Genomic DNA, 128,643 nt, shown 5'->3' on the forward strand with positions numbered 1-128,643 from the left:
TGTGATTTGTGTTCACGCGTAAACTATGGTATTGTGTAGTCCCGTTGGTAGTTATTTGTGTTGAGTTGAGTTTACATCATCACATCCACTCTCAAAAAAAATTCTCAAATTACAAATTTTACATGCCGCCGTGCACGGGAAAATCAAGGCACGAAGCATGAAACTCTCTCTATGAGCTGATCCTTCCACTTCTTTTGAGATTCCTGGAGTCCAGATAAAACATTTCCTATACAGGAATAACCGTCGTTTCTGGGGATTTATTCAACAATTTCTGACATTTTAATTTACCCCGGGGGAGGGGGGGCACTCGACCAAAAAAGTGGTGGGAGTGTGCCGCGGGCGAGACAAAAAACGGGGGCCTTGGAGCGGGCTTATTGTATTTGTAAAAAGGAGGGTCCTCGGAACGGGCTTCGTAACTAAATGTTTGTGAAAACGGGGGTCCTTGGAACAGATCGCCAGAGTGTGAGCACTCTAGTCTAGGCGACACCCCAATACTTACCCGTGTTAATAAACTGGGACTCCACTCACGCACATTTGGGCCGCCCTAGCTTGGAACTAAGCATCAATATCAATTTAAAATATATATCTACAAGTTATGTATAACCTATTTACTACTTTGATAATGTTTAATCGGTACTCACCAGTTCTTTTGATGTATTTTCTCAAGAATTCCCACGGATTTGTCCCAAATCTTGCGACAAACCACGTCGCGGTAGACAGCTGTACATTCTTTTTTATTTATAAATAGAGCGCCCCTTACGATAGTTGTTAACAACGCGGCCAAATCGTTAGGTTTTTAGCACTGTGTCCAAGGCGTTTTTATTTTGTTTTATTTTTTATATTTTAATAAATATTTTGTTAAATAGCGATTTTTACGTCAAATATTAAATTTATATCACAAATATTTTTAATTGTAGAGATATATATAATATCATGCAATTATTTATTCTATATATATTTTATAATAAAATTTATAATTGTTGCGGTCTTTAAAAAAGGATAGTCGATAGATCAGGTGATGACTACACGTATCACGTGATCTGAAAATCAGCTTCATACCGCTTTGATCGCACTCGACGGTGACCGGACTGACTGCCAAGAAAAGATCGAAAAAGGACTCAAATGTAAGTTTCCCTTTATTTTATTAAATTTTAAGTAGAAATAAGATGATATTTAATGGGCAATCTTTTAAAAACAAACGAGAAAAAAAATCGTATTTAGGGAGTAATATCATACTTGGGTGCAGGAAACAGTAACGGTTCTACTTCTAACCTGTTTTTAACACATTGTCGCCTATGAGGTCCATACATGTAATGTTTGGACCTGATTGGTACTAGGAGTGAGTGTGAGTGAGTGAGTGTGAGTACGTGCGTATGCATGCGCTATGGAACGGGCATGCGTACATGTAGCGCGGCCTCCGCCTGGTGCGCTCGCGCAGAGGCGATGGTCGGACAGCACTCTGCGGCCGCTCATTGTAGCAGATCAATGCGACCGGAACGGCGTAACGAAAAATATGCGAAGCTTTGGAGCGGATTTCTTTCTTCTTTTTTTCTCGTTAAGGAGAAAATGCTATACCTTGGAGCGGCTTTCTTTGTTCTTTTTCTCAAGTAGACAAAAATGCTATGCCTTGGAACGGAAATTTGAGTGTAAAAATGGGGGTCCCCTCCGCGGCACATACCCACTATGCATTATATACTGAGTGCCCCCCCCCCCCCCGGGCATTTTACTATCGCCATTCAGTTCACAGACGTACGTCGTTAGTGCGAGCCTGCATCATGTGTTATCAATATCATGTCGCCCAAATCGGGCCCAGGCTAGGGCACTCATTCAATGAACAAGGTTATGATAGTGTTTGGTCTAGATTTTTATTTTTTTTAAGGTCTAGACCTCTAAATGACATTATATTATCTTGAACGATAGGCCACTATTTTCGTTAAAGTCTAATCTTTCTTTTGATACTGCGCATATGCCAAGAAAATATACATTACCGATGATTTATTCCTTATTTTTTTTAATGTATTGCCGGAGAAAAAAACGGCAGCCGTGTGTTGCTGCCCTCTACGTTCGTTGAGTTAGGCTTCTATGAAGGCTTTCCGATTATCCTGGCCAATCAATGCAAGTGACAAGTTGCGAACGCACGCACATAGACAAGCGCAATGCAGCGGCTCGAAATCGCGATATATGACGACTGGTAAAGACGTCTGTAAGGATGATGACGTCATCCAAGATGGCAACTTACTATGACCAACAAAAGGATCGAGGATGACTGTTTTGATAATCATTTGAAAGGAATTAGTGGTAACTGCGGTATAAGGTACAATATTTCTGAATTTTATATACTTTCTTGTCAAGTTAGATGTAATTTATTATAATGTGACATTTTATGTAAAAAAAATGAACAAAAAATCGGGTTTCCGCCAAATGTTAGATCTAACGTTACTGCTAATACGTTGTCTTTTATACGTACGGGCCTCCAAGCTCTTCAGTCTATGTATTGGTTAGTGGAGCCAATGCAGTTCAGCAGAACGACCAAATACATCGACTGAAGCTTTTGAGTTGAGCCAAGGCATTTCAGCAGAACAACCAAATAAAGAGACTAAAGCTTTTGGTCTAAACGCGTCCATGCGATTGCACAAAATAAATTATTTCTACGAAATCTAAAATCTAATCAAATTGCAAATTGTTCCATTTCACTTGTAGTTTACATGTATAATACAATAAGCAGGGCGCGACAAACCCGCTTGCCCGGGGCAAGTGAAATTGACGTGCGGGCAAGCATTTTTCAAAGTCTATTGCCCGATCGGGCAAGTGCTTGTTTTGAAAATGAAAAAGATAAATTGACAGTAAATTTTAATAATTTTTTGATAAATTGCAATTATCGGCCAATTATCCCTCATACAATGTTATACCAGTCAGAAAACAGTGGAAACATGTCAAATCAGCGCCAATTTACCGACATTTTATCGCCAGCGGTCCCGTTTGATGGGGGCTGCCATCTTACTTTCTAAACTACACTGTGCGCATGCGCTACTAATCGACAAAGGAGCTAGCTGGGGAAACCCCTCTCTCGCCCTCTGAGCGCATGCTCTATTACATAGGCGCTACAGTACATGTACGGACTAACACGATCGATCGCGAGCCAGTCGACTCTCGAGCTAGATCGCGCTGAATGCATGCAAGCTTTGGACTGACTCGGCCAGTACCAGGGTGACCAGACGTTCCGTATTTTATTCATTTCTAAAACATTTTTTTTTTATTTTTTTTTTTTATATATTTAAAAAATGAGGCGCGATAGCTCAGTCGGTAGAGCGGGGGTTTCGGATTCCGGTGACCCGGGTTCGATTCCCAAGTGGTGCGCTAGTGCCCTTTGGTAAGGCATTTATCCTCATTACCAGGTCCCTTGGAGAGAACTTTAAGCCGTTGGTCCCCTGGTTGCTTGCTCACAGGCATTCGTGCTTTCTTAGCAGTCAGGTAAAACAACCTCGGTATAACATAACATTAGGATTTTTGTTATATGATTGGATTGTTTTTATTTGATTGAAGTTTGAACTTTTTCCTCTTTCTTTCTTTTCTATCCTTTCTTCTTGCCCTTTTTTGTTACATATCTATTTTTATTTCCTGATCATTTCTCTCTCTCTCTGTTCATTTTCTTTCTTTCCTTATTTCTCCTGCCTTCTTTATTACATTTCCTTTTTTATTTCCTTGATTCCTTCTCCCTTCCACTCATTTTTATTTTCGTTCTTTCTCTCCTTCCATTATTTTCTTTTTTTTCATTCTGGCCTCCCTTCATTCTTTCCTCCCTATCTTTCCTCCTTTCTTTCTTTCTTTCTTTCATTATTTATTTCATTTTGTCCTTATTCTTTTCCCTTATACTTTCTTTCCCTTTCTTCCTTCATTCCTTCCCTCCTTCCTTCCTGTTTTCTTCTTTCTTTGTTTCTTTCTTTCCAAGAATGAAGGAAACATTTTCTTTCCTTCATTCTTTCTTTCCTCCTATTTTTTTCTTTTTGTCTTTCTCTTTATTTTGACTTTCACACAGTTATTCATCTTCCCTTTTTTTTTTCTTTCTATAAATATTCAATTCAAAGAATGACGGAAACCTTTTTATCTATTTTTATTCTCTCTCATCCTTTTATTAGAACTTTCTTATATTTTTTATTATTTCCTTCATTTTCCCCTTCATTTTTTCTTTCTTTCTTCTCAATTCATCTCTTTCTTTCTCTCCTTCATTCTTTCGTTCACCCTCCCTTCCAATTCTGTACTTTTTTCACAAGTCTAACACTGTGTAGCCTTCTTTCTTGATCTTTTTTTGTCGATTGTCCCGTATTTCATGCTGCAGTTTCAAATTTCGCACGAAACATGATGTTACCCCACTTTATAGAGTGTTCCCATAGCAAGAAGACAGCTTTACATAAAAGGTGGTTCTGAAAATCATGTTTGGGTGATCAAATGGGATCATCCAAGCTGGTTCACTAGTTTTAGAAAGTACATGTACTGTATACTGAGACTGGGGTCTATTAAAGGCACTGAGCATCAAAGCTGGATCATAAAAATAGTCAGGTTTCTACATGTACCATGTAATTTACACATGTATGTCAGAGGACAGAAAAGCTTGATGTTCACGATGAAGCGTTTTACATAGTAGGAAGTCTAGGTCAACAATGCTTGATGTAGGCTGTTGTGTACATGTATTCAGTTACTTCATGCTTGGGTATCAATGCTCTTCTTTTATCATTGTGTATTGGAGGGATTGAAGACAATTTTTTCTTATCAACCCAAGCATGGAAGAAACTTGGATTACTTTACTCACTCTGCACATTCAAAGTCAATAAGACCTTGAAAATAAAGGATTTTATGCAGTTTTGTTTGTTCCGGGAATTTGCTAATATAGCTAGTTTGATAAAATCATGGAGGTTTTTATATCTCCATGATTATTTGTAGGCCTATTGAAATGAACAAGGTATCGGGTACATGTTTTTACATGTAAAGTTTATTGAACATACATGTGCAGCGTTGTCTCTGGGGGCCATTTCATATTGTGAAACTTATTACAGGGTGCATTATTCTTGATTCAGGTGAACATTTTGGAATTTCAATTTGTTATTTAAAGAAAGGTTGTACATGTACATGTACCAGATCAGGCCTAAGTATTCTTATTCTGCTTTTGCTGGACAAGAAGTTACATGTAAAGGACAAGTCCATCCCAACAAAAAATTGATTTGAATAAAAAGACAAAAATCCAACAAGCATAAAACTGTAAATTTCATCATTATCGGATGTAAAATAAGAAAGTTATGGCATTTTAAAGTTTCGCTTAACTCTTACTGTGCCAATACGAATACCCCTTGACTGCCAGGGGTATTCGATGGAATCCTAAATTGAACGAAACGTGAGCAGCGACTGATTTTAAAACGGTCATAATTTTTTACCCGTACGTTGTATAATAAAACTTTCTACACATGAAATGATGCATGGTTCATGGGCTTTATAATCGTGTTATTATCTTTCATATTCGCGTTTGGAAAAATTGAGAAAATATGTAATATTTTACATCGTTTTTTTTCAATAAGTAAAACCTAGAAAATAATGATTTCGCGAACATTTCAAAGAGTAAATAACCTGAGGAATTGTAGAGATACCAAGAAATTACGAAGATAAAATGAAAGTTCAATGTTTAACCTTTCAAATGACGTATCTATTTATGAAATTGAACAAACAGAAATAACGAAAAAGTATGCTCTTTTGAATGAAATACTATTTTGCTATTCAAGTTATTTCCTCTGAAGTACGAGAGATGTATAAAGGCATTGTCGTCGATCAAGTGACCAATCACAGCACAGCTGCGATCCACACGCAAACACACACAATAATATATTAGTGCCATGTATCTTCAAAGTGCAGCCAACCATACCCTTTCATTCATGTAGTCTTCAAAATAAGACTCTGTAATTTTTTTTATTCGTAGTGTAAAAAACAAAGTTATTGCCAGTCAGAAGGAGACAAAATATAAAAGAACTAAAGATGATATATTGAAATATAGATAAAGAGGGGTCGGACAGATTCAATACTTACAAGTTTGGGGTATAAAATCCCACAAAATAATATGGGCGTTCTTGGCAAAGTGCACAGAAGTAAGAAAAAAAAACTTTACATTTTTTTGTGAATCAAAGAAGAGGGAATGCAGATCAGTTACAAACAAAAAAATCAATACAAATTTTCAAAAATAAAATAGGCCTATTTGTTCTGTATTACTGGTCTGACCAAAGTAGCCACCTGTTAACATTCTACGTGAGTACATTCTTTTGTTCATGCCACCAAGTCATGAACAATAGATGCCCAGACTCTCTTTCATGAGGAATCTCTAATCCGCGCTCCCTCCTGACCTATTATCTAAAAGAAGAGTAATTTTATAGCACAGGATGTTCATAGAAATCGGGGCTCACGCGTGTCTTTTGATTTGACTTTTGAATACTTTCAAAGGTTCCGGTATTGATTTCTTATGGGTGACCCAGGTAAAGAGAAAACAATTTGCCCCCCTACAGAAAAATCCTGCATCCGCCCAGGGCCTCCCCGGCTCGAAGCACTATCCATGGTAAAATAAATAATTTGTTCAGATAACATAGTGTACAATAATATGCGTGGTATAAAGAATTGTAATATTCAACCCGTTATCATCATTATCATTTCCATTTCTACTCTCTAAAGTCGATTTAAAATCCCCTTGATAGTGACGTCAATCAGGGCTCCACACTAACCCTTTTTTTCTACTGGTCCAACCTATTCATGTCGGACCAGTAGATACCCAGTTTTTCAATTTTTTACTGGTCCGAACCTAAAATCTACTGGTCCCAAAAAATAAAGAAAACATTAAAAAAAGGCGTGAGTTTATTTTGCTGTCCTTTCTTGTTACCCCCCCCCCCCAAAAAAAAATGAAGGAATGAATGAATGAAAGACAAAAAGAAAGAAAGGAAGAAATAATAAAAGAAAGGAAGGAAGGAAGAAAAAAGCAAAGGTAAAGAAAGGATAGATGTGAAGGAAGGAAAAAAAGAAAGAACTAAAGAAAGAAAGAAGGAAAGGAAGGAAAGAAAGAACAAAAATAAGAAAGAAAGAACTAAAGAAAAAAAGGAAGGAAAGAAAGAAAGAAAGAAAGAAAGAAAGAAAAAAAAAAGAAGGAAAGAAATGATACAAGCAATAAAGAAAGAAAAAAGACAGAAAGTAATGAAAAAAGAAAAAGAGAGAAGGAAAGAAGCAATAAAACAAGAAAGAAAGGGTAAAAGGAGAGATGGAAAGAAGGAAAAAAGAAAGAATAAAAGAAACGAAGGAAGAAAAAAGTAAAGAAAAAATGTGAAGGAAGGAAAAAAAAAACCAAAGAAGGAAAGGAAGGAAAGAAAGAACAAAAGAAAAAAAGAATGAAAGAAAGAAGGAAAGAAATGAAGCAAGCAATATAGAAAGAAAGAACAAAAGACAAAGTAATGAAAGAAAGAAGGAAAGAAGGAATAAAAAAAGAAAGAAAGGATAAAAGGAGAGATGGAAAGAAGGAAAACAGAAAGAAAGGATTGAAAGAAGGAAGAAATCAAGAAAAGGGAAAATGATAGAAGGAAAAAAGAATGTTGGGAAGGAATAAAGAAGGAAGGAAGCAAGCAAGCAATATAAAAAAAAAGAAAGAAAATGTAAAAGAATAAATGAAAGGAAGAACAAAAAAGAAAGACCAAACTTCAAAGAAAGAAAGGAAAGGAAGCAAGCAGTAAATAAAAGGTAAAATGATAGATGGAACAAAGGGGAAAAAGAAAGAACAAAAGACAAAGAAGAAAGGAAGGAATGAAAGCGAGAAAGGGCTGAAAGAAGGAATAAAAACAAGAAAGGGTAAAGAAAGGATGGATGGAATGAGGAAAGAAAGAAAGTAACAAATGAAGGAAAGAAAGGGGAAAAGAAGGAAGGAATTGAAGAAAGAAAGAAGAGATAAATATAGGATGGATGGACTCAAGAATTAAAGAAAGAAGGAAATCAAAAAAGAAAGAAAAAGAAAGAGCATTAGAAATAGAGAAAAATATTAACAGGACAGAAAGAATGAAAGAACGAAAGACAAAGAAAAAGGGAAAATTAAAAAAGAAAGACAGTAAAAGAAGAGAGGGAAGAAACAAAGAAAGATTGAAAAGAAAGAAGGAAAGAAAACAAAGGAAGAAAGCTAAAACTATCATCATAAATAAATTATCAGTTTCTTTTTGGCTCAATTAAAATATACTAGTACTAGCTACGAAAGAAACCAAGTGTATCAACACACACACAAATGCATATGTGGGGCTATCATGTATTCAGACGATATCACTCGAAACCCGATCTCTTTGAACTAAAACAGAAGTGAAAATTTCTCCTTTTACTGCTTACAAATGACAGAGTAACCCCAATTTTGGCAAATTTTAAGGAAATATGGACATTATAAGAGCTTTTCATTAGTGTGAAATGTGAATTTTGACAGTTCTGTGAGAGATTTCTGCCAGAGGTTAGCCAAGCTTCGTTCGTGCAGCCAGTAGGAAATTTACCATGTGGGCTGTGTGGCTGGCTAGCATGTGTACACTGTATGTTACCCTATTAAAAATTGCATGCGATTCATTCTGTGTGTGTTCTGTGTGTGAATGCCAGAATTTAACGGGAGGAAAATGGTTCGCAATTTGAGTCATGGAATATTTTTCATGTTTATGTTGGACTAGCGAATTTGACCATTTCTGAAAAAGTTACTGGCCCAACAATAGTTTTTATTACTGTTTATGTCGGACCCATAAATCTTGCTATTTTTGGAAAAATTACTGGCCCGACAATGATATTTTTTACTGGTCATGTCGGACCAGTAAATCTTGCTATTTCTGAAAATCTACTGGCCCGACAGTGATTTTTACCGGTCTGGGACCGTCGGACCGGCGCTAGTGTCGAGCCCTGCGTCAATGATGCAGCAACTAACAGGTCGGTCTAATCGGTTTTGTTAATGTATCCCTTTCTTTCTTTTCCTAAAAACATCTGATATCACTTTATAAACTCTGTTTACTTTTTCTCTGACCAATGGTTTGATTTAGCAAAGGAAAAACATCCACCTTGAAAAAAAAAAAATCTTGAGACGAATAAAGCGGTATTATCGGCCGTTTTAATTATTACATTTATTTTTCTGCTTCTTCCTATTTAATTCGAGGAAAATATTGAACGATTCATCTTTTTTTGAAAAGTTTGAATATGATATTGATAAGCATAACAATCATCTTTTTAATGATTTGGGCTATAAAAACACAAACGAATATGAACCGTTTTTGACCTGATCTTAAGTTTATGAAGAGAGAGTTTGGCTGCAGAAGGAATGCAATTGATATGATTACAACAATTATTTTTGAATAATAATCATGATGATGATGATGATAATTCTGATGGCAATAACATTAATAATAATAAAAAGAAGGTGAAGGAGAAGAATAATGATAATAATAACAATAAAAATAATGATAATAATGATTATGATAATAGTAATACTAATAATGATAATAATGATAACAATAATAAATGAATAAATAAATAATGAGTGTGATTATTGCAGTGCGCAGACGAGAGTTGGAAATGACAGCCTTCTTTACTCATATATTTATAACGAGAACATTTTTGTGAGAATGCTAAAAACAAAGTATAAGACCTTTCCCCCGCCCCCTCCCCCACCCCCCCCCAAAAAAAAATATATCTCCCAAACCGTGCACATTTGCAGGCAGAAAAAGCCTTGACACAAGAATACTACCATACGGGCCTGCAAAAGACCCGATCGATAGCTCATGAATATTCATGTAACAATAGCGAATGGGCAAGTAGTGTTGGGTGAGGAACATCGTACCGCTCTGTCATTGGTCAATTCCGAGCTGAATGCCTTCGCACATTCGCCTTTGCTCTGCCCATAGAAGTATGTGTATTGCTACACACAACCGTTATATCACACGTGTCTATAGGGGAAATCTTGATTCAGATCGCGGCAATATCCGAAATCAACTCTTCAAAATAATGATGCAAAAATACAATTTTACTCAAAAAATGTCTATGTAAACAACTATTTTTTATATGATAAAATGAATTGTGAATTAATTGCCAGTATAACAACATTAAAAACACAGAATATGGTGTTGATTTTCTGGCTGTAAAATTGGTTAAACAAAAAAAATATATTTGGGCACGTATACGTGCCAATGGCACTAGAGGGCTAAGGGCACGCATAGCTGCCAATGGCTCTTAAAGAGTTAATTTCACAAAACAGTGTAAATGCACATCCTGGTCTGTATGCAAATGAGGGGACTGTTGATGTCACTCACTCACTATTTGTTTTTTATTGTATTATCTGTAGTACCCCTGGCTGCCAAATGACCTTTTGCTATTCTTTCTTCAAATTGTTTTTACTCACTCATGCGTGAATGAAAAATTATGCGTGTTATACCAGCTGAAAGAGGAGATTCTAAGCTTTACAAAATTTGTAAATAAGGAAATTTGTCTATTGTACATGTATGTACATTATAAAGTTATGATAAATCCTTGCCAGGCCAGGGTTGGAAATTTTTTTAATATAAAAAATCAGAATCATTTGATTTTATAAATCAGATTTTTTTTCTGATTTTTAAAAACAATATTTTCTATTAAAAAGTGGAAACACAAAAAAATATAACCCTTACACTGAAATCATTTTCAAAATCATACATTTCACAACTAAAATTATTATTAACTTCTATTCTATTTTATGATTAAATCCAGTCAAAATAGAATATAAGTCATGACGAAGATGCTGTTTTTGCATCTTCTCATGTAGGGTATTTAGCTCCTACTGACTAGTTTGGTCCAAGTTGAGGAACTGCCTTGGTACATCTAATAAGTACTGCAAAGTTAGTGTTCCTATTCAAACATGAAATGAGCATCAGTTTCTTTGGAAGAATTCCATGACTCGGAGACTCACATTCTCGGAGAAACATTCTTGATTTTCAAGCCAAGGACTGAAAATCATACATGTTTAATAAAGAAAACTACATTTCTTTTTGTTTTTTTAAACCTCCTTTGGTATTTGAGCCATGGTTGGAGCTTTTTGATTGTTTAAAGCATCAATTGATTTGCAAAGCTGTGACTTATTGGGAAAAAGTTGCAAGTTTATTTGAATGATTTCTTTTAGTATAATAAACCTGGAATGGTACATTTACATTGTACGTCCATATTTCAATGAAAGTGATTTAAATCAATGATTCTTTTTTAAATCATAGTGAAAGTGGAGTAGGGGGCTTAGTGTAAACCGCTTATGAAGGATTTTATTCATGTTTTAATGATATAAAGTTGATAAATTCTTTCTATTTTGAGTAAAAAGAAATAGTACTGCCACAAATAAAAATATTGTCAAACATTTGTACATGTTTTAATGGAAGTAAGTGATGTAAATCAATGATTAAAAAAATCATACTGAAAATGGAGTAGGGGCATGTTAAACCAGACTACATTGCAAGATCAACCTGATTTTATTGACATGATTTCAATTGATTTTAGTAGATATGAAGCATTTATTTATGTTCTGATTCATGATATAAAATTGATAAAATCTTTCTATTTTTTAATAGAAAAAATAAAACTGCCACAAAAAAACTGTAAATTCATTTGTACATGTACACGTTTCAATGGAAGTGATTTAAATCAATGATTTTTTTGTCTCGCCTGCATAGCAGAGCGAGACTATAGGCGCCGCTTTTCCGACGGCGGCGGCGGCGTCAACATCAAATCTTAACCTAAGGTTAAGTTTTTGAAATGACATCATAACTTAGAAAGTGTATGGACCTAGTTCATGAAACTTGGACATAAGGTTAATCAAGTATTACTGAACATCCTGCTTGAGTTTCAGGTCACATGACTAAGGTCAAAGTTCATTTAGGGTCAATGAACTTAGACCATGTTGGGAGAATTATTTTCAAAATTTTAACCGAAGGTTAAGTTTTTGAAATGACATCATAAATTAGAAAGTATATGGACCTAGTTCATGAAACTTGGGCATAAGGTTAATCAAGTATTAGTGAACATCCTTCCTGAGTTTCAGGTCACATGACCTAGGTCAAAGGTCATTTAGGGTCAATGAACTTTGGCCAAGTTGGGGGTATTTGTTGAATTACCTTCATAACTTTGAAATTTTATGGATCTAGTTCATGAAACTTGGACATTAGGTTAATCAAGTACCACTGAATATCCTGTGCGAGTTTCAGGTCACATGACCATGGTCAGTGGTCATCTAAGGTCAATGAACTTTGGCCGTGTTGGGGGTCTTTGTTAAATTACCATCCTAACTCTGAAGGTTTAAGGATCTAGTTCATAAAACTTGGACATAACAGTAATCGAGTATCACTGAACATCCTGTACGAGTTTCAGGTCACATGCCCATGGTCAAAGGTCATTTAAGGTCAATGAACTTTGGCCGTGTTGGGGGTATTTGTTGAATTACCATCCTAACTCTGAAGTTTATGGATCTATTTCATAAAACTTGGGATATAAGAGTAATCAAGTATCACTAAACATCCCCTGTGAGTTTCAGGTCACAAAACCAAGGTCAAAGGTCAGTTAAGGTCAATAAACTTAGGCCATGTTGGGGTAATTGTTGAATTGCCATCATAACTTTGAAAGTTTATGGATAGAGTGAATGAAATGTGGACATGGGTGTATTTGACAAGTCTTAAGTCACCGTTCAAATGTCATCTATGGTCAATGAAAGTGGTATTATGTCATTATATGAATGGTGTGTTTGTGAATGATTATTTTATAGTAGTTTTCAAAGTTAGCACTGCTGCTATATTAAATTGCGTAATGCAGGCGAGACTGCCAGAGGCGTTCCACTTGTTTTTAAATCAACGTGATTTAAATCAGCCCACCCCGATCCTCGCTAAATCTCGGTTTTGTTTTTTGTGGAATGCACTGTAGGCCTATAATTCAAACAATAAAATACAAAAGAAATAGTGAGTGAGGGACATCATCAATCCTGTCACTTGCATGTCACTGAATTGTGCATTAACTGTTTTGTGAAAAATAAATGAAACTTCAAAATGTCTTAACTTTCTTATTTTACATCCGATTTTGATGAAATTTTCAGTGTTATACATACTTATGTATTTTGTTTAATTTTTCTGCATTGATTCAAATCATCATTTTTCTGGGGTGGACTTGACCTTGAAGAGGCGATCATTCACATATCATTGGTTTCGATGGCAAATCACGCCGGTGTACCCCCCCCCCCCCCTTAGGTACAGTATGGTCATTTCGTTTTCAGTGGGTTATAAGAAGCCACGTACATGTAATAGCACAATTCAGAATAAATAGCGAAATATTTCCCACTGAAAGCGAATTGGTCAAACCCTATTAATATGATAAAGGACTCTTATTGCACCCAAAAGGTGAACCTCCATCTAAACTGTAGGCTTTGGTGATTCTCATCAGAATTGATTTTGGTTCTGACCCAAGGCTTTGTTTCTGAGGATTCAATGCCAATGTCACTTTAATAGACAAGTGCTAGTAAATGACCACAAATTACACAAAACTGGGAATGTGTGATCATATCTTAACATTACAGTTCAAGTATAAATGTTTGTCGATTGTCTAGATTGTGGACAAAGTCTACATGTAGCTCATAGGAGCATGGATAAATGGAGGCCCTACTCTAATTTAGTGATGGCTCAATTTTACATTCCTCTCCCCACCCACAGATGGTGGATCACTTCCCTGTAATGTCCAGTCGCCCTCATCTATCTTTTATACTGCATTGCTGTTTGGTGTGACCATGGACCTACTAGAGAAGTCCATGGTGTGACAAGACAACCTTATAAACATTTATCTTTCAGACCATGGGGGAGCAAGGGTTTGCTTAGTTGTTAAAAAGTTCACGGTACAAGCAGGGACGTACAAGCATGGAGAATCAGCACAAATGTTTCTGTAAACACATACACGTACATGATTTTATGAGTGAACATATCGGTATGTTTCAGCAGGGAGTTGAGAGTGCATCATACGCTGCTGCAATATAGGCTTGTAAGTTGTATTAAAAGAGCATTTACAAAAATATGCAAAAAAATGCTTTGTGGTTGATAACAGGAAAATTATTCCCCTCATTAAAAAAAGTCCTCCCCAACAAAAAGTTGACTTTGATGAACAGAGAAAAATGAAAGATTAAAACACAATGCTGGAAATTTCATCCAAATCAGATTATGACATTGGCAATTTCTGCTTAATTTCTTTGGTCAGTAATGACTCTGTATGCAAAAGAGTGAACTGATGATGTCATCCACTCCCTACAGTGTACACATGCATTTTATTATAATTCTGAAATATCTGTTTTTCTTGTAAATATCATGCGAAAATTGGTTTAATTCCTCTGTGAACATGTAGGGATCACCGATGTTACATCCTATTATGATTCAATGGGTGATTTCAAGTCCGGTGTTGGCCTTGGTGTTGGTGTTGAAATTTGGATTGCTTCCCCTAGCTCCAGAACTCATTCAGAGTTTGTAAAACTCATCCAGATCAAATTATTGACATCTCAACAACTAGTGACTTTAGTGATTGACTTTTCGAGACCATCGTCGTTTTATGTTTTGTGTTATACATGTAATTGTGTAAAAATTGAACAAACACCAACACCAAAAGGTCAACACTGAATTTGAAATCGCCCAATGAAGTACAAATAATTCCTTTAATATTGTCAATGAAGTACAAAAAAAAACATATTCTATATAAATTTGAACAATAAAATACAAAGAAATAGTGAGTGAGGGACATCATCAACTCTCTCATTTGCATATCACTGACACTGTGATGTGCCTATAAATGTACATAACTATTTTGTGAAAAATAAGTGAAACTTTAAAAAATCATAACTTTCTTTGACATCCGATTTTAATGAAATTTTCTGTGCTACATGTTCATGTTTGCTTTTTTGATTTTTTTTCTCTTTATCACTTTTTAATTGGGTGGATTTGACCTTGACAAGTACAACTACATCCTCCACCACATTCCCATTTGATCAAGATCCTCTTCCTGTGGTTTTTTTTCCACGAAAGCCTAGATTATCAATGCTACATGTACCAACATTTTCTAGTAGCAATTCATATTTGCTTTTAAAGGTCAAGTCCACCCCCAAAAATGTTGGTTCGATTAAATAGAGAAAAAAATCAAACTAGCATAACGCTAAAAATTTCATCAAAATCGAATGTAAAATATTATGTAGAAAGTTATGGCATTTTAAAGTTTCACTTTAAACAGTGATGTGCACAATTCAGTGACATCCAAATGGGATAGTTAATGATGTCCCTCACTATTTCTTTTGTTTGTTATTGTTTTAATTATTTATACAATCTTTAATTTTTTACAGATTTTACAAAAGGACCAACTTTACTGAACTATATATGTAGTATTGAACAATGCTTATTCCACATGTTCAGGGAGGAATTAATCGTTTCACTTGACAGTGAGGAGAAAATTAGAATATTCCATATTTCATATAATAAAATACAAAAGAAATAGTGAGTGGATGACATCACCAGTCTCCTCATTTGCATACATGTACCGACCAGGATGTGCATATAACTGTTTTGTGAAATTCAACGAAACTTTAAAATGTCATAACTTTCTTATTTTACATCCGATTTTGATGAAATTAGCAGTGTCATGCTTGTTGGATTTTTCTCTTTTTATTCAAATCAACTATTTGTTTGGGTGGGCTTGTCCTTTATAAAAGGGGTTACATAAAATTCACTGCCTAAAAATACTTTTGTATCAAGAGTGAATAAACAAATATCACCACCAGCACGAGTTCATCTCTTTAATAATATTATCTAGAAAGCCAATTACATGCAGTGTACATATATACATGTAGAATGTTTATGAATAGCCTAGATATAGGCATAACCCAGAACTAAAATCTCCTTTAGGACACACCTTGCAGTTTCTCATTTAATGAGTGCTACATGTACATGTATTAATAGGCCTATACATACATGTATATTAAAAAGAGACAAAACAACAATTTTCAGTGCAGTACATATACATATTCATTAAATCCATTCCCACCCCAGCAAAAATGGATTAAAAGGAGAAAAACTGTTCGGTGATAAATACGGTAAGCAAAATATTGAAAATTTATTTTTGAATTGGCAATTTATCACCTAAATATTACAAATGCAAATTGACAATTTTATAATACAAAATATTGCATGTTTTGTTCATTTGAGACTTTATGTATTTTAGAAAACAGCAAATCTCCACTGGCTTATAAGAGCTGAAATGAAAGCTGAATAATAAATTGTATCAATGCATATTAAAGACACCCATACATTGGCATTATCATCACTGAATTCTAAATTTTGATTAAAATCATGAATGTTTTAGGTTTAATAATACTGCAATGATTATGGAACAGGATATGAGGTGGCATCAAATGTGTAGATGAGTCCCTGGCTGAATTTTGCAATGTGAGAAGTGGTTGCCAATTGCTTTTCCAATTACTTTGCATTCTTCACTTAATTATTGTGTGTTGTACTGTACATGTACATTTCTGTAAAACATAGCAGATGTCATCAAAATTTAATTTTGCGATGGCAAGGTAATTCCTAGGTTTCATATCGTGATCATGTGTGAAATGAGTATTTCATTTCTACTGACCTGGTTGGTACTGTACGTAGATTTATCATTACAGTAGGGGGCTTTATAATTTTCCAATAAAATTCATACTGTACTGTACGTATGTCTCTTTCCAGAAAAATGAGTTTTCAATTTTGTTATCTGTTGTGAATTTCTTAAAAGGTTGTACATGTACATAAAAAAAGTATATGGTTTGTATGAATGGAGATAATCACACAAACAAAACACTTGCAATTTCATAAAATCAGACTAGAATATTATTAAACTCTTTCAGTGAAACACTAATTATTTGTATGTCTTTTATATGCCATTCTGAGCAATATCTGATGATGGCATCTACCCACTTCAACATGTAATCATTTTTATTTCATTATAATATGAAAATATACCTTTTATGAAGATGATGATGATGATGATGATGATGATAATGATAAATAGTTCTTGTATAGCACATATCACATTATGATAATCATCAGAGCTGAAACTTATCTTGTAACAGGAGACATACATACACACTACACATGAAATATGTGTGATTTTATGTATTTTAAAGAAAGGGGAAATTGGGAATATGACTCCATCAGCCCATAGGTTGTTGCATTTTTATACTGTTTTGATATTGCTGTTCTTTACGTACATGTAGCATACCAATATTCAATCATTTTTTAGATTTTGATAAATTCAGATTTCCAGTGTTTTGCTCCTGGAAATGTAGTATTTTAGCCAGGAGCCTTAAAGTCTTAAGTCTCCCCCCCCCCCCCCCCCCGATCATTTGTACATAGTGCACCTGCAATATATATTTGCTGGTTCAGATTTTCAAGTTTAGAGTTATGTATATTGTACGAAAGCTAAACCCAAGAAGTAACAAAGATCAATATTTTTCAGGGAAATACTTGAAAACATGCACTAGAGAGATTTTTTCAGGAAATACTTTGCAGTTTGTAGTTCCTGAAATTTTGAAGTACTTGTGTTGTCATTACCTAACTTGAAACTGAAAGTTAAAAAAACTTTTCAAATTTGCCCTGTTATATATTGATATGATTGATATTGTAGAGTGTCCTTATTGTATACTACAGATGCTGAATTAACAATGCTTTGATGAACTGAGAAGAATCTAGCAAGCACAGCCATGGGTGCAGATGAGGGTAAGTTCATTCTAAATTCTATTGAGTACATGTACAGAATTTGGTGTTATGGTCATGATAATGATTTTTTGAAGAAATTAAAGTCTGAATAATGTTTCATTGATCAGCTAGAGTCAAAGTTTCCTAGTGATGGCACTTTTTAATAGAATAGGCTCACCCATTTTGCTGATGAAGTGGGCCATTAAAAATGTTAACTCATACATGTAGGCCTATGTATTCCAAATTGATTGGACTTCTTTCGGTCTGATACTACATGCACTGTAGTTTATCTGTTTTTAACCGCTTCATTCAAAAAGAGCGCACCTCTTTCAGGCATTTCCAGCTTCAATCTTTTTATAGTTTTACTAATTTTTGAAAATTATATCAGGGACGTGAGTGGTCCCTGATTATATCTAGACTATATAGGCTACATGTACATCATATTGCTCATTGCTGTATATTTTCCATAATATTTAACTCTTAGAGATTTAGTGAAATAAAAATGAAATGGAGAATGGGAGACAAAATTGACTTAAAAACAAAAGAAATTGAGCACCATGTGCATACCTTTCCCCGAGTCGATAGTAGAGCACATCGAAGCTCTATCAGGAATTTATTTCACTCAATTATTGCATGTATGTACTGTGCATAACGTACATAGGGGTACAGGTACATGTGGTAGTAAATCAAATTTGATTTGAATCCTTGCCCTTTTATGATGCTGTTGCTGTACCTCTAAACCACATCCATTGATAATCTCAATATTACTAGTTTGTTAAACCTGATATTTTTTATGATTATGCAAATCATAGTTCTATAAAATAGATTACCTGTACAATACATTGTGTTTCATTTTTTTCTTTGACAAGTGGTCATATAAGTACAATTGAACAAAAGTCAATAAAAGATACTATACAGTGTTTATGGATGAGTGTTGTAGAGACTTACAGTTGTCTCTGTGTGCATATTGCATTCTCATTGTCTTGCCCTCTCACAACCTTTCTTTGGGAGGGGAAGGGAGGATGAACTAATCAATATTATTTGAAACCCTAGAGGGACAAAGGAATCTCTTTTCACATCTACACTGTACATGTATCAGTCCTATCACCCTTTATTTTTATCAGCAAAGCATGTATTCTCATGTTTTGAATTTTTGATATACAAGAGAATGTTAATGAGAAGGCAAAATATTAAAATTCATAATACTCACAAAAGTGACAAGGATATTAAAAAAACCTGTATTACGAAGCTGAGCTTTGAAATATTATCTTTTACAAAAAAGGTGGGGGGAGTGAACATATTAAGTACGACTTGGTCCAAAGACTGCAACTGCAACTACTACATTATTGTCAACACTACGATTTGTGAACAATTACTTTGGGATGTTCATGTCATGTGACTCTGTTTATATTATTGTCAAAGAGTTAAGTGAATCTGAAACTATATACAAAACAGTATTAAAGCACCACATCTGGTAATTTCAAAAGTTAAACTAAGGAGTACATGTACTTTACCCTGAGATGAATTAATAAGAAGAGAGAAATCAAATTTATCAGCATTTAAAATTTCATCAAAATTTACAGAATTTAAACATTTAGTTTGCACTACAGTATTGTAATATGGTAAAACAGCTTTTTTTTCTTTCAAATGACTTTATGAAGCTGAAAAAGTCATAAGCCTATACTTCTTTTTTTTGGGGGGGGGGGTGGATTTGCATCTTTATTTTTCTAAGAACTTTTTGCATAGGCCTACTTTGCAAATTCTTTGCTTTTTACAGAAATGTCTTTATAAACCCGTATTTTATACAGAAACAGAACGGATTGTGAAGGCCAATGACCGAATCGCTAATTCCAGATTCAAATATGCGGTAAGTACCTATATTGCAGACAGGCATAGCCTATGCCTGTCTTCTCTTTATTCATACATGCATGCTCAGACTCTCTCTCCATCTCTCTTTCCTTCATTATACAGTGTATGTCTTTCTCCCATTCATTTTTTAAATGAAAGTTTTCTTCTTTGTACACCTGTAGGTATGTTGAAAGCCTTCCTACAAGTATAATACATGTATATTCCCCTTAAAATTGCAGTGTTTGTCCTGGTCAGGTTTGCCCCCTTTTAGAGGGAATCTGCCTTTTCCAAAGCCCTACATGTACACTATTACAGGTAACAGGGGCAAGTTCATGGCCCCTCCCTATTTAACTCTGTTACGATACTGCAACAAATAACAATGAAAAAAATTAGATTTAAATTTGATTTCCTTCTTTTTTATTACAGGAAATATAACAATCATAAACTGACAAAACATAAATAAATATTGATCTTACATGTACATCTCTTGAAGTGACAGATGTGCAATCCACAGTGATGATACTATATCCAAATAAAAATCCAAGTTGGTTGGCGAAGATTCCGTAAATTAAAGTTCACAATGATGGCGATGATGAAACTGATGTTGAAGCACGATTAATAACAAGAGTGAAGACGATGTTGATGATGATTAACCCTTTGAACCCGATAGGCCGGAATATCGGCCCACCAGTAAACGCACATATACCCGATAGGCCGGAATACCGGCCTACAGCCATGTGACTTCAAAAACATGGATTCTAAATGTCAGGTGATCTTTTCAAAATGACGTCATCTTTCTAGTACGTGTAGGAATATTTAGTCGATAATTTCAGTCAAGGTTGGTGATGATTTCGGAAGGATTTTGCATAAAAAATGGCCCAAATATGCCACTTTTTTATGGTTGCTCATGTCGTTTGTGCGGTAACACACGGTGTAATACACGGCGAGTCACGTGCTTACTATGGGGAAACAATTGGTATATCTGACTTTGGTGAAAACAGTGATTTTGAGCCCAAAACAGACACTAAAGTTGATATTTCTGTTTGTAGACTAGGTCTACGAGAAGGTAAACAACGTCGGCCGGCTCGGTCCGGGTATACTAGCGGGGGGAAGATGCCGTTGGATCTCAAATCATGGGAGTTTGTGAATGTGGTCAATATGTGCAAATAATTCAGGGTATAGGTCACCACCGCCCCTAATAATTCAGGGTTCAAAGGGTTAACAGTCAATTTCAGCAATCCATGGATTGAAAAGCGTTCATTAAAACAGGTTGATGATCTTGATGAGAACTGAGAATTCCTCTCTCAAAATAACTGCAAACAGTTCATTGATGGCGGGCAAATAAATCCACAGAAGGTAAATATTCCAGGTGGAAATAAACTCATAAATTCTGGCGTGAAACTCTGAGTTCTGATCTGATATGATGTGATGAAACTGCCAGCTTATATACAAATTATTCACTATTCTGGAAGCTTTTAGTATTGTCTAAAAAAAGAACATTCTGCCCATTTCTAGAGCAGTCTAAACTTAGAAGCCTCTTGAATGACCTCAGTGAAATTAACAAATGTAAACAACATAACTATTAAAAAAGCCTATTGTTTTTTTCACTGCTACTTAGAAAGCTCTATTGTCTGCCTTACTCTATTCAGAAATAACAAAATTCCTCGGCCTTTAAATAGGTGCAGGCATGTCTAACACTTGAGGGCTTTATTGAGACAGTCTGGAATATTCTTAATCATTCTATGCTATGAATATCCTTAAAGAGAAAATAACCAAATAAAAATGAGTGTAATTGCTGTTACAATTTAAATATATAACAACTCCTCGATGATCATCCTCTGGGGGGAAACTATACCCCTTCAAAGTGCCATCTGAGCTACATGTATTCAGTGACTTCCCTCACTTGGCTTTTTCAACAATGGATAACTTTTTTTAAATCAATAGCACACAAACACATGTGTTTTGGATGATGTTACAAGATCAGGGAGTCACCCTAGAGCAAATGATACCCCGTTTAGATCTATCTCTCTCTGGTGTCACACAAGATATTCGTCTGGAGCAAACACGGCATGAAATTCCTTATAAAAACATGAGGTACGCATTGGGGCCATTTAGAACATCTGCGGTAATCGTGAGGTACATCGTCTCCCTTTGGACTCGTGAATTGCGTTGTCATGACAAAATGTCAATCAGCGGGAAAGCGTGCCGCACGATTGCTCAGATTAGGACTTTCGTTTTCTATGCCGAGTTTACGCCGAGACCGTTTAAATTTACAGTCCAACAGAGTATCATGTCGTGTGACCTCGCGATTGTGCTAGACTGTCTTGGATAATATTTACCTCGCAATTACCTCAGATTTGTGCTTTGTACCGAGACAGTTTAGATCTACAGTGAACAAAGGACGTCCTGCCGGCTGCGGTAGCCTCCTACATTGTAGGTCACCTCATGTTTGGTGGTAGATCTAAACAGGTATTAGAGTTACCCAAGGATGATTCTAGGATTCTACTATAATATCACCCAGGAGTCAGTCGCCTTACATGTACAGTAGGTACCATTTCACAGTCACCTAGGGGTGTCCTGGTGTGATCAAAAGTGGCCCAGTATGATTCTAGGGTGAGACTTTACCCTAGAATCACCCAGGAGTGACTTGGGTGACTTTTACGCACCATTTCAGAATAAAAATATTAGTAAAATCTAATTCTGTTATACTTTGAGAGATGTACATGTACATGCAGTCATGACATAGTCTTAAATTTATTGATGCTTGATGAGCACCATATGGGTTTGAAATGTCATTTTCATGGTCATTATCATGTCTTTGTGTGGAAAGCACCTTTTATACAGGGAGGAATTTGATGAAATATATGGATAGGTGTTGGCACTCAGTGCCAACTTAATAAAAAATGTTGATTCCTGACAGTGATGAAGTACCCGTTATTATCATGTAGAATTGGTGTCATCTGGTGTAATCGTGGACATGTCAACCATAATGACTTTATACTCCAGGGGATGTGGTTTCAATCAAATTTCCACCCTTGTTTTTACTGATTTGTGGAGAGGGGATGATAATGCAGATTCATGTTTGTCATTTCGCTTTCTAATGAATATTGATCAGGATATTCTCGACAGGCATTATTCAAAAGGCTGCAACATCGGTGATGCTTGGTAAAATATGAAATGCATTGGTTTCTGATACGAAAATTAGCTGGCTGATATGAAATCAAATTCTGTATTAATGTTTCAGAAAAGCAGATCCATTTGTTAAGACTTGTCATTTAAATTTTTGTATTGTACACCCTGTATAGTAAAAGGCTACTTTATGCACTCAGCATCAACTTTGATTTTGTAAAAAACGACAAAAATCTACAATATGTCATATAAAATCTTGATGTTGCCCTTGTAGAAAAAAAAAGAATTTTAGACCTGCAATACAATGTACAAAATTTGTCTACCATCAAAAGAAACATTGAAATTTCAAAGACAAAGTTACAATTTAGATACAATAATTTGCTTGTAAGGAACTTGTGACCTTAGTACAGGTTCAGTGGTCTAGATCATGATTGCATAATCTGTGTGTACAGTGTACATGTTGTACATGAATACCGTTTGTATAAAAGCACAGTAAAAAAATGCAACTACATGGTTCACACCCCTTATAGTTTTTGAAGCCTACATGACTTATAGTATATTCAAACAAATTGATATTTTACATAAAATTTCAAAGAAATATGAAGAAACAGACAGAGATATGATATTGCAGACTAAAAAAAAAGAAGAAAATTGAACAAGACAATGTAAACAGATCGCTTGGTATTCATACAATGTACTGCACGCTCCATGGAACATTGTCTGAACGCACATTATTGAGTGAATCCCTTTTGATCTGTCCAAGTACATGCAGTGTCATTCGCCATCCATCTCATCAACCCTTTTAGGCCCTGAGGATCTCTGCATTAATTCCATTTGTTCCCCCTTTGGCTTGTCGGCAGACTTGAGAGACTAATTACATGTAGATCCGTTTCCATTATCCCCACATCATCAACTTCTGCTATCTTGCAATGGAATAGGCCTACGTGAAAGCACACCAATCCAGGGGGGGGGTTATAAAGCTGTTCGTAAGTTAAGAGCGACTTTAAAAACGACTGGTGAATCTTTCATACGCACTAGACCATCGCCAATGAACATTTTGGTCTATACCAGTTACCACGGGAAAGGATCACCAGTTGTTTTTAAAGTCACTCTTAACTTAACACCGGATCCTGTGAAACATGTACTATTGACTCCACATGAAATAATCTCTGGCAATTTGTTAGGTTGTTTTGTGGTTAGTATCATTAATGTGAGATAATTCTGTACTTGATCAAAACATCAGTCTGGCTGCTGTCCCATTTATGTGACTTTACCTTGTACATGTATGCACTTTTTTTCTTTTTCTTTATTTTATTTTCCTTTTTATCCCTGAGCTTTTTATGAAGCATTTATGATATCAGTGACAAATATGGGTGTTGTAATATATTATTTGACAAAAGGAATACAAAATACAATATCCTTGGAAACCTATAATTGAAAATAGTTTGATATTGTATGATGGTGGAATGTTACAGGTACCCAAATTCTTGTATTTGATTCGCTGAGAGCAAGTTTGTTGGTGAAGAATATCACACTTCATGCGATACATCTTCCTGTGCATGTTGACATTAAACCATTACTTCAGTTGTTGGACCACATGTAACTCTCTGTGAAGCACTCCTATTCCCCAGCCGATATCTGACGCTCTTTTTTTTTTTTTGAGGGGGGGATGGGGTGGGCTAATGGGAGTGCGCTGCTTGCAATCAAACCAGCCAAGACATATCATTCTTCGCTTTCATCCAATCTGGCTCCAGAGTTCCAGTGTGTATTTAATGAGAGAATCCAAGATCACGGATATCATGGATCAATCTTAATACCAAGAAGAACTACTATCAGATGAAGGTGTCAAATGTACACTATTTGCAATTATCTCTCCAGACACAGCAACTTGAAGAATTGAGATTGGCAGAAAATAGGATAAAAATATCAAAAATTAACAATTTGAAGTTATTTGGATTAAACCAATCCTGAGATTCCTATGACATTGTGAGACCATATATATGGGTATATTTTTAGCAATAAAATTACATGACCACCTCTGATGCAGGATTATTTTGACAAAGGTCTATAAAGACTTTTTATTTTTTAGATGAGGGGCCCATTTCATAAAGAGTTTGGTAACTTCACTATTATAGCAGCTACATGTACATGTATGTACAGTGGCGTACCGCGAGTCACAGCATTGGGGGGGCACCCTCAAAAATTTTGAGTCACTTAGTGAGCGCGCGAAGCGCGCTCAGTTGCCAGGTATACTGACCCAATAGAGATATTTTAAGGACAATGCCATTAAACGGATATGTATCTCACTGATCACATAATGCGAGCGCGATGCGCGAGCTGAAATTTTTTGATATTCAGACCTTAAAAGGGACATTGTAAGCAATTTTTTGTAATCATGATACGTACCTGTCTTGCTAAACAAACAATGCGAGCGCAAAGCGCGAGTGGAAATTTTTGTATATATTGACCCCAAACAGGCATTTTAAGGACTATATATATACATCTAAACACATGAAGCACTTTTTGTAGTCATTGTAATCATGATTATCACGCATCTCACAAATCAAATATTGCGAGCGCAAAGCGCGAGCTGAAAATTTAGGAACTTCAGACCTGAAGAGGGGCATTATAAGGCTTGTTTGTAGGAATTCTCGAAGACCATGTGTATTTCACTAACCAAATGATGCGAGCGTGAAGCGCAAGCTGAAATATGTGATATTCAGATTAGAAAAAGGGGCATTTCAAGGACTGATTTTAGGAATTCATGAAGAGCAGACATATCTCACCAATCCACTAATGCTAACGTAAGCACGGACAGGAAATGTTTTATATTAAGACCTTAAAATGGGGCAATCACTTTAAGTAGTCATGAAAAAGAAGCATACATGTCACTACATAAAACAATAATAATTCGAAGTGCGAGGATATATAAATGTGGTGTATATTGACTTGAAATCGGGAGGTTTTAGTACAACAGGATTATATATCTCGTTAAACAGACAAAGCGGGCACCAGGATAAATGAAGATATAGGCCCTGAGCAAATTATGTTTCATAATGTGATGATTTTTTTTATTTTTATGTAATATAACATAACATAATAATATATAACATTATAATGAACAATAATTTTTTCTTTCCCACTATGTTTTTCCCCCTTTCTCCCTCTTTTCCTCCTTTTCCCCCTTTTTTTTTTTTGGCCAGCTGATTGGGGGGGGCACGTGCCCCCCATGCCCCCCCCCCCCCCCCCCCCCGTTGTTATGCCACTGTGTATGTACCATGGTAAAAGTGTTCAGCAGCCAAATGCAGTCAAAGTTTCCATCTACAGTTACTGTTACAATGTTATGGCCAAGATGCAAAGTTACCACAGGGCCTGTTAAAAAGTCTTTATGAAAAAGGCCCCTGTGCAATAAAGAGATTAGTTCCTTCTCATTTCCGAACAAATTACATGTTCTTTAATACATCCTTAAAATTTGAAGATACATGTAAAGGCAGTTTTGATCGAAGCAATAGGGCACTAATTAATTGAAAAAATTGGTTACCGTATGTTCTGCAAGATTTGGCATATACATGTAGGCCTACCCATGCACTTCAATGCAAAAGGTCTCTGATGGAGTCTATTCCCCTGCTTCAATAGCTCCACCCTTATTCTTATAAAGGTACTGGACAAGCAATTTGCATACGACTTCAAAATTAACATTTAAAGTTGAATTAAAAAGACGATTCCAAATATTGAGATATTTACATTAATAGCAACCTTACAACCCCCAAACACTAAGAGGTGATTCGACTCCCCATTTTCTTTTTTCAAAATAGTGAATTTGAACGATTTATCCCTACCCATTTTCCCTGAGTTCGCTCCTGCAATGCGGGCAATGCCTACCGAGATGGGTGTTCTGTGACTGTGACGTCACCGGGGGTATTCGGTCCCGGTGTAGTAAACAAGGCAGTGCCGTTTTGTGTACTATGCACGTACGCCTTCATATTTACTTTTGTGTCAAAACTTCATTTTATCGCTATTGATTTTATGTGAACGATACTGAAAGGAAGTAATAATTATTCAAAGACATATAGTCAATAATATATCCCTACATTGTTAAAACTGTTCTTCTTTGTAGCGATTTTAGACGATTTTAATGCCTTGTTTTCGTTCAAGACTGTCCGTGGCGAAACAAGTCATAATGGAATAAACTGCAGTTGAAGTTGTATCTGCGAGCCGGAGAACTTGCAAAGAGGAAATGATTAAAAGTATATTTATGGCCGTACTATTATTCCAAATATGTTAAAATTCCCTCAGAATGATACCATAGACCCTAAAGGATTAATTTCAAGGCGAATAATATGACATTTTATCGAGATCTTCTCACCAGTCGATAACGTAGCAGATGTGTTATTATGACATATTTATCCGCGTGTGATGCGGCTCTTGCAAAAAACACAGTTGGTTGCGGAATTGCTTTGTGCCGACCGGCCGCCCGCTCCGACTCAGCTAGCTGTCGAGCTGCCGTACCGCATACCTTTCATGCTGTCTTCAACTCACTTGCGAATTGCGTTTGTATGTGTGACGATGACCTCTAGCGTAATTAAATATAGAAAACAACTCGGAAGGCCGAGAAGAATAGTACGTTTGATTCAAGATTGTTCTGTGGTATGAGCTATGAGTGGAAATGATCCAGAGGATATAAAAATGGAGTCAAAGACAAAAGGAAAGAAGAAAAAGACGTCAGGGGATCGTTAAATGGTCATGAACTGCGGGTCGACATACCGGTACCAGACCACTACTACAGTACACTCAATAATGCCTGGGTGTTGTGTGTATTGTATAGGCGTGCAGCGCGCGCAGAGCTGAGCTAGCCACCGGAATTACTTTCCATCTACTCACTTGATGGAACATCGTGATAAAATAAATGAGAAATAGTGAAAATATCATTCAATAACTCACTGTTTGCAATCTTACATCATGATTTAAGAGTTCATGATAGTTATTCATACTGTTTTTTTATACAGGGAAAGTAAAGATTTGTACATACATGTATGATTCCTATTTGTTTGATTTGAGTTGCTTTTAAAAAAAATTGTAAAATTATCTTTCTCTCTCTGCATAGCATTTCTGTATTACATCCGGACACCTCTTATACCTCTTATGACGTCACACTCAGAGTGATTTTTCTGTACACTCGTCTCTCGGGCTCTCACAGGTGGCTAATTTCATAGACTTTCAAAGCAAAATATCGAGAAGGCAGAGGATTTTTTGTGACATGCTATCTGTTTGAACAACTGATATTGTGTGTGGAACCCATATTTATTGAAACTCACCCCCTTCTTAATTCAACTTTTAACAAATTCATAAAGTTTGTATTGTCTTTTGATCAATTTTCATCAAACGTTATTTTTCTCATTAGTTTTTTGGTCCCTGCACTTGAATTTTCATGCATTGCTTTTTGTCTCGCCCACCAGGGGTGAAGGCGAGACTTAGGGATCCAAATGTCGTCCGGCGTCCGTCGTCCATCCGTCACAAACCTGTAATGACACATAACTCCACAACCGTAAGTCGCTTTTCAACCAAACTTGGATGGTAGATGGACTTGGGGGACCTGCATGTTATGCTGCAGTCTGAGGTCACATGGTAAGGTCAAAGGTCATTTTCAGGTCAACGTTAAAGTTTACATGCAAGACTCTCTTATGACACCTAACTCCACAACCGTAAGTCGCTTTTCAACCAATTTTGGATGGTAGATGGACTTGGGAGACCTGCATGTTATGCTGCAGTCTGAGGTCACATGGTAAGGTCAAAGGTCGTTTTCAGGTCAATGTTAAAGTTTACATGCAAGACTCTCTTATGACACCTAACTCCGCAACCGTATGTCGCTTTTCAACCAAACTTGGATGGTAGATGGATTTGGGGGACCTGCATGTTATGCTGCAGTGGGAGGTCACATGGTAAGGTCAAAGGTCATTTTCAGGTCAACGTTAAAGTTTACATGCAAGACTCTCTTTTATGACACCTAACTCCACAACTGTAAGTCGCTTTTCAACCAAACTTGGATGTTAGATAGACTTGGGGGACCTGCATGTTATGTTGCAGTCAGAGGTCACATGGTAAGGTCAAAGGTCATTTTGAGGTCAATGTTAAAGTTTACATGCAAGACCCTCTTATGACACCTAACTCCGCAACCGTAAGTTACTTTTCAACAAAACTTGGATGGTAGATGTACTTAGGCGACCTGCATGTTATGTTGCAGTCGGAGGTCACATGGTAAGGTCAAAGGTCATTTTCAGGTCCACATTAAAGTTTACGTGCAAGGCTCTTATGACAAGTGTTATTCCATCCCAGTCATTTCACAATGAAGTTTCAATATAATTCTCTTGCGTGCCCTCGCAGATCACGATATTTCTGGTTATTTTCATAAGTGGGCGAGACACAAAATTGCTTTTGCCTTGTTTTTAACATGGCGTGATGGCATCTCTGAAGACATAATATTTCAAGTAGCTTTCATGTGGTCACGCTCAATAGTGCTCTTTCTCCAACTACAAATAACTTGGAACAGATATAAGAAAAGTAAAGGCGTGTTGGAATGTACATGTATGTAAGTGCATTTCAGGAATGATGTCATCAATCCAGCTGTAATGTTGAAAATTCCACTTCAGTGAAAGTAAATCGCCTTTCCTCTATTAATGATTACCTCAGAGGACTGATAAAAGGCCATTTTAGAAAGTGTGAAAGTTAAAATCAAGTAATAATGATTTAAAAAGATGCTTGCCTCGTTCATATTTTGTTTGCAGTGAAAAAGTTTTGAAACATTGAAGCATTAATAACGTTTGTATATTTCATAGAGCTTCAAAAAAGGATTACTTTTGCATAATTAGCAAAGAAATAATTTTTGAAAATCTGTACATGTACCTAACAAGTAATTGTTCTTCTCATTGACATATCTGTAACTCTGTATTAGTCCAGGATAGAAGAGGCATAACCTTGTTTTTTTATATATACAATATTTTTTGATGGTTTCTTGTCAATTCGAGGGTGCTGATTACGAATCTGAATGATGCCACTCGTGTAAACTTGAGCATTTTCCACAAATTAGCAAAATCCAATATGGCCGCCAAAATATGCAAATTACCCATCAAAATCATAAAATTGTCCGCACATTGGCTATGAAATTCATAAAATTGTGTGGCAGGAGTGAAATACTCTGTCAAAAAATGATTTTTGACAAAATATTTATTTTCCTGATATTCAAAATGGCCGCCATAGGCCATTGTATACTCTATTATGTACAATATGAATAAGGAAAACTAATTTTCACAAAAATGAGCACTAAACTGCAAAAAATCGCGATGTATGAACGAAGTAATATATGCAAATCATCATTACTAACGAGATATATCATTTAATATGTCATATATGGGAACATTGCTGTATTTTGATATCTAAAATAGCCGCCACTGGCCCAAACAGTATTGCGTATAATGGCAATGGGGGCCAAACAATTCACAAGAGTGATCACTAAAATGCATATATATGTGATAAATTAATGGGATACTGTCTAAAAACGTATTTTCTAACAAAATATATCATTCAGGTTTCAAGTTTGTGTTAAATACTGTATTTTGACTTTCAAAATGGCCGCCATAGACATTAACTGTATTATGTACAATGCAAAGTGGGAAACCAATATTCACAGGAGTGAGCACCATAAATGCACGTAATAGTGATCTATGAGTAAAATATTGTCTGAAAGCATAATTTCTATTAAGATATATCATTTATTCTGCCAGTTAGGTGATAAATACTGTTATTGGAAAGTCAAAATGGCCGCTACAGGCTTAATTACGGTATTATGCACAATGTGAATGAGAACAAATCATTTCAACAGACTTTGGCTTTGCTTGGCCAATTGGTGATGTATGAGTGAAATATTGTCTGAAAACATGATTTATAACAAAATGTATCATATCTTATGTAATTTAGGTGATAAATACTGTATTTCAACATTCAAAATGGCTGCCATATACCCTTTTTGTGAACATTATTTGTCTCCATTCAAATTGCATATTATACGATAAGGGCCTATGGTGGCCATTTTCAATTAAACAATGCAGCATTTATCACCTTAATTACACAACATTATGATATATCTCGTTAGAAACCATGGTTTTAGACAATATTTCACCCTTAGATCACAATTCACAATTATATGCAATATTTAGAGTCAAGCAAAGCCAAATTCTGTCAAAATTATATGTCCCACATGTTACAATGTACACAATACTTTTAGGACCTATGGCAGCCATTTTGGATTTCAAAGTGCAGCATTTATTACCTCCACGACCAATATGTGATGTATTTAGTTAGAAACCATGTTAAAGACAATATTTTTACTCGTACATCACAGTTATATGCATTTTATGATTCTCACTCTTGTGAAAATTAGTTTCCCTATTCGCATGTTACATAATATAATTAGGGCTTGTAGAGGTTATTTTGAATGTCAAAATACAGTATTTATCACCTATATGGCAGAAGAAATGCTATAATTTATAAAAAAAAATATGTTTTCAAATAACATTTTACTCATACAACAGGATTATATGGATGTCATAGTCAAGCAAATCCAAGTTCTTACAAAATTATATGTCCCCATTCACATTGTAGATAATACTGTTAGTGCCTATAGGGGCCATTTTGAATTTCATAATACAGCATTTATCTCATGCATGACAAAATAAATGATATGTCTTGCTATAAAACATGTTGTCAGACAATATTTTACTCGTAGATCACAATTACATGCATTTTATGTTTCTTACTCGTGTGAAAATTAGTTTCTCCATTCGCATTGTACATGATAAATATAGGGCCTATGGCGGCCATTTTGAAGTTCAAAATGCAGCATTTATCACATAAATGGCATATTAACAATTATGTTTTTAGTCAGTATTCCACTCTTTATCTTAATAATATGCATTTTAGTGCTCACTCTTAATTGTCATTTTTTTGGCCCCGGCCATTGCCATTGTACATAATACTGTTTGGGCCAGTGGGCTATTTTAGATATCAAAATACAGCAATGTTCCCATTATGACATAATAAATGATATATCTCGTTAGTAATGATGATTTGCATATATTACTTCGTTCATACATCGCGATTTTTTGCAGTTTAGTGCTCATTTTTGTGAAAATTAGTTTTTCCTATTCATATTGTACATAATAGAGTATACAATGGCCTATGGCGGCCATTTTGAATATCAGGAAAATAAATATTTTGTCAAAAATCATTTTTTGAGAGAGTATTTCACTCCTGCCACACGATTTCATGCATTTCATAGCCAATGTGCGGACAATTTTATGATTTTCATGGGTAATTTGCATATTTTGGCGGCCATATTGGATTTTGCCAATTTGCGGAAAATGCTCAAGGTTACACGAGTGGCATCATCCAGATTCGTAATCAGCACCCTCGAATTGACAAGAAACCATCAAATAATATTGTATATATAAAAAAACAAGGTTTGGTCAAGTTTCTATGGGGCCTATCCTGGACTATATTCTCTATGTATTGAAATGCCGAATAAAATAATAATAATAATAAAAACCTACTTTTTCTTCTTGAGGCCCAAATGAAAAAAAATGATTGGAAAAATGCATGTAGTAGGCCTACCAAAAATAAAGATTATCTGAACTGTCATGATCTGCATATTAGTGTATAAACTATACAGGATATCCCTTACATGTACCTGTTCAAATTAATAGAAAAAACAAGATTCTGCAGTAGTTTTGGGGAATAAAAAAAAAAACAGAAGCACATTACTTGCATTAAATACCCTGTACAGTGATTTCTTTTTTTATCCTGTAATAGATTATGTCTACACTCAAACAAAAAAAAGGCAGAGAAGTAAAATATTTGTCACTCCTTTGCCCTTTTAAAGAGTGATTTTAATACTTCTTTCCTCCCATTCATTTTTTTACAATGTACTTCAATAACAAATATCATTAACAGATTCATTATTTGATTTTATGGCTTGCTTGCTTGCATAATGTATGAACATGAAAATTCTTGCAATATTTATAATTCATAACACAAAGCTATAAGAAAGTATACATGTGATATCATAATACTAGAGCTTTTAAAATTATGACTGGTATTCTTTTATAGATTTCACAAGACTTATCAGCTGAGCATGTGCCAAGAAAATGACTGCCAGAATCAGTGCAGTATTTATAAACAAAATAAGAAGTTATCCCAGATGAGGACCTTCATGTACATAACCAAATAATAAGTGTCTTTTTAGAAGGAAAGTAATATATTTGGATATCCCCCCATCATTAAAGATGGAGACTGTGTACTGAACTTTCAAGAAATACAGTACCGGTACTGTATAAGAGGTGTGGTCGGAAGTGTATTAATTCAAACTTTAATAGTGCTTCCTTATTTCAATGTGTTTTCAATTGCATTTCTTCAGGTTACCTTTATTTGTTATTAAAGTAAATCATCTACATGTATTTTGTTTTGATTCTCATCACACTATGATGACTTGATCCTATGCCAAGTGAAGGATACATTTCAACTTTTCAAGCTTTTCCGCATTCCTACAAAATAGTGATTTGATATTTGTAATGAAAATATATATGGGCAATTCCATGGAAAATGTTCACTTTAGAGAAAAAATAAAGTTTCAGATTTCACTTAAGCAGTCAAATTTTCTTAAAAAGTAATCTATAAAGTTTCAATTTCCAATAGAAAAATCGCAATATTGATAAAATTTTGTAGTTTTTTCCATCATCAAAAAAATAGAATAGTAAATTGCAAAATCTAAAAAATGTGGCTATTTTTATACAATTCATCTTTCCTGTCTCTACTAAAAGCAAATAAGGCCCCAGAGGTCTCTTTTAACTTTTGAATAGTTGATTAATGTTTACATCAACAGAAAATCATCGTTAAATTTTATGCTATTCATCAATTTTAGAGAAATCGATCTTCAGATTTGTGTGATTTCTTTATCATTATCAGTGTCATGTCCGTTACGTTTTTCACTTAAAGTTTTTACAGCTTACAGGAAATTTGTCTGAAGGTACTGCAGATTCAGATTCTATGTTAGAATTAAACCCCCTACCATGTGTAGCAATCATTTTCCCTTACCACTTTTCATTTTCATGAAAATGGCGTAACGGACATGACACTTTGCGTAACGGACATGACGCCTTATATATGACAAAAGGCAGCATTCACGAAAACAAAATATTAGGCTCAGTGTCACAGACTGAGGTCAGTCTCAATTGCTTGAGGATAGCTGGATGTAATAACTCCTAGAATCTGCATGTCATTCAAGCTATTTTTAGAAGTTGGTTAATGATGAAAGTTCAGCTCTTGTTTTGGTATATTTTTCTGAGAATTAACGGTATGCCACATAATATTAGGATAAGATGAAGCTAGATCTGGCAACATACTCAGATCACAATCTGTATCGTTCGTGTTTAAACAATACAATTTATTATCTTACGTGTTTGCACTGACAATTTGGAGCATGATAAAATTCCAACTTGTGAATTCATGAGATCATTGATGATATTGCTTCAAACTATCTGACTTTCACCAACCTCAACTTCCTCAGTGATGGCACGGGCTCACATTTAAAAACAAGTTTGTAATTGTATTCAGATATCTGTGTTACATGATGTAGCTCTGTGAATCCATGAATCTACAGTGGCACTTCTTTGCAATATCACAAAGCAAAGGGGCTGTGGAAGGAATGTGGTGCGATCAATAAAATAAAGTTATGTCATAGTATTTTGGTCAGCCATAAGCACGATTTGAATGATGTATCATCATTTGTACACAAGCAGCGCGGACAATGCAACGAAATTAGATACAGCCACATTTGTAAGCAAGCAAGATCGTAAGATTTAGAACATCAAAGATTTGATGAAAAGATGATTATACTCAGGATGATATTTATTTTGAATGAAAAAAATATCAGAAGCGATTTACAAACATTCCGATTACCTTTCAACTCATACTCGATAATGAAAGACTGGTTTGTAGGTACTGCTATTAAATTTTAAAATACTTTTTAATATCATTTTTTAAAATCTTAAAACTGACATTAATACTAGTACATATTCTTTATCATAAAATACATTTCATGCTATGTTCATCTTGGATTTATACAGGTCTGGTACATTTTGTTTTCTTCTCGCAAAAAATGAGATCTGGTCTTCTCAGTGTGTCGTAATTGTACTATAAGCATTGTATTCTATATAAAATTATAATGTAGGCTATAGCTATTAAATTAATAATACCTGCCGATAATATCTACATATTTTTCTTAAGAATGTTAGTAAAGGTACTTTGCTGTTACATAATTACATTCATTATTCATATTTCTTTCATTTTGAAACTAAGAAGTGCTGATGAAGTTCACTTCGTAAGGGTGTCATGTCCGTTACGCTAGTGTATATTGTCAAATAGTAAGCCATGAATAAAAAATAATCTTTACTATCAACTTTTTCTCTTTTAATTAGGTGTAGCGGATGGTAGTAACTGGAAAATACTCATTAACTATTGTTAACTGGTGTAAAAGTAAATTTTCTAAATATTTTTTTGTTTTATAAATATTGTATGAAAAGCCCCTCTCTCAAATTGCAAAATAATAGGAGATATTACAGATTACCAGTTATGATGTGTGTCTCTAAGCTCTACCCTTAACATGTAAACAATTAGACTTGTACCATATCTTGTAATAAAATAATTATATTCGCTTACAAAAAGTGGACGAAACTGTCATGTCCGTTACGCTTCGTGTGTCATGTCCGTTACGCTACATTTTGAGCTATGAATACAGAATGCACTGCAAAACTCTTGTTAAACACCATTTTATGGATAGAGCATGATCTTAAGGTTAAATTAACACCAACATCGGGTGCATGCAATCTAAGAATTCACAGGAATTTTGATAAGCAATAGGAGGTAAAAATGCTTCGTCCATTTCGTGTCATGTCCGTTACGCTCACAAAGAGTGCAATTTCTCCGCAACTGTTCAACGGAACGATTTGTAATTTCATGTGTATGTAACTGATACTTAAATGTGTCTGATAAGCTCAGTAACAATTATCAAAAGACTGCTAATTCTACTGTATAAACCTTTGAATCACAAAAATTTGTCTGAACGTCATGTCCGTTACGCTGGAATTGACCATATGTACATATCCATGTACAGTGCACATTGCAAAAATCATTTGAAAGATTGCTCAAGTTAAAAAAAAACACTTTCACAATAGAAATTACAAATTAGAAAATATCACATTTTTAAACATGCCCCTTTTTCTCTGTCTTTCCTTTGCTTGTGGCATTCACAAATGTTTTGATGAGACAAAATTGTGTTTGCTCTACTGATTTGATAAAGGTCATGAATAGCTAATACCAATTAATATCTCATTTCATACTCAACTTAGATTGTTTTCATATTTCAGACTCACTGACTTTTTCATAAAATTTCTCTCTGTAATGGAATTGTAGTCGCTCTTCCTCCTATTGGAAATAATTATTGAGAAAATATTGCAATAATAAATATGAAAATTCATGTTCATGTACATGTACTATGTAGAGAGGAAGTCCACCCCAACAAAGAGTTGATTCAGAAAAAAAATTAAAGGTCAAGTCCACCTCAGAAAAATGTTGATTTGAATCCATAGAGAAAAATCAGAGAAGCATAATGCTGAAAATTTCATCAAAATCAGATGAAAAGAAAGTTATGACATTTTAAAGTTTCGCTTATTTTTCCCAAATAGTTATGTACAATTTAGTCACATGCAAATGAGAGAATCGATGATGTCCCTCACTCACTATTTCTTTTGTTTTTTATTGTTTGAATCATACAATATTCCAATTTTTACAGATTTGACATGAGGACCAACTTGACTGAACCATAAAATGTTAAACAATGGTAATTCCACATGTTCAGGGCCATATAAAACTTTGTGTTACTGTTACAGGACAGTGAGGTGATATTCATACAAAAGAAATAGTGAGTGAGTGATGTCATCAGTTCCCTCATTTGCATTCTGACCAGGATGTGCATACACTGTATAACTATAAATTGTAAAATTAAGCGAAACTCTTATTTTACATCCGATTTTGATGAAATTTTCAGTGTTGTGCTTGTTTTATTGAAATTAACTTTTTGTTGGGATGGACTTGTACTTTAAGTAAAATGCTGAAATTTTCATCAAAATCATATCTATAAAGTAAAAAATATTCAAAGTTGTATAAAGCTTATTCTTACAATATATTCATTAACAACATGGATGATGTGGATACATGTACGGTATATGCATGAGAGTAATTTCGCTAATTTCTTTTATATTTTCTTAAATATTTCAATTTTTTCTTATGATCCCTCATCATTATTTGAAACAAACTCAAATATATGATTTCTCTCTGAACATGTGGACTTGCCTTCTATCAAGAGGGTATTTATTGTCAAATCAGTAAAAAAAAAAAAATCTATACATGTACATAGTTTGTGGAAAGTGGAAACAGCCTGCAAGTCGCGCAGTTCTTCATACCACTTGTATTTAAAACTGAAAGGGGAATTTTTTTTTTAGGAAAAATGATAAAAGTATATATTTACAGTCACATCTTTGATTACATGTAGGTCTGTACTCTGTAGTCCTGAAATGTTACAATGAATAATTGACCATGATACATGAAAGATATTTTCGAACCACTTGATCCGGTTTGAATGCATTATTTTCATTATGCAAACATACTTTATTTCTCTCTTTCATGCTCGTTCTGGCAATTAGCTGGCCTCCACTGGTAAACATCACGTCACATTGAACTTTTTCCGTCGATGACTGCCTCATTGTCGTCAAAATGACTCCGGCCTAATTTTAGCTTTGTCAATAAATCAATGAAGAGGAAATACAGTATGTGTAACTGCTGGCTATTCAGATATCCTCTACAGATACCACAGATATAGAGGGATATTATTGAAAAGAATGGTTTCCATGGCAATACTGATATGTCTAAAATGTTGTAAAGCTCCTCCAATTACTGGGATATGATAAAAAAAAATTGAATGTAATACCCAATGTATTACAATTCATTGTGTTGTCTGTTGACGCACATTGGCAGGTCATTGTGTTCAGGGGCAGCTGCGTACATTGCACTTTTCTTCAAACAATAGAATAATTTGCAGTACATATCTTTGATTGATTGTAACATGGGAGATGAAATTGATTTGTGTGCTCATATATATGTATGACCTACACCCCTTCATGTTTCGGAACCTTTATGTATATCATCAAAATAAGAGCCGGTATTAAACATCGAGAGAGTATTTCATGGCAGAAATTTTGAAAACTGACTTCTTTTTACTGAAAATTTTCAAAAATTACCAAAGGTATGCATCATATCCTTCAATTTCACTTCACAAAATGCAAAAGTGTCCGAATTACAAGCTCAATTGCTTCGCTCCCTCACTTTCAATTTTTTTTTCGAAAAAGTTTACGTGCCCACCCCCCCCGCAAAAGATTTCTGAATTGTAAACTGCAATGTACTGCAGTTATTGAACTGTCTCTTTTAATCTTTGAGATGAGTTTCGTCCATAAAGCCTGCCTGTCGTGGGCGATATGATACGTGAGTACATAAACATAAAAAATCTATTTTTAGCCATTGCAACATGTTGACATAGTGTGAATGAAAAAAAAAGATTAATGAATTTGAAAGTAATATACTTCCTCGATAACTGAACTTTATTTTTTTGACCAAAAGAAAAGCAAATACATGTATTTGGCTTTAACCAACCAGGAAAAAGGAATTTCATTTGATATACGATTGAAATACCACTGTACACATCCAAATGCATGATATTTGAAATGAAAACTGAATTAATTTCAAATATTGAAGTATCCATTTGTGTTACCGACTGGTTGAGGACAATCCATAAATGTGTTAATTCTGCTGAGAGGTGGGTAATGATAGCGCGTTGATTTATATTGATGCACAATATACGGTTGTCTCAACTTGAGACTACTGTTTTGTTTGAACAGTCTTGATGGACCATATTCAGGCTAAATAAATGAATTTAATTAGAAGTTCATGAAAAATGACATTAGGTTCATTTACACTATGAGCCAAACCATCTGTGTTTTATCTCTTACATAGCCCTGTATCATGTGTGAGAATGTTCTATCTATTAAAGTGAAGTTACTTTATTAATACAATCAACTTTTAACTTTATTAAAACAGAACAAATTTTGATATATCATTTGATGAAGGGTAAAATTTGTCAGTTAAGTAGAATGAATTTCATCATTGATGACAAGTTTCATAAAACAGTAGATTGATTCATAACTGGATGTGAACATTAAAAAAGCATTTAATTGATGTCTATTTTTTGTCTATTTTCTTCTCTTTTTTTTTTACAGAATAATTACATCAAGACGTCCAAGTACAACATTTTCACCTTCCTTCCCATCAACCTATTTGAGCAGTTTTTGAGGATAGCCAACTTTTATTTTCTTGTACTCTTCATCCTTCAAGTAAGTTTTTATTTTAATATGTTTACAACAAAGTAGTGACAGAGGTGTTGTCATAGTGGTAGTAGTGGTACATGTAGTAGTAGTAGTAGTAGTAGTAGTAGTAGTAGTAGTAGTAGTAGTAGTAGTAGTAGTAGTAGTAGTAGTAGTAGTTTTTAGTAGTAGTAGTAGGAGTAGTAGTAGTAGGAGTAGTAGTAGTAGTAGTAGTAGTAGTAGTAGGAGTAGTAGTAGTTTGTAGTAGTAGTAGTAGTAGTAGTAGTAGTAGTAGGAGTAGTAGTAGTAGTAGTAGTAGTAGTAGTAGTAGTAGTTTGTAGTAGTAGTAGTAGTAGTAGGAGTAGTAGGAGTAGTAGTAGTAGTAGTAGTAGTAGTAGGAGTAGTAGTAGTAGTAGTAGTAGTAGTAGTAGTAGTTTGTAGTAGTAGTAGTAGTAGTAGTAGTAGTAGGAGTAGTAGAAGTAGTAGTAGTAGGAGTAGAATAAGAGGTAGTACTAGTTATCATGGTTGTACATGTAGTAGTAATAGCAGCAATAATACCTCCAAAAGTAGAAGTTCTAGTGGTAGTGATGGTTATTGAGAATCTTTACAGGACACAATTATGAAAACAATATTTCATACCGTTTGAAAGAACCAGATCTGGGCCATGCATTCTGTGTCATTGCCATGGTAATGATACCCAAAGAAGGATTCTATAGAATTCGCTATTATGGCACTGTTAAAATGAAGTCTATAAAGGATATCAGAAATTTTAGATAAAATTAAGGTAGAATGAGTCTAGACAGCTTCTCTGACTTAATACTCACATCAGAAAAAAAGTAAATGTAGATTAGACAGACACATTTATTTATCAAGTGTATGAGGAAGATGTGAGAGGAAAATGTATTAAAGAGATGGACTGAAGCAGATACATATTGTAAAGATCACAACCCTCAAGATTTGCGTCGATAATTGGATTGGCCATGAATGCAAAATTGTTCTTGACGATGTCAATATTATGCATTGATCTGTTCTTGTGTCCATAGAAATGTATACAATGAATGTTTATGATGCTCAATAAATTCGCTGTCTAAGTGCACGCCCTGTGTTAAATGATTCATGGTTCAGGGATATTTGTGGGTTGTTCCATAGAGATATGTTCAGCAGACAAACAGATGTTTAGTTTATAGTTGGACAGACCTACAGTATGCATGATTACATGTAGCTTTGCAGAGTCATTTATACCACAATCCAATGACAAATGTTCATTGCATGTTTGCAATCTAGTGACAACAAATAAATGAATCCTTGTTTTGAGGAATTTCTGTTAAACATACGACCTTATTTAATATTGTGTTTTTACCAGATTATATTCTTTGATTTTGAAATGACTGCATTCAACAATTCGACACATGACATATAGGGGAGAGAAGGATTTATTTCGACTGATTACAAACACATTAACAATTATACGTACATCAGAATTTTAATACTAATCAAAGCACTCTACATGTACCATCAAGCATTCTGATCGATTTGCATTGCATTGAATAGACCACTAAAATGACAATAGAACAGGAGTCCATTTTACTGGGCCCTGTAGGCCCGCCGCCCCTGTTGCATAAAAGATACTAAATTATGGTAACTTTGCCATCTAATGGTAACTACCATGGTAACAATGATCAACAGCCAATCAAAATCAAGGATTCCAAGCTAGTTACCATTGGATGGCCAAGTTATGCAACAGGGCCCAGGTGCCTATAACTGGTTAAAAGCACAGCACAATTGGGATGAATAATTTGCAGAAGAAAATCAAGTGGGATTCAAATTAGAAAATGCCTGATGAAATTAAAAAAATGAACTTGAGTATTAAAGAGACACCACACCATTGCATTTAACAACATTTCTGATTCTCAATTTTGAAATTGTGATCGAACTCACAAAACTCTCTTCTGATTTTAATTTTGACTTTTGCATGTTCTCTTTATTAATAGAAATGTGGATTCTGAAGTACATGTACTGCATGTACTCTACATACATGTACTATCACCTACACTCTTCATGACCATTGACTTTTTTTTACTATGTATTGTATTTGTGAATTCATGTATTGAATATTGGATTCCTTTTCTTCCCTATTTTTCTAGTTGATTGGTCCTATCTCATCTCTAAGCCCTGTCACCACTGCGCTTCCCTTGGTTGTTGTGCTTGGATTAACAGCTATCAAAGATGCAGTAGATGACTTTGTAAGTACTATCTCAAAACACCACTTGACAACAAAAAAACATTAGACAACTTTGAAATATCTGAGCTGTATTGCATAGTTCAAAATGAAACCAAGTAAACTGAAAATCAAAAGCTTCATCTTGTGTTTTAAAAAGTCCAAACTATAAATGCTTTTATCAATTGATAAAATATTGCTACATGTAAGAGACACGTACCATGATTTGGATTGAATAAACTTGGAGCTTTTTCATGAAATTATATGATTGAAATATGGCAAGCAAAATATATCTTATAATCATTTCTTAGAATATAATTTTTATCTGAAATGAGAGCTCAGTGATTCTTATTGAAATGTGAAAAGTATATACTTTGCCATAAAGTGAAAGCTTTTAGTCACATTATTGCAACTTCAACCAACTGCTGACTAGGCCATGCATTATTCAGATAGATTAATTATCCTCTCATTTGGTCTGTAATTCTACCCAACTGATTGTACTCTTTTCCACATACATTCAAGCATTTTCATAGAAACAATAACAAAAATATTTCAATGTTTGTTTTTGCCCATCTGGTCTTATGCTTGTTATAAAGACAATCCCAAAGCTGGTTCTGAATGGAGTGAATTGACTTGAGTATCAAACCTGGCTCACTGTGTCCCAAAACTACTGCTCGACCACTATATTGTATTATATCTTTTGATTTGTCCTCGTTTGTAAATATAGATTATATTTTTTCATCTTTCCCTTTCTGTTCATCACAGAGGAGACATAAAAGTGACAACCAAGTCAACAACAGAGAATCTTTCATCCTTGTTAATGGAGAGTAAGTAGTTTTTATCTCACACACATATGTGTATACATACATTCATCTCCCTCGGTACCATTTAATGAATTCCTCATATTTTGAATTCTACAAACTTTATGTAGAAATGCATCTTTGTGTCATAAAATATGATTTATTGGTTTTCCAAGAATAGACTTATGAAAATATGATGAAATGCGATGAGAACATGTTTGTACATGTAGCTGTGGCTGATATCTTTCCCTGCAATGCAAAGAAGAACCAACTATACAGTTTCTATCACAGGTAGGGCTACCTTAGTTTAGAAGTTACCTACTTCACACCCCAATCAAATGATTGGAAATTGGGATGTAATAGTTTTTCATTCTCATTAAATGGATGTTCAGGCCGAAATTCTTTAAAAAAAAATAGTTTAAGGACAAGTCCACCCCAACACAAAGTTGATTTGAATAAAAAGAGAAAAATCCAACAAGCATAACACTGAAAATTTCATCAAATCGGATGTAAAATAAGAAAGTTATGACATTTAAAAGTTTCGCATAATTTCACAAAACAGTTATATGCACATCCTCGTCAGTATGCAAACGAGGAGAATGATGACGTCATCCACTCACTATTTCTTTTGTATTCTATTATTTGAAATATGAAATATTCTAATTTACTCCTCATTGTCAAGTGAAACAATGATTAATTCCTCCTGAACATGTGGAATTAGGATTGTTTAATATTATATGATTCAGTCAAGTTGGTCCTTATCAAATCTGTAAAAAATGAAATATTGTATAATTCAAACAATAAAAAACAGAAGAAATAGTGAGTGAGTGACATCATCGACTCTCTCATTTGCATGTTACTGAGTTGTGCATATCACTGTTTTGTGAAAAATAATCTTAACTTAAAAATGCTATAATTTTCTTATTTTAAATCCGATTTTTATGAAATTTTCAGCATTTTGCTAGTTTGATTTTTCTCTATTTATTCAAATCAATATTTCTCTGCGGTGGACTTGACCTTTAATGAATAGAAAGGAAAAACATAACAATCACATTCAATTTGATGAAGTGATAATTTCAGTAGCTGTTGTTAGATTATGTTAATGGTCCATCATTGTTGATAGTTGAATGTGTTTTTCTAATTCAACTCAGCTTTTATCTTCCTTCATAAGGGGCTCGCGGCTTTGAATCTCCATGGACCTGTTTTGGCATATCAATTGCTACTACAATATCAGTTCAACTATTTTATTTTGCTCTGTTGCTTTGATTAGGCTTACAACTGTAAAATGGCAGCATGTTCAGGTGGGGGACATCATTCGAATGAAGAATAATGACTTTATCGCAGCTGACATCTTACTCTTATCATCTAGCGAGCCTCACAGTCTGGTGTATGTAGAGACGGCAGAGTTGGATGGGTAAGAGAGAGATAGAGAGACGTCATGTCAAGTCACACATTTGCTTATTGATCAAATACAGACATACAGTGGAATCCCCACTGAAAGTGTAATATGTGTGAAAAGGGTGAGGCCTTTGAAAGTCATTCACTTGTTTTTTGTTTAAAATGTGGCAATAAAGCCAAAAATGAACTTGCCTCTTTCTCAAGCTTGTGTTGCATCCATTTCATGTGCAGTTATCCTTGCTTGAGCTCATTCTCATATGAATGATTGATTGTGATTATATGATACTTTCAAAAAGAAATCCAGCAAAAAAAAAACACTTCAGATGTGCTTCACAAAGTGTAAGAACTTTGAAGTTACTTGACACAAGAACTATTTCTACATCTTGAAGTAATTTTACAATCTGCTGCTTAAAGCGGAAGTTCACCCTGACAACAATTTTATGGTTAAAATAGCCCAAAAATAATAGAAAATATTGCCGAAGGTTTGAGAAAAACCATCCAAGAATAAAAATGTTATTAGAATTTTAATTATTTTATTTGTGACGTCGTATGCGAGCAACGTTCCTACATATCGTATGACAAAAAATCAATGAAATGTCATTTTCTCAGAAAATTGAAAGTGGTTTTTATTGTACCTTCAGTATATCATTAGACAAATCATTTCACCCCGTTTCTAAATAGAAAACAAAATTATGTCATCACAAACCATTAAAAAATTGAAATTCATGCATTCTATGTTACATAACATATGGGGCAGCTGCTTGTTTATGACATCACAAATCCAAAACTTGACATTCTATAACTTTCTTAATCCTTGATAGATTTTCCTCAAACATTCACCAATATTTTTTATCATTTTTTCTGCTATTTTTACAATAAAGTTTTCTCCAGTGTGAACTTCCCCTGTAAAACCTTTAGTAGATTAAGTTAGACTCTACCCGCTCGAATGTCTACTATGTACATTATGTATATTTTGACTTACCCAATTGTAGTTATTTTTTGCAAAAGTAACTCTCATACAATAGGCCATTAAAGATGATTTTCTTCTTTTGATTTGTCATTACTTTTGTTTTTATTTCCCAAGGGAAACAAATCTGAAAGTAAGACAAGCTCTTCCTGAAACTTCAAAATTAGGAGAGGATCTAGAAAGACTGAGTGGTTTCCAAGGTTTGCCATCATTTTTTTTTATTCAGGGGGGGGGGATTACAAAGAATTAAGTGTGAATAGAATTTGTGCTTAAGTACCAACATGCACATGATAAACACATCTCATTGATTAATGTACCTTACATCCCACTTTCAATGTTAATGTGATTCTTAGTCACAAATATCTCTGTATAACACCCCCTAAAACATTAGTATATTTCAGTGTAATACTTGGCAAGGATGAATTCCAAGAAAAAAAATGAATTATATTAATGCAAGCTACAGATATGCATGTTTTTTAATTAAAAGGCCAGGGCCCTGTTGCATGAAAGTTACCATTTTCTATGCAATAATGAATTTGCATGGAATCTTTGATTTTGATTGGCTGCGTTACTGTGGTCGTTGCCAGTGGATGGCAAAGTTACCAAAATAGTAACTTTTATGCAACGGACCCAGCACTATAATAAATTGTCAAAAAATAAAGGAGAGAATCAAGGGACACATAAGCAGTCTCCTATGTTCAAAGTCTAGAATTGCTTTGCTTTTTACATTTATGTTGAAATATATGCAGTGTAGTGCAATATTCCTCTGGCAAGCTTTCACTCTACGATTTTCCAGTATAGGTGTGAAACAGATGACAAGATTTTGTGGTCGAACCCTGGAACAATCAACACACTTTCAAAGAATTCAAAACTGCATTAAGAACTTGTATATGAACATGTATCTAAATGGTCATGAATAAAAAAAAAACATTTCCAACAGCTTCCCTTCCTCCCCCATCTACGTTGGAAGATGAAATTATTTTCAAAGGTGTAAAAATGTGCAATCAGTACTATAATTGTGATTCTAAAACTGATGAAGAATAAAGATCCATGCTTGTTTTAAATATGCTTCTTAATAATTGCATTTGTGTTCCTACATGTATTTATTTTCAGGTGAAATTCGCTGTGAGGCTCCCAACAATGTCTTGGATAAGTTTGATGGAGCAATGTCTTGGGCTGGAGATAGGTTTTCCCTTAATAATGATCAGATCATGCTTCGAGGGTGCAGGTAAGGTTTCTTTTTCACTTTTGTTCTCTTTTTGTTCTCTCTTGCATCCCATACCACTCTTTCCTTTCCTCAGGCATTTACTCTTCTTATTTATCCTTCTTTTCTTCTTATAATCAACCTTTTCCTTTTCTCTTTCATCCCTTGTCATTATCCTTTCAACTTGTCCTCCTCTTTATCTTCTTCATCCTTTATTTCATGTCTTGTTCTACTTAGTGTTCTACCACCATCTTGCTATTGTTCTTTTTTTTCCTTTCATTTTCTTCTTCCCTTTCCTTCCTCTTCTCTTCTTCCTTCCCCTTTCCATTATCATTATGCTCTTTGTATACCTGTATTTATATTTTAGCATCAGTTTACATTGTATAATGCAATAGGACCAATCTTTACCTTGCCATGTTGACTTGAACTATAGTATGATAATGTTATTCTTTATTTTCCCTGTATGATGGTATAGATTACGAAACACCGCATGGTGTTATGGTATTGTTATCTTCGCTGGTAAGGACACTAAACTGATGCAGAACAGCGGAAAGTCTAAATTCAAGAGAACCAGTCTCGACAGACTACTCAACAAGATGGTCATTTTTGTAAGTATGAATATGTTTCTTTAATAAGCTGTATGTATGTGATTGAATTTTCAAAAAGCTGCAATTTCTATTATTTCTTAGGGAATTGAAATGCATTTGGGTCTGTAATACCATTTTCTATATTCAGAGCTTCATTCCAAATTAAATACAAATATTTTTTAATATACATAATTAATTTTTAAATTTTTTTTACAGCATAATTTAGAATTCTACCTCTAATTCATTTGTGAATGAGTGCTCAGTGCAATAGTTTTTATTATAAACCTGGCCTTAGCCAGGCAGCCATCGTCATGGCTGTCCTGGAGGCCTTTCAGCTGCACAGGCATTTGAAAGGAGAAATATTCCTTCCAGGTACCCATTTACTCCACTTAGGCTGACTGCAACACAATGTCGATTAATGCTATTTCAGATGTAATCAATTCTTTTTCATTCTAAAAAATATATACCTTTAGATTTATGTTCTTTGAATGATGATATTTGTATTAATCTTTCAATTTTTTACCAATCCTTCTAGATCTTTGGCTTCCTGTTCACCATGTGCGTGATTTGCGCAATCTTATGCTCAGTGTGGGAGCTGAGAACCGGTAGCGAGTTCCAGGCCTACCTTCCTTGGGAGTACCAGAATGCTGCCACCATCTCTACACTTACCTTCTTCTCTTATGTAATCCTCCTCAACACTGTTGTGCCAATCTCACTTTATGTTACGTGAGTATTAAAGGTCAAGTACACCATCTCTACACTCACCTTCTTCTCTTATGTATGTTATGTAATCCTCAATACCGTTGTGCCCATCTCACCATGTTACGTGAGTATTAAAGATCAAGTACACCATCTCTACACTCACCTTCTTCTCTTATGTATGTTATGTAATCCTCAATACCGTTGTGCCCATCTCACCATGTTACGTGAGTATTAAAGATCAAGTGCATCATCTCTACACTTACCTTCTTCTCTTATGTCCTTAATGTTGTTGTGCCTATTAAATGCCAAATTAAAAGAGAATTGAACTTCAATTTCATGAAAATGAGATGTAAAATAAGAGACCACATCATTTTGATAGTTGTCCAGTTTGTATGTGATCGCGAGATGTATAGTATCAGCTAAATTATCACTGAAAAGTCATTTGATTGGTGTGATGGTATGAGAATATTTGTTTTTTCACAATTTTTCATTTCATCACCTTCATCAGTGGTTCCTTATAGTGATGGTAGTGGTAGTAAAATGATTTTCACCTAATCACTAAGATCATGAATGAAAGTAAGCAACCAGAGGACCGACAGCATAAGTTTCTTTCCACAGGCCTTTTTAATGAGGCAAATAACTTACAATGAGTGCCCAGATTTATTTTCAAAACCAGGTGGATTACAAGACCACTGTTCTAATTACTGAGCTATCATGCCTCTTCTATCATTTTATATATATATTATTATTCTTATCTTATTTTAGAGTGGAGATGATACGACTGTGTCAGAGTCTTCTTATCAACTGGGATGTCAAGATGTACTATGATCCAAAGGAGACTGGAGCCAGGGCCAGGTCTACAACCCTCAATGAAGAACTGGGCCAGATACAGTATGTCTTCTCAGACAAGACTGGGACTCTTACTCAGGTAATGTACATGTAACCCACCTTTGATGGTTCTTTTACCTTTATTTGTCTTAGATACCTTGATTTTATTGGTTGTTGTGCAATGTTACCATGGTAGTTGCCATTGATCGTATGTTCATGCAACAGGGGTCATGATGTGTGTGTGAGTATAAGCAGTGATAATGCCTACTCCCTCATCAAAAGTATTATGAATAAAAATCTTAAAATCATTTAATGTATATTTATTTTTCAGTCCTTTGAAAGATTGCTTGCACCTTTTACAGATTTCTTTAACCCTTTTAAACTGAAAAGCCGTAAAACCGGCCTCACCATGAAGGCACATATACCCTAAAAGCCGGAATGTGATTCGAAAAGCAAGGGTTTTAGATATCAGGTGACCTTTTGAAAATGACATCATTTTAGAGATATTCAGTCGATACCTTCAGTTTATAATTTCGTCAACAATTGGTTTTCATTTGTAAGGTTTCGGCATAAAAAAATTACAAAAATTTACCTCCCTACCAAGGGGGCTCGTGTGATAATACACGGCGAGTCGTATAAGGACTATGCGTAAGCTATTGATGATTTTCTACTTCCGTCAAAGCAGTGATTTTGAGAAAAATCTGAGATTATTGTTAGTACGTCTTTCAAATGTCATGTTTTTCTTCATTTTGCCTTTAATCTTGATATCTGCAAATAATTCAGGGTGAGGATCACGACCATTAAAACTAAATCAGGGTTCAAAGGATTAATCTGTTTATTCTAATAAGAATTTGCCATTATCTCCTGATTTTTTTAGTATGTCACGGTTTGTGGTTTTTTTTGGGATATAGACATAAAGCCTCGTTTAGAGATATGGTGAGACCAGCACCATTTTTTTTTTACATTGCTTTGAGCTTTGTTGAGGGAGTGTCTGAGTAAGCTATATAATAGTTAGTTGTTAGGCAAGGGGTTTACTTCCTACTTTGTTGAATTTATAAACAGAAATGTATGGATAGAGGACTAAATTAATTTAAAAAGTAACTTCAAGAAATTTATATTAGGCTAGGCTGGAAATGATTTGTAACTGATGTTGATGTACAATTTCATTGTTGGTTTTAAAAATTCATTTTGCTCATCCAGAATATGATGACATTCAACAAGGCTTCCATTGGAGGAAGAAAGTTTGGAGAGGTGAAGGACATCAATGGGGATGTCATGGATATAACAGAGGTAATAAAAATATTGATTATTATTATAATTATTTTTTTAGAAATATGACAAGCCAAGTCACTTGGCCAAATGATTACAAAGCCTGGGCTGACTTGGATGGGTCACTTTTTAAAAATGCTAGAAAGTAAAACAGCCCTTACCTCAAAAACAACGAGGGGAAGAGGTGGAGAGGGATACCATCTATAACAACATTAAAAGGATATCTCCTAGAAGATACTACTTGGAATGAAGCAGTCTTTTTCAAGTAGGATCATCAAAAGTGGAGGTTTTTCTTTTTTTATATCCTTATGTGGATGGAAAGAAGTAAGGCCTATCTGATTTGCATCTGCTGGTAGACCACTACGCTTGAATGAAATATCCGTCAAAAAATGTATATTCAGAAATTGGGAGTGAATTTCCTGCAAGACTAATAAACTTTGGACAAATGATAAACTTTGCATTTACATGCTTCTAACAGCAAGAATCTTGATTTACATAGATCAGATTTAAATATGCTGATGGGAATTAAACATTTCCGTAATTCTTGGAGATGACATGCATAATTTTCAAACAGCTTTATGAAAATTTTCCTGCTTACTTATTGCATTACTTTGTTGTCCCCTCCCCTATACAGGACACACCCCTTGTTGATTTCTCATCTAATACCATGTGTGAGCCAGGATTCAAGTTCTATGATCCCAGCCTACTTGATTCTGTTCAGAGGGGTGATAAACATTGCTGGTTGTTCTTTCGTCTTCTATCTCTCTGTCATACTGTCATGCCAGAAACTGATGCTGATGGTAAGTCCTGTCCTCTATCTCAATGTCATACTGTTATTCCAGATAGTAAGTCCCGTCTTCTATCTCTCTGTCATACTGTCATGCCAGAAACTGATGCTGATTATAAGTCCCGTCTTCTATCCCTCTGTCATACCAGAAACTGATGCTGATGGTAAGAAGAAACACAGATCACCTTTTTCGCATAGTGCCTTATAACAGGATTTCTGCTAAGAGAGACAGCACAAACATTTGACAAGTTGCCTACCGGTAATTTGTTCCACATTTTTTAACCATAAAACAAATATTTTTTTTAACAACACATCCTGTATCGCAAACAAATCAATAGAATTGTACAACATTAGACGAAAGAATCAAATAGTAAAAAGACATTGTACAGTACTTAACCCCCCTCTTCGATATTATTGCTGAACCATTTACATTCCCAGAGTCAGATAGAAATGTCAAAATGATTTAAAAATTAATTCTGTGGAGATAATGATGACAACTGTATTTTTGACATCAGGTAATCTTGCATACCAAGCTCAATCACCAGATGAGGCAGCATTGGTTGGAGCAGCCAGAAATTTTGGCTTTGTTTTCAAGGTAGGTTATTACAATCAAACCAAACATTTATAGAACAATAACCTTGATCTGTGCTTGTAGGGACATAGCCAATTGAAAACATAGTGGGTAAGAAAGGGAGTCAGCTTAAAAATGAGGAATCAATAGGAAAATTCAATGAAGTGATCAAACATTCTTTCCCTTTACTTCTCACATCATGATAATTTGAGAGCATTACAACTTGCAACATGAGAACAAGTCATTGCAGGAAAGACACAAATAAAGGGGGTAAGACCTAAAAATACTTCATGGGATTGCCCATTATTGCATCTAGAAATTTAAAAAATGATGAAGTTCTTCTTCCTGTTGAGCTAATTATAATAATAATATGATAATAGCTATTTTTTATGTAGTGCTTTTCCCTTAATGGCCCAAATCTATCACAAATAACTAGCCAGTATATCAACATGTCATAACTTCTTTTTTTTAAATAGAAATGAATTGAATAAACAATGCTGCTCAGTTAATTAAAGTTAATTCTGGTGATATTAAATTGAGTATTACATCAACCCAATTGATGCACTGCTGCACGTCATAGCATCCATTTTCATCTCCTGCTCTCTATTTTATTATGGTTTTTTTTCAGTCTCGTACACCAACCACTATCACACTGGTCGTACAGGGACAGGAAGATGTCTATGAACTCCTTCACATCCTTGATTTCAACAATGTAAGGAAACGGATGTCTGTCATTGTCAAGCAGGGTCAGAAGATCAAGCTCTTCTGTAAGGGTGCGGACACCGTCATCTATGAACGTCTTGGTTCATCCAGTGATGCCTTGAAGGATGTAACCAATGAGCATCTCAATGTAAGTTTTAAACTTTGCTGAGTTGATTGGAAAGTTGTATTAAGCTCACAATATTCCGGACGATTTGACCTGTATGTGACTAATTATCTCAATATAAGTTATGAGGTCTTAACAGTCTTGCTCTGTTGATACACTTGTATCAAGCCCACCTCAAGTGGAGGAGAGTATGATTGTTTGGTCGAGGATGAAGGATGCATTGACAAGTGTAAAGTATAGCAAGGGGTTAAGAGGGATATGAGGTAAATCTGGCCACCCCTGTTAAACAGGAACCTCTATGTTACTGAGTGACAGGAGATATTCTCTTATAAAAACAAATCTTGTTAGCTTTGGGGTCAGAAACTAGTCAGAAGGCATTTTGTAACTATTTCTCAAACTAAATCACAGGAATTCACAAGCTTGATCCAACTTCCCCATCAGACATCAGTTTTAGTATGATGTCACACCCACACATGTCAAAAAGTTGACAGACCTGGTGGGTGTTTCATAAAGCTGTTCGTAAGTTAAGAGCTACTTTAAGAACAACTGGTGATCCTTTCTTGTGGTGAATGATAAGCATAAAAGTGTTCATTGACATGGTTTAGCGCATAAGAAAGGATCACCAGTCGATCTTAAAGTCGCTCTTAACTTACGAACAGCTTTATGAAACGGGCCCCTGGTGGGTGTTTCATAAAGCTGTTTGTAAGATACGAATGACTTTACGCACGACTGGTGATCTTTTCTTGTGCTATCTGATATCCCTATGTAATTGAGTTATGACCCAAGAACAGGTTTCAGTCGTGCGTAAAGTCGTTCGTAACTTTACGAACAGCTTTATGAAACACCCACCAGCATATCACTGAGTTGTGCATATAACTGTTTTGTGAAAAATAAGCAAATTTTAAAAATGTCATAACTTTCTTAGTTTACATCTGAGTTTGATGAAATTTTCAGCATTATGCTACAGTAGTTTGATTTTTTCTATCATTTCCAATCAATAATTTTCTGGGGTGGACATGACCTTTAAGATCGAGCCAAGATTTACGTTTGAGTCAAACTTAAGGTAAGTCAAAATTTAGGGTTTGAGTCAGACTGAAGTTCAAGTCTATATTTAGGTTCTTAATGTTATCTCAATTATGTAGAAACTTAAATGATATTTTACTCTTTATATATTGCACCAATCCAAATTCGTTTGTATTTTTTCCAACCTTGACCTTTAGGACTTTGCTAACGATGGTCTGCGAACTCTTTGCTTAGCTATGAAGGAGGTGGATGAACACACTTATTATGAATGGAGAAAGAGACACCAAGAAGCATCGTAAGAAACATATTCTAAAAATTTACACCCTCCAAATTTTTTATTAGTTTGAATGGTCTGCTTCAAGTATGAAATTTTGCATTTTTGAATATACCAAAAAGATGAATTATTTCTGATAAGACAGCCGAAAAAAAAAAAAGCCAGGAAGAGGACAGGGAAGAGTTACTTTATGAAGGTTTCATAACTTATACAACACAACACTGCCCTGTAAATGTATTTACACACATATTTGAACGTATTATTCAATTAAAAAAATGGATTAAAACAATCAGCACAGAGGTTGTAGCCTATAGCACTGTAGCCTACATTTATGACACATTCATGTATATTGAATAGAAACATAATTAAAAGATAAGTGTAAAATGATGATTGGTGAGAATTAAGAATGTGAGCTGTAAATGAATTTATTCCAGCGGATGCCTTGTCTCCATACCAGTCCATATAAACAACGCTAGCAACTACAGCATCAGATGCATATACACAATCAACATCCACTCGTGAATTAATAATGGAAATATATGTAGAATAGAAATCAGTCAACCAGTTAATTGGCAAATATAGGAATGTTCTTCCATGCTCTAACTATTTATTTACAGGTTCTTCAAAGGGGGTATGAATGTGCTTTTTAATTTGTATATTGGTATATTGAATATATGTCCCTTCAACCAAACCTCAAAATGTGAAATTGTATGGTAAAAAGGATCAAATTGGTAATTCTCTTTCTTACAGTTTAGCAACGGTTGACAGAGAGGCCAAACTAGATGAGGTCTACAATGAGATTGAACAAGACTTGGTTCTTCTCGGAGCTACTGCCATTGAAGACAAACTTCAAGATGGAGTTCCACAAACCATCCAAAACTTGCACAAGGTAAAGGATCAATTCATGCTAGATATTTCATACAAACTGGAGCCTTGATGAATTGACATTTGCAACCAGGAAGAGCATACCTGTATTTACTCCTGCAGAGATGTAGGGTTAGGAATGTGATATGGTCTGGGGGGTTTCAGAATATGAAAGATAAGAGTAGGGGTTAGGTTCAGTTTGTGCAAATTTATCATGGGAGCAATTTTCTGTCATTTAAGAATATCATAACTGAACAATATTCTAGTTAAATGGAAAAGGGTATATGGCTTTACGATTTTTATAGAATTTGTTATCAATCTTTTTCAATTGCTATACCTCATGTTTAATCAATGCATGTGATGACCTGCACAGTGTCCAAACAATGTCACTTTTTACTGTTGAACCCCATGACTCTACTGGGGTGCATTACCAATACCCTTGTCAAGTTTCAGAATATTTCATTTGTTGACAATACCACAAAATATTTGTTTACAGTTTTGCCTGCTGCCATATTGCATCATTTATTGTTTACCTTGCTAATTTGTGTTGTTCACATTTAGATCGTAATTGTATGTGGGTATGAAGCCTAATATGCACTTGTTTTGATGTGAAATTTCACTCTCAATCACATAAATCTCTATATGTCCTCAGGCCAACATCAAACTGTGGGTGTTGACCGGAGACAAGCAAGAGACTGCCATCAACATTGGGTACTCCTGCAACCTCTTGAGTGAAGATCTCAACGAGATCTTCATCATCTCAGCAAAGGAGAAGGCGGAGGCTCGTGAGGAACTTGAGGGGGCACTGTGCAAGATCAAGGACGTGATGGGTATCAAGGATAAGGGCCAACTGGATGATGATGTCTCCTACCAGAGCAAGGACATTGATGAGCTTGGAGATATCTACAGTTTTGCCATTGTTGTAACAGGAGCTGCATTGGTGAGAGAGCGGCCACTTTTGTATTTTCTGGAATTTAATGGGTTGACTTGGAATTTTAGCATTATCCTATTGACTTTTTATAGAAAATTACATATGACCTAATTCTACTGAAAAAATGTTGGCATCCTTTGAAATTTCAGTGCCATGTACAACTCTTGTGTATGGGGAGATATTTTAGGGGGTTACAGCTTTAGGTTCAAATTTGATGAGGGATGCATTATATCATAAGAAATATTTTTGAGAGATGAATTTTCAAATGTGGGTTTCAACATTTTTGAAATATTGAGAATTCTCTGGTAATATGGTCTAATTCAAAATATTCATGATGAATCGATCAATGAAAAAGCGATAGAACAATCACTACATATTTGAAAGATTTAATTGTTAAAAATAGTCCATTACTTTTTCAGAAAAATATAGTTTTAAACTTTTAACCTTTATTTGTTATTCCTCCCAGGCCCATCTTCTAGACCCAGAGGTAGAACTAGACTTCCTAGAAGCAGCCTGCTACTGCAAGACAGTAATCTGTTGCCGAGTGACCCCTCTACAGAAGGCTCAAGTAGTTGACCTTGTCAAGACTCACAGGAATGCTGTCACTCTGGCCATTGGTGATGGAGCTAATGATGTCAGTATGATCAAGAGTAAGTACAGTCCAGATCCATTTAACTTAAGTACAAGTTTACTTGTCTACTCTCAACAAATTTTATTAAAAAGTATAAATGAGACTTAAATATCTGCTTGGAGGAGGATTGATATGGGCAGATGAATGCACAACCATGATGGAATTTATTAGAGATATTCTTTCACGTAATATGCAGGGTAAGCGTGTTTCTTTTTTCAAAAAATAATTAGTTTCAGTTAGTAATGAATTAACTGAATTAATATCCCAAAAGGTGTTTGTCTGTTGTTGTTTTTTCTTGGCATATCAATATCTTCTGTTTTCGATTCATTCTTTTGGCTTTGATGTTTCATCAAATAAAAATGATATGTCATGTAGATTTCACATTTGCTACATTTATCTGCATATTTATAATGTAATTGCTTCACGCCGTATTTGGCAATTTAAATTTCCATCTGTGTATGATCAACAAAGCAAAATGTATTCATTCTCTCTCTCTCTTTCACTGTTAGCTGCTCACATTGGTGTTGGTATCAGTGGTCAAGAAGGAATGCAGGCCGTACTGTCCAGTGATTTCTCCTTTGCTCAGTTCCGTTACCTAGAACGTCTGCTCCTCGTCCATGGTAGATGGTCCTACTATAGAATGTGCAAGTTCCTCTCCTACTTCTTCTATAAAAACTTTGCCTTCACTGTCTGTCATTTCTGGTTTGCATTTTTCTGTGGTTACTCTGCTATGGTAAGTATCATCCTCATCAACATTACTTGTTTGGCCCCATGGAAAATTATCATTATTCTAATTTATTACAATCTTTATCATCAAATCTATGAATGTTGGAATTTTTTATGTTTCATGATAAAATACATTAGATGTAGTGAGCATGTGACATCATCGATTACTTCATTTGCATACTGGCCAAGATGTGCATATAACTGTATAAATAGCAAATATTAAATTGCCGTACATGTAGATTTTTGATCTTGCATCTTATAATTATGAAATTGTTAGTGCTGTGCTTTTCTTATTTGTTTACTAAATTTATTTGTTCAATTTGTCTTTTTGATGGATGAACTTTTAAATGTATTACTATGAATTGAAAGCATTGGTGTGTAGTGGTTGTGATACATTTTTAATCACTTGGTCATTGGCTTGAACCTGACTCCATGATGTCATTTTCCTTCAGGGAAAAACAATATTTCCACATTATGCTGCACTCAACCCAGGTGAGTAAATTGGGTTGAAGTAGAAGTATTCCATGGAACTGCATAACTGTGCTGTAGTGTTGTAGAATACTTCATTGTCAAGGATAATGTATCAAAAGTATAATTGTTTTTTGTTGTTTCCTACAGACGGGCTATGACCAGTGGTTCATCACAGCTTACAATACTATCTTCACGTCTACTCCTGTTATATCACTCGGAATATTTGACCAGGTCAGTGATTGAACTTACATATGACATCCTTTTTCTGTCTTTTTGTCTGTTTTACTGGAAACTTGCACCTGTTTTTTGTTTGCTTAGATCTTTGTTTATCTGTCTGTCTGTTGATCACTCTCTCACTTTATTTTTATATCTTTTCAGCTGTATACTTTTGTTTGTAAATCTGTCTGTACTGTAGTCCATACAGTATCAATGTACATATCACATCAATCTTCATTTACCAGTCTGCTACATTAAGTGATAGAAAATTAAATGACGTTGTATCATCAAAGTCTAAACTTACTTTCAATCAGATTTTTTGTTAGCATAGATCAAAATAATGATAACATTATGTCTTATATTGATGTATTATCATTCTTTCGCTATCTTTGTTATAATAATTGCTGTTGTTATTGCTGTTTGGTTATTTGAAAAAATCAACCTTTTTTATATTTGACCCCATTTGTCTCCATGTTCAAATAATGATAATTTGAGAGCATCACAACTTTTCCATGTGAACTGTAAAATGGAGACAAATCATTTCAACATATGTGTCATACATTTCATGAAAATGCCCTTTTAGATGTCTTTTCTATTATAATGTAATTAGATGTCTTTCTATTTCTGTGTTGTCCAGGATGTGAATGATGAAATGAGTATTCGATTCCCAGCGCTCTATAAACCAGGCCAGAAGAACAAATTCTTCAACTGGTTTGTATTCCTAAAAAGCCTTTTCCAAGGAGTCATTACTTCACTCGCCTTGTTCTTCATTCCATATGGTAAGATGTGGGATAAAAATGATGATCATGATAATGATGATGATGGTGGTGGTGGTGGTGGTGACGACAGCGATAAAGATTATGGCAATGGTAGTGACATCAGTTCCCTCATTTGCATACCGACCAGAATGTGCATATAACTGTTTGTGAAATTAATTGAAACTTTAAAGTGTCATAACTTTCTTATTTTACACCCGATTTTGATGAAATTTTCAGTTTTATTCTTGTTGGTTTTTTCTCTTTTTCTTCAAATCAACTTTTTGTTGGGGTGGACTTGTTCTGTAAAAAGGGAACTGCTTAAATATTGTTAAATCAATATTGCAGCATCCTTTTAAAGTTGTTTGTTTTGAGGGGGGGGGCGCTTTCATTGAAAGAAAAATATATTCACACTTCTTCCCCTTTTCTTTTGTTTTTAGGTGCCTTGTCTGAGAATCTGTCCCCTGATGGTCAGCCTATACACACACAGTTCCTCTTTGGCGCTATTGTGGCGTCTATGCTTGTTCATGTTGTCAACTTAAAGGTCAGTTTCAACTTTCCTCCTGTGCCATTTCAGAAGTGATTAAGTGTTCATATAAATGTAGGTATGATGACCTCATGGACATAATTATAATTTCTTGAGGACCTGGAGATGATAGTTCACTGCCTTCCTATTCATTTTAGTATCTACAATTCGTTCACACTTTCTTCTTTTTACTTTGGATGTTTCCTGCATTTTATTGCCTGGATGAAATAAGATTTGGTCTTTAAGCATGCTTTAGTATTGAGATGTTCAGTGTAAAGTGTAATTCCCACTTTCATTCAAACATCCCTTTCTACTCATGTGGTGGCTCTGATTAAATGGTATTCAGTGACAAACAAATCCCTCCCCCCCCAAAAAAAAAAAAAAAAACTTCTGTAAACGCTATATTTAAAAGGCCATAAAGTGTAGAATAATGTAATGATTTTAAAACAAAAAATCTTCATTATACTTTCATCATATTACTTTTGTATTTGTTATCCTGACATTTTATAGTTTTTCAATTAATATTTGTTTTGTTTTAATTCCAGATTGCCATAGATACTTCCTATTGGACTGTCTTTAGTCACCTATGTATCTGGGGCAGCATTGCCCTCTACTGGCTGTATGCTCTTCTGCTATACTCCGAGCCCATATATGAACTTCTGAGGGCGACATTTACCTATGTGGGAGTCACATTTGTTATGTGTCGTCTGCCGACATTCTGGTTCACCATAGCTCTCTTACCTGTCATCCTCCTCTTTCCCGCTCTTGGAAGACGATCGCTGAGCATGGATGTTGCGCCGACGTTGACGGACCGTGTTAGACTGCTCCAAAGGAAGGAGGCACGGGAGGCCAAGAAGGCGAAGGGAAAGGGAGACGTGGAGCTGACAAAGATCCGAAACAAGAGTGCAATCCCCTCAAGGATCGGCTCTGCCCGACCAGGATCTCGCATGGGGAGCGGAAAGTCGCGACCTGGATCGGTCCGCTCCGGTTACGCCTTCGCACATCAAGAGGGCTTCGGGGAAATGATCACGTCGGGGCGTAGTATGCGTATCAAGGATCCACCAGAAAAGAATGGAACAACCGGTGGTGTCAAGAAATCAAAGAGTAAGGAGAATGTGGAAGAGAAGAAGGAGAATGGTGTTACTATGGTAACAGATGAAGAAATTAATGAGATATTAGCATAGTACCTACAAATTATATAATACATGTCATCTGGACCCAAAAGACTATTATTTCACGACACAGGTACATGTAATGTCCCTCTTCCTTGTAACAGTTTACATTTTTTTTTTATATTCATGGTGTGTAAAGAATTACTAGTAATGCCTTATATTTAAGCCTAAATGACAAAATCTTGGGTAATTTTATTCTTTTTGATCTTATTTATTTATGAGCTATATCATAAAAATGAAAAGTAATATCAATTATATTTATATCCCATGCTTACATCGTACGTGTATATATATATAAATATATATATCCTTGCCTCTCCTCGCCCTCACAAAGTGAAGACTTTCCTAAGTTGTAATAGTCTTCTTGTTTTATTAAATTGATGATTAAAATGAATTTCGTAATAGAACACTAATAAAAGTGACCATCTAATTCTTTAAAGTGCTCAGAATGAATAGTTTCATTAACATTGCCACAAAAATCATTGACTTTAAGATTTTCATAATTTCAAGTATCATATGGAGATGTATATTCAAAGACCAATCATTCTAATGAAAATTACAAGGTAATTTATTTTCAAAAACCTTGCATTGTATTGCAATTAATTTTTAAACTGTAGAAATTCCAGATAGATTGCTGTAAACATTCAAAGTCAACCTACGAATGCTGTTGATTTGTTGACAGCTCTTAAAATGAATGAAGTATTAAGATACAGTTGCCTTAATCTTAGGTTATTGCTTTGATACCAAAATATCATACTGACCAGAAAGGTTTATAATCTTCTAGTTTACTGATTAAAGTAAGAAAAAAACCAGGATCCTGTTTCATAAAACTTGTTACAATAACAAATCTGCAATAACAGTTAAAAGCTACTGAAATCATTCAATTTGATTGGCTGATAACAGATTTGTCATAGAATTTGGGCAGTTCTTATTATAACTAGTCTTTATGAAACGAGACCCAGTAGTTTTCCTTCAAACTTCCAATGTAGGGTACATTATTCTTTTTATTTTAAGTTCTCACAGTTGGTACAGATAAAAAAATTGTGTGTTCCGATTCATCCAGATATTACTTAGATTGTTCTGGAAACACATTGTCAAAGGAGATACATGTAGATCGAAAGAGGCCTTCTTTCTTTCGTATACAGAAACCTTTGTTTCCACAACGATACACTTAAATCTCCCTGAAGATGAGAATATGCAGTCAATGATTTATTGTTGGTTAGTGTTTATTTAGTGTTGGTGTCAAGAATTTGGGTGTTAAGAGCTGTTGATTCTAGTACATGTACAAACACCAAATTTGGGTTTATAGATGTTATACCAATGACATTATTTGTAGCTCTACACCTAGTTTAACTCTGACTTAGCACCAGCTCCATGTCACATCCAGTGTTATGTCTGGTGCTAGTTTACTTAAACACCAACACCCATTTTTAATCACCCTGTGCTTGAAACAGTGGGTGATTTTTAGGAGCAACGTTTTTTTTTTTTTAACAAAGTGTGAACCTAATAATTATGTGCCAAACAAATTTAAGCTGGAACATTGTATCGTACCAGCTGATACAAGTGCATCAATTATTTCAATTTTCAGTCTATGTCGTGAGATTTAATATTTCTGTCTTATTTGAAATCAGTTTCATTTTCAACTTTGATGAACTTGTCAGTATACACACATCAGGGAACATGTTTCATAAAGAAGGTTATTAACAACAAGACAGTGTAAATTTACTTTTATAAGCTTATGAATGCAATTTGATTGAGTAAGAGCAAATTTCATTGAATTAAAGAAGTTTCACTGATACGATGCTTGTGGTTTATTTAAATGTTTGAAATAAAAAAGTTCCTTTCAATATCATGAAGTACTTCACTCAAACCTATGATACCAAGTATATTATAAAAAAGAACTCTTGTTGGTCTAAAAACCATTTGCCTAACTGTTTTTTTTTTTGTCATAAAGCTTTTGCATTGAATGTAAATGAGGACCAAAATACTAGTTATTACTTGTCTTATAACCTTACACAAATATTTTACCAATATTAAATACTTACTGATATTTCAAGGATTTTTTTTTTTTGGGGGGGGGAATGTTTGAATGTCTTATTTGTACTTTTTTTGGTAACTGCATTATTTTGAAATCAAAAGATTATATGACATTGGAACATTTTAATACTTCATTAAGAATGTAATTGAGTTTTGTGATGAAACCACATCCAATTGCAAAGTAAATTAAAAATCCAGTCTAAGTTTTAAAGACGTTTGTGTTGATACAGTCAATATCCTACAATTATTTGCCCTATTACTTAGAATGTTTAACAGTACTGAAGCATTACCAAATAACATCATCTTTTATAATCATTCATTACAGTTGGCAGATTTTGAAAGAGTTTGTTTTGATGAGGCGACTCCATGTAATTTACATTTGATATTAATCACAATCATAATCCAAATCAGTCTACATGTCGCTGATGTATGCCCTGTGTACTTTCCACCCCTTGATAAATATCATAAACAGTATAATTTCATGTATCAGTGTAGGGATTTTTACTCTAAGATTGTGTAGTTAATATATCTCCTGAATTATTGCTGCACAGTGTAACACATTTGTGTCTTTGATCATGTGTTGTGAGTATGCAATATTGTCTAACAATGTCTGCATTAATCCTTTCAACACAATTTAACAATATATTCCATATACCATAGCCTTAGTTACCATCGTCATAGAGCTCAAGTGTTAAAACCAAAATAGGAAAAATCAGCTTGGCAGTGTGTTTGCTAAGTATATTTTTCATTTGGTTGGAAGGAGCTCTCCCCCCCCCCCCCCCCCCCGCCCCTTTCCCTGGTGAATATGATCAGAGGTAGTGCCATGGGTAGATCCTTCACTTCCTTGCAAGAGTTTGATTTGTTGTTTTTTTCAGAATTTTATTAAACACAATATTTCTTTACATTACTGTGAGAGGTGTTACACGTACTGACAGTAGTGTTTTTAGTAGCTGAGCCTCGTGGTCATAATATTTTTATATAAGTGGAATATCATGTTGTCCTAATAATGAATGTATTCTTTACTGATATTTAGCATATGCCTGATCTTTCATTGTGCAGATTTATTGATAATAAAAAGTGTATGAGGTCACCATATTCTAGAAATAGCATGTTTGCATGTTCCAAATAGCTTTCAAGTGAAGAATGTACATGCATAGCAAGACCTGGGATTAAATTGATAATGTTCTCACATAGTCTCCATTAGTGCAGGTAGTTAGTAAATAATGGTTTTCATTTGATGTGGGGACATTTCAAATAATCATGAAAGACGATTTCCAATGGTTTGTCCAATGGTGTAGGAATGCTTAAATTTGCCATTCTGTAAAAGCCTTAATTACAGAAAACTTTGTAACTAGTCAGGAGTTGGTTTATGTTCATAGAAGTGTTATGTCTTTAGGTCAGTGTCTTTCAATCATTCACTACTCTGATTTAATTGATTTGCTGAATAGTAATTTTAGAAAATGCTGAAAATAATGGGACTTTCACTGCAATTTTTTTTCAAATATATAGTGTTTTCAATGCACGAATGCTTACTGGTACTGCACACATAATGGAGGCCGAGTGAGATATGATCCTGTACTTACCTTTTAATTCCAGAAATAAAATATACTCAACTTTCATAATTGAGAATCCAGTCCTGTAGTATTTGTTGTAACAAGGATTAGACAACAACTTTATATATATGTGATGCATAAGAAGAAAATCTACCTCCCCTGGTATTGGCTGTACATGAACAAATTATCAAAATTAGACATGGCTCAACTTTTGATTTGTGCCCATCATATCTTGTTTATTTCCACATTTACAATTGAAATAAATTTTGGTATAATCAATACTTGTATTCATATAATAATTTCATAAAGGTATTTTCAGTAACACATTATGTGAATGAGTGCACCATGCCATGTATGACAAGCTCCATACCTATACTACATGCAAATGTTCACACATATGATGGCAAATCAAATTTTGACATTTTACTGTTCCATGAAATAAAATTGTCAAGTTGAAAAAAGCGATCAGGATTAAACTGTAAGGCACTTCATTTTAAATTGTTGTATCATGAGATTATATTGCTAGTGTAATTTAAAGATGGAAATTATTTTACATTTGTTATGTTATAACAAGTAGAGGCTGTCAAAGAATTTGGTATTTTCCTTGAATCTTGAAATGAATCTTGGTTGGAGAATTGTTATTCTTATTGTTTTCCTATTAGACATGATTCAACTTGCTGTACATGGTTATCACTTATTTTGCAATCCTAGATTATGTGATGTTTCTTCAAGTTTAAATTGCAACTAGATTATATAAGCATCATCAATTTGGAGCATGTCAAATACCAAACTTTGAATGTAATATAGATTAAGACAAATCTAGAGTGGTACATCGTCAAATAAGTTTTGGTTGTACATTTAGTCGGCAACAAATATGGAAACAATGAAATATAAGCTTTTATATTTGTATGAATTTAGAGTGCTCACATTTTGAAGTATCTGTATAAGTAAGATTTAAAAAAATCTTGCTTGGCAGTATTTTGTTTTTAAGAGATGTGACGCTGCCCGAATCCTACTCCCCCTAACATACGATTGATTAGCATGTAAACAATCTTCAATTCTTTTAAATCCCTCCTTCATTTTTTGTCCACCAAAGTGAGGTTAAAGTCGTTCTCTTTTATTTTGTAATTGCAAGAGTGAATTAATTCAATTTATCTACTGTAAATCTTTATGCATATTGAATGCACCTTCTAGGATTATTCTACGATTAGTAACTGCATAACTGCCTGCAGATAAATTTCTAATACATGTACAAACAGTATCTTTCACAAAGATTCTACACTGATTGAGTTATCTTTTATTTTTGTACACAAGGTGAAAAATTTGACATAAATTTTGTTTGGTACAATATATTGTCTTGCTAAGGCTTCTATACCTCATCGTAGTGAATTTTGTTTAACTTTTTTCCTCTCCCCAGTATAATTTTCAAAGAAATTTCTGTTGTGTTTATATATTCATATGATTTTCATTGTGCCTTCGTGGGCTCTTCTCCTGCACCAAGTCGATCAAAGATTTTTTTCACAGAATTTCTCAACCTTGTACGATTTCTCGCTGAATATGATAATAGAAATGATGCCTTGATCAAAACAATTCTTTATACAATTAGATCATCAGCGGATTTTTAGGCTGAATTTTATATATATTTGAATCATAGATGTGTACATCATAGAGCATATGGTGATGCGGTATTTAGGTGCACTATGCACTGTGGTCATTGGTAGTATATTTGTTTGAAAAAGTATTAATTAGAGGCTATATATAAATCACTCCTAAATGTATAACATGTTTACCAGTAAGTTAAAATAGAGGCTGTGGTGTAATGATTTATGCTGAATATGGGTTTTTTTTTACAAAGATGTTTAATTTTGTATCATACTATTTGTTAATGAGCTATGTCTTCATTAGAGTGTATATGGAATAAGTACATGTAAAGTAAATGAAAGATTTTAACAAGAATCGCCATATATTGGGGCTTGCTGTACTTAGGAATAACATCTTCAAAATGTTTATTCATCAGTTGACGAACTCTGGTCAGGAGTGTGAAAAAAAAACTTTTTCACAATATTTATGATTGAAATTGACTGTTAGATCTTTCTGAGCATGATAATGATAGGATTGCATTCTCTCAGTTTAATTGGGTTTTCACTTTACAGACTTGTGATTCAATTCAGTCTCAACTATGGAAAGCCAGTGTTTCCATCATGTGTCTTTTGTTATGAGTATGTCTATGCATATGAAGTGCTCTTGAAGATGTACTCCTGTGCATCCCCCATCAACTGTGCTCTTTTCGTTATTAACTTGAGTGCGTGCAGTACTTTTTCTAGATTATTAATATGGTGCAACTGGCCTTCCATAGATGATTCGAATCCATCACAACATTCTATATGATAGGCCTGTTCACTCATTAAAAGAAAGGGTATACCAGTAATTGAGCATTACTTGTGAATTATGTGCATGGAAGGTGAGCTTTGTCTTTCATTTATACTACTGTATGAAATGCTGGCAAAAAATATGACTTTGACTTAAAAAAAATTGTATTATTTATTCAACCAGATGCATTGTCTTAGAGTACTAATACAGGTATAATGTACAACATGAACATTCTCATATTTTTTACCACGTGTAGTTTGTAAATATTCACTTGTTGGGTATGATATGGAAATGTTTATTAAGTGTTTATTCATGTGATGGTATGTTCCATGTATGTTTGAATTATGTTGTCAGATACACAGTAGTGTAAAGCTGAAGTCAGTCATGTATCATTGTTATAGCTATAACAAAATAAGTAAAGTTTGTATATTTCATAGTGTCTTTTATTGGATTGTGAACAAAATTCACTTCCTTATGTTATGAGAATGTGGTAAATCATGTAATAACAACCTCTAAAATATATCTGATAATTTGCAGATCCAATGCTTTGATTGCAAAGAGAATATCTATATTTTAAAACAAACGTTGCTGAACTGCCCTCTCATGTACCTTAAGATGTACAAGCCACCTGAAAACATATATGCTGGAAGGAACTGATCGGTCATAATAACTTTTTCTGCATTCTATGTCGAGTTCCAGAGCACAAAGGGAAGAAATTTTGTAAACCTTTATCTTGAATACGATTACATCAAAATATCTTTGAAAAGTAATATTTGAATCCCACGTTTTGAATCTAGAATAACATGGAACCTATAACAAAGAATCTCTCTTTGGTGATTGGTAGAATTCATTATCAATGTAACTGATTTATAATCCCTGTGTGGGGATTGCAGGTACATGTATTTATGTTACATGTATTAAAGTGAAAGTGGGTACAGTACACAATGTATCAAGCATGTAGTTATATTGATTGGTATTCTCACTGAATTTTTGAAGTATTAACAATGGTTCTGCAATGAATGAGATATAATAATAATATAGTCACTGAATTGCCCATATTTGGTTGAACTATTGATGCAAGTTTTGGAATGATAACTGAAATACTTTCCTTGACCATTTGAAGCATGGAGAGAGAGTATTGTAAACAGAAGAAACACAACAGTGTAAACATTTATTTTCAGCTTCTCATAGGTTAAGCATAGACTTTTAATACACCATTGCTCAAGTTTTGACCAGACATCAGATTATGGGCCAATGTCGATATATCTTTGGAACATTACTATATCTCATTCAAGAACAGTCAATAAAGAAGGCAAAACCATGCATTCCATTTAAAGTGTACTAAAAATATTCTTATCAATTTAGCCTAGACTTACTGTCAGCCCATGGGAATTACAGAATTCAGCATGTGAGAACATCACCCACTGTCTTAATATTTCGTTTATTACATTAAGCTCAATAGAGTCAAGTATTATAGTATATAAATGTATGTTAAAAACAAAAATATTTTCACATTAGTTCATCTATGTTATGTACTATGAGTATCATGTACTGTGTTAATTAATTGCATAAAATTCAGGTTTCGTGAGTTATATCATATTTTATAGATGGAATATTTAGATGATTTTAATAATAAAAAATGGGAAAGGAAAGCCAATTTTGCCTGTGTTTTGTGTTTTAGTCATCAAGTGAACTGAACCATTAATTAGGTACATCAATTGTGACATGTCCAATCCCATAATGAATGTCTATAATCAGAGGTTACCAACATCAAGCATGTTGCTCTAAGTTTATAACAGGTTTATTTACATGAGTCCATATCTTATTCATGTTTGTGATAGCAAAAATGCAATTACAACAAGAGATTACAACAAGAGATTAAAACAAATTTCAGACAATTTTTTTTGGGGGGTAGATACATGTATCATGATTTATTCTACATTAGCAACATGTTAATTGAATTCAAACTGAGCCAAAGACATCCCTTGCATATGAACATAAACATCAAAAGAAAATAAAGTTTTTAAATCTTGAATTCATTCTCAATATTAAAATACAGAGTGTCATCTAACAGATGCCACAGATAAGATGTACTTGACAATCCAAATGTGGCTTCATTGTATAAACTACATGTATTTCCCATGAGGCATTGCAGGTTTTGAGCTATACAGGACATTCAATGGGTGGCACACCATACAGAGAATAATGAAAATTACAAGAACCTGAATGGTGTCCTGTGGAGCGGTTCATTAATATTTAGTCTGACAAGTTGTCAGATCAGACAGCTTCCTTGATTATGATTGGCTCAGAAGCACAGGTCATATGGTAACTGTCGGATAAAACAAGACTTGTCGGATCAAACTTCTGATAAGTCCTTCCATGAAACGCTCCCCTCATGCAAGCTATATTATGATAAATGAGAATACAATTGAATAAAAGATATACACCTCTCTCCCCATAAGTATATTCATAGAATTATTTTCACATCAAACTCAAATGAGGTATTTTCAATTTGGCTTTACCGTTTGTCAACAGATTAACTGGCCTAATGAGAATCAACTTTTTAATAAATCTCCCCCCAAAAAAAAAAGACACCATGCCTTTCCCTTAATGGTTTCAAGCAAATTTTGACCAATCTTACCTCCTTGTAAGTTTTCATTAAAAGGAAGCAGGTTAGTTAACCAAAATATGCACATTTCAAACAACCATGTCCCATTGTAGGGTGCTCATATGTATTTCTATTTGATATTTTGGTTATCAAGGGTGATTATTTTCAAATATGCTAAATATATCTGGTTGTTTACAGGTAATTTCCAGTTTATATATTTCACTTTTTCATTATCCACATACACATGTGCAAATCCAAATGTTATTTGATGACATCACAATGGATAAATTAATGTTTTCTTTCAAATAAATGCCCTACCCCATATGTCAAAATAATTTTAGAAAACCCCACATGAACGAATTCTACACATTTTTCGTCATACCTCTACACTCTTCAATCAAGGGAATGTATATATATACACAAAAAGGGACAAAACTCTATATTTTCTACAGATGATCTTCATAACTTAATATATCCATAAATACTTCCACGCATTAAAATAAAATATCTGAATTATTGCATCAATCACCTTTCCTTGCAAAAACTGGATTATTTCATATCGTCAAGTTGTTTTGAAGAAAACACAAGCACTGTCTATATACAGTTACATATCACTTCTTTTTTTCTCTCTCTCTCTTTGAATGGAAATATTGATACAAGCAATGAATTATATTCCACAAGATGGAGTTGTATTGATTATCACACAGAACTTGTACAGTACAGCTCCACAAAATAGGAATACACTTATAACCAAAGAGGCAGGCAGGGAGGCACACACTTTTATACATGCACAAGTATGTCATCCTTCCAAAATGGAAACCAATTTGGAGAATACGGAGATCAAGCATGAACTATGATGTACATGAGTTATTGTTTTGCAATCCCTAAACCATGTAATTTGTAGCAGTTATATGTACTATACTTATACTACATAAGCCATCCATCATTTATTTGCAATACAGATTTCAATTCATGAGAAGTCTTCTTAGTTTACAAGCAGATGTGTACAGGTTATGGCAACTGCACTTTAGCATAACTTTGATTCAATTAATATTGTCTACATGTTTATAATGGGTATCAACTCGCGTTGAAGGCAAATATAATTCCAATCCACAAATTTTCACCACAATATATCATAATCCAAGTCATATACAAATCAAAGTACATTGTAAATCTACATTTACTAAATTTACAAGTATTTCACTAGTGATGTTGTATCAAAGCTTTCAGCCAACTAATTTCAACAAAAAATACTTTAAATTCAAGGTTTCAATTAGTTATAGAACAAGTTTTACTGTCTAAATTTTATTAAATATTCAAAAGTGTATTATTCATTCAACTGAAATCAGTGTACACAATCAGCAAATTATTCATGCAGAACTGTCAATATTGGTAAAATAGTCAATAACCAAATTAATAGTTAGTTAATCAAGTCTAGATCTCTTTCAATTAGTAAAATTTCAGCAACCATATTCCTCTTAAAAATGCCATCCATAATTAAAACAATAAGACTCTTAAACAATGAAAGCTAACCATACAAAACACATGAGATATTAATTTTTTTTTTTTTTTTAAAGCGAAAGGACTTTCAACCATTTTTTCTGCATCCCTCAACATAATGAGTTAATGGGGCCCAATTTACAATGAGATATAAACAAATATCTATGTGCATATGTTTTAAAAAATGGAAAGCATAACACATCAATATCACTATAAAAATTAATATGAAACAAAAATATACACACAAAAAGCCATCAAAAGGCACTTAAAACCCTACACATTGACTATAGGAGATTTTTTTCATATTATAAAAGTCTGCAAAACATAGGACCTATGTTATGTTTAAAATTCATTGCATTTTTAATAACTAAGTTACAAAGTAACACTTACACTATACATGTATACAAAAAATACTGTTCTAAGCAAGATAAACATAGTCGTACATAAATTCAAAATCAACTATGATAGTGCTGCCATTGAGTAAAGCTCTCTGGTAATGATCATATCCAAAGAAAGATGATTTCCAACAATCTACCTAGTTCTGCTCTAACCTATGACTACATTACTAGTACCTATGTGATAAATCATATTCCCTATGAGAGAAATACACAGATATACAGCAATGTAATGAGAGAATAGCATTTTCATTCTTACAGAATTATAATCAAAATAAATTGGGCAGCAAGCAGCATGGACAGAATACTTGGAAGGATGATAATGAATACAAGACCATTGACCCAATAGTATAACACTGTACATTTGATGAGAGGGACATGCTACAAAGATCTGAGCTTTACAGAAAAATATACCAATAATCGGAAAAATGAGGGCATTGATTACCCATAGAGTGGCATTTCATAAAGCTGTTTGTAAGTTACACACACGTACAGGGGCTGCGGAACGGTTTTCAAAGTGGGGGGCTGACCATGCAAAAAATCACAATCATATGGTAATTTTTACGTTTTTGTACACCGTTTTGGAAAAAAGTGGGGGGGGGGCTGGGGGGCTTTTTACTAAAACATTGAAATGGGTCCTCATAAATCCATCAAGATCTCAAAACCATCTCCAGTCGTAAGTTAAAATTACATGTGAGGTAAAATTCTCTTATGGGGTGAATCATTTTATTTGGATCCCCTTATCCAAAATTAATAATTCTTTAATCCATTAAAAGAGCAAAAATACAAAGTCAAAATGCTCATACTGTAATTGTGCACAAATCCAGCCAAACACAAAGACTAGCAAAACACCTAATGCAAATGTCAACATCTAACCTTAAAACCTAATCTTTAACCTCACCTTTTCAGAACCAAAATCCCTATTGTCTGAAAAGTCTGATTGCACGGATATTTTCCCCACTTCTACAATTTCTAGAATTGCAACCGAATGTCACAAAAATACAATTCCATGGCATCATCTTGAGCTTTTTTAATGCTTCAGTATCCAATATTTAAGGATAAAAAGCATAGCAATTTGGTTGATTCCTCAGTATCTGTCACAGTTTCCATTTGATATTCTACATGTACATACATATATATGTACACTGTGTTTTCTACCACTTACAATAATCATTACATTCTAAATGTAAAATTATACGGTTGTCAAGTACCAGTAGTCATAAACCATGTGTTAATTTCTAAATATAGAAAGTAGGTGGGATTCACAGCATTCATTTTCTTTAATGAATTTTCAGATTTCCATATATTTCCTACACATGGATTCAAAGTGCTGAGCATTAGCATCACCAATAATACAGGAGTCAACAGGTTTGAGAGCCTTGTCCTGCTGATAGGAAAACTGTTGTTACCGATCTACATTATTCCTAAAATTGTACCTACACAACGACACACACACACACACACAATTGTTATAAAAAAGTTCAAGATTACAAATGTGTATGTCCACCTTTACATCACAGGTTTATCGCTAAGATTAAACTCTGCCGCTACAGGATATCACATTCACAAAGAAAGAGGAACTAGAAATTGAAAATGAGAGTTCTACCAAGAACTGTAAAAGAAACAAAGGAGAAAGACATATTGAAATAGTCACATAGTTATAATGAGCATACGGTGAACTATAGATGAAGAGTCAGGTTTCCAAGAGGAAATAGATAGAGACCAAGTAAACAAGAGAGAGGGAAAGAGAGAGAAAAAAAGGACCAAAAAAAGAAGAGATAAATATGTAATCCACTATTAAACTAATGAAATGGGCATCAAGAAGTTCTTTAAAAAGCAAGCATTCGTTGTTCATTATTTCATATAGAATTAAATACAGTTCATACAAGTAAGTTATCTGTTGTCATAGCAGCTATTATTTTCTCTTCTAAAAAAATAATTGTCAGTTTTACACTAGTATTCCAGCTAACTAATGTTCATTCATTTTTTGCACAAGTTTATTTTTTACTACTATACCTACATGTACAAATACTGCCAATTAAAAACACCATTAATATGACGACATAATGTTATAAACAGTATAGAAGAGCTTCAGTTCATAGCTATCAATCATTTTTAAAGACTCGTAATCTTGGCAAGCATTGAACATTTAGCATTTGTAATTTCAATACAAATCTTGTTATCAGTCAATTAGAGCTGATTTCACTTTTTGATAAGAATGACAGAAAAATAATTTGATGTATGAAATCTTAAATCATATACCGGTAGCTTCTTTTTAAGGAATTAATATCTTATGCCATTCACAAAATGCTTTTTCTTATTAAATGTACGGTGAAAATTGATTTCTAACTACACAGCACATGAAAAATCTTTTACATTAAAAATAGGAATCATAAATAATTCAATGACCTGTTTCATTTTCAAAATTCTAAAAACTTCACATTTCCAGAAATCATTAAAATGGTAATGCCTCTACCATAACACAAATTTTGGTGTTGTTATAAACTGTGTACCAATAAAGGGTCAAAATGCCTCTAAACATTACAGCAATATCAATCTAATTTGTGCATGGAACCACATCACTGATATTTCAGAGGGCCTGCACAAGATAAAGTTTCCAAAAATTAAAGGGAAAATGCTAAGGTACTGAACTAACTAACTAAAACGTAGATGACTGCTCGGCCCTTGGATAGCGTCACGACTTGGTATTTTTTTCTTCAATCTGTTGCAGCATACAGAGAAGGGCTGTCCGTAGACCCTTGGCTAGGTCATTACCAGAGTATGGCTGGTTAAGTGGGGGTACGTGTATAAAGACAGAGCTGTCTGAAGATTGGTGTAAAGATAAGTAGTAGCAATAACCACACAGGTACCTAAATCACATGAGAAAGTAAAGACAAGATATACAATTAGTATTCTAAGAATGAGTTGGAATGGTTTCTAGACCAGTCCTTGATTCGAGCTACCTACAATATGGTTAGCAGCTTAGATGAATCAGCCATCCTGGCACTGTGATTTTTTTTTTAGTCGATATTAGCAAACTGCAATTAACGATGCAGGGCTTACCATGAGTATTTCATTAAAATTACAATCTTCCTGAATTGATATTTGTGCCTATAAATATTAGCCAGAGAGGATTACATGACAAATTGAGGTTTATTAAGTAGATGTATAAATTGAAATTTGACATTACAAACTGGAATGAGAATTGAGAAATTTATACAGCCATAGTAACTTAAATTGGAAATTGGAATTGAGAGTTAATTTGAAATCGGAAAAACACTTGAATTTGGACTTAAAACTCAAATAAGACAGACTTGGAATTGAAAATTAAAATTAAAATTAAATTGTAAATGTAATTGAAACTGAAATAAAATAAAATAAAGATTGATTTTAATTTTTAATTGACAGCATCTATCCCAGTCCCATACATTACCTTCCAGCGTTGTATGATACAACAGCCTTGACAGGGCAGTTCTCCTTCCTGTTCACTTCATCACTCACCAACGCCATGTTGATATGACTCAAGATACAGTCTGGCCCACCAATGATGCAGTTAAAATCCTGCAAATTTACATCACAAAAAGGGTAAAATATTGAAAAAAATCAGCCACCTAGAATATACAGTGAAATATCAAAAGACAATAAGTTATTTCAATAAAATTAAATATCATAGTTTTACGGTTATACTGTATTTATCTAAATACTTTTATATATGTAGGTATGAAAAATTTTCTTTTATAATTTCAAAGCATTTCTGTGTGTACTATAAATAATTGGATCAGGGTGAAAATCAAACTACATGTAGCTGAGTATACATATGGTGTATACATGAAGTACATGGTAGTACATGTATATTGTGTATTCATTAAAACATACCTTTGCTTCTGGACACTTGTTAGTCACATCTGGTTTGTTGTAACCTTTGTTGTGACCTTGTTGCTCCAAAGTTAGTTCTGAGGCAACACTAGAAACTCCAACATGAACCATTAACTGTTGCACAATGACAAGAAAAAAATTGAAATATATTTATACTCAAATACAGTACCTGTAATGTCTACCATAGGTTAAGAATAAATACATGTATGCTTGGTAAAAAACAAGTCAAAATATCAATTTGAGTATGTTACACAAGCCTTTGATGTTTTATTCACCATATTTTAGGTTCTCTAGTTACATTAATATCTTTTTATTTTTTTCATTTATTGATTTTGATCACAAAAGAACAAGCACACATCAGTAGCAATAATGCATGCATGGCAATTTACATGAATGATGAAAGGACACAGAAAAGTACATGTAATTACATGTAGGTGATATACCTGATCTGATCAAGTGCCATGATAGGGGTTTCATTCATGAACCTTGGATGTATAACAAAAATAAAGGCTACAAACAATGAATAATTTAATAGGGTCATAACACATGATGCATATAATACAGTGTAACTATCAAATATACATGTATGGACATGCAAACAAAAAGTGGACAATGGAAAACAGTGCAATGACCTGTACTGTTTTCATTATTCTTGTACTATCATGACTTTCTAGAATATTGAAATAATAAATTTAAGCCTACATAGCCCGAAGTAAATTTGTGGGAATATTTGCACATAATTTAAACAGCCTTGTACATGTACATTACAAGTACTATGTATGCCTACCTATATACTTACAGAATACTGATAAATAAAGAGATTTATTTGTTTTTTCATTCAAATGACACTAAAATGAAACAGAAAATTGAATGACACAAAACAGATAACATGTAATCAATCTTACAATATTTATAGACTTTAATTCTAATTATCCCTGTGCTGTTGAATGGAAGGTATTCTAAAAGGGCATCAAATTTCAAGCTCTAATACCTTTTATGGTTTCAGGTATCAGAAAATGTGACAGAATAATGATATGTACACAGTGAACAGATATCATGCAATGGCCAGGACAAAATTTAATTCCCACACTGTCAAACAAATGCAGGTACATGTACATTGTGTCATGTATATATTACAGGGTACATGTATTTGTTTTTTCCCTGGTGAGAGACCAAATGTAATGTTACTGATACAATAATTCACGCTTTGTTTTAGATTGTGGCCTTTGATCTTTCATAGTATATGTACATTGGAACAATAAATTCCAATTAATTGCATTTCTTTCATTTCTTCTCCAAAATTACTTACTACAGGATTGTATTCCTTCCACAGAGCCGGCACTTTAATGTCGACGACGTCATACACAACTGGTACCTCCTTGACTACAAGCTCTATATCCTCATTCAAACCCAATTCTTTCAGTTCTTGGACAGCTACCCAACTTGCATTCACCTCATGCTCACCAAAAGGACCAAACCCTGAAAAAAAAACAGAACAAATTTAATTGCAAGTTCCATCATAGGCTTTGCCTTTTATACACTATTGTTTTATGTGCATGTAGAGGTGTAGTGTTTTAGTGGACATCTCCGGACTCCATGTACACGTACACGTATGCATATCACAAGATTCAAGGGTCGATCTACATTTGCCACTCCCCTGCCAGACATGAACTTATGAGTATTCCTTGAAATGCTTAAAGCACTAGACTTTTAATGCTGTAAATAAGGCCATTGAAGCCCATGGGCAAGAGACAAGTGAAAGTCTATTCCCAAAAAATATTTTTTTAATGTCAATCAATACCCCAATATATAGCCCTTGATGTAGATGTAGGAGCATCCCCAAATTTTGAATATTCAGGTCAATATTATCCTTCCACTGCTTGGTCAGGATTAAACACCACTGCATTGTACACATGAATGAGTGAGATGTCACTGAATGTGACTTTTGATTCCATACTACATGTAACTTGCTATTAGCTACAGTGTACCCTTTTCTCAAATGTGAGCCACACTGTATGAATCACTAATCACTTGCCTCCTACTTATGTGCAAGATGAGTAAACATCTTTAGAGGTAATCCTGTATGCAGTGCTGCCACACTCACAAGAGAAAATCTTTTCATACACCCAGTATCAACATTCTTGTGGCAAATTTGGAATGATACGAATTACAAAACAACATAATGTACATGACACTGCCTTCTGAAAAGTGGTGCTTACTCACTGTATGTATGTACATTTGCCTCGCTTCTGCTATGCAGGTGAGAAAAAAATGAACCAATTCTTTATCACATTCATACAACAATAAAATTCTTATGAAACGTTGATGTGGTGGCATTGTCAGATCATTTGCATCATTTTTTAAATGACACTTTTAAGCTTGTTTGATTTTTTTAATTTTCTCCATTCCATTCCAATCGACTTTTTATTGGGATTGAGCCGACTTGGGAGAGGGTTATTTCATACCTTCATCCTGAGGAGGAAGGGAGGAGAAAACATTCTATTTCAATGCAACCCTTGAAGGCAGAGATACCAATGTACATGTACCAGTATACATGTACATGTATGAATATCATTCACTCCTTTATCATTTTTCAGCTGTAATTCATTCCTTAGTCTGAAATTAGACTGAAAATAGTGAATATCGACAATAAAAACAGGAAAATTTACTAAATATTCACTAGATCTGGCAGAATTAACCCTAAATATACTGGGCTATTTTGACGCAGCCTATAAAGAAGACTGAGGGGCTGATTCAGCCCCCCCCCCTTATGATCTTGGCCGTCGATCGCGTGATCGCGACCAAAATCGGCACATGCGTTCGTTACCCATGGCATAATCTCCAAAACTATAAGATCAAATTCTGCAAAAAATCTCATTGCTAATTAATTTTGCTAATTTATGCATAAAATCAAGACTTTAAAGAAAACAAATTACGAAATGTCACAGTGAGTGCTTTTTGAAATGCAAACTTACATGTATGTGAAATGTTGAGAGGTGTACACAAACAAATTTTAGCACAAAAATAAGATTTAAGTGTTTTTTATTTAATTCTCACTAAAAAGTATACAGTAGCTTCAATTTGGTTACATAACTCGGGAATTGACCACTCATAAGTCCATTTCATTTGTAGAAGTCTAGAACTGAATATGAAGCTATGAAGAAATTCATAAGTACATTCATGTGCGTACCTGCTTATTGGAGGCTACTGTCCCATACGTAAGGTGAACTTTTGGGATTTTACAGTGCACAAAATATGCCTTATTTTTTATCAAAACTTTACTGAAATACAGTGTAATGCTCAGTATTGTACCTTTCTTTACAACTAAACACAAGTTCATCAATAACTTATGAGAATTTTAAACTTGAATTTTATTTTTGAATTTTCTTCTTTTTTTTGTCCCATTTATATTAAGTACATGTAAGTTGTTGATAAAAAATTAGTCCAAGGTCAAATGTCATCAAACTTCAAAACAGTATTTTTTTCATGTATCTATCATTACCAAAGAAAAATCCAAATGCTTTTAAAATATATTTTAGAGGTTGATAATCTATGAATAGGTGCGCAATATCTTGGACTTGCCCAGTAGTGGATCGTATTACCAAACACTTTTCATAAATTCAATCATTGCAAACATAATTTTCTTGCAAACTTCATCAAACTTACACTTAGCCTACATACAAAATATAAAGATGTAAAACATTTGCCATAATTATTATTTTCTTTTTTACGATATCAGCTTCCGATCGCACCCCTCTTACTGTAGCATGTGAAATATTTTTAGTCAGTTGAAAATGGTGTCGTATTACAAGACATGGATTCCCTTTGGGAAAAGTTGAGAAACACTATATGTAATGATGAAATCTCCCTAGAAGGGTTTAATGTTAAACGAAATGACTGAACCCGCTCAGGCGGTGGCATTGTAGTTTACATATCAAATCGTCATAGATACACCAGACGTACTGAATTTGAAGATAGCAATTTAAAAATAATTTGTCTATAGGTACATTTACAGTTCCAAAAAGACGTGTATGTAATCGGCTTATACAGGCCGCCATCTACGGGAGTCAAATTCTTTGACAAACTCTCTGACGTATTAGAAAGATTGCATTATTCCCCAGTGAACAATAATTGAGAAGTGTTTATTCTTGGTGACACAAACTGTGATTACTCAATTAATGCTAGAAACAGCTTAAGAAATAAAATTAAAAGAGTCATGGATCCGTACAATCTGAAACGGATTATAAACTCACCAACCCGGGTTACAAATACGTCTTGCACAATAATTGATCAGATATTTACTAAAAACCATGTGAAAATATTATGTAAAGGTACAATCATCACCTCTATAAGTGATCACTTTATGGTATTTGCTATAAGACGCAAGCATATCAAGGTCAGAAAAGCTGGGAAAACATTACAAATACGGTCTTTCAAAAATGTAACTCCAAACAATATCAATGAAGAGTTTCTTAATGTAAACTTTGATGACTGTGTAGATCCAACGAATGTGAATCGTAGTTGGAATGCCTGGAAAGAATTATACAAAAATATCAGAGATAAAATTGCACCTATCAAGTTGATAAGAGTACGTAATGAAAGCCTGCCATGGATAACATCTGACATCAGAAAAATTATGACAAAAAGAGATCTCCTTCATGTCAAAGCAATTAAAACCAAAACGGAGAGTACTTGGACTAAATTCAAGAAATTAAGAAATGAAGTTAATATATTGATAAGAAATAAAAAGCGTTCGTACATAATGAATGAAATCAAATTGAACAGAAATAATCCCAAATATATGTGGAAATGTCTAAGAAATCTAATTCCAAAAAGTCAACAGAAATTACCAAACCAGTTTAATATAGAAGGCGAGATAGTTGAAGATAAAATGGAAATTACTTGTGCTTTTAACGATTATTTTAATGATATACATTGTAATAACCTGAATGATAACATAGCGTGTAATACAATACCGCCAGAAGATACGTATATTTCTCACCCGTAAATGTAGATATGGTAAAAAAGGTTTTCAATGTGTTAAAAGAATCTAAAGCGTGCGGTTTAGATGGCATAGGAGCGAAACCGTTAAAGATGTCAATTCAAAATGTTCTACCTTACATTACAAATTTCATCAATCAATCCTTTTTGGAGAGTACCTACCCTGATGAATGGAGATGCGCAAAAGTCTTACCCATTTATAAAAAGGGTGACACTTCAAATCTAAGTAACTATCGCCTGATTTCAATTCTCCCCACGATAAGCAAAATAATTGAAAGACTTGCCCATCAACAATTCTACGATTACCTCACTAAAAAGTCAATCTTGAGTAAAGTACAATTTGGTTTCCGACCGGGTCACTCAACCGCAGCCGCTTTAGCTTCAATGACGGATCACTGGTCTAAAGCAATAGACAATGGTCTGCTTGTGTGCGCTGTTTTCATCGATCTTAGACGTGCGTTTGACTCTGTTAACACGAATGTACTGCTAAATAAACTCCAGTGTATTGGCTGCTCCGATAAAACACTAAGATGGTTTAACTCGTATCTAAACATGAGATCACAATGTGTTCAATATAACAAGTCTATTTCTGGGAAAGAAAGTGTGTCTATCGGAGTACCACAAGGATCCATATTAGGTCCGCTACTCTTTCTAGTCCTAATTAACGACCTGCCTAATGTAATAAAGAATGGTCAAGTTACAATGTATGCCGACGACACAACAGTATTTTTATCAGGATCTGATATAGAGAGTATGAAATTGGCTTTACAAGAAGATGTAAATGCTTTAATAAACCAATGGTTAAAATTTTAAGTTAATTCTCAATGTTGAAAAGACTAATATGATGATACTGGGGTCAAGACAAAGAATGAACAAATATAATAAATCAGATTCAGATATTTCTATCACGTTTGATGGTAAAGTAATAAAGAAGGTTCACTCTAAGTGTTTAGGTGTCATAATAGACGATAAACTTCTTTGGCATGATCATGTAGAACACGTTAGTAAAAAAGTATGTGCTGCTCTCGCCATACTGAAAAGGGCTCATCCATTCATTGATGTTACCACGGCAAAACTAATCTATAACTGTCTAATCCAAAGTCAAATTTACTATTGTTGTGAAGTATGGGGTTTACGATTTATCACACAAACGAATCAAATAATAAAACTTCAGAAACATGCTGCCAGAATAATACTCAAAGCTAACGTCCTCACCCCGTCTGATCAGTTATTCAAGAAATTTGAAGGTTCTCCTATCCCCAAAGAGTAATGTATTTTCGGTACTGTGTATATTTATATTTAAGAGTTTAAATAATATATCTTCCGATTTCTTTAATGATAACTTTAAATTAGTATCCGATACAAGATCTGCCTCCAATCTACAACTCGATGTCCCAAAATGCAATACTGAATACTATACATGCTCCTTCATTATTTCCTCAATATCAATGTTCAATTTCTTGCCCCATCATTTAAAAACCCTATCCACCGTCTCTAGTTTTAAAAAAGAACTCAAATCATATATAATGTCCAGCAAATGTTAAAATGTCAATGGTTCCTGTGTTACAAATATTTTAATGACTCGAACTTTGCATGCCTTCTGTGTTCTGATATATGTATGATTTATATGTTTTTACCTTGTATGTTTTTATCACTTGTATATATATATACATGTTTTGTTTTTATGCTTTTAGGGCCCCTTTTGATACCAGCTTTTGCTGAAAGGGCACCCTATTGAAATATTGTTTAATAAATAAATAAATAAATAAATGAGCTATCTTTTACCATGTTTTAATATTTTCAAATATAAATTTTGTGTTTTTGGCCATTATTCAACTCTTTTTATTCAAGTTCCCTTCGGACATGTTGGAAGGCTGTTGCAAAGTTTTTAGCATGTGAAATGCGTGTTTGGTAATACAAGGCCGATCGGTATTACAATCACTCACTAGTCTCAAAGACCTACAAGGGGAAGATGGACAGTTACTATAAATAGAGTGCATAATGAAATGCTAGGGAAGAGCGCCCTACAGCGTTGAGTAAGTAGACAGTCGCGTATCGCCATTTTGGGTTGTGTACAAACCATATGAGGGAAATGGTGGAGGGGTGAAGGAATAGACGATTTTTACATTCTAAGATTTTTCTAAAATTAGTAATGAATATATTTTAGAGGTTTCTGGGAAATAGGTATAATTATCCCCATGCGATGCCCTCTTACCCTCTTCCAAATCCTGTCTCATTTCCTCCATATGTTTTATACACAGCCGCTTACACTGTGCAAAAGTTTACTTAGACTATACTCAATGCTAGTTGGCGTCCTTCCCCATGAGCAAACGAGCGTTTAAAAAAATCACCTAACTTCCCCTTTACTGTCTTTGCTAGTCTCGTCTATAGAATCTAGTCCTATGTACGGTATTGTGTGTCCAGACAATTTATGGTCGTTTGGAAAATTTAACAAGCAAAGTCTCACAAATTTCCAGGAAAAAAACGTTATGCAATATTATAGAGAACAAAAATGAAGAAGATTACAACTACTGAATTCATAATTCTTGTGTAATCGAAAGACTAAAAAGGCTTCAAAATTATAAAAGTGTCCGGACATCAGACCCCCATCCTAGGGCCTACATGTTTTGGTCTTTTTTTAGCATGTTGATTCGATGAAGGACCTTGGCATAGATATAGACAGACTTTCGTTTGATGCTCACATGTTTCGAAAGTAAACAGGCTAGCAGGTTTGGTAAGGAGGTAATTTTTTTAAATATGTTTAAGAGACTAAGGCTTTTGTTCGGCCTCATCTAGAGTATGGTCATGCTGTGTGGAATCCATACAAAGTAAAGCATATTGAAATGATGCACTTGAGAATGTGCAGAGACAAGCTACTTGCTACGTCCCATCTTTGAAAGGGCTCTCTTACTCTGAGAGATTGAAAAATGAAGAAGCTTACATGTATTGATGTCATTTGCCTACTCTTGTTTACAGACAGGCCCTAGGGGTGACAAGGAAGGAAGGAAGGAAGGAAGGAAGGAAGGAAGGAAGGGAGGGAGGGAGGGAGGGAGGGAGGGAGGGAGGGAGGGAGGGAGGGAGGGAGGGAGGGAGGGAGGGAGGGAGGGAGGGAGGGAGGGAGGGAGGGAGGGAGGGAGGGAGGGAGGGAGGGAGGGAGGGAGGGAGGGAGGGAGGGAGGGAGGGAGGGAGGGAGGGAGGGAGGGAGGGAGGGAGGGAGGGAGGGAGGGAGGGAGGGAGGGAGGGAGGGAGGGAGGGAGGGAGGGAGGGAGGGAGGGAGGGAGGGAGGGAGGGAGGGAGGGAGGGAGGGAGGGAGGGAGGGAGGGAGGGAGGGAGGGAGGGAGGGAGGGAGGGAGGGAGGGAGGGAGGGAGGGAGGGAGGGAGGGAGGGAGGGAGGGAGGGAGGGAGGGAGGGAGGGAGGGAGGGAGGGAGGGAGGGAGGGAGGGAGGGAGGGAGGGAGGGAGGGAGGGAGGGAGGGAGGGAGGGAGGGAGGGAGGGAGGGAGGGAGGGAGGGAGGGAGGGAGGGAGGGAGGGAGGGAGGGAGGGAGGGAGGGAGGGAGGGAGGGAGGGAGGGAGGGAGGGAGGGAGGGAGGGAGGGAGGGAGGGAGGAAAGAAGGAGGGAGTTACCTTGAGTTACCTTGATGGCCACATCTCACTGTCTTCATGACGAGGGTGTACAGATGAGTGTGGCAGGGTTAAGGAGGCTCTTAGAGCCCATTTAAAAACCCAATTTTGATAATTGTATCTTAAATTGCAGGAGTGTTGGTGCCTCAACTGTGGACTGTGGGAGTTTATTCCATTGATTGACAACCCTTTGGCTAAAGAAGTGTTTCCGTATATCCAGTCTAGATCGTTGCTTGGCAAATTTAAGAGAGTGTCCTCTTGTTCTGGCACACTCTACTCTCTGGAAATAATTGTCCGGGTTTGATTTGTCCATTTGTGTCATGATTCGGTATGTTTGAATGAGGTCTCCCCTAGTCCCCTTTCTCTCCTCCTTTCTAATGTAGTGAGGTTTAATCTGGCAAGCCTGTCTTCATAGGATAGATCATGGATATCAGGGATCATTTTTGTAGCTCTTGCTTGGACCTTCTCCAGTATTTGTCTGTCCTTTGCTAGGTTGGATTCCAAGTCTGCATTGCATAGTCCAAGTGTGGACGTACCAGCGATTTGTACAGTTTCAGGATCACTTGTCTGTTTTTAAATGTAAAGTTGCGTTTGATCATCCCTAGTACCATATTGCCTCTCTTGGCCGCTGCTGCACATTGGGAAGCAATCCCGAGATCTTTCTCTTCGACTGTTTCTTTTAGTGCAGAGCCATTCTACTTGGTGAGGGTTGTTGGATCCAAAATGCATTACTGCACACTTGTTGAACACTTGTCTATGTTGAATCTCATCAGCCATTTTGCTGCCCATCTATCGAGGTGATTGATCGACTGTTGCATACCTTGTATGTCTTTGTCAGTTTGTACGGCATGTATAAGCTTGGTATCATCTGCAAATTTGCGGATTTTTGAGTCATTGTTGATTCCAATATCCATATCATTTACATGTACATCAAAAAACAGAGTGGGCCCAGCACAGAGCCTTGAACAACGGAGCTGGTAACTTCCCTCCAATCAGATTCTGCTCGCTGTGTACTAACTCTTTGTTTACGATCACTGAGCCAACATTTGATCCATTGTAGTAACTTACCACCGATCCCATGTGCTTCAATTTTCCTGATTAGTCTTTTGTGTGGTACGGTGTCAAACGCTTTTGCTAGATCGAGGTATACGACATCAACTGGCGTACCCTCGTCGACTCTCTTTGTGATGATTTCGAGATACTCCAGCAAATTCGTTGTTGTTGACTTTCCTTTGGTGAAGCCATGTTGAGTGTCATAGATAAGGTTGTGTTTGTCAACATGCTCAGTAATCTTGTCTCTAACTATGCTTTCCATAACTTTCCCAGCTGTTGAAGTTAGACTGATTGCTCTATAGTTGTTAGGCTTAGACCTTGATCCTTTTTTAAAGATTGGGATAACATGGGCAAGTTTCCAATCTGTAGGCACAATTCCTTCTTCTAAGGATTTGTTGAATATGTAGGCTAGGGGTACAAATAGTTGGCTTGCCATAGTCGTGAGAATGACTGGAGGTATCTCATCTGGTCCAGCAGCCTTTGTTGGATCAAGCGCTTCCAATTTCTTTCTGACACATTCATCGGTTATCGAGAAGTCTTTGAGAAACATGTCATTAGGTCCTTGAAATATTGTTTCAGGAATGGGTGCTTCATCTTTCTCATCTGCAAACACCGTCACAAAATAGTTGTTGAGGGCGTTAGCTGTATCAACTACTGGGTTAATTGTTTCACCAGCTTCATTCTTAAGAGGCCCGACGGAATCCTTTACCTTCTGTTTCGTTCTCACATACTGTACGCATAGAAGCTTTTAGTATCTTCCTTTATATTCTCAGCTAGTCTTTTCTCAAAGCTTCTTTTGGCTACTTCTAATTCATGCTTTGCCTCTTTCTGGCACTGCTTATAGTGCTCAAATCTTTTAGTTGTCTTTTGGGATTTATATCGCTTCCATGCTCTGTGTTTGCGACGAATCGATTTCTGTGCTCTCCTCGTGAGCCACAGCGTCTTCTTCTTTTTGCGTTGTTGTTTTGTAGGTACATAGTCATATATTAGCCGATGAAGCACAGCCTTAGTTTCATTCCATGCCTGATCAGCTGATTTGTTGTTTAGTTTGTTATTCCAATCAATCTCTTCTAATTCACATCTGATTGCATCAAAGTTGGCAGATTTGAAGTCTCGTTTAGGTGCAGTGTCATTCTGATTTACATAGTAGTTTGTATCCCATCGTAGCATATTATGGTCACTATTTCCCAAGTGTGCTATGATTTCAACTTCATCGATTGCACAAGGGTTTGATGTAATCACAAGGTCCAGGAGTGATTCTTGTCTCGTCGGTGCGGACACATGTTGAGTCCACAGGTTGTCCATAATAACATCCAAAAAAGCTTCTGACTTGCCTGAGCCTGCTTGCATCGTTTCCCAATTAATATCACGATAATTGAAGTCGCCCATAATCAAGATTTCTGTACTTTATTTAGCAGGCATAAGGCTTTGTTTAAGTTGTTGTTCTCTTCATTTGTATTGTTGGGAAGAAGGGAAGAAGGGAAGAAGGAAAGAAGGAAAGAAAGATAAAAAGAAAGAAAGAAAGGGAGAATATATGACCCTGATGTTGCATGTTGCCCCATGTCTGCAACTTCATTCTCTCACGCACACAAGTTTTTCAAGATAAGAGCTATTAAAAAAGAATACATGCAGTAATACTATTACTAATAGCTTTCTTACATTGAGAATCTGCAACTTATGGAATTTTATTAAATAGTTTGAGCTTGTTGTAGTAGTAGTATAGTCTAAGGATGTACATGTATGATGGTGGTCCCCAAGTCTGTGGACCTAACGATTTGAGTTAAGATTTAAAATGAATTTCTTTTTATTTCACAAAATCTTTCAGTTGATAATGTTCCTTACATCATGATATGAGTGTGCCAAATATCAAATAAAAATTTGAAAGAAATATATGATTTTCTTGGAAAAACCTAGCAGGCAGTCATTTCCAGATTGAACAAAAAAATGGTGCCCCATGTCTGCGCACCCATTTACTTTGCATGCCATTTGGGGATTTTGTTGAGAAAGGCTGCATTTCGAGGCCGTCACAAGAAATGCCCAAAATTCATTATTTCTCCACCATTTTGAATCAGATTTTTTTATGAATATCTGTCTACGTATTGCATGTGTAAAGTTTGTGTTCGTTGCATATCTTCTTTTACTAAAATCGCACAGATACGCGTGTGCGCATACTTGGGGGAACTTGCCATATCATTACAATTTGAAGAGGATTGATTTTTGGTGGCGTAATCGTAATGAAGAATTTTAATTTGATTACAAGGTGCACTCAAGGGTTCATTACATGCCGCCGCGCACAGAAAAATCAAGCTATAGAAGTCATGTGTTGTGGACACCAGAAGTGGGGTCGCAGCACCTCGCAAAACGTGGGATTGTACGGTGTCTCCCCCGGACCGCGCCAATTCTTCAGACGTCACTGTAGATCTATAGCACCAGGAGCTGGACACAGAGCCTAACGTTGGAGGAACAGAAGAAGATCCTGCATCCAGGACTGAACCATGCCATGTCTATTTATCTACTCAGACTCAGTCACAATCAGTCATGACTAGCCTGGAGGCTTCTGGGGAGTAAAAGTCATCTACTATACGTAGGCTTACTCCCCCATGAAGCCTGGCGCGGCTATGTATAGGCTCCCACACACCAACCAAAAAGGCAACTATAAAAATGCGCCAAACTGCTAGTTATGTTTAGAATCTGAGGTTAACACTTCTGTACATGGGTACAAATATTGGTTGGCAACGTTTGGCAAAAAATTGATAGTTATGGTTATAAAATTACGCTAAAATGCGATAAAATAATAAAAGTAAAAGAGAGTTTACTTACATCTGTTGTCGTCGCCATCTTGACTCCATTGTTATTGCAACCTAGTTACGTGACACGTATAGAGGGCGGCAAAATCATGAGCGGTGCTAGTTTCAAAAGTGCTAAAATGTCCCGCTTCAACTTGCGAGTTGAAGCAAGTAAGTTGAAGCGGGATATTTTAACACTTTTGAATCTAGCACTGCTCATGATTTTGCCGCCAGGCTTCATGGGGGAGTACACCCATAGGTTCATATTGTCTCGCGTGCGAAGGAATATCAGTCATATGCACGCGACACACACGACACATCCAAAATATACTGGGCTTTTGCCCACATAAAATATCACGCATAATCTGGTATTTCACATTCTGCTATGACACTTACCGAATCATTTAGATCCTTCCGTGACTTCTCCTTGAAGTTTCTTTTAAAAAATATGTATATTTTCTTGATCTTTAGTGAAGATTTCACGGAGATAAAAATTGGTCAGCGTGGATATCAATATTCGCCTGAAGAGGGCGCGCGATTTATATTCATATCAAAGACACGACAAGGGAAAGACTAGGCACCTACACTATTTTACACGCAAATGTACGCAAGGCATTACGCGAAGTCCGTGAAGTGTCCAATCTTTTCATTGTATAGACTTTGGTATAGTGCCGTATTATTTGACGTTCGTTAAAGCTTGTACTGCTGGTTTCGTTCCAGGCATGTGTATTTTTTTCATTTTTTTTATTAGTCATCGATTTAAATTAATTGCAAAAAAGTGTTATCATTGCCAATAGTAATCTTGAATTATGTTTTTGAAGGTATTTCATTTATTGGTGCCCATAATTAGTAAATTAATCATAAGAATTGCCCATTCAAAGAATTTAGACACAGTTATAAAATTACCGAGGAGCTGAATCAAGGTTGTGAAATTTATTAGCGCCACCAACGGGCTTCCTTGTATTTCCGTAGAAGAGACAAACGAAGTCACTTGCTAGGCCGAGGTAAGCGAAATTTGCTCTTTTTGTAATGAAATTACTTCATAATCATATGTATAATTTTTTGATGTATTGCTACTTACCGGAAAGAGCCCGGGTGCGTAGCGAGAAGGAGTTTTGGCAAATATTACTTCAGCGATGAAGCGATGTTTGCCGACTACTTCGAAATCCAGGGTCAAACACGGTCCCTTGTACGAGGTTAGTATATAAATTATAATATACTAAGCTAACCTCGTATTAATTATTATACTATTAGTGTGAGTGGGGGGAGTAAGCCTACGTATAGTAGATGACTTTTACACCCCAGAAGCCTCCAGCCTTGAGTCCAGGCTAGTCATGACACTTTTTGTTCTCAAAAGAGAACAATAGAAAAGAAATGAAAAGAAAAAAGAGAAAAGAAAAGAAAAAGAATAGGAAAAAAAAGAGAAGAGAGAAAAAAAAATAAAAAATAAAAAAAAATAAGAGGAAAAATTTAAAAAAAAAGAAAAATAACAAGAAAAGAAAAAAAAACAGAAGAAAAGAAAAGAAAAATAACAAGAAAATGAAGAATAACAAGCTGTTGAAAATGAACAAAAGCTGTGGCAAAAATAGTCAATCCTGACTGGTTGCCAACCAAGGAAAGAAGAAGAAGAAGAAGAACTGATGACAGTCAACTTCACAGTGACACAGATTCACACATCTTCAGTTTTTACGGTATATAAAATCATAATTATTTTTGTTACAATATTGCATTAATATTTTACAACGATTTAGTTTGGATTTTGTGTTGTGCTTGTGCGTTTATTCACTAAATAAAGTAGCTAGACACTCTCTCTCCACATATGACACAGTCACAGACAGCGCAGCCAGCAGCCTGACTCCTGAGCTGAGACTGAGTGAGATCGAGGTAATTCAGGAAGCCAGTGGCAGTGCCTGGATCGGGCAGCTGGAGGAGTGAGCCGGAGCCATGGCGTAGCGGGACGCTCAGTGTAAGGGATGTGCTCAAAACAAACAATCAATGAATGACAATGCAAATCACGACAAAGGCAACTCAAATAAAACGTCATTAATAACACATACCGGTGACAACGACGGTTTTCTTCTTATCTCGCATCTTCACAAGATCGTTGCTCCTTCAAAAAATTGCACTTTTATGTAAATGATTCCAAATTTACAGTAAACATCCAATCAAATAAAAATAAACTATACCGGTAGGCCTAGTAAATTAAAGCGAAAGCCCCTCAGTATACAGTCGAGTAGTCGCGTCGACTGTACTATACTAGTCTCGATCGTCGATCGATCTTGTACGGTATACGTCAACGAACGTAGAGGGCAGCAACACTTTGCAGTCTTCCTTTTAGGAACAGTGGCGTAACAGGCGGGGGGGGGGCAAGCTGCCCCCCCCCCCCCCCCTGGCGGAGCTCACCGAGAAAAATTTTAAAAAAAAAGGGAAAAGAAAAAAAAGGGAGGAAGAAAGGGAAAGGAAAGAAAAGAAAAAAGGGGAAAGGAGAAGGGGAAAGGGAAAGGAAAAGGGAAAAGAAAACTAAGAAAACATTAAAAACATTAAAAAAAAACATTAAAACATTAAAAAATAGAAAACGGAAAGATAACGGGAAAAGGAAGGAAAAAAGAACAATTCGCCCCGATATAATACATTAGCATGATTAGTAAGACAGGGAAATAAATTAAAGATGACAAAAAGGCAACCAAAGCGGGAAATAAAGGCAGAATGGAATTAGCCAAAATCTAAATTGGAAAATAAAGAATATAAGGGACAAGATAACGCACACTAACGGGCTGCCGAGGATTGAGATAACGAGCGGGAAGAAAAATGGATGGTATATAGCATAAATAATGTCGTATGAAAGTCTATCATAAACTTGCTAAATCTCCAAAGGCTCTGTCCAAGAGTCAAGACCCCGTGCAGTGGGGGCTCTTCATCTGTAACCTTTAATGGGTTCTATAACGGGCCCCTATATGGACCCTTCCTGCATTAAGCTTTACGTTGAAGCACTGGCGTACCGGGGGGTGGTTCCACAGCCATGGGGAAATAAAAGAAAATAAAGGAGGCAGCGAAATGAGATGAATGAAAAAAAATATATGACATGATATTTGCTATATTGATGTAAAAATCTATCACATAATTAGAATTTCATTTTAACAGGCCATTTTTTTTCTGGCTCGCTTCGCTCGCTGGCGACTTTTTACAAATTTTCCCACATTTGCTATGGTGTGCCCCTCACAATATTTGGATGATTACGATACACAACTGCATTGAATTTATGTGTTGTGTTAAAGCTATATAAATATACACGCAATTTGATTAAAACAAGTGGCCATCTGTAAGGTTTAAAATGGCTTTGATATCAAGAGGTTCCGGGGCTCTGCCCTGGACCCCACCCATAAAGCACTGTTATATGGATGAGTTGGACCATGGCCCCCAAAAGTTCTACAACCAAACAAAAAAAAATGAGGAAAGAAAGGAAAGTGTATTATATTTTTCTGAATATCACGTTAAAATCTATCTTTATGTTAGATTCTCATGAAATGGTGATTTTTTATCTTGCTCGCTTCGCTCGCTCAGGACCTATATTAAGCTACTTCTTGCCAGAAGCGCCATACTCGGCCCCCTCGAGCATATAGAGCTTCGCCCTGATGCTCACGATCATAACAACAATCCTGTTCACCGTGGTGTACAAAAAATAAAAAAAGGAGAGAGGATGGTGAAATATGATATCATCTTTTTAACATTATGTCAAAATCTATCACAAAATTGAATTTTTGCAATAAAAATGTCAAAAAATTTTGCTCGCTCGCTTATATACAATAAAAATGTCAAAAAATTTTGCTCGCTCGCTTATATATATATATTTGCCTGATACGCCATATCGCCCCCTCAAAATATTTGCCTTATGACGCCATTGCCTGTTCCACGACCGGGAAATTTTTGGCTACTTTAAAAATTTCACCAGAAAATTGAAAAAAAGTCACCATGCAAACTTTACAAATTAGACCAAGTGGCATGTAGACGAAAGGAATTTTAGACTATCTGGAAATTAGCCGAAGTGGAAATTAGACCAAGTGGAAATTAGCCGAAATGGAAATTAGACCAACTGCACATTAGACCAACTGAATAATGGACCAAGTGAGGATTAGACCAACTGGTATTAGACCAACTAGTATTAGACCAACCGACTATTAGACGAACTGGTATTAGACCAAATACAATTAGACCAAGTGACAATAAAATACATTAGACGAAATGACAATTAGTCAAAATGAAAATTAGACCAAGTGACGATTAGCCCAACTGGGCATTAGACCAGGTGGCTATTAGACCAAGTGGTCATTAGACCAATTGGCTATTAGACCAAGTGGTCATTAGACCAATTGGCTATTAGACCAAGTGGTCATTAGACTAATTGGCTATTAGACCAAGTGGTCATTAGACCAAAAGAGAATTGGACTAAGTGGGTTTAGTCCGAATGTTGTTAGCCCATCTGATGATTAGACCAAGTGATATATAAGACCATCCGTCAGTAAACCAAGATTGTACCAGAAGTTTTGGACGCCATGCAGTGTTTTCAAGAAAAAGTGTGGTTTTGAAAGACCGTCAATGGTCAATCACGGGGTCAAACGTATTTAGGGTAGGGGAAGGCGGGGTAAGTTGAGCCACCACCCCCAGGCCAATAATGAATGAGTCAGACATTGTGGTGGTGTCATGTATTATCATGATTACATACAGCGGCGTAACAGGGGTCGGTGGCCAGGGGGGGCAAGAGCCAAAAATTTCCCGGTCATATCATGGAACAGGCAATGGCGTCAGAAGGGAAAATTTTTGAGGGGGCGATATGGCGTATCGGGCAAATATATATATATAAGCGAGCGAGCGAAGCGAGCGAGCAAATTTTTTTGACATTTTTATTGCAAAAATCCAATTTTGTGATAGATTTTGACATAATGTTAAAAAGATGATATCATATTTCACCCTCCTCTCCCTTTTTCTCTCATTTTTTGTACGCCACGGTGAACAGGATTTTTGTTATGATTGTCAGCATCAGGGCGAAGCTCTATATGCTCGAGGGCGCCGAGTATGGCGCTTCTGTCAAGAAGTAGCTTAATATAGGTCCCGAGCGAGCGAAGCGAGCGAGATAAAAAAAAATCACCTTTTCATGAGAATCTAACATGAAGATAGATTTTAACGTGATATTCAGAAAAATATAATACACTTTCCTTTCTTTCCTCTTTTTTTTGTTTGGTTGTAGAACTTTTGGGGGCCATGGTCCAACTCATCCATATAACAGTGCTTTATGGGTGGGGTCCAGGGCAGAGCCCCGGAACCTCTTGATATCAAAGCCATTTTAAACCTTACAGATGGCCACTTGTTTTTAATCAAATTGCGTGTATATTTATATAGCTTTAACACAACACATAAATTCAATGCAGTTGTGTATCGTAATCATCCAAATATTGTGAGGGGCACACCATAGCAAATGTGGGAAAATTTGTAAAAAGTCGCCAGCGGGCGAAGCGAGCCAGAAAAAAAATGGCCTGTTAAAATGAAATTCTAATTATGTGATAGATTTTTACATCATTATAGCAAATATCATGTCATATATTTTTTTTCATTCATCTCATTTCGCTGCCTCCTTTATTTTCTTTTATTTCCCCATGGCTGTGGAGCCACCCCCCGGTACGCCAGTGCTTCAACGTAAAGCTTAATGCAGGAAGGGTCCATATAGGGGCCCGTTATAGAACCCATAAAATGTTACAGATGAAGAGCCCCCCTGCACGGGGTCTTGACTCTAGGACAGAGCCTTTGGAGATTTAGCAAGTTTATGATAGACTTTCATACGACATTATGCTATATACCATCCATTTTTCTTCCCGCTCGTTATCTCAATCCTCGGCAGCCCGGTATATATAGTGTACGTTATCTTGTCCCTATTCTTTATTTTCCAATTTAGATTTTGGCTAATTCCATTCTGCACTTTTTTCCCGCTTTTGTTTGCCTTTTTGTCATCTTTAATTTATTTCCCTGTCTTACTAATCATGCTAATGTATTATATCGGGGCGAATTGTTCTTTCTCACTTGTTCTTTTTCCTTCCTAATTTTCCCGTTATCTTTCAGTTTTCCCTTTTTTATGTTTTTTCTTAGTTTTCTTTTCCCTTTTCCTTTCCCCTTCCCTTTCCCCTTTCCCTTTTTTCTTTTCTTTCCTTTCCCTTTCCCTTTCTTCCTCCCTTTTTTTTTCTTTTTCCCGTTTTTTTTTTTTTCCCGGTGAGCTCCGCCAGGGGGGCAGCTTGCCCCCCTGCCCCCCCCCCCCCCGCCTGTTACGCCCAATCAGGGTTCCCAGCTTTTCAAGAAAACAAAAATCCCTGATTTTTCTCTAAGAAGTTTAAAAATTCCCTGATAATTATTTAAACCCATTCCCAGTTTCTCATGCCTCTAAATTGTTGCAGTGAATTACATGTATTTTTGTTTACGTGTAGGCCTATTATTGTTTTTAATATACCAGTAGGCCTACTTGTACGGTAGTAAAAGAGGCTACACTTAAAAAACACCATAACATGTCGTTCAACGAATGTTGTTTTGATATACAACAAAATATAACAGTCTGACTGACTATCGTGCATTCGACTTTTGGGCAGATCAAAATTCCCTGATTTTACAATGACTGGAAAAACGTAAACAAATCCCTGATTTCCTTGATGGGCTGGGAACCATGCCAATCCATTTTAAGTTCAAGTATCGTCCGTGCATGCGGTGATGTAATGATTATGAATATGATATAATTTTCATCATCATCTATATAATCGATATGTAGGCTTAATTATAAGAATTACAGTTGATTAGAATAATTCATTTGATGAGCGTCTATCTCGTCATCGATAGTCTTTCACGGTGCAGGTTTTGCGCCCACCAGCCCTACCCCGGCTCTACCCTTCTGGATCCTGGCGACATGTATTAACTGATGCATGGTATTTATCCACTGCGTATATTTGTTAATTCTAGATCAAATGCATAATAATGAATGATGTTATGTTAGAATAAATGGACATTAGACCAAGTGACGATTAGCCCAACTGGGTATTAGACCAAGTGGCGATTAGACCAAGTGGTCATTAGACCAATTGGATATTAGACGAAATGAAAATTAGACTAAATGGAAATTAGACCAAGTGGTGTTAGACCAACTGGAAATTAGACTAAATGGGTTTAGCCCAACTGCTCATTAGACGAATTGGATATTAGACCAAGTGAAAATTAGCCCAACTGGTTATTAGCCCAAATGGAAATTAGACGAATTGGATATAAGACCAAGTGGGAATTAGACGAATTGGATATTAGACGAACTTGTTGTAGACGAAATGAGTTTAGACTATGTGAAGTTGGACGAACTGATAAGTAGACCAAGTGGTATTAGACCATCCGATAATTCACCTCTTAGATCAGCATTAACTTTGCTCTCCGAAATCGGATATGCATGAACGACATACATGTATCAAATTAAAGCGTGTATTTTGCTCCAGCTAGTGATAACCAAATAAATCAGCTACAACTCTCTAGGAAATAATCATTTCACAAAAACTGTTCATGTTCCTTTCTACGTCATTATTAGTGGAGAAGCATGCATGGAATATCGCCAGCTACGACAAAAAAATTATAAATCAACCAAAAATAATTTTCTAAACATGAAATAAAACCCATTTCGTGACAATATATATGATGTTGAACAAATGAATATAGAGAACAATTATTGTAGGCGTAACTTAAATGAAGGGTCCCCAGAGCTACCTACTCTTTAGAAACGTTGGTGAGGACGAAGAAATGTCTCTGCCGGGTATCGAACCCAGTCGCCAAAGCTGTTGTTTTACATGTATTATTTTATATATATATGTATATATATATATATATATGACATCTCGGCATTAACAATACATTGTCAAAGGTTAATGCCGAGTTTTATTGGCCAAGTACATGTATGAGGATGTTGCCAATTTCTGCCGATCATGTGACGTGTGGCAGAAGACTATTATTAGTAAGGGGAGAGTCCCCAAAACAATTAACTTTCGGTAAGTTGCCGATAATTGGCGTCCCATTTCAGCGTATTGCGATAGATTTAATGGGTCCATTCATTCCATCTGCAAGAGGACATACTCACATCTTGACGATAGTAGACTATGCGACTAGATAAATTATGTAGAAGCTATTCCATTGAAATCAATATCGACTGTAGATGTTGCTGAGGCATAGTCACTGTTTATAGTAGGGTTGGTGTTCCTTGTGAAGTGATGTCAGACTTAGGTACACAATTTGTATCTGATTTGATGAGGAAGGTATCACAATCATAGGCGGATCCAGGGGGGGCCGAGGGGCCCCGGTCCCCCTATTGGCGGAGCAAAAAAAAGAAAAAAAGAAAGAAAGAAAAAAAGGAAAAAGGAGGGAAAAGAGAGGAGAAAAAAGAAGAGGAGGAAGACGAGTGAATAAAAGAAGATGAGGAGAAGACTTGGAAAATAAAAAGAAGCTTTCATGTCACCATCAGTGGCGTACCGTGGGTCACGGCATTGGGGGGGCACCAGCAAAAATTTTGAGTCACTTAGGGAGCGCGCGAAGCGCGCTCAGTTGTCAGGTATACTGACCTAATAGAGATATTTGAAGGACATGCAGAGCCATTAAACGGATATGTATCTCACTGATTAAATGATGCGAGCGCAAAGCGCGAGCTGAAAATTTTTGATATTCAGAGCTAAAAAGGGACATTATATAAGCAATTTTTTTGTAATCATGATAAATAACTGTCTCGCTAAACAAACAATGCGAGCACGAAGCGCGAGCTAAATTTTTTGTATATAGTGACCCTAAACAGGGAAATTTTAAGGACTATATTTTTTAATCCATTAAGAGTATAAATATCTCACCATAGTCACCTAATGCTAGTGCCAAGCGCTTGCTGATTTTGTTAGAATTACATCTAAACACATGAAGCAATTTTTGAAGTCATTGTAATTCATGATTACCATACGCATCTCACAAATCAAATGCTGCGAGCGCGAAGCGCGAGCTGAAAATTTAGGAAATTCAGACCTGAAGAAGGACATTCTAAGGCTTGTTTGTAGGAATTCACTACGACCCTACATATTTCATTAAATAAATGATGCGAGCGCGAAGCGCGAGCTGAAAATTTTTGATATTCAGATCAGAAAAATTGACATTTTAGGGACCGATATTAGGAGTTCATGAAGAGCAGAAATCCCACCAATCCACTAATGCGAACGTTAGCACGGACAGGAAATGTTTTATATTAAGACCTTAAAATAGGGCAATCACTTTAAGTAGTCATGAAAAAGAAGAATATGTCACTACGTATAAAACAATAATAACTCGAATTGCGAGGAAATATTTTTGCTGTATATTGATTTGAAAACGGGAGGTTTTAGTACAACATCATTATATATCTCGTTAAACAGTCTATGCGAGCACCAGGAACAATGAAGACACAATGAAGCAAATAATGTTTCATAAAGTTACGAAAAAATGCTTCTTATGTAATATATCATAATACAATATAACATTATTTCTTTCAATAATTTCTTCTTCCCCCCACTACGTTTCTCTTCCTTTTTCCCTCTTTTTCTCCTTTTCCCCGTTTTTTTTTTTTTTTTTTTTTGCCAGCCGATTGGGGGGGCACGTGCCCCCCATGCCCCCCCCCCCCCCCGTAGTTACGCCACTGGTCACCATATAATTTTTTCGCTCGCGATTCGCGCTCGCATTGCCTGTAAGGTGATTTTCATATCTTGTTCAGTATGGAGTTTAAATATCAAGTTTGAAAGTCAATGTACAAAACAAATTTCACCTCGGAAATCGAACGTTCATTATTTTGTGTAATTTACAAATTGTTTTTAAAAAGTGCTTTGTAAAAATGTCAGTTTAATGGTCTGAATATTAACATTTTCTGCTCGTGCTGCGCGCTCGCAAATTTTTATTTAGCAGGTACCTATTATTTTCGTGTATTCCATAAAGTTTACAAAATATCCCTTTCCAGGTCTGATTGTCAAAACGTATCAGCTAGCGCTGCTCGCTCGCATTTTGATTGGCGAGTTATGAATGTCTCAATATTGATTAAACAACAAACTACTTAAAATCCCCTTTTCATGACAGTTTATCAAAAATGTTGGCTCGCGATTTGCTCTCATTAATGCAGGAAGATCCCTTATTACTCATTCTTTTCATGATTTACAAAACATGAATAGAGTGTACCGTTTTCAGGTCTAAATCTCGGTTTTTCCGCTCGCGCTTCGCGCTCGCATCAATTGTTTATTATATACCTATCCTGTTCACGATTTCGAAAATTGATTGAAATTTTACATTCTTTATGTAGAAATGTCAAAATTGTTCAGCTCGCGCTTCGCGCTAGCATTGATTGTTGAAATATATGTAACGTCTTCATGGCTAAGTGCAAGCAGTCCTTAACAGGTACCTTTCCGATCAGTTCAAAACGTATATAAAAATTTTCTGCTCGCGCTCTGCGCTCGCATTTATATTGTAAGGAAGATCCCTACTTACTCATCCTTTTCATGATTTACAAAACTTGAATAGAGTGTCTCGTTCAGTAGATCTGCATCTAGAACTTTCCCCATCAATTGTTTAGTTATATACCTATTCTGTTTAAGTTACAAAAAGTGCTTAGAATTTCCATTCCTTAGGTAAAAATGTCCAAAAAAAATTAGCTCGCGCTTCGCGCTCGCATTATTTCATTTTTAAAATATGTAACGTCTTCGTAGCTAATAACAAATTTTCCCGAAAGGTACACGTATGTATGCAGGATTTTGCAGTATTCATGTCTGTGAAAGTGAATATAATTAAAGAACATTGTCGAAATAATATTCTGAATTGTCAATTTGGCAGCCATTTTGTTTATGCAAATTAGGTGGTCAAAACATGAGAAATTAGCTTGGGAACCGATCCTATCAGATTCAACATATTTGAATTGTGTGAAATAGTCCGGTTCCCAACTTTTACCCCAAAATGCTTCTTAAAGTTTATACAGGCCTCTTTTTCTAGAATGGCTCTAGTCTAATTGCCTCTTACTAACCTAACACACAAGGGTACAGTCAGACCGCAGGTCCCTATGCTAATGAGCAAAAAGGCCAGATTCATCCAAATCATCTCGTGGCTGAATCCTCCTCCTTGCAAAATCTCGTGATTCGTGAGATTTTCTTTCTCTAAGAATTTACCTGTTTTAACCTCAAGTTAAATGAAATATTATTGCACCATCATATTGGTCATTTATTTTGTATACAATATTTCGTTAAAAAAGTAAATTTCTGGCCTGAAAATGTGCCTCAAAACTGAATTTTCTTCCTCTGTTTTCTTTTGCAAATTGTGCAAAACTTTTTATTTTGAGCCTCAATGATATCTTTATCACCATAAAGCTGAACTTCTGTACTTTCTCACAATGCCACTCTTGATATGCGGCACCTTTTAATCGGGTCAAGATCACACTTTTTCCCACCAAGGTAAAATACGAGATTTCTGAAATTTTGTACTTGCATGAAATCCAGAGTTCTGATTGGCTGGATAAGGTTCACAGAACAACAGGCGCGGGGTATTTGAGGAGATTACAGGCACTGGAACCGTTGGAATTTGCCACTGTGTGGTCTCTTTGACCAATCAGAGTGCAGTATTCTTGTTTTCAAGCTGCTTTATGTACTTGGCGGCAACTAAAAAGTGTGATCTTGACCCGATTAAACCAATTCTTATTTTGAAACCTATATCATTTTAAAGCATACATATTCAGCTTTATCATGATCTAAAAATCATTTGGGCTCAAACAAAAATAAAGTGTGAAAATAGCAGCTTTTGTCAGGTGAAAATAATTATTTTGTAGCATATTTTAGATCAAAATTTTAACCTATTTTACAAAATCTTTGAATAAATTCAAACACATGACCTGAAAGAATGATTCTTTTTCTTTACAATGACACCAAATTCATGAAATTCGATGCACAATTAGAGCAGCAATGACCGAATGAAAAGAGGTGTTTTGGTCCGCATCAGGCTCATTAAATAAGCCACTTTCTTGGGACCTGCCGTCTGACTGGGTAGCCAAGGGAAGGTTAAGTGGGGCATGGAAGAGGAAGAAGCTTTCCATAAGCTTAAAGGGATGGTCCAGGCTGGAAATATTTATATCTCAATAAATAGAGTAAAATTCACAAAGCAAAATGCTGAAAATTTGATCAAAATCGGATAACAAATAATGAAGTTATTGAATGTCACAGATTTGCATTATTCCGGTGAAACAGTTCTAGGCATGTCTTTATGAATATTCATTAGGTGGGCTGATGATGTCATATCCCCACTTGTTCTTTTGTATTTTATTATATGAAAATAGGTTTATTCAATATTTTTCTACCAAGAACTGAATCAAGTGGATTGACAACTAAATAAGTGTATTAGTTATTTATTGCCTCAACTTATTTCATCATAATGGAGACACATCGTTTACACATGCATGTATGAAAAAATGAAACACTTAAGATTTCATGTAATAACTTAAGAAAAAGGAAAGTGGAGATGTGACATCATCAGCCAACCTAATGAATATTCATGATGATGTGCATATAACTGTTTTCACAAAATATTGATAAACTTCAAAATTCAATAACTTTGTTATTTGTTATCCGATTTTGATGAAATTTTCAGCATTTTGCTCTGTGAATTTTACTCTATTTATTTAGATATAAATATTTGCAGCCCGGACCATCCCTTTAAGGATTGTCTAACTAAACCCCCTGTATTGAAACTCCCAGACATTGACAAGATGTTTATCTTAAAGGTAGACGCGTCAGACCAAGGAGTTACCTAACTCCATGGTCCTAGTAACGGAAGGTTATTATAAGGAGGCTAATTTCAGTAATTCAGGGAGAACCACCTAAGCTAGAATATACCACAGATGTATAGTATATAGGCAGTCGAAGTTAAAACTGAGGGACTACGTCGGTGACGAGATAAAGACCCCAGCTGCCGCCGGTTCTCCACCGACATGATTCGTCAAAAACTCATGTCATCATTGGGGGCTCGATCTCGTCCACTAGTTCGTTGAAGCCACATCTCTCTGATCTGGGGGCAACTCATCAAGGGGCAACACTGTCTGCGGAGGCCGAGGCCGAGTGGAAGAGTCATCGCAAGCTGCGGAGGCGAGGAACTGGACCGACCACCAGGGCCGAGTGGGGCATGTCAGGCCAGAATAGATGATTGGGTATTATTGTTAAGTTATATTTTTAAAAATCAATATTCATGTATATTTTCATGTACAATTGTTGTAAAACGAATTCAAATTCAAATTCAATTCGGTTTTATTAAATAATATTCATCAAAAAGTCCGAAGACTAACAATGTGAGTTTACAATTAAAAAAAATACATAACAGAGAAATAAATAAATACATAACATGCAGTGACCATTAAAAAAATAGAATGAGCAGATGCATGTAATGAGACAGATTTGATTTATATATTTTTTTAAAAACAAGGCGAGGAGCAAGAAAGGGGAGCAAGCATGGCAAGAGTAAGCATGTGAAAAGGTGAGAATAGAGAGGGGATGCAGCAAAAATAGAGGAAAGATGGGAAAAGGAATGAAGGAGAAAAAAAGACCCACAAGTAAACAATAAATTACAGATATTAAAAATATTATAAGAATTATGTGTAACAAAAAAAGAGAAGAAAATGACATGATGGCGATTATAATAAACGAGAGAGTGGAAAAGAGCAAAAGGGAGAGAGAGAGAGAGAAGGAGGGAGAAAGACAGAAAGAGAGAATTAGAAAGGTCAGACAGAATCTGAAAGAAGGACGTATCTTATCATAAGTTACATGAGTAAATAAGATATTACATAGAAAAAATAAGGTAAGCATCAATTATGAATACTGGTCAGACACCAAATGAATGGGAGAAATACAAAAATATACCATTAATGATTTGCATTACTGATTTACTTTACAACGCTGTCCAAAGTGAATGAAGCAAGTGGGAGTTTGATGCATTGATGAAAGGAAAACTATAGAACAGGAGAACGAAGCAAGAGAGCAAAAAAGATAGAGAGGGAGATAAAAAGGAGAAAAAAGGGAGATAGAGAGACAGGAAAAGAAAAAATACATCACATCCAGGTAGGGAATATTGCACAACAGGTACATGAAAATGTTAAAGTGCAATCATAAAACTTGTACAATACATGTGAGAGATAGCTGTTTTAAAAATTACATTTTGAATACATTTGGGCCATTGATATAATGGCTCTGTTCTTCCTAGAGGTCCATTTTACTGAGCACTTCTTTAAAAATCACATGTTAAACCAATCCAAAAAAAAAGCTTGGTGCCCGAGCTGAAATAGTTTGTATACATTGACTTTAAAACTACACCCATATTCCAAGCTCCATTATAATAATGTTCTTACGCAAGCTAATGTATCTCATCGAACAGCGAAAAATTTATGATAGGCCTATGGAAGAATTTATATTTACCAGGTCTTCCCCTCACGTTTTATTCACCTGTCTTCCTCTTATTTTACCTTTTCCCTTTTTTTCTCCCCCTCCTTTCCCACTTTTCTAACTTTTCTCTCCTTTTTTCATTTTTTGTGCCACCAATATATGTTATTGTTATTATTATTGTATTACCATTCTCATTTATTAGGCCTTCTATTATTACTATCATTATTTATTACTATTATTATTTGTTATTAGTATCATTGTTATTTGATGATGATGATTATCATTTTTTAGGTGTGCACTTATTAAAAAAAGAAAGAAAAAAAGAAAGGAGGGTAAATTCCAAATCAAAGGACCCTATTTCAATTTCATCATTTTCAACCACTCCACCCCCCCCCCCTTTGTGTGCGTGATCGGCAGGGGCGGCGGAACCGGGGGGAGGGGGGCAAGCCCCCCCCCCCAAAAAAAAGGCCTTTTTTTCAAAATGGAAAATGCCCTTTTTTTTTAAAATGAAATGTGCCCTTTTTTCAAAATAAAATACCCTTTTTGAAGTAAAACATAATACATTTTAGGTTAGAAAATCACAAAATTTTTGGCTCGCGCTTCGCCCTCGCATCAATTTTGGTTTAGTATAAGGTATTCGTCCTCTTCATGGTTACAAAAATGCATAGTGTGTTCGAATCCCACCGCGGTCTGGCGTCCTTTGGCAAGGCGTTAATCCACACTTTGCCACTCTCGACCCAGGTGCTAAATGGGTACCCGGTAGGATGTGAAAGTCATTGTAGCTTGTCCAGTACTGTGTGCGCCTCACCGGCAAGTGACTGGAATACTCCCCAGGGAGTGGAGGATGTGCACACATTGTGTGCGGGAATGACTGATTGAATCCGATGACCGGGGTAATAATATATCTGTAAAGCGCTTAGACACGTCGTTCCGATGTATTAAGCGCTATATAAAAAACGGATTATTATTATTATTATTATTATTATTATAGAATGTCCAGTTTTCAGGTTGGAATATTACACATTTTTGGCTCGTGTTTTGTGCTCGCATCAATTACTGTGTATGAAGGTATTCATTCTGTTCCTGGTTACAAACAGTGCTTAGAATATCAAGTTTTCAGGTAAGAAAATCACATTTTTCTGGGTCGCGCTTCGCGCTCGCATCAATAATTATTGTTTAGTAAGATACTCATCCTGTTCATACAAAAATGCTTAAAATGTCCAGTTTACAGGTTGAAATATTAGCCATTGTTGGCTCGTGTTTTGCTCTCGCACCAATTGTTTGTTATAAGGTAGTCATTCTGTTCCTGGTTAAATAAAATGCCTATAGAATGTCCAGTTTTCTGATTAGAATGTCACAAATTTTCAGCTCGCGCTTCGCGCTCGCGTTAATTCTTTATTGGATTCACATCCTTTTTTCATGATTTCAAAAAATGCTCGGAACTCTTACTTTTCATGTCTTATTACATGAAATTTCCAAAAGTTTGGGCTCCTGATTCGCTCTCGCAAGGATGCCCATTCAACAGTAATTAGCCCCGAGGTCTATAATTGACCAAAAAAGCGAGTTTTACAACTTCAGATTTTAATTTCTTTCCAAAACTCTCGCTCGCTACGCCCACTGGCGAAAAATAAAACCTAAATATATATCTCAGATATCACTTAAAAAAATTAGCTCAACTTAGTTACTAAAAAATACACAACTTCTTCACACAGATGAAAATCTCATGGTGAAAATATTTGTTTGCACCAAAATGTCCTTTTTGGCATATAAGTGCCCTCTTTTGGCTTTGCCCCCCCAAACGAAAATACGTTCAGCCGCCCCTGGCGCGTGATGTGATAGAGAGAGAGAGAGATAGAGCGGGGGGGGGGGCTGTGTCGCTGTACCGCATCATTCCATTCCTGATAGTATAGGCCTATAGTTAGCATCATGATTTTTTTTAATCACTTTTTATCTTCAATAATTTCAAGGTATAATTAAAAAATCATTTAGCCGCCCCCGCTCGGTTAACGCAACGTATTTATGTTAGACAAGATGGCTATTGGACCAATTGAATGGCTATTAAACTAAATGACCATTGGACGATTTGGGAATTGGACGAAATGGTTATTAGACGATTTAGTTGTTGGACGATCTGATTATTAGACCTATAGTGGGTGGTGGACGAAATGATATATTACACGACATGGCTATTGGACTAAATGAATATTAGACGAACGGATTAATGGACGAGTTGGCATTAGCCTAAATGGAATTAGACTAAATGGGTGGTAGACGAAATGGTTGTAAACGAAATGGTTATAGACGAACTGATGATTAGACGAAATGGCTATTGGACGAAATGGTGACTGGACGAAATGGGTGGTAGACGAAATGTTGATGTACGATTAAATGGCATTAGACAAAATGAAGGTAGACCATTATGTGGTGAGTGGACGGGATGGCGCAGTAGACGAATTGGCAATTTACCTTAATTGTTATGTCACGGACGTCGGCTTTACGTTTACTTTCATTGGGTTTAGTTAGCGGCGGCAGAACCGGGGGGGGGGGGGGCAAGTGCCACCCAAAATTCCCCTTATGAAAAAAAATCAATTTTTTCAAAATGAAATGTGCCCTTTTTCAAGATGAAATACCCTTTTTGACGTAAAGCATAAAACATTTTAGGTTAGAAAATCACAAAAATTTTGGCTCGCGCTTCGCCCTCGCATCAATTTTTGTTTAGTATAAGGTATTCGTCCTGTTCATTACAAAAATGCATAGAATGTCCAGTTTCAGGTTGGAATATGACACATTTTTGGCTCGTGTTTCGTGCTCGCATCAATTACTGTGTATGAAGGTACTCATTCTGTTCCTGCATGGTTACAAACAGTGCTTAGAATATCTAGTTTACAGGTGAGAAATTACAATTTTTCTGGCTCCCGCTTCGCGCTCGCATCAATAATTGTTTCGTAAGATACTCTATGTTTTCCCCCAGACAAACAGTACATAAACATGTTATATACATAATTCCTAATACATAGACATATAGTCAAACTGACTTAGTATACAATCAGTAAGTTGTCACAGCCAAATCAAATTTGATACATATATCTAAGAAACAAACATTGGTAATAATTATGTTTGTTAAAGTGACAGAATGCCAGCTTGTTCGAAAAAGTTTCTGAAACGAAACAACTAATTTGCTCTGAAAATGTTTCATATATATTTTCCATTTCATAATATATTTTTAAAGCGAACATAATTGTGGTAAATGAAGGTAACTAATTTCTCAATTTTGCTAAATATATATCTTTTCTTACGATCATCATGATACAGTTAAGAGCATTATTATTTGTACCACAAAATCCAAACAATTTGTTTTCATTCGTTAATACGATCACCTCTCGAGTATTTTGAAATATCCATGATTCTATTCACGACCATATTACATTAGAATGCATGAGTACAAAGGCAAAATATCTAGTGTTTCATCATTTTCAATACAAAAAGTACATTTCATATTTGCTACTATACCAAATTTCAACAGAGAATCTTTCTAATACAATATTTTGTTTAAATTTTTAAATTGAAACCACCTTATGTTTATATCCATTGTTGCCTGAATTTAGGAATCAAACAAAAAGCAACCCTAAGGTCATCTCGAAAACCTAACAGACCTTTCCAGCTAACAAGAGCCTTACATTCTTTTACTTTAAAGTTTAAATAAAAGAGCAATATACAGTGCGTTTCAGAAAAAAGGTAATCCAAATCTAAAGGGCTGATATTCGGATCATTTAATTTTGTGACATTATTTTGTATGGATATTAAAGAAAAACTAATCAGCTTTCCATTTATACCCTTTTTGTGCCATTTGCATTATGCATGGCCGAATTAATTGATGTTGAAGACAAAAGGTGCAGAGACCACTTTTTCCAGTTTTTGAAAACTTGATGAAAAAAGCAGAGACTGATGTAAATACTTTCATTGATGCCTGAGCTGACAAAAATCTTTTGATTGGACCTTTTTTTATTCCAAAGGAGTGTAAATAAGTGAATGTACTTGCACACCATTAACGAGAAGATCATACCACAGTTGGAACACATTTTGAGAGACAGTTGTGAGGAGTGTACAGGCATCTTTGGTGGATTCAGGGCGGCGCTCCTGCCCATACTTCCAACATCATTCGTGATAGACTGAGAGAACTCTTTGGACATATAGTTGTTGCCCTCAACCATGGCATTGAACGGCCACTAAGATCACCTCACAGCCTGAGATTATTTCCTTTGGAGACACTTAAAAATAAGGTGTTTGCAACTCCTCGCCAAGATCTTGATGACTTGCAGGTCCGAATTCGATATGAGGTGGATGCTTTGCACAATGATCCGGCATTGCCATTGGTGAGACGCGCTGTCCAAGACATCCTTCCACACTCCCAGTTTGGTTATCAAAGGAGAGGATGACATGTTGAAGGTGTGGGTGAATAAGACCAGGTCCATGATAAGACATTAACCTTTCACTCATCATTTCAGAGAAATTCCTCAAGTAACACAAAAATTACTTTGGAAATATATTATTTCATCAAGTGCACATTTTACCAACTTTACCAAAACTTGGAAAAAGTGGTGTCTGCAACTGTTGTCTTCAACATCAACTGATTTGGTCATGCATGGCACAAATGGTACAAATAGGAATGGAAAGCTGATGAGTTTCTCATTTATATCCATGCAGAATAATTTCACAAAATAAACATGATCAGAATTTCAGCCCTCTTGATTTGGATTACCTTTTTTCTGAAACGCACTGTATATTTGAGCAACCTCCACGTGTTTTCATAACAACGTGCAAAGAATGATTGGTTTAATAGATTTAGTAATTATATGTGAATCTGTGGGAAAACCAGACCCAATTGCGTCACAAAGACCGTAATACTGTAGAAAATTGGTTTGTATATACCAAAAGCACGTTGAAATTCAAAGTATGTAAAGAAGGTACCATCTGTTCTAAGAATCTCATTAACAAAATGTGTTCCTCGTTAATCCCAAGACCTGAAATAGAATTGGTTGTTATTTATTTTTATTCGAGGGTTATTCCAGAGAGGTTGACAGGCTATGTCATCACTTAACAATTCAAGCAAGTCTGACTAAGCAAGTAAGACTTCTTTCCAAAATAGATTGTAATTCGTGTCTGCCAATGTTATGTAATAATGTGAGCCCATGTATAAGTAAAGGTTGTGTGTTTGATTGAAGAAAACATTGAACATCTGAAAAGTAAAACTGATCTGAGAATCGTTTAAAAATCGTCTTATCCATAAAATCTTCAGAGATTTAGCATGTTTGAAAATATCTAGCATTTTTACCCCACCTTTATCATACAGTTTATCATATACATACACATTTGCCTTCTATTTTATCAGGTTTGTTTTCCCATATAAATGCATAAAATGAACGATTTATATCTTTCATTGTTTCCTGACTTGGTTCTGGAAGTGAAAGCAATAAATAATATAATTTCGGTACCAACAAAGATTTTACTACAGTAATTCTTCCCAGAATGGTTAAAGTTCTTTTAGACCATGAGACAATTTGACGTTTTATTTTTTTTTTCAGTATAGATATGGTCGACCATTTCTACTAGATTAACAGAAAAATATATACCCAAGTACCTGGAGTAGCCCTCTGATACCCAATTTAAATTATGCTCAGGGAGAAGTTGCTTTTTACAAAATCTATTTTTCCCTATAAGTTTTTTATATATTGACCTTGAGGCCCGACACTTTTTCAAAATGACCTAATATTTCCATTGCACCTAGTAACTCTTCTTTTGAACCGTTAGGTGTAAAAAATGTGTCGTCAGCATGTTGTAGTTTACTATATTTTCCTTCTACATGTAAACCAATAATATCATTGGAATGTCTAACTACTGAGTTCCTAATATTTCACTAGCAAGTAAAAAGAGATACTCATAATGTTCATACACAAATGCTTAGAATGTCCAGTTTTCAGGTTGGAATATCATACATTTTTGGCTCGTGTTTTGCGCTCTCACCAATTATTGTTTATTAAGGTAGTCATCAACATTTTTGTCCAACAAGTTGTCAGATCTGACATCTTTCCTTGATTTTGATTGGCAGAGCCGCACTGTTACTATGGTAACTGTCGGATATAATGGGACTTGTCGGATAAAACGTCCGACAAGTCCTTTCATGAAACGCTCCCCATGGTTAAATAAAATGCCTAGAATGTCCAGTTTTCTGGTTAATTAGAATATCACAAATTTTCAGCTCGCACTTCGCGCTCGCATTTTTCGATTGGTGAGATTTTAATTTAGCCCGTATTCTATTCATGAGTCACTAAATGCAATCTTAAAAGGTTCCTTTTCTGGTCAGAATATTGAAAATTTTAGCTCGCGCTTTGCGCTCGCGTTAATTCTTTATTTGGATTCACATCCTTTTTTTCACGATTACAAAAACTGATCGGAATGTTTACTTTTCATGTCTTAATACATGAAATTTCCTAAAGTTTGAGCTCGTGATTCGCGCTCGCAACATCTCGCAAGAATGCCCTTTTAACAGTAATTAGTTCCATAATTTACCAGAAAGCGAGTTTTACAACTTCAGATTTGAAAGTTTTTCCAAATATATATATAGGCCTACATGTACGATCAAAAATCACTTCAAAAAAAAAACTTTGCTCAACTTAATAACTACAAAACACACAACTTCAACACACCGATGATAATCTCATGGTGAAAAAATCTGTTTGAACCAAAATATCCTTTTTGGCATTTAGGCCTAAGTGCCCTTTTTTGGCTTTGCCCGGCCCCCAAACGAAAATTACGTTCCACCGCCCCTGGGTTTAGTATCACCCCTCACACCTCGCCCAAATCGGACCCTAAACACGTAGTGTTGGGGCAAAAAGATATTTTAGTCTTTTAAAACCCTTGCAAATTTGGACCGTAAACACATAATTTTCCTAGCAAAATATATAGGGCCTATGGGCCTACCCTTTTGTTCATTACATGAATTTGTTCAAATTTTGGACACCCTTATTACGTTAGGTATGTAACATGCCCTATCTTGAAATAGAAATCCTTTTTTACATGTTTTTTTGGTCACGCATGGTATCCACTCGTCAGAAGTGCCCCCCCCCCCCCCCCGGGTGCAGCCCCTGCAGTCTCCCACCACCACGCCCGCACACAGGCCTCTAGCTCTCTGTTATTAATTTTTTGTCCTTTGCTTTTGTGTGCTAGAAGCTACCATAGATTATAGATTAGTTGCTGACTTCAATGATGAACGCGCTACGCCTCAGCGTATTTTCAGCTGAACATAGCACTTCAATTCATTCGTCTCTAGCTCTGCATACAGCGATAGATATATTAGTAGGTCTATGTAAAATAGTAACTTGACTTATCTTCTGTGATTCTCATTCTCAAGACCAAGTAAACCTTCGAGACTCGAGAGAAATTCGGAAACGGAACGGAATAATACTAAGAGTGCACATGTCTCTCTCAGTCTCTGAGCTTAGACAGGAATTACCGTCGTTTCTGTGGATTTATTTAACAATTTATGACATTTTGAGTGGAGCCAACGCAGTTCAGCGGAACAACAGTGAACAGAGTCTCAGACTGAAGCTTTGTTCTACATACCCGGTACATGTACTCTGACATGTACTCTGACTGAGCTCTGCTTGTCTGGACATACACAACTTAAGTTGGACCATCTAGATCTATTCAGATGAGATAAGGTAGGCCTACAGTACCAAACTACCAATACTAGTAGGTCTAATGTCTGAGTATCGTTACTTAGAAGTGAGTGATTACCGATCGGGTAATGGCAGGCCCGAGGCCGCACCTAACAATTTGACTTTTGATTTGAGTTAAGATGTAACGTACTTTAGTTCACAAAATCTTAGTTTCAGTTGATAATAATGTTGTTAAGTGTGCCAAATATCTCATTAAAAAATTGAAAGAAATCTAAAATTTTGAAAAAACCTCGCTCGGGCAATCATTTTCATGATTTCCATAATTTATTGACAAATGACAGTCCTGATTGAACAAAAAATGGTGCCCCATCCTGCCCTTTCACTTTGCACGTGATTTGATGTCATGATGATTTTGGTGAGGAAGGCTGCATTTTGAGGCTGTCACATGAAATACCCCATAGGCCTAATCATTATTTAATTATTTTCTCACCATTTTGAGTCAGATTTTTTCAATGAATATCTGTCTATTGGATATTTGGATGTGTTCGTTGTGTATTTTCTTTAACTAGAATTATGCAGATATGCATCACTCACACGTATTGCGAGGTTAGTAGTATACTAACCTAGCACCACAAACCACGTTTGGCAGTGGATTTCTAACTAGTGGGTCGCGCGTGCTGGGATCTCACTTCTTGGGTCCACAACACATGACTTCTATGGCTTGATTTTTCTGTGCGCGGCGGCATGTAATGAACCCTTGGGTGGATATGCATGTACATGTAGATCTACAGTACATGTAGATCTAGCACAAACAAGGGGGAATGTGCAGACTTGGGGGAACTTGCCATATTACCGAACGCGCGCATCATCTTAACTTAAGTTAAGGTATCGTATGAAGGTGGACCTAGCCAGGATGTTCCATAGTTACGTAGTACGGTAGTAAATAAATTAATCTCTAACGTTAGGACGGTAGGACCTCATGTTAGCAATTTTTATGTCATCTCCTTAGTCTTTTCATTTGTTCATCAATTTTTGTATACTGATTTTCAACTTCTTTCCAGTGATCAGCCATTTCTTTAAGTTTCAACAATCTATCTCTTGTGACACTTAGAAACTCTTTGCATCTACAATTTGGTCACATTTGATTGCTTCCATTGCCTTCTTTCAATACAAAACCAATGTGCAGATAAAACATTTCTAAAAAGTAGAAGTTCATCTGGTGAGAGGGCACACCATTTTGTACAAAACCCTCCTTCACATTCTATGCTTGATTGGTTCTTATCAAAGGGTTTCTTACATTGTGCAGAGAAATTGATATCTTAAGTTTTTTCCACATCAGTATCCTTACGTTGTGTCTTAGGTCTTGAAGTTTTAATGGTTTTGCTACCTTAGAATTGCCTTTGGGATCATTTTGGGTATCCATATTGGAATAATCACATTCACACTTCTGCAGATTCTGTGTCTGTATCCCGGGGGGGCCACTTACATTGACGAGTGGATACCATGCGCGACCAAAAAAACACGTAAAAAGGATGTCTTTTTCAAGATAGGGCACGTTACGTACGTAACGTGATAAGGGTGTCAAAAACACAAAAATATTGAAAAAAGGGTATCTATTTCGCTCGGAAAAATATACGTGTTTAGGGTCAAATATGCGGGGATGATCAAACAAAATCAAAGTGTTTTATAAAGGATGTCCTTTTTGCCCCAACACTACGTGTTTAGAGTCCGATTTGCGCGAGGTGTGGAAGATGGGGCCGTATACTAAACCAAAATAATGGTGTCTAAAGATAAAACCGACGACGACCGACGGACGCGTGACATAACAATAAAATATCTCTGTACTTGTTTCGGGGTTCATTTCAGGGAATACTTGCTAAGAGTATCGTTTTGTTTCCAATAATGGTTAAGGGGTGCATTTTCAGAATATGGAAAATACATCGCTGTACTTGTTTAGGGGCTCAGTTCTGGGAATACTTGCCAATAGTATTTGTTTCCAATACTTGTTAAGGGTAGGGTTTCACACGCCAATAATTGTTAAGGGGTGCATTTTCAGAATATGAAAAATACGTGTTTAGGGTGCTTTTCAAGACCCCGTGGTCGCGCATGGTATCCACTCGTCAATGGAAGTGGCCCCCCCGGTGTCTGTATCCACTTCTGTGTTATTTGTAGTCACATGCAATGATGAAAATATAGACCTATCAAAGATATTTCTTTGTAGTACTGAAAGATTGTCAATATGAAATTATAAACTGGAGCCAGGCACTGCTATGATGATCAATGCAAATTTGCTAACACCATTTCAGACAATATCCACGTCATACAGCATCGACACAGAAATCAAAATCACAATTTCAAGTGTTTAAAAATGTCATAAAAGTAAAAACACACCTCTCTCTCTTAACTGATCCCTCCACTTCTTTGGAGATTCCTGGAGTCCAGATGGAATGTAAATGTATGTAATCACAGATCCGATATTAGGAAATTTCAAGAGACGTAGAACGGGAGGTATGGATGATGAAATATTGCGAAACAGTTATGATAATACAGTTAAATGGGCAATATAGATAAACTAATGACACTGCTTAACACACACAATAGATGAAGGAAGAAGGTTTGTGGACATCAGTTCAAAAAATGTTGGCCGCCATATTTGGATACAGTGTAGCACACAAACTCCAGGTCCCATGACATACAACCAAGGCTGGCTTGGCTGGGTACATACCTGATCCCTGTTTGGAGCAGTATGCAGTCACAAAAGATGTCGGCGAAGGAGACCAAATTTCCAATCCAAATCAATCTTCAAATTTCGTAAATAAAAAAAGCTCAAAGTTTTGTTGGTTTGAAATATGACACCTACAAGTACATGTATAAAATCATCTGTTTATTCCAGTAGTATTTAAAAGTACAGATTTTAAAAGGATGAAAATAATGTTTAAAAACTTCCAAATTTGGAGCTGATAAAAATCATGTCAACCACACAGCGCCCTTTCTTTTTCATGCTGGTCCCTATCAATATTTCAGTAATCAACATTTTGAATACTTTATGCAGTGATTGGATCTTCTTCAGTGTTCTGCATAAACACTGAAGAAGACACAAGGTTCAGATTGAAAATTTTGATAACTGAAAAAAAATATTGTTGTGTACATAGCGAACTACTGTATGACTATTTGTTTTATAGTTATTTCTGTGTTCACAATACATTGTCAAAAATATTTACATTGTTTCCAATACAAAATAATCCATTATGTATACAATACAATCATAATACATAATTAAAACAAAAATGGTGTGAGCATATTATACTTCACATTTTAATAATAAAAAACATTAAACAAATGAACGCAGAAGACCGCCATCACTAGCAGTTAAGCTTGAAATTGATGGCGGCCTCATAAAAAGGGTTCGTGACTAATATTGATATTTACTGATCAAGTGGGTGCAATGCAGGTGCGGATGCTGTAGATAGCAGTCGAATATATATTTTTTTCAATGTTAAGTGGCTAATGAGGATTAATTTGGAGTATGGGATGAAAAATCTATCTTCTTATCACGATCACGACGATAAAAGTCGCCTATTTTAGTCTGACGACTCATTGTTTATTTGGTTTGAAGTTGAAGCCGAGTCCTGGCCAGGGTGACCAGATTTCACAACATGAAATACGGGACAATCGACAAAAAAAAAGATCAAGAAAGAAGGCTACACAGTGTTAGACTTGTGAAAAAGTACAGAATTGGAAGGGAGGGTGAACGAAAGAATGAAGGAGAGAAAGAAAAGAGATGAATTGAGAAGAAAGAAAGAAAAAATGAAGGGGAAAATGAAGGAAATAATAAAAAATATAAGAAAGTTCTAATAAAAGGATGAGAGAATAAAAATAGATAAAAAGGTTTCCGTCATTCTTTGAATTGAATATAGAAAGAAAAAAAAAGAAAATGGAATAAATGTGTGAAAGTCAAAACAAAGAAGAGAAAGACAAAAAGAAAGTAAGAAAAAAGGAGGAGGAAAGAAAGAATGAAGGAAAGAAAATTTTTCCTTCATTCTTGGAAAGAAAGAAACAAAGAAAGAAGAAAACAGGAAGGAAGGAAGAAAGGAAGAAAGGGAAAGAAAGTATAAGGGAAAAGAATAAGGACAAAATGAAATAAATAATGAAAGAAAGAGAGGGAGGAAAGAATGAAGGGAGGCCAGAATGAAAAAAAAAGAAAATAATGGAAGGAGAGATACGACGAAAATAAAAACGAGTGGAAGGGAGAAGGAATGAAGGAAATAAAATAAGGAAATGTAATAAAGAAGGCAAGTAAGAGAAAGAAGGAAAGAAAGAAAATGAACAGAGAGAGAGAGAGAAAGGATCAGGAAATAAAAATAGATATGTAACAAAAAAGGGCAAGAAGGAAAGATCAAAGGATAGAAAAGAAAGAAAGAGGACAAAGTTCAAGCAAATAAAAACAATCCAATCATATAACAAAAATCCTAATGATATTTGGTGTTTTTTTTATATATTTTTAAAATAAAAAAAAACTAAAATGTTTTAGAAATGAATAAAATACGGGACGTCTGGTCCTGGCCGAGTCAGTCCGAAGCTTGCATGCATTCAGCGCGATCTAGCTCGAGACTCGGCTGGCTCGATCGCAATCGCTCGTGTACGTCCGTACATGTACTGTAGCGCCGATGTATTAGAGCATATATGCGCTCAGAGGGCGAGAGAGGGGTTTCCCCAGCTAGCTCCTTCGTCGATTAGTAGCGCATGAGCACATTGTAGTTTAGAAGGTAAGATGGCAGCCTCCATCGAACGGGACCGCTGGCGATAAATTGTTGCCTTTTGTTGGTAAATTGGCGCTGATTTGACATGTTTCCACTGTTTTTTGACTGGTATGACATTGTATGAGAGATAATTGGCCGATAATTGCAATTTATCAAAAAATTATTAAACTTTGTCCTGCTTTACTGTCAATTTATCTTTTTCATTTTCAAAACAACCACTTACCCGATCGGGCAATCGACTTTGAGAAATGCTTGCCCGCACGTCATTTTCACTTGCCCCGGGCAAGCGGGTTTGTCGTGCCCTGTCTTACCCTTCTGCAGTCCTTGCAAACATGATAACTTCAGTTTAACTTAACCTAAGCTCATATAATTTGGTGTGTATTATACTACTTTTACTAGCATGGATCCCAGGAAGCCTATTGATTTTGAGGTCAAAAGGTCAAGACCACACTGACATGTTTTCATTTTAACCTTCTGAAGTCCTTGTAAATGTGATAACTTTAGTTTAAAGTAACCTAGGCTCATATAATTTGGTGTGTATGATACTACATTGTAGCATGGATCCCAGGAAGCCTATTGATTTTGAGCTCATGAGGTCAAAGGTCAAGGTCACACTGACATGTTTTCATCTTACCCTTCTGAAGTCCTTGTTCACGCGATAACTTTAGTTGAACTTAACCTAGGCTCATATAATTTGGTGTACATGTATATGATACTAGCATAGATTCCAGCAATTCTATTGATTTTGAGGTCAGAAGGTCATAGGTGAAGTCACCACCTTCCACTTTTCTTGCTTGACCAATATCTCCATTCTCTGTGTTACAGGCGGGCGTATTATGTGCTCGCCTTAGCGATACTCTTGTTACCATTAACCACATGATCATTTACATGTTTGACTATTACAAATTATAAAAGTAAAAATATTTCAAAATAAAACATTAAAATCTCTTTCTTCATATCAAATGTATTACCTTTGTGGGATAGGACCTTTTCTCAAAACTTTCTCATTTTCTGTCTTTCACAAGTATTACTTGTTCTATCTGTAATGAAAGTTAAGTTTTCGTCATGATGATCACATTGATCTGCTGAACATGGTGATCAGGTTCATGAGAATCACAGATGCATCTCTGAATTCGTCCTTATGACGAATACAATTTCTAGTTGTTATTGTTTTTAGTAATATATTTTTATTGATATTGACCTGCTGTGTGCTTTTTCAAGTTTCGTTTAGATTCAGGGTTCCCAGCCCATCAGGGTAATCAGGGAAAATTATTTTACTTTTTTCCAGTCAGGGAAAAATCAGACAATTTGATAAAAAATGCCTCAAATCAGGGAAAAATCAGGGAATTTTGATCGGCCCAAAAGTTGAGGCAGGGTAGTCAGTCAGACTCTTGTTTATTTAGTTGATTAGGGTTGGTTATATGGTGTTTTTTTAGTTGGGGTTTTTACAAGTAATTCACTGCAACAACTTAAAAAACCTGCGAAATTGGGAATGGGTTTAATTTAAATAATTATCAGGGATTTTTGAAACTTCATCAGGGAAAAATCAGGGAATTTTGTTATCTTGAAAAGCTTGGAACCCTGACATTGTACTTATGAATTACAAGTTAGTATTTGACCAAAAAAAAAAGGCAGACTGTACCCCCCTCCACCCACCCATTATCTCCTTCCCTGATTTTCTTGTTAGTGTCTATTCTTGCATGCTGAGAAGTTTAGGCCTATTGGTTCATGCATTTCCCTTGCAATGAAATTCATTTATCTTTTGTTGTTGTTTTAATAGGACCCCCCTCTCTCTCTCATTTTTAGGAAGAGAGGGGGGGTCTAAGCTACTAGTACTCTGTTGAGTAAATCCCTCCATTTCCACAGATACTCATTTTAGGAAAATATTCATGTTTTATCATTAATTATCATTTTATATCGTTGAATGTATCGTCAGTGATTTTACAAACTTGCTCAAACCTCGGCTGGTCTTCAAAACGTGATTTCGAGATAATCGTGTTCAAAGTTTGGTTGTTCTTCAGACGCTCATAACTTCCCGCTTTTTGAAAGAAACCAGATCAATTATTCATACCAATTTAAAGCATGCATTCTGTTCTTTTACATAATACCAAGTTTTGTTCGCAGTTCGTATTTATTCTTTCAATATTTGAAATAAAGCGCATGTATGCACTTTAGAATCTGCTAAGTTTGACAAAAACAGGGGGTTTGAGCCAGTTGGTAAAATCATGCGCACAATGCGCACTGTTTTTTAGCAGCACAAACCTTGCGCAAACGATGGTTTGAGCCAGTTCTTAAAATCATTCATGCAATGTGCATGTTTTTTTAGAGGCACAAACCACATACGCGCAGCATCTAGGTCGGGTCTTTGACCTGTGTGCGCCATTCCAGAGACTTTATAGTACACAAAGAATGGTTTGAGCCAGTTCATAAAATCAAAGTAAGGGGTCGAGCCGATTCGTAAGAAATTCAAATATGCTCTTATTCTCTAAATAATACAAATTTTAATCTGAAATTTGGCAAATCATTAGAGTGAATCACAGGCTTTCAGAATGAGCAAAATAATAAATTTCTAAAATTTGACCGAAAATTAGGTTTGAGCCGGTTCGTAAAACCACTGACGGTGATAAGAATAGATTTGTATTTTGTAATGGAATAAAATAAAATTTGAATGAGGATGCAGCAACTAGGGGTGATTTCCCTTTGCAAGAAATTCCATTTATCTTTTTGTTGTTGTTGTTTTACAGTTTCCTATAATAAGATGCAGCAACCAACCCCTCCTCAGCAGAGGAAAAGAAAGGCTGGGTAAGTTTCTTCACAATTCCACTTTATCATTCTTCATATGTACATGTATGATAACATTTGAATGAGACTCTGCACAGCTTTATAAATTACATGTACATGTACTTGTAGACAGACACTAGTTTATAGAAAGCTTTAATACTCAAAATAGAGGATGCATACATGTATTTAGGTAATAAGCATAATATCAGTTCATGTCATGTAACATTAGGAATTAGGTCGGACAAAGCTAAATAAAGAAATTAAAGGGGAAGTTCACCCCCACGATGTGTTCTTTAGCAGGAAAATATAAGAGACAAAATGAAATATTCATTGGTATGATTTGATTGAAATCTACCTCAGGTGATCGTTCGTGACTCAAAGACTCAAATTTGGCTCTTCAACAGTACAGACTCAAATTTGACACTATAACAGCGCAGACCCAGCCTTTACACTTAAAGAAATTATTGTACAGGGTTCAAGACTAGACTCCAAAACAACTGCTGGTATCAGAGTTGTCAGAGTACATAAGTCCCTAGTTTCTACATTCAGACTCTGCACTATACAAACCCTTTGAGCCTGCAAATTAGACTGTGGCTGTGCAGACAGCAGACCATTTCTTTCCCTCTATGTCTTTCCCTTTGATTGACTTTATTGAGTGTATTAAGGCAATTAATGGGAACGTGTGGAGCATTATGACTCAATAATCCCTGTCTAAGCTAAACAGCAAGCAGGTGTAAACAAAGATGTTTGTTGTGTCTTCAAGGATGAGTGTCGTGTTTCAAACTCATAAGAAAATTTTATGCGCACCAATGAATTATATGGTAGTAGTGGTAATAGCAATACTGGAAGTAGTTTTAGTTGCAAGTTGTAGTAGTAGTAGTAGTAGTAGTAGAAGAATTAGTAGTAGTACATTTAGTAGGAGTACTTGTACTTCTCTCGCAGGTGCATAAATAAACATGATTATATTGTGAATGCCCTGACCAAACAAATGCTCAAGCTGCTCTGACAGAGCTTGAAAAAACTCAAGCAAATGCTAGCAGGCAGTTGCTTGAGCTTACTAGCAAAAGCATTTGCTCAGTCATTTTTATGCATACGGAATCGATCAAAAGCCAAACAAAGCAATTGCTACTTTTTATGCATCTCTGTTCCATACTACAGTACATATCATATATCATATGAAAACGTCTTTCACAACTGCTTGTGTGATCGTTTGCGATCATTTGGTCACAATATGTGTTGCACAGAATCGCAACGGTTGTAAGCAGTCGCATCACCAATTGTGAAAGGGGCTTTAGGTGGGGCAGGAATCCCTTGAGTAAATACATGAAGCATTTGATTAGCATACTGCAATACTATCAAGAATTCTTTCATTTGACAGAGCTGCCAACTATTAAGAAAAAGTCATTATTATGATTTCCATGTCAAATTATGTCATTATGCTTTTGAGCTAAATTATTACTCTTTTGAGGGCAAATAAGTATGTTAACATTTAACACTTTATAGTATTTAGGCAGTGGTGAACTCATCTGAAGGCGGCCAATTATTATTCACATGGTCGTGTATCTTTGTTTACATCCCTCTGAATGTTATCATCACATGCTTAATGACTCGATCTTGTGGATTTTCTCTCGCGGCGTCAACATCAAATCTTAACCTAAGGTTAAGTTTTTGAGATGGCATCATACATAAAGTATATGGACCTAGTTCAAGAAACTTGGACATAAGAGTAATCAAGTATTTATCCTGCCTTGGTTCAGGTCACATGACCAAGGTCAAAGGTCATTACGGGTCAATGAACTTCGACCATATTGGGGGAATCAATATCGAAATCTTAACCTAAGGTTATGTTTTTGAAATGTCATCATAACTTAGGAAGTATATGGACCTAGTTCATGAAACTTACACATATAAAGGGTAATGAAGTATTACTGAACATCCTGCTGAGTTTCAGGTCTCATGAGCAAGGTCAAAGGTCATTTAGGGTCAATGAACTTTGGGCACATTAGGGGTATTTGTTGAATTTCCATCATAATTTTAAGTTTTTATGGTGCTAGTACATAAAACTTAGACATAAGAGTAATCAAGTATCACTGAACATCCTGTGCGAGTTTCAGGTCACATGACCAAGGTCAAAGATCATTTACATGTAAAGTCAATGAACTTTGGTCATGTCGGGGGTATATGTTAAATTGGCATCATATCTTATCATAGTTTATGGATCTAGTTCATGAAACATGGACATAAGGGTAATCAAGTATAAATGATTGATTTGCACACTAGTTAGATCACATGATCATGGTCAAAGGTCATTTTGGGTCAAGGGACATAGTATTTTATTATCATATGAATGTTTTCTTTTGTGAATGATTATTCAATAGCTGTTTTCAAAGTCAGCATTGCTGCTATATCGATTAGCATAATGCAGACGACTGAGACGAGACTGCCCGAGGCGTTCCACTTGTTTCTTCTTGGATTTATCATGGATTTATGCAGATGAGAGAGTACCAGAGATTTCTTTTTAAGGAATCCATTCTTTATATTTTTCATACTTTTTTCAAACAAATTTATGATACTGCGTGGTGCATATGAAATTATGAATTTTATGTCAAAATTATGACTTTTGAGCTTCTGGATTACTACCTTTTACTTTCAAAGGTTGGCAGCTCTGATACATGAAGTTTCCATGTAGCAAAGCAGCGTACATGTAGGACATTCAGGTACATGAAGGCTACCTAGTGATTTTGCCCTTAAAGGTCAAGTCCACCCCAGAAAAATGTTGATTTGAATCGATAGATAAAAATCGGACAAGCATAATGCTGAAAATTTCATCAAAATCGGATGTAAAATAAGAAAGTTATGACATTTTAAAAGTTTATATGCACAATTTTTAGTCACTCAAATTATGAGAGAATCGATGATGTCCCTCACTCACTATTTCTTTTGTTTTTTATAAATTCTACAAGAAGGACCAACTTGACTGAACCATAAAATAAAGTTTCACAGGACAATGAGGAGAAAATTAGAATATTTCAAATTTCATATAATGAAATACAAAAGAAATAATGAGTGAGTGATGTCATCAGTTCCCTCATTTGCATACCAGCCAGGATGTGCATATAACTATTTTCTGAAATCAAGCGAAACTTAAAAATGTCATACATGTAACTTCCGTATTTTTCATCCGATTTTGATGAAATTTTCAGTGTTACATGTATGCTAGTTGGATTTTTCTCTTTTTATTCAAATCAACTTTTTGTTGGGGTGGACTTGTTAAGAAAGCCCAAATCGCCCCTAGAATTGCCAAATGGAATGCTTTGGTGTAACATTAGAAAAAATAACCACAAACAATATTCAAGGAAGTTTAGAAAATAATTTTTTCTTTACATGTGTACATCTAGACTGCAGAATAATGAGAAATGCTTTTACAGCATAATTGATTGAAAAAGTAGCCCTTAAACTGAAGAAAAAGTTGCCTTAAATTATGCAATGGGTTTGAGCCAAAAGTATGGAACCGAAACCTGATTTTTTTTTGTTGAATTAGTTGTGAGTTGTCTATATGATCTGAAAGCTTACAATTTGTAGTTTATGTATGATATCCATCTTTGTCTCCCCTGCACAGCAGAGCGAGACTATAGGCGCCGCTTTTCCTATGGAGACGGCGGCTGCGGCGTCAGCATTGAAATCTTAACCGAAGAATAAGTTTTTGAAATTACATCATAACTTAGAAAGTATATGGACCTAGTTCATAAAACTTGGACATAAAGGGTAATCAAGTATTACTGAAGATCCAAACTGAGTTTCAGGTCACATGACCAAGGTCAAAGGTCATTTATGGTCAATGAACTTACACCATGTTAGGGGAATCAACATCAAAATCTAACCTAAGGTTAAGTTTTTGAAATGTCATCATACATGTAACTTAGAAAGTTTAGTTCATGAAACTTAGATATAAGGGTAATGAAGTATTACTGAACATCCTGCCCAATTTTCATGTCACGTGACAAGGTGAAAGGTCATTTAGGGTCAGTGAACTTTGGCCATGTTGGGGGTATTGTTGAATTGCCATAAAAACTGTGAGAGTTTATGGATTTACATATAGTTCATGAAACCTGGACATAAGAGTAATCAAGTATCACTTAACATCCCGTGCAAGTTTCAGGTCACATGACCAAGGTCAAATGTCATTTTAATATTAATGAACTTTGTCCATGTTGGGGATAATTGTTGAATTGCCATCATAACTTTGAAAGTTTATGGATATAGTTCATGAAATGTGGACATACCTGTAGGAGTAATCAAATGTCACTGAACATCTTGTACAAGTCTAATACATGTAGGTCACATGATCAAGGTCAAATGTCATTTAGGGTCAATGAGCGTATTTTCATTATTACATGAATATGAATCGTGTTTTTTATGATTATTTTATTGTTGTTTTCAAAGTCTGCAAGCAAGACTGCCAGAGGCACTCCACTTTTTTTGTAATCGTACATGTATCTGATATTAAGATAGTAACCTTTGAATGCGGAAAAGCGCTCTCAATAGTGCAACAGGATGGTATTTGAAAAATCTCGCTATAATGTCAAAACTAAAAAACTTTTGAAGAATGAACTTTGGAAATAAGTCATTCAATCTCATAGTTTTCAGAGCTATCTCCCAAAAATGGGTTAAAATTTTAAGTTTTTGGTAAAAGAAATATATTGACATTTATATAAAAAGAAATATGATATACATAGATCTACTCCTGGTGGTACATAATGTAATTCATAACAATCAGGAAAAGAAGGAAGCTACATAAAATGAACCTTAATATAAAGTAGTCATACATACTGTAGTGTAGACCTTCGGAGAAGTTTGTGTAAGTTATATAAGAACGGTGCAAGTAAATATGATTACTTGTTAAACTGACTTTTATCTGGCTTCTCCGGTTCACCTGTTACTTTTAAGAGAGAACAAAAGAGATCTATCTTTTATAAACAGTATGGAGGATGCTCATTGTTCATTATACCCCCCACCCCCCCCCCCCCAAAAAAGTAATAATTAAAGTGAAATTGAATGAGACAAAGTAAGAAAATGTAATGATATGCTATCATGTAAAGATATTGAGTGAGAGAGAGATAGGAGATAGGGGGAGGGAGAGAGAGAGAGACCACAGGCATTGTTATTAATAGAAATGCATACATACATTCAATTATGACTATCTCAGTTTCTGGCAGATTGCTGTATTATTTGAAAAGTCTCTTTCCTGTAACAATCATTATCCCCTATTCACTTCCACCATCATCTATCCCTTCCAGATGTTCTCTTTTCTCCCATTATGACCTCTCAAGCTTTCTTTATTTCATATCAGTTTACAGTCAATTCGTTATCTTGTGTGGCTCTCTGTTCTAATGGACTGTAAAAGCAGTTTCTCTGAAGGCAGCATTATTTTATTTTTCTGTATTTATTTTCTGATTTTTTTTTCTACATTTTATCAAGTTCTTATTACATGATGATTCATTATTTTGGCCTATATGTACATGTATGTTCAAATGATGCAAACATACATGTATTATTCATGGGGAAATGACACAGGAACTCGGGGGAAAATATCACCCCCAGATGCTCAAAATAGCCCTTATTAAATGATTTTATAGAATAGCATCATGAGCGTTCTCATCACAATCTCCTGTTTTACAAAGCAAGTTTAGATCTTGTTGCTACATCAATGGTCTCAGTGGGGTCAAATTTTTTTATTGGTAGTTATATACACATATCTAAAATGCTGAATATTGACCGATTTAAGGATTTGCAAGTTGACGCAAATAAATCTGCACTGGAAGGACGAGATGTGTTTGTAAAACTAGTCCACAGGATATAGTGTAATCTTTCATGCGATTCCACTTTGCGTCGCGTCGATTATCTCCGCAGTGAGGGAATGCTGGAGTCGAGTTGTTCAGTTCATTGGTGCTTGTGGACCAGGCTGATCTCCCGGGAAGTTTCGGGGCGGTGATACGTCTGTTACGGCTAGTACCACGGCGAGTAGCACTACTTGTAGCATTTTGCTAGTTATACCCTCTTTAGTGTCCGGCAATTAAATGAATCCCCTGCAAAATAGTGGACTATTCCGAACCCCGGACGAAACAGCTTTGACATTTCATTGGTCAATTTACTCGGTGATCGTTAAATATTTCATTGAGCTCATGCATATTCATTAGACAGATGTCCCTCATGAATATATAATTCAGCTCAAATGTCAAGAGGCTAGTATTCAGGGGGCTCAGAAGGGTCTCTAATACATGTAACTGCATTTTTGCTTTTCCATGACATCTATATGACTTTTTAGTGACATATTTGTGTATAACAAGACAAGACCTTTCCTAAACTTGTCTATAATTATCACTTATCATGAATTTTCTTTGATTGGCTACATGTATAGATATCTACTCAGCTTTAATGCGTGCAATTGGAACAGTAGCAAGCATGATTTATGCCAACTTTAAGAAGCCAAGACAACATATCAATTATCATACCTGTTTTAAGATATGCAGATGTTTTATGAATTTGAATAGAGACATGCACAAATTTATTAGGGAATTTTTTTTTACCAAAACTTAAAATAGGCTTTACAAAGGGGAAGTTCACCCAGACAATAAGTTGGTTTTAATAAAAGCAGAAAAATTCGGGGAAAATATTGGATATTGTTCAATGTCTACCTACATGTAGCTTGTACGATTAGAGGCTGAATGTGCAACATTCATTCTGTTGCAGATGTATATATTCCAAAAATGTACTGTACATGTACCATCCATTTCATTGCGCTTTGTAAATATATATATGCAATTTTGCATTGGGCATACTGGCTAAATGTGTGCTTCTAGTGCAGATACATGTATGATACTCCCTTTAGGGACTCTGCTTTTTGAAAGAATAATATGCTTTTCACACTGTACTTTTTTTCCTTAACCCTGGGAAATTGGTGGGGCTAAGGGGGGGGGGGGGCCATAGCCCCAACAATTTCCTGGGGTTAAGCTTAGCCCACTTCGTTTTCACAATACGTTTTAGCAAAGTGGGCTAGCACGGTAAATAGTACAGTACTTAATGTGGTGCTAGCACCATAATTGCGGTGCTAAGAGATGCAGTGTGAAACGAAACTGGGCTAAGGAAAAGAGGGGCTAAGCAATAGCCAATCACAGAAGTCGAAATTGCACGTTAATCACGCTCTGAATGGTAAAATCATCAATATTCATGAGCTGTTGGATAGTCCGGGGTTAAGGCGTTAACCCCGGCTAAGCAGATAGTATGGGGTTAAGAAAGACAGTGTGAATAAAAAAAAAGGATAGTATGGGGTTAAGGATAGGCCGGGGTTAAGGATAGTATGGGGTTAAGGAAATGCAATTTGATAAGCATATAACAGAGTTATGAATTTTTAAAGATTTGATCTTGTGACATGCACAAACAAGCAGCTCTTTATGTCATGTGACATAAATTCCATACAATGCCATTGTCTTTAAAAATTGAACATTTTCTTAATTTGTGCGATGGATATATCAAACATTTCATTTATACCTGCATCTATAAGAATTATATATTTATTCATCATGTTCCATTAAAAAAAAACTTTTCCTTGTTTAAACCCATAAATTTGCTTGCACAGTCATATTGGACAACACCTATGATAGTTTAAAGGGGAAGTTCACCCTGAAGAAAAGTTGCAGAAAAAATAAAAAGTATAGATGGATGTTTGAGAAAAATCCATTCAAGATTGAGAAAGTTGTTAGACTGTAAGTTTTTTATTTGTGCCATCATAAACAAGCATCTGCCACAAATGTTGTATAATATAAAATGCATAAATTTCAATTTTTTAATGGTTCATGAATAATTTTGTTTTCTTTTTAGGAACAGGGGTGAAATGATTTGTCTATTGATATACATATACTAAAGGTGCGGTGAAAACTATTGTCAATTTTCAGAGAAAATGACATTTCATTGATTTTTTTTCACCAGATGATATGTAGGAGAGCTGCTCGCATAATTATGACATGACATATCAATTAATTAGAATTCTAATAAATTTTTATTCTTTGACGGATTTTTCTCAAACCTTCTGCAATATTTTGTATTATTTTTTCTGCTATTTTTACAATGAACTTTTTGTCAGGGTGAACTCCCTTTTTAGCCAGGAAAACCCTTAATTGCTATTTCTTGTTGTTTGTGTGTTATATACATGAATATAGTTGAGTGCCCCCCCCCTGAGGTATAATGGCATGATGAGCATTCAAATCTTCAAGACTACATGTATATTGATTTGAACACCTGTTAGTGATACCATGATCTTTCAAACCATTTTTTTCTATTCTTCCCATAGTAGTTTTTTCCAGGTTCTATATTAAAGCATTTGTTATGAGATGAAAAAAGGCCTAATAAAAAATGACCGAGTATTAAAGAGGGAACACATTTTTTATGATTACTATAGTACATACAGTCCTCCTCGTATTCTCTCTCTCTCTCTCTCTCTCTCTCTGTCTTTCATTTATATTTTTTATTTTTTTGCTTGCCTTCCTTGCATCCATTAATAATAGGAAGCTCCCCAAGCAAGGCAGCGTTGCCGTCAGGGCAAACAAAGAAAGACCGTGCTGGTTTTTATGCGCAGGCACGTATCTGTGAGCTCAGAGCTGAGCTACCACTCATCACATGAATAGAAATCAACATTAAAGGGCTAATCTACCTCAAAGGTCATCTATTCATATGCTTTGTTACAAATATATTTAGAACACATTCAAATGTGTATCACTTTGAGTCTTTTTCAAAATAGTTCTTTGGTTTGTATTATGTTCTTTTTGATGGTGGATTAGATGATTGAAATCGAATTTCAATCAATTTACTAGTAATGGTGTAAAGGAAGTTGCACATGCAGCTTTGGGTGCTGATCATTTGATTGTACATATATATGTGAGACAGTCTACAAGAATTAGACTACATTTAGACCTACATAATACATGCATGTACTGGGTCTTGAAAATAAGGGATTTCATGCAAAACTACACGTGAAAAATCAAACACTCCGTCATGTACATGTACATACATGTACATGTACAGTACATGCTTTATAGGCCTATTAAAGTACATGTACATGTATTTTTTTTATAGGGGAGGGCCGGAGGGGATGCTTTTCATAACCTACTGCATAAATCTGCAATATTGGATAAGTTTTGACATTGCAATTTGTTAATGGGTATTTTCAGGGTTCTTTCGAAATCACCTTAAATCCCTGTGTCATTTTTTGTTTGTTGGTAACTGTATACTAACCCAGGGAGCCCAGGAGTCGACTGTGCAAAACGAGTGAGACATGGGACTGGGGTAGATTGGGGTCTCAATAGTAATCTTAATAAAATCATGGACCTATTACGAATGGACATTCAACGAATCCCCTCCTTTGACACAAAGACCGTCGCCGCTAATCCTTTTATAAACAGAGCGCTGGCAGCTGACACCCATCAAGCCGGTCGTAAAACATGCTCTCACTGATGGACAGCGGAAATCAATTGTACGCTGCTCCTACCCATTGCGATGTTGTTCGTTCACTTTATCAAAAGCAACGCACAGCAGCGAACGTTAGCGCTATGAAAATGATAGCAGAAACAAGAAAACAGGCGTGCATAAACGTATTTTTTACGTACATCGCTAACAACCGGAAATGAAATGCATTGACATCACCTTGCAGATCCGTATATCTACGGCAAAAAAGCAGTTGAAATTCGACGAAAAAATCTGCGGAAAAACGTTAAAATCTCAGCTTTTTCGGACAGTATCGATGTCGATAGTAGCGCTTACCTTCGGTCAGAAGTTGATTTTCATTTGGGCATAAAATTCCACAGGATTGATGAAATTTAACGGGATTTTTTTTGATGGACAGACGACAATCGCACATTATAGAGAGCCTAAAATAATGTACTGAAAAACCGGATATGAATTGCGCATTGCATTCTAGGTAATGTAAGGACTTTCCCTATTGGCAATCGGGGCTACAACATGACCGTCTTTGGTCGAAAGAGGGCCAGTGATCGATCGGTGACGATCATCGGGCGAAAGGAGCTTGTGTAAACAATCACCCCGGGCGGTCGTCGTAAAAACCGCGTAAAGAGAAAGTTAAGGGTTAGACAGCAATTTTGACAGCTGGAAACAGGTGGTGGTCATAAAATGCTCTCGTTGAATGTCCATTCGTAATAGGTCCATGATAAAATGTGGAAACAGAAATTATGCACTTACCACGATTATATGGATGAAGGTCTATCGTGACACACAAATCCTGACATCGAGGCAAAGACTGGAACCTCAATCGGCCATTTTGTTTTGAATTTTGAAAGAAGGAGAGGTATCGTGACAGAACTTTTCGTTTTTTGAGGTTCCAGTCTGTGCCTCGATGTCAAGATTTGTGTGTCACGATAGACCTTCATCCATATAATCGTGGTAAGTGCATAATTTCTGTTTCCACATTTAATTAAGATTACTATTGAGACCTCAATCTACCCCAGTGTCTCCCTCGTTTTGCATGGTGGGCTCCCTGGGTTAACTGTATACATGTGATCAAATTGGTATCTCTCCCACGTGTTTATGTACATGTACCACTGAGCAATCTGCTTAATGTGCTTTGAATTTATGAAGATTTTTAGAGTTTAGTAATTGTTGTACATGGAGTTTGACACTTATGTACAGCCAAATAGTGGAAAAGGGTGACTAGATTCAAAATAAAATTCAGAGATGAATCATTGAAGAATGTGTAAAAGGGCTAAAATATACAATGTAGGCCTAGATGTGAAGGTTGTTCATATTGACTGGGATCTGTGTCAGCATTTAGCTTAAAGGTCAAGTCCACCCCAGCAAAATGTTGATTTGAATAAATAGAGAAAAATCAAACTAACATAACACCGAAAATTTCATCAAAATCGGATGTAAAATAAGAAAGTTATGGCATTTTAAAGTTTCGTTTATTTTTCACAAAACAGTGATATGCACAACTCACTGACATGCAAATGAGTCAGTCGATGATGTCCATCACTCACTATTTCTTTTGTTTTTTATTGTTTGAATTACCGGTATACAATATTTCATTTTTTACAGATTTGACCATAGGGACCGACTTGACTGAGCCATATAGTATTAAACAATGCTGATTCCACATGTATAGGGAGGAATTAATCACTGTTTCACTTGACAATGAGCAGAAAATTAGAATATTTTATATTTCATATAATAAAATACAAAAGAAATAGTGAGTGGATGACGTCATCAGTCTCCTCATTTGCATACCAACCAGGATGTGCATATAACTGTTTTGTGAAATTAAGTGAAACTTCAAAATGTCATAACTTTCTTACATGTATGTTACATCCGATTTTGATGAAATTTTCAGTGTTATGCTTGTTGGATTTTTCTCCTTTTATTCAAATCATTTTGTGTTGGGGTAGTCTTGTCCTTTAACTGTACATGTATAAGCCTATGTTTGTTGCAACTCCTGTGAAACAAAGATTCCTGGCCTCACTGTATTTGACTGAAATTTCCTCAGAAGACATGTACTCATCAGAGTTATTATTTCTGGATCTTTTTTTTTAAACATGTGGAAATGTGTAAAAATTTGATTAACTACTGACACATTGTTTTGAGTTAATTGCTGTTTGAAAATGTAACTCGTGTGACAAGTATCATTTTGGACTAAAGGTTCAACCAATTATCATGATTTTATATATTGTAAAATGGGTCAAATTTCATGCAAACAGAAATGTAGTCATTTGCATCCCATACAAATTATAAAAGTCAAGCTTTGATACATTTATATGAAAGTCAACCTATTGGACTACATATTGTAGTCACACGTGTATTATTGATAATGTAAACTTTATTAAAATTATAATGACTTGGGTCTAAAGAATTTACAAAAAAATCCCAATCATTATCCTTTTCCCAAATTTTTTTTCTTCTAAGCATTACACTTTTCAAACCGCCTCGATCACAAGAATCCCCGTTAAATTACGAGAACATTTTTAGGCTAAAAATTACCCATTAATTATTCCTGCATTCACACCGCCCCGAAACATAGGGGAGACCGGGGTTAGTTGGAACATGGGGTAAGTTGAAACATTGTAATTTTCTCTAACGTCTTTAAATAAATTTCTGCAATACTGCCCTCAGTTTATTGTCATTATCAACAGCCATCCACCATATTACAGACAACACATATGCAACAAGCCTGGTGAAGTTAGAAACAAATTTTTGTTTTTTGACCTTCTGAGTAATTTTTTTCTTGTTCAGAAATGTTCGATTATCTCGGAGAAGTTTTTAGATCAAGTTGGCCAGTTTGGGGGTATAATAGACACTTATACCAAGCTACAAAATGAGGTTATTAATATGCCATGGTGAAGTCCCTTTTTTGTGCTGTAAGCTTATAAACGTCAAATGGGCCTCCGGGGTTAGTTGGAACAAAGTTGAAGGGGCTAGTTGGAACATGTTCCAACTTACCCCAAACATAGTTATGAATAAAAATATTGGATTTGATGAAAAAATATAAAGTATTTCACACTCTTTTGAACATGTATTGTATACCATGCTTGTTTTGTTTATCAGTTAGGTCTGAGTGTGCATTTAAGGCCTATTGTAGGCACCTAATGCAATATTAACCCTTATCAAAATGGGGGGGGGGGGGTGTCAATTTGAGCCCCCCCCCCCCTCGAGAAATTTCGTCACTACGCTGTCACACAAATTTTTTTACTACACTGCTCGCTGACTTTTTACTTTCAAGTCTTGCGCATCATTTGAGACCAAATTTGCGATGCCTGTGTGCGCGATTTCAAAATTACCCAACAAATTGTATGTGCATGTTCGGACCCAAAATTGTTCAAAAATGTGATTCCATGTACAAGGTCAATGCAAATTGTGTTTTTCAACCAAAAGTCATAAATGTATGATTAATTTTTTTACTTTTGCTGGTTCAAATAGATTAATTTTATGCTATTTATGATTGCAAAAGACTCCTGACAAAGTCCATCGGAAAAAACAAAGGTTTGAAAAAACAAAAATACATAAGAAATTGTATTTTTTGCATTTTTTGGTGGATATTTGTTTTGTGAAAATTGATACTCTCACCAAAAATTAGCATTCTACTAGCTCA

At 35.5% G+C, this 128,643-nt stretch overlaps 2 protein-coding genes and 1 long non-coding RNA gene across 3 annotated transcripts; 2 read left to right on the top strand and 1 right to left on the bottom strand.

The window, feature by feature from the left end:
- Positions 1-17,712: 17,712 nt before the first annotated feature.
- Positions 17,713-19,647, top strand: LOC135157737 (uncharacterized). The gene is made up of 2 exons (XR_010296720.1): positions 17,713-17,801; positions 19,589-19,647. It is a non-coding gene; the product is annotated as an uncharacterized LOC135157737 (long non-coding RNA).
- A 19,472-nt stretch (positions 19,648-39,119) lies between these two features.
- On the top strand, positions 39,120-62,932 carry LOC129260718 (probable phospholipid-transporting ATPase IM). The gene is made up of 22 exons (XM_054898671.2): positions 39,120-39,304; positions 41,419-41,517; positions 42,258-42,319; positions 43,563-43,706; positions 44,775-44,857; positions 45,771-45,885; positions 46,337-46,469; positions 46,984-47,174; positions 47,916-48,078; positions 49,179-49,268; positions 49,882-50,047; positions 50,550-50,629; positions 51,234-51,455; positions 52,652-52,749; positions 53,479-53,617; positions 54,245-54,532; positions 54,990-55,173; positions 55,664-55,887; positions 56,499-56,582; positions 57,205-57,346; positions 57,763-57,866; positions 58,394-62,932. The coding sequence occupies exons 1-22, from the start codon at positions 39,149-39,151 to the stop codon at positions 59,030-59,032; spliced, it is 3,606 nt and encodes a 1,201-aa protein (XP_054754646.2). The 5' UTR covers positions 39,120-39,148; the 3' UTR covers positions 59,033-62,932.
- A 3,831-nt stretch (positions 62,933-66,763) lies between these two features.
- LOC135157732 (pyroglutamyl-peptidase 1-like) lies at positions 66,764-74,894 on the bottom strand. Its single transcript, XM_064114476.1, has 4 exons — positions 74,669-74,894; positions 73,360-73,473; positions 72,917-73,044; positions 66,764-72,353 (listed from the first exon to the last, which is right to left on the bottom strand). Exons 2-4 carry the CDS (start codon positions 73,468-73,470, stop codon positions 72,179-72,181), a joined length of 414 nt encoding a protein of 137 aa, XP_063970546.1. The 5' UTR covers positions 73,471-73,473; positions 74,669-74,894; the 3' UTR covers positions 66,764-72,178.
- Positions 74,895-128,643: the final 53,749 nt, after the last annotated feature.

The sequence above is a fragment of the Lytechinus pictus genome, unplaced genomic scaffold (genome assembly GCF_037042905.1).
Source record: "Lytechinus pictus isolate F3 Inbred unplaced genomic scaffold, Lp3.0 scaffold_19, whole genome shotgun sequence".
Lineage (NCBI taxonomy): Eukaryota > Metazoa > Echinodermata > Echinoidea > Temnopleuroida > Toxopneustidae > Lytechinus > Lytechinus pictus.

Coding starts and splice junctions, on each gene's coding strand:
- LOC129260718 (XM_054898671.2), top strand. CDS start 39,149: ATGTCTATTTTTTGTCTATTTTCTTCTCTTTTTTTTTTACAGAATAAT. Junction 41,518..42,257: donor AAGATGCAGTAGATGACTTT/GTAAGTACTATC, acceptor TGTTCATCACAG/AGGAGACATAAAAGTGACAA. Junction 43,707..44,774: donor GAGACGGCAGAGTTGGATGG/GTAAGAGAGAGA, acceptor TTATTTCCCAAG/GGAAACAAATCTGAAAGTAA.
- LOC135157732 (XM_064114476.1), bottom strand. CDS start 73,470: ATGGTTCATGTTGGAGTTTCTAGTGTTGCCTCAGAACTAACTTTGGAG. Junction 73,045..73,359: donor ACAAGTGTCCAGAAGCAAAG/GTATGTTTTAAT, acceptor GTAAATTTGCAG/GATTTTAACTGCATCATTGG. Junction 72,354..72,916: donor GTATCATACAACGCTGGAAG/GTAATGTATGGG, acceptor CATGTGATTTAG/GTACCTGTGTGGTTATTGCT.